Here is a 121,839-nt window from a genome sequence, read left to right on the forward strand (position 1 = left end):
TGAAGGCTGGAGGGTGCAGTGGTTACTGTCTGGTGTCAGACAAAACTTGGTTAAAATCCTGCCCTCACCACATATTTGCTGTGTGACCTTGGGCAAGTCTCTTAACCTCTCTGAGTCCCTGCAGTTTCCTCTGTATTTGAAATGTAGACAAAGCACAGTATGTCCTTGATGCTATCGTGGGTATTCAATACTACACTTTGGAAGCCTCTGTGACAGAGCAAGACATAGATGTGCTCACAAAAGGCTGACATGGCATGGGGGAGGGGGTGTCTGTTTTCCTTTTGCACCAACTGTTTCCTTTGCATAGAAGGCTACCCACTGAGATCTTCACTTAGTTCCCTCCCTCACTTCTTTTAGGTCTTCCCTCAAATGTCATTTCTCGGGTAACTTATTTAATGCAAACTTCCTCCCCCCACTCTGCTCTCATCCCTGTTTCATTTCTTTCTCTTTTTTTATTGAGATATAGTTGATTTACAACATTATATAAGTTTCAGGTGTACAACATAGTGATTCACAGGTTTTAAAGGTTATAGTCTATTTATAGTTATCATAAAATATTGGCTATGTACTATGCACTGTACAATATACCCTTGTAGCTTATCATTTTATACATAGTAGCTTGTATTAAATGCTCTTTTCCATCACTGTAAATCCATAATCATGAAATAGTTGGAATAATTAGATTTTTAGTATAAGATGGTGAGAAATCCAAGCTTTCAGGCAAAACTTGCAAAGGAGTAGAATCAGTCAAGCAGATGAGGAAACAACAGACACATGAATAATACTTTCTCATCCTTTTCATTACAAAGAAGTCTTCAAAAGTCTCATAATAATATGACCTTTTCTGATGAGTTTATTTGTGTTTTTTAGGAGAGATAAAAAATCCTGGTGAAAATATTCCCAAATCTCTGATTACTGTCCTTCCCATGGTGGCTGTGATTTACTTACTGGCTAATGTATCCTACCTGGCAGTTTTGACTCCCAGGGAAATCGTCTCTGCAGGTATGAATGTGTCTAGACAAAGAGTAAATAGTCACTACTACCTCCTCTGAATAAACAGGGACTCCTATATACTGCTATTTTTTCGATACACCCATAAGAGTGTAAATGTGATGTGGTCCTGCTTTGGTTTTCACAAGAAAGGAAAAATAATCATCTAAACAATCTATTAAAAAAATGAGCACATGCTAAAGACTAAGGTCGAAGGGTAGAAGAATGTGAAGAAGCAAGAACTGAAAAGAGAATGAGGAGGAAGAAGAGGTGGAGGAGAGACATGGAGGAGAAAGAGGAAAGAGATGAGGAGAAACAGGAGCAAGCAAGGCAAGAAGGCAAAGAAGAAACACTTTGTTAGAAGATGTTCCACCCTTAAAGGTGCACCCAGATACCTGCCCTCAAAATAGTTGTTTGGAACAAGCAGTACCATCTTCATTATCTTCATTTTTCAGATGAGGAAACTGTAGCAAGGGAAGTTAAATAATGAACAGCATTGATAAGATTCAAAGATAGGTCTCAGTCATGCTCTTCTAATGATAAAAGATTACTTCTTGTTCAGGTTATTGCTAGTAATGGATTGTAAATGTGGACAGCAGTTTGCGACCTTCAAAGGTCAGCAATCTTACCTTCAAAAATATATTCTTCCCAATTCCATCAAGCATGTTGCTCAAAGTTACACAGCTAGTAATTGAAAAAGACAGACTCAAATCCAGGTTGTTTGACTCCAAGACCTGTGTTCTCAACCACCATACTAAAATGCCTCAACACAAGCAAACCAAATCAAAGCATAACCACCACTAATAGGGCCTATTAGCAAAGCAAGCAATAGTATGAATATTTATTAATATATATCAGATGATGAATTTTATTAATACATATAATCATATAACATACACATGACTAAATGGAGATACAACAAAAAGTTAATAGTAAATGGCGCCATGTGAATGATAATCTTACAAGATATCTTTTATTTCCTTTTTTATACTGTTCATATTTTCCACAATTAGCATGTTGTACTTATGATCCAAAAAAAATCATTTTAATACCAAATAATTATATTTCCACAGAATCAAATGATGAATTTTTAGGACACCACTGCATCTTTTAAAAAAAATGTTAAATTATGTTCACTTTACTTTAAAAAGGAAGAGTAGTATTTGAAATATATTAGAAAAATTCTACAAAATTTTAATTTTTAAAAAATAGTTACTCCTGAAAGAAGAGAAGTTTGGTTATCTAGAAAATTCATTTATTGAGAACAACTAACTCTTCAAATATTCTGGATAGAGGTCAAATAATACATCAACAAAAACATAGACTCCAAAAATATTGTATATACAGATAGGCACAGGGGTCTATGAACACGTATCAGGTGTGTGGTTTTGGAGGCGCTGACTGTGTCACTCCAGTAACTAGAATTCCCCTGTAATGGATGTGTTTTCAAGGCCAGAGGTCACAAAGAGGATCAGTCTAGTGAACCGCATCACTGAACTGGAGTTCTGCTCTATCATCTGCATTCAAAGCCTTTACAAAAATAAGAAGCTTTGAAGGTCATTTTTTAAAAATCCTATATTTGGGCTTTCCTGGTGGCACAGTGGTTGAGAATCTACCTGCCAATGCAGGGGACACGGGTTCGAGCCCTGGTCTGGGAAGATCCCACATGCCGTGGAGCAACTAGGCCCGTGAGCCACAACTACTGAGCCAGCGCGTCTGGAGCTTGTGCTCCCAGCAAGAGAGGCCGCGATAGTGAGAGGCTTGCGTACCGCGATGAAGAGTGGCCCCCGCTTGCCGCAACTAGAGAAAGCCCTTGCACAGAAACGAAGACCCAACACAGCCAAAAATAAATAAATAAATAAATAGATAATAAAAATAAAGGAATTCCTTTTTTAAAAAAAAACCTATATTTTACATGGTTCCAAAAGTCAAAAGGTGTATTTATGCATCTTCTCTGAGACTAGTATAAAAATGTTATGTTGATTCTAAAAGAAAAAGAGAAATATCAGTTTCTAAAAGTAAAAAGAAACATGTTACTTCCCACAATTTGGTCTCACAGGAATACAGTAACACACTAAAGGAGATTTTTTTTTAATTATTAGCACCTTTAATTAATTAATTATTATTATTATTTATTTTTTTGGCTGTGTTGGGTCTTCGTTTCTGTGCGAGGGCTTCCTCTAGCTGCAGCAAGCGGGGGCCACTCTTCATCGTGGTGCACGGGCCTCTCACTATCACGGCCACTCTTGTTGCGGAGCATGGGCTCCAGACGCGCAGGCTCAGTAGTTGTGGCTCACGGGCCCAGTTGCTCCGTGGCATGTGGGATCTTCCCAGACCAGGGCTCGAACCCATGTCCCCTGCATTAGCAGGCAGATTCTCAACCACTGCGCCACCAGGGAAGCCCTAAAGGAGATTTTTTTAACTATTAAAATGAGGGGGAGAACTATAATTTTCCTTTCACCCTACTTCCAAACCAGGCAGCAAGTTCTGTAAAGACCCAACTCACTAACATCTCTCTCTTTGGGTGTTCCCTCCTCTTCTTTCCCCCACTCAGTGCCCAGGCCCTTATTTTTCTTACTTCATTTACAACAATAACCTCCTAATTTATACGCTCACCTCTAACTTCCTCCTTCCAATCCAGCCTCCACTCAGTCTCTAGAGATGACTCTATAAAATGCAAATCTAATCCTGTCATCTCCCTGCTTAAATATTCCACCATCTTGTTTTCTTGCATCTCCTCCCAATCTCACTCTCACAGCTGCTGCAACCACCACCCCATCAACCCATCACCACCTCCTTCAGACCAACTATCAACTCCTAACCTGACCATGACAGGTTCTCCAAGATCTGATTCAAGCCTAACTTTCTATCCTCATCTCCTGCCTTCTCTTGCACAGACACACACCCTCACCACACGTCAGCTTTTCTAAACAACTTATCACTTACAGAATAGATATTATTCTCTCTACCTCCCCAGCAATGCCATCTCACCAGCCCCAGCCTGACTGCCTATCTCATACTTGATGTCATACTGGTAAGATTGATTCCAGATATATTGCCCATTTTGCACCCATGAATACATCATAGATATCATGTAAAGCAAGTCCAAGGCAGATTGAAATGCAGTGGCAAATCACCCCTTCCAATGCATTCTCTGGCCAAAACAGACCACAAGGCCAGACCGTATTCAAGAATAAGTAAAGAGACTCCCTTTCTTGGAAGGAGCTGCAAAATCATATTACAAAGGGTATGGTTGAGGAGAAAGTGAAGAATTATTGCCATAGTTTCAATCAAGCAAAGGGACTGACGTTTTTGAAATTTTTCTAAAATTTTCATAGATGCTGTTGCTGTCACCTGGATGGACAAAATAATCCCTTCCATGCAATGGATCATTTCTTTTGGAATTTCAACTTCAATATTTAGCAGCATGTGTTGTACAGTGCTTTCGGCATCAAGGATGATCTACACAGCAAGCCAAGAAGGACAACTGCCTTTGATCTTCTCGATGCTCAATAACCACTCGTGTCCAACCATGGCTGTCAGCCAGATAATCATCTTAACTTCAGTTGTTATTATAACCTCAGATTTGATCAATTTAATAAAATATTCAGGATTAGCAATATGGTTTTTAAGAGGGTTACATATGATAGGTTTACTTAAACTAAGGTACCAGGAGCCCAATCTACCTAGACCTTACAAGGTAAATCAAAATTAAATGATAATAATGAAATGAATGATGATAATGAAAATTATGATGATAATGAAAATTATGATGATAATGAAATTTAAAATGATAATATTAAACTTCTATTCTCTTTCTAGGAATATAATCTCTTATTCTATATGAGATGCTTCTAACCAGTCATGAGTCAAATTTATGAAACATCTGAACCAGACCTCCATTTCCCAGCTTACTGATGTGTAATTGACTGTATGGGCTGCATTTGGTCTGATTTTTCTAGAGTAAAACGTCAAAACTGATTCTCCTCAAGGAAGACAGATGTTATCCTTTTTGTCATCTTTCAGGAGCTAGGCAGTAACACTTCTGAGGGGAGGGCTTTTTGCCCAGCTCAAAAGCATCTCCTCAGTCCATGAACAAATGAGGGTGATGTGGCATACTCTTCTTATGTATGGCCTTGACAGGGTCTTTATTTTATACAGTAAGATGTTAATCTAAGCCTCAGTTTAGGTGATTACAAAAATTTTGAACCTGAACTTAACTAGCAAGATAGAATCACTATCCTCTAGGTAATGTCAGCAGGGCTACTGTAGGTTCCTAGAATGTCTTCGTGCAAAATATAATAAAGCACCCCTCCCTCTAGGCAGCCCCAGCCCCGTGCCCAGGCACAGAGCCTGGTGAGCTAGATATCAGCCCCCTTTTGCCCCCTCAGATGGGTATGCTTGTATGAGTGTGAACTGCCTAAGCAACCATATGCAAAAGAAATAAAATCAGACTCTCATTTGAAAAGACCATTCTGACAATAGCGTAGAAAGTGAATTAGAAGGAGGGGTGAGCAGATTCAGGTCAAACAGCTGGCATAGATTTTCTTAGCTTTACCCCCATTTAACTCAGGAGAATCCTAGAGCTCAGAGATTAAGTAAATTACCCTAGATAAAAGGATCAGGGCTGGGATTTAAACCACACATTCTGATTTCAGAGACGAAATTTTTGTTATATTTACTGAAAAGATAGTGATGAAATTTTTTATTCTATAAAGGATCCACTGAGGAAATTTTCTCTGATCTTAGCATCAGGAATACTTGGGCCTCTTCTAAACAACTGATTTGCTTATGTCTTTTGGTGGCCTGCTTTCAGAATCTATATGGGGCATTGTGGCATGCATTTTGTGAGCCAAATTTATTGTTTATCCATGTTTCTTTATTTCCCTCATTTCTTTTTTTAATTTTCATTTATTTTGCCTTGGTATAAAATAAGCCATACCTTGCTATAATGTAAATCCTAAAAGTTTCCAAACAGTCTTTGTTTTATTCTTTAATCATGTTATAAATATAATCCAGTGGCCCATATAATTAAGATACTTCCTGGTTGTAGAGATTGTATGGAAAATAAAATTATAGTCCCATATTTCATGCCAGCGACCATAAAACCACTTGAGTGTGCTTGTTAAAAATCTGAATTCCCAGTCTCACCCCTGGAGGTTCTAATTTAGTAGGTCTTAGTTGGGCCTTAGGAATCTGTATATTTATCAATTATCTTGGAGATTCTTATGCAGAGAGGTCGATTGATCATATTTTAAGAAACACTAGCTTAGACAGTTTTGACTTTCTTCCCCCCCAAAAATTGGATCCCTCTTGGCCATGTCCCAAGTTGAAAAAAGTGAACAATAATATCTCGAATTTCAGTCATCCATTCATTCAACAAATATGCAGTGACTATCTGCTATATTTCAGGCACTCTGCTAGGCAGTTCAGAGAAATAAAGATGAATCTTTCCATCAAGAATCTTCTTAGCCTCATAGAAGAGTAAGAAATGTATACAAATCACTGTTATAAAGTTAATTAAGAAATGCCATTTGTTGAGCACATTTTACTGAAGTACACTGTATGCAATTCTGACAAAGATTTTAGGAGACCAGCATTAGATAAAAAACTCATTTTGCAAATGAGTCTAAGAGGACCCTTTTTTTTTTGACACTCAGACTTTATATTTAAACCGTAATAACACGCAACACACACATATTTCAGGAATATTTGATTAAAAACCTCTGAACATAATTATCCATTAGTACCCGCCGACCCACCGTGTCCTTCCTTCAGTTGTGGTAGGGGTGCGGGGCCCTGAGGGTCTCACTGTGCCGTGTTTGGGGTCCCTGTAGAACAGGCACTTGGGGAACCACCTTCTGGTTGTTCTCTGCAAATGGGTCTGAAGATCAGATTAATTAGGTAGACCAAAGTTATACTGCTAGTCAGTGTCACAAGCTCCCTGGAGAAGAAACTTTATCTGTCCTAAATACCTCTGTATCCTTAGCATGGCACATGCCAGTAAGCAATTCAGTGAATATTTCTTGAAAGAATGAGCAATTAAAATAACAGAGATTGCATTTCTAACCAGACTTTTCTGATTCCAGTATTTCTGCTGTTTCTATTACTTGATGGTGCTGCCCTAAGAAAGACTGGCACATGCTCCCTTAAAGAAGCATTATAAACAAATATTTCAGTTATGACATTACTGGATTTTCAAATTCCCAAAACTAAGAATGCTTCAATGATTAATACTAGAATGACATAGATAATTTTTGATTATGTTTAAATGTATTTTTTCTATGCCTGAAAACGAAGCACTAATTTTAGTAAATAAATGACAATATCTGATGAATTGAGTAGGCATTCATGAAAACTATAGAATGAATAAAATACAGTTCCACTTTTTTACAATCATTCAGTCTGCCATTGATTTACTTTCTGTAATGTAATACTGACCCTGTCCCTCTAAATATATTTGAACATATATTTGTACTTTTCTTCCTGATGTTTGGAAACATTTGTTCCATAAGAAAGAGAATGTTCTTATGTTGTTTATAGAATCCTGAGGACAACGGCATCACTAATCTTAATATTTTTTTTTTACTTTCAGGTGCCTTTGCCATTTACATTTGGATGCATAGCTATATCTTTGTTTCTGATTTTGACGCCATTGATTCAGGCTCCTAAAATAGAGCATGTCTATGGGCTTATCTTTATGTTCAGTGGACTCCTGTGTTACTGGATTCAAGTTCACCTTAATCAACATTCTGTCTGTTCTGTCAAAATCACTTGTTATTTACAATTACTGTTTAATGTTTCACCACCTGAAGACCATGATGAAGGTATTTCAACAGGAAAAAAAGACCTTAAAGAAATCTTTGTAAATAAGAAACTTTAAAATGTAAAATGTTTAATGAATGAATACATTCTTAAAGGTAACCTTTGCTTTAAAATATATACCCACAAACACAAAGCCTGTACCTCCTGCCCAACCCCCAGCTACACATATCAAACTCTTTACAATTCAAATTATTTTCCTTGTAATTGAAGCCTTAGTTCCATAGTGCCCAACATGTTTCTCACCACTTTCTTCTTGGTCGAAATTTTTAAATGCGCGCGCGCGCACACACACACACACAAAGCTTAAAAGGCATAATATGCCTTAGTCACTTAACTACTGCCTACTTCCATGTGTAAAAAATATTATAAAGTTGTAAACCAGAAAATAATATAATGTATGTCAATTATATATCAATAAAATAAATAAACAAACAAGTAAAAAAAAAAAAAAGTCATTGCCAGGAAGATAAATTCATAGGTGCCTAGTGTATAGCAGATACTTAATATTTGCTGAATGAATGAATATAGATGCAGCAGCAAAAATAAAGAAAATATTGTAAATCTGAATTTGATATTAATAAATACTATGCATTACTTTCTACTCACTGGTCTAAACTCTTCACAGTGATACCAATTAAAAGAACATATTTTACTTTCAGGTCTCTGTGTTTAGCCTTCATAAAGTGTAATATGCTAAATCATGACCCTCAAAAATACATCCAGGTCAATTAAGTTCATATCTAGTAAGAGAAGTTTATCAAAATGTTTCCCAAATTTTGTGGAACCCTAAAACCAATACATTAACTGGCATTTAAAAGGGAATAAAAGAACATAAAGACACTAAAGTTTCTAAAATCCAGTAATAATAATGATGACTTTATTTTGTTCCTGTAAAAATAAAAATAAACAAGGCATTATTTTAAAAAAAAAAAGAAGGGAGAGAATGTCATTAAAACTTGTTTAAATACTTTGAAATCGGGGTGGGGAACTTATTGGATGTCCTGTCTAGTGTACCTTTCTTAGTTACTTGCACTTTTTAATGTCTTTAAGCTATGTTACAACCTAAGTTGTAGAATATTCATAATAATGCAAATGATCTTTGACAATAGAAATATAAGTGAGTTTTGTCTAGTGGATGCAATGATTACCATGGATACTGACCACTTTTACTTCTACTTGTAAATTTATTTCGACATTCTTGATTGCCTAAGTGTGCACATTGTTTGAAATCTCTTTTAAACTGGTTATAACATCTCACTGGTTCCCTCATTAAATAGTGAGTTAAAAATTTTTTTAATATATATATATGTATAAGGTTATATATTTTTTTTAAATATTTAACTCATTTTATAGATATAGATATAGATGATAGATATAGATATAGATATTGATACTGATATAGATAGATATAGATCTCCAGGTCCTAATCCCTGGAACCTCTGAATCTTACTTTATATGGAAAAAGAGTTTTTACAGATGTGATTAAGGATCTTGAGATAAGGAGCATTTTACTGGATTATCTATGTAGGCCCTAAATGTAATCACAGATGTATTTATAAAAGAGAGATAGAGGGAGATTAGATACAGACAAAAGAGAAGGCAGGGGGAGACCTTCAAGATGGCGGGGGAGTGAGATGTGGAGATCACCTTCCTCCACACAAATACATCAAAAATACATCTACATGTGGAACAACTCCTACAGAACACCTACTGAACGCTGGCAGAAGACCTCAGACCTCCCAAAAGGCAAGAAACTCCCCATGTACCTGGGTAGGGCAAAAGAAAAAAGAAAAAACAGAGACAAAAGAATAGGGTCGGTACCTGCACCAGTGGGAGGGAGCTGTGAAGGAGGAAACGTTTCCACACACTAGGAAGCCCCTTCACTGGCGTAGACGGGGGTGGGAGGGGGTGGGCGGGGGAGGGAAGCTTTGGAGCCACGGAGCAGAGCACAGCAACAGGGGTGCAGAGGGCAAAGCGCAGAGATACACGCACAGAGGATCGGCGACGACCAGCACTCGCCAGCCCGAGAGGCTTGTCTGCTCACCCGCCGGGGCGGGCGGGGCTGGGAACTGAGGCTCGGCTTCGGTCGGATTGCAGGGAGAGGACTGGGGTTGGCTGCATGAACACAGCCTGAAGGGGCTACTGTGCCACGGCTAGCCGGGAGGGAGTCCGGGAAAAAGTCTGGAACTGCTGAAGAGGCAAGAGATCATTGTTCCGGGGTGTGCGAGGAGAGGGGATTCCTTCCCCATGTGCCCACAGAAGGCAGAGCGCCACCTAAACGAGCTCTAGAGATGGGCGTGAGCTGTGGCTATCACCTCGGAACCAGAGACGGGCATGAAACGTTAATGCTGCTGCTGTAGCCACCAAGAATCCTGTGTTCAAGCACAGGTCACTGTCCACACCACCCTGCCACCCACCCGGAGCCTGTGCAGCCCGCCACTGCCAGGGACCCATGATCCAGGGACAACTTCCCTGGGAGAACACACTGCACACCTCAGGCTGTTGCAACGTCATGTCGGCCTCTGCCACTGCAGGCTCCCCCCCACATTCCTGTTTTAACTATGTACCCCTCCCTCCCCCCAAACCTGAGTTAGCCAGAGCCCCTAATCAGCCGCTGCTTTAACCCCATCCTGTCTGGGTGGGGAACAGATGTCTGAGGGTGACCTACATGCAGAGGTGGGTCCAAAACCAAAGCTGAACCCCAAGAACTGTGCAAACAAAGAAGAGAAAGGGAAATTTCTCCATGCAGCCTCAGGAGTAGGGGACTACATCCCCACAATCAACTTGGTGTACCCTGCATCTGTGGAATACCTGAATAGACAATGAATCATCCCAAAATTGAGGCAGTGGACTTTGGGATCAACTGTAGACTTGGGGTTTGCTGTCCGCCAATGACTTGTTTCTGATTCTTATGTTTATCTTAGTATAGTTTTTAGCGCTTATTATCATTGGTGGATTTGTTTACTGGTTTTGTTGCTCTCTTCTTTTTTTAATTATTACTACTTTTTAATTTTTTATTTTAATAATTTATCTTTTTCTTTTAATAATTTTTTAAAATTTCTTTTTCCTTCTTTTTTTCTCTGTTTTCTTCTGAGCCGTGTGTCTGATGGGGTTTTGGTGCTCTGGCTGGGTGTCAGGCTTGAGCCTCTGAGGTGGGAGAGCCGAGATCAGAACATTGGACCACGAGGGACCTCCCAGCCCTATGTAATATCAATTGGCGAGAGCTCTCCCAGAGATCTCTGTCTCAACGCTAAGACCCAGCTCCACCCAACAGTCAGCAAGCTCCAGTGCGGGACGCCCCATGCTAAACAACTAGCAAGATAGGAACACAACACCACCCATTAGCAGAGGCTTCCTAAAATCATACTAAGTTCACAGACATCCCAAAACAGACCACCAGACGTGGTCCTGCCCACCAGAAAGACAAGATCCAGACCCACCCACCAGAACACAGGCACCAGTCATGTGTTCCAACAGCCACTGAACCAACCTTACCCATGGGGGGCAGACACAAAAAAAATAAGAACTACGAACCTGCAGCCTGTGAAAAGGAGACCCCAAACACGGTAGGTTAAACAAAATGAGAAGGCAGAGAAACACACAGCAGATGAAGGAGCAAGGTAAAAACCCACCAGACCAAACAAAGGAAGAGGAAATAGGCAGTCTACCTGCAAAACAATTCAGAGCAATGAGAGTACAGATGATCCAAAATCTTGGAAATAGAATGGAGAAAATACAAGAAACGTTTAACAAGGACCTAGAAGAATTAAAGAGCAAACAATGATGAGCAACACAATAAATGAAATTAAAAATTCTCTAGATAGAATCAATAGCAGAATAACTGAGGCAGAAGAGTGGATAAGTGACCTGGAAGATAAAATAGTGGAAATAACTACCACAGAGCAGAAAAAAGAATGAAAAGAATTGAGGACATTCTCAGAGACGTCTGGGACCACATTAAACGCACCAACATTCGAATTATAGGGTTCCCAGAAGAAGAAGAGAAAAAGAAAGGGACTGTGAAAATATTTGAAGAGATTATAGTTGAAAACTTCCCTAATATGGGAAAGGAAATAGTTAATCAAGTCCAGGAAGCACAGAGAGTCCCATAGAGAATAAATCCAAGGAGAAACACGCCAAGACACATATTAATCAAATTATCAAAAATTAAATACAAAGAAAAAATATTAAAGCAACAAGGGAAAAACAACAAATAACACACAAGGGAATCCCCATAAGGTTAACAGCTGATCTTTCAGCAGAAACACTGCAAGATGGAATGTTCTATATATGTCTAGACATGTTAGGTCCATTTGGTCAAAAGTATAGTTCAAGTCCAACATTTCCCTATTGATTTTCTGTCTGGATGATCTATCCATTGTTGAAAGTGGGATATTGAAGTGCCCCACTATTATTATCTTGTTATCTGTTTCTCCCTTCAAATCTGTTAGTATTTGCTTAATGCAGTCAGATGCTCTGATGTTGGGTGCACATATTTATACTTGTTATAACCTCTTGATAAACTGACACCTTCACCGTTATATACTGACCTTCTTTGTCTCTTGTTACAGTTTTAAGTTAAAGTCTATTTTGTATCATATAAGTATAGCTACTCCTACTTTCTTTTGGTTTCCATTTGCATGGAATATCTTATTCTATCTCTTTACCTTCAGTCTATGTGTGTTCTTAAAGCCATGGTGGGTCTCTTGTAGGCAGAAAACAGTTGGGTCTTGATTTTTTTTATCCATTCAGCCCCTCTATGCCTTTTGATTGGAGGATTTACTCCATCTATATTTAAAGTAATTATGACAGGTAAGGATTATCTGGCTGATTTATAGTTCCCTTGTTCCTTTCTTTCTCTTATGCCGTCTTCGTTATGATTTTCCATAATGGTATACTTTGATTCCCTTCTCTTTATCTTTTGTGTATCAACTGTAGGTTTTTGATTTGTGGTTAGCATGCAGCTTACATAGAACATCTTATAGATATAAAAGTCTAATTTAATCTGATAACAACTTTTTTTCTGAATAATGATATTATGCCTTAACTTTGTTTTCTGTTATCTACATTTACACACACACAAAGTACTTTCTTTTTTCCTTTTTTTTTTTATTGAGATATAGTTGACTTACAATATATATGCCACAGGTGTACAACATAGTGATTCACAATTTTTAAAAGTTATACTCCATTTGTAGTTATTATAATATATTGGCTATATCCCTGTGCTGTACAATATATCCTTGTAGCTTATTTATTTTGTAGATAGTAGTTTGTATCTCTTAATCCCCTACCCCATCTTGTCTCTTCCATTTTCCCTGTCCCCACTGGTAACCACTAGTTTGTTTTCTATAATTTTGAGTCATTTCTATTATATTTTATTCACTTTTATATTTTAGATTCCACATGTAAGCAATATCATACAGTATTTGTCTTTCTCTGTCTGACTTATTTCCCTAAGCATAATACCCTCCAAGTCCATCCATATTGTTGCAAATGGCAAATTTTCATTCTTTTCTATGGCTGAGTAGTATTCCATTGTATATATATACCACTTGTTCTTTATCTATTCATCTGATGATGGATACATAAGTTGCTTCCATATCTTGGCTATTGTAAATAATGTTGCTATGGACACTGGGATACATGTATTTTTGTTAATTAGTGTTTTCATTTTCTTCAGATATATACCCAAGAGTGGGATAGCTGTATCATATAGTAGTTCTAGTTTTAGTTTCTTGAGGAGCCTCCGTACTGTTTTCCATAGTAGCTGCATAAATTTACATTCCCACCAACAGTGTACTAGGGTTCCCTTTTCTCTACATCCTCTCCAACATCTGTTATTTGTGCTCTTTTTGATGATAGCCAGTCTGGCAGGTGAAATGTGACATGTATTTTGGTTTTGATTTGCATTTCTCTGATGATTAGTGATGTTGATAATCTTTTCAGGTGCCTGTTGGCCCTCTCTGTGTCTTCTTTATAAAAATGTCTATTCAAGTTTTCTGCACGATTTCTAATGTTGTACCAGATGTCTCTTAAACTGTCCTCATTTCTTTTCATTCTTTTTTCTTTTTTCTGTTCATCTTCAGTGATTTCCACTATCGTGTCTTCCAGCTCACTGATCCATTCCTCTGTATCATTCAGTCTATGGTTGATTCTTTCTAATGTATTTTTCATTTCAGTTATTGTATTATTAATCTCTGTTTGGTTGTTCTTTATATTTTCCAACTCTTTGTTAAAAACTTCTAACTTCACACTCTGTGCATTAATTTTTCTCCCTAGTTCTTTGATCCTCTTTACAATCATTTCCCCAAACAGTTTCTCAGATAGGTTGCCTATCTCTACTTCACTTAGTTCTTCTTCTGGGGTTTTATCTTGTTCCTTCATTTGGGACATGTTCCTCTGTTGCCTCATTTTGTCTAACTTGCTGTCTTTATTACTGTGTACCTGGTAGGTTGTTTACATTTCATGACATTTGCCAGCACCAGTGTCCATGTGGTAGAAAGAACTTCCAAAAATGGCTGCCACTACTGTCTATGTCCCCAGGGTGAGCTGCAGTTGCATCCTGCTTCTCCAGTAGATTCCCCCAGTAGGTCTGACCCAGACGCCTTTCAAATTACTGCTTCTGTCCTGGGTCCCTGGGCATGTGCAATTTTGTGTGCACCATTTAAGATTGGAGTCTCTTTCTCCCCCAGCCCCCTGAGACTCTGGGACTCCCCAAAGTAAGCCCACTGGTCTTTAAAGCCAAACGTTCTGGGGGCTTGTCTTCCCAGGGCAGGACCCCTGGGCTGAGAAGCCCAATGTGGGGCTCAGACCCTCACTCTTTTGGGAGAACCTCTGCAATTATAATTACTCTCCTGTGTATGGGTCGCCCAGCTTGGGGAATGGGTCTTCACTATACCATGACTTCATCCTTCTTACCTCTCTCATTGTGGTTCTTTATATCTTTAGTTGCAGAACATCTTTTCTGGTAGATTCTGGTCCTTTTCATCAATAGTTGTCCTGTAATAGTTGTAATTTTGGTGTGCCCCAGAGAGGATGTAAGCTCAGGCTCTTTCTACTCTACCATCTTGGCTGATATCTCAGTAACAACTTAACTTTGATTGCATACAAAAGCCCTAACCTTTTACTCCCCCCACCAAAACCTTTCATTTTGACATCACAATTTACTTCTTTTTATATTGTGTAGCCATTAACAAATTATTGTAGCTATAGAAATTTTTAATATTTTTGTCCTTTAACCTTTACACTACAGTTAAGTAGTTAGCATGCCACATTAAAGTATCAGACTATTCTGAATTTGACTATATACTTACCTTTACCAGGGTGTTGTATGTTTTCATGTTACTAATTAGTGTCCTTTCTTTTCAGCTTGAAGAATTCCTTTCAGCATTTCTTGTAAGGCAGTTCTAGTGGTGATAAACTCCCTCAGCTTTTGTTTGGGAAAGTCTTTATCTCGCCTTCATTTCTGAAAGACAACTTTGCCAGGTAAAGTATTTTTGGTTTTCACTTTTTTACTTTCAGCACTTTTAATATGTTATCCCATTCTTTCCTGGCCCAGAAGGTTTCTGCTGAGAAATCTACTGATAGACTGATGGGAGTTCCCTTGTATGAGAGATTTTTCTTTTCTCTTGTTGCTTTTAAAATTCTCTCTTTGCCTTTAATTTTAGACAGTTTTATTATAGTGTGTCTTGGAGAAGATTATTTTGGATTGAAATGTTCGAGTACCTATTAGCATTGTGAACTTGGATGTTTAAATATCTCTCCAGACTTAAGAAGTTCTCAGCCATTATTTCTATAAATAAGATTTCTGTTCCCCTTCTCCATCTCTTGTTCTTCTTGGACTCTAATAATTCATAGATTATTTCTCTAATGGTATCCTATAGTTCATGTAGGTTTTCTTCACTCTTTTGCATCCTCCATTCTACGTTCTCCTCTAAGTGGATAATTTCAAAGGACCTGCCTTCTACTTCACAGGTTCTTTCTTCTGATTGATCCTTTTTGTTGTTAATACTCTCTAATGCATGTTTCTATTCGTTCACTGTATTCTTCAGCTCCAGAACTTCTGTTTGGTTCTTATTATTATTTCTATCACCATGTTAAACTTTTTATTTTATTCATTTATTGTTTTACTGTTTTATTGCTTTCCTGATTTCACTGACTTGTCTTTCTGTGTTTTCTTGTAGCTCACGGAGCTTCCTTAGAACAGCTGTTTTGAATTCTATATCTGGTAAGTCACAGATCTCCATATCTTTGGGTTACTGGGAGAGTATTGTATTCCTTTGGTGCTGTCATGTTTCCTTGATTTTTGATGTTCCCTTAAGTTTTGTATTGCTATCTTTGCAGTTGAAGAAGCAGTCACTGTCTCCAGTCTTTAATGACTTGCTTTGAGATAAAAATCCCTTCTGTCAGACCTTGTAGAGATTCTGAATGCATGGTAAGCATTCAACAAAAATGATAAAGTAAGCTCATATTATTTGCAAAGTCACTTTCTTTTATACTATATATTACAATGAAGCCACTTTCAAAGATTATATAAGAAGTTATTTTTTATAAGTGGCCTCATTTTTTTTTTACAGAAGAGCTGAAATACCTGGTAAAAATAGCTTGTAGTTGAGGAAATATTTATCTGCCAACTATTAACCCTTTCCTTCCACACAGACACCAACACCACTACCTCTTCTGCCTCCACACAGTCACCATCCATCACTCATCACCACCTGACATATTATACATGTGTGTTTATTTGTTTGCTTACCTCTCCTCTGACTAGAATAAGAAAGTACTTTGTCCTGACTAGAATATAGAAGGTTTGACTGTTTTTATCCTTCATATAGTGGGTACTAGATAAATATTTGTTGCATTTTAGGGGGTCTAGAGATTTTGAGGCTGATAAAGGGAAAAGATAAGATCAGCTTGTGATGGCACATACAAGACTTACTTGGGCAGCACTCTTACTGGTTTGCAAGTGAGAGAAATCACTCACAGCATGAGACTTCCCAGAGGCCATGGCAAGCCACTGGAGGGGAGGAAGGCAAGAAAATTCCTGGGGAAAGGAGAATCAGACAGAGGCTTGTGCATCTAGAAGATGTCACTCAGCAGCATAGCATGCAGTCTCTGGATCAGAGAGTTCCCAAGGGCAGCAGTGATGTAGAGTCTTTATTGCCCTGAGCTTACCTTACTCATGCTAACAGATGTTGTGTGCAGTTTCGCAGGGCATGCAAAGCAGGCAAGTTCTAAATGGCTAAAATATGATTATTTGGACTATATTTAAAACAATGGAATGTTTAAAAACTTGCTTGCTGGCTTTAGAGCTAATGGGTTTCAGCCTGCTGTGAGGAAGCAGACAACCTAGAGTCCAGTATGCAGAGGTCATCTTTGGCTCCTTCACATACCATGTGTGAAATGAACAAAACATCACAAGTTAATTTCTCTATAGCTGATCCTGCTACCAAATTAGTGGAGGAATAAATGTTTGAATTAATGAATAAATATACATTGGGTAAATTAATACCTATAAACTGGTAGAAGAGCAGTAGCCTTACATCAATTTAATACTAGACTGGTTTGCATATATACTCAGGCCCAATATAGATATACTAGTTAATCCTAATTGTGGTGTAATTAATCCTAATATGTGAGGTAATCCAACAGGTGTTTCACATATATTATCTCATTCAATACTATGGAGCTTATACTACAATATTAAATTGTTATCTTCATTTCCTAGATAAGGAAATGTGGATTCTAAAAAAATAACACAACTTGCTAAAAACCATGCCGCAAGTAAGTGGCAGAGCGGGATCCAAACCTTTGCTCACTTGAATGCAAAGTTTACATTCTTTCCATTAAACTACAACTTCCTCCCTAGATACTCATCTACAAAGTATTATTTGAGTTAAATAATATCATTGTTATACCTCCAGTGGAGACTTCTCCACCCAGAACCTTTGAAATCATCCTTTCTTAATTAGCTGTGACTAACTTGTTCAGTGGCATAGACAATTTTTAAAAAATAATTAATGTGTGAAACATTTTAACTCTGGCCTTCAAAGAGGTCACAACATTGCATAACAATTCACAAGTAAATCATTTTTAAAACCAAATTAGGTTTAATAATAAAACGCTTGTGGAAGGATGAGATGGCTAAATTAAGGCCATGTCACTGTTTGGGGAGCCTTTCAGGAATATGGAAGGAAAGTATAAAGACACAGCAATCCACATGAAATTTTAAAATTATTTTTCAGGATTAAAAAAAAAAAAAAAGGCGAAAGCATGCAACTCCTGAGGGCAATAGGATTCTTCTGTGGAAACATTTTAATGTTTAGTGCCACAATAGGGGCAGGAATCTTTGTCTCCTAAAGGGGTATTGAAATATTCCTCACTGAATGTAGCTGTCTCCCTGAGAATTTGGGCTGCTTGTGCTGACATTGATCTCCACTCTCAGTCACACAGAGCTGGGGATGACCTTCCCTAGAAGTGGAGCACAGTTTTATTTCCTCAAAAGATCTCTTGGATCCTCTGTTACTTTCCTCAGTCTTTGGATCAAACTTTTTGTTAATCCCTTAAGAATGGATGCTCAAATCTTATTACCATCTGGCTATATATTTCAGACTTTCTATGCCAGGTTCTAGGTGTCCATGGAGCGCAGGTGGGGAAGCAGTGAGGTTAGACAGTAAAAGACTGTGAAAAACATAATTTTGTAAATTTGTTTTATTTTTTACTTGAGTGAGCAAAATTTCTCATCGATGGTGACCATCAAGAACTTGAAGAGATCATCATTAAAACTTTTTGAATTAAAATTTTATAGTCATTTCAAATATAAAATCTCTTTTTCATCTTCAAAATTAATTTTTGAAACCATATACATTTTAGAATAATTTTGTCAAGTTCTATAAAAGATTCAGTGGGGATTCTCATGATGGAATTTTATTTGAAGTGTATTTGGGGAAAATTGACATCTTTATAATAATGATTAAAGGTTTCTCTTGATTAAACTTTTTGATAAACTTCAGTTTCTTACACAAAATTTTGCATACTTACTGCTAGACTTATTCCACAGCTTACAATTTTTGTTGCTATGTTGATTTAGAAAATCCAAGAGAATCTATGCAGAAAATTATATCTTATGCAAATAAAAGCAGTTTAATCTCTTCTTTTTAAATTCTTAAAACATATTTTTCTTTCTTACAGCATTGGTTCTAGATCATTTTTAAAATAGAGCAGGAATCCTTGATTTGCTCATGACTTTAACGAGAATACTTCTAATGCTTCATATTAAGTATGATGTTTGCTGTAGGTGTTTAGAAAATGCTGTTTAGTTACAGCACCATCGTCTACCCTTCACTTGCTAAGATTTAAATTATGAAAGAATATTGAATCTACTAAATGACCCTTGCTTCATTAAGATAATTATGCTTTCTTAATCAACTAATGTAGGGCATCTTTTTTAGCTTAATGAGTCTCCCCTCTTTTTTTCTGTTAGTCTAACAGTTTCTTCATTTTATCTTTTTGAAAAACCAACTCTGTTTTGTAGATTTTTCCTAGTGTTTTTCTAGTCTCTAGTTCTCTTTCTGCAGGAGCCCATAGCCTTTTACTCCCTCTGGTGCCTGACTGATGTACTAACTAGGGGCCAGGATGGAAGGCAGTTCCACTGCTCTCCCTGCTTTCCTGTGGAGAAGCCTCAAGCCCTGGCTTTCTCCCAACCTAGCAGAGCTGTGCCTGGGTGCACAGCAAGGCTCTCATCCCTTTTCCTTTGTTCTTAGCTGCCCCAGCAAACTATGCCAAAACCAGCCCCACTGGCAGTGCCATGAAAGGCCAGGACATTCTGGCATGCTCTACCCAGTGTTTGGAGGGGGTGGTGCATACAACTAAGTAACTAGAATTCATGAGTGATGCAAGTTCTTTCAAGGTCACAAATCACAAAGGGGACTGATCTTATGCTCCCATGCCATTGACCTGATGTTCTGCACTGGGATCTGAATGTATCAAGTCATCATAAAATTTTTAAAACTTTGGGTTTTATTTTGAAAAAAGCTTATATATTTTTTATATGGTTAAAAAGCCAAATGATGCCTTTGTGTATCTTGTCTGAGAAATTAGCATAAAAGTGCTAGTTGATTCTAACAGAAAAAGACAAACGTAAATAACAGGATGTAATAGCACCATTACATTTTGGTCTCACAGGAATGAGGTAAAACACAAAAGGATATTCAAAAAATATCAATGAAGAAAAAGTTAACAACTATAGTTGCCTTCTACCCTGCATCCAAATCAGTCAACAAAGTTTATAAAATCTATGTTATTAACTTCTCCTCAGGTATTTTTCTCTCCCATCAGTCCCACCCCTAGGGCCTTTGTCCAGGCCTTCATTTTCCTCAGCTGGTTTACTGCAACTGTCTCTTAACGCCTGCTGCCAATCTTTTCCCTCCAATCCAGCCTCCACTCAGTTTCTAGACATGTTATAAAACACAAATCTAATCCTGTCATTTTCCTTCCTAAATACTCATCTTGTTTTCTTGCATCTCCTCTCAATCTCACTCTCACAGCTGCTGCAACCACCACACCATCACTCCATCATCACCTTCCTTCAGACCAACTATCAACTCCTAACCTGACTATGGCAGGTTCTCCAAGATCTGATTCAAGTCTAACTTTCAATCCTCATCTCCTGCCTTCTCTTGCACACATACACCCTCACCACACGTCAGTCTTTCTAAACAACTTATCATTTACAGAATAGATACTATTCTCTCTACCTGCCCAGCAATGCCATCTCACCAGCCCCAGCCTGACTGCCTATCTCATACTTGATGTCATACTGGTAAGATTGATTCCAGATATATTGCCCATTTTGCACCCATGAATACATCATAGATATCATGTAAAGCAAGTCCAAGGCAGATTGAAGTACAATTTAAAAATATAAAATAAAACTGCAGAATGTAGTTATTGAAAAGAGTTGATTACAGATTATTTACAATTACAATTATTTACAATTACAACCTATTAATGATAGGTTTTTTGAATTTTAGAACTGAGATCTCCTATAGAAACTACTTTAATAATTTTTGTTTTGCAGATAAAGAATTAGAAGCAAAACTGCAGGTTTCTAAGCACTTGTGATTTTAACAGGCAAATAATAGAAATACAAATTCATCAAATTATCATTCTGAAAAATTAATCAACCTTTAAGTGCTGAGGTAACCCAGATACAATCTACAATTTTTAAACTCTACTAACTATAATAAATATCTTGATTAATTAATTATAATTAATTACATAATTTTGGAGGAAATATCCAGTACATTTAATATCATTGCAGAATGACTTGTTTCTTATATCAGTTGTTTGTTTTAGGTTAGACTATAATACTTATCCTCATTGAAAAAAATCTCTATTTTAATTGATATTCAGTTATCGTATTAGTGACTTATCTGTCATCTAATCCTATCTCCTCCAGAACAAAACAAAACCCTTTATTTAGCTCCTATTTCTGTTATTTGGCAATTTGCACTGGTTCAGCTAGCTGCTTCCGGGCTCATGCATGCATCTGTGTGTCCTTAGCTGGGGTGACTTGTTTCTGCTACATGTAGCTTGCTCAAATGGCAGCTCAGGCAGTCTTCCAAGAGAAGGAGCAGAAGTGTGCAAGATGTCCTGAGGCCTAGCATTAGATGTCTTGGGACTAGCACTAGAATTCCAATGAATTCTATTGACCAAAACAAAAAGTAACATGTAAGCCCAGAATCAAGGATCCAGTAAAGAGTTTATACCTCTACCTCTTGTTAAAAGGAGTTGCAGACACATGGTAAAGCATGTAGCTATAGGAAATAGTGAATTGTGGCTACAAGTTTTAGAATATATTAGGTACAGCTAAACAATAGGAGAATAATGACAGTTAAGTCTGGATATATCTTCAACATTAGAAAGTTAGCCCTTTATTTGACGGCCAATGATAATCAATAAATGATCTATAATAAAAATAGGAAAGAGTTTTATTCCAGCCAAACTAAGAACTATAGCCCAGGGGACACAGATTCAAGAAGTACTTGAATTATGTTCTGCTGGACAACAAAATGGGGAAAGCAAAAAACAGCAAAATTATATAAATTGTCAAGAATTGGGCTTGGAGCTGGTTAAGAAGTAAGGGTGTTTGTTAAGCAAGGTTAGGTTGGGGTCTGAAATGGTTGCATAGTTACAAGGGGAGACTTTGAGACCATAATGTTGCAGCTGGCAGCTGCTAGCAGATATTGTTTTGAAAACAGCTGGTGGTGTCCTTGAGTTTGATACAGTTCAGAAAATTCAAGTTCTGGAAGATGCAGGAATGTGTTTGAAACCACATCTACAACGGCTGCTCAGCTCCATTTTGAATGCCTGAATCACTTAATCCATTTTGATTTTTAAATGCATTCTTTCCTTTAATGGTTAAAGCAGATGTACAATGCATGTTTGACGTAAGGTAGGCTGTTCCAGTTAGCATAAAGCCAAATCATCTATAAGCCAGAATGACTTCCCCATGCCTCAGTATGTGAAAATTTCTTCCGTCACCAATGGGGAACCACGGAAGATTTTAGTTTAGGATAGTGACTGGTCCAGGGTTGAGATAAACATTTTGTCTCCATTTAAAAATATTCCCTTGGGCTTCCCTGGTGGCGCAGTGGTTGAGAGTCTGCCTGCCAATGCAGGGGACACGGGTTCAAGCCCTGGTCTGGGAGGATCCCACATGCCGTGGAGCAACTAGGCCCGTGAGCCACAATTACTGAGCCTGCGCATCTGGAGCCTGTGCTCCGCAACAAGAGAGGCCGCGATAATGAAAGGCCCGCGCACTGTGATGAAGAGTGGCCCCCACTTGCCGCAACTAGAGAAAGCCCTCGCACAGAAACGAAGACCCAACACAGCGATAAATAAATTAATTAATTAATTTAAAAAAAAAGAGTAACCAGATTTAAAAAAATAATAATAATATTCCCTTGACGCAGAAAGCAATGTAACCAGGAGGGTTCTTGCACCTTATTTGGGTATTGTTTTCCTACCTGGAATGCCATTCTGTCCAGAACACACTGTGAGCTAGCAAGACTCTGATCAGTCATCTACTAATGACTTCCTTTTATAAAACATTCCCACTACCCACAGGAATATACAGTTGGCTTAAATGCTTCTGTGCTATTCCTAGCACTGGCCCTGCTGCACAGCAAGTCTCCTTCCTCCACTGAACTATGAATGCTTCCAGGAACAAGAATGGGCTTCATCTTATTCCTCACTGCATAGGGAGGTGACTGGCACAAGTAAGGCATCCAGTAGACGCAATAACCTGGGGGAACAACTTATAGGTGTGTAAGACTATAGGTCTGTAAAAACAAACTGCTGTGAAATCGCCTTCAGAAGTCAGTCGCTTACAATGCAAAAATCATACAGAAGAGCCACAAAGGTAAGACCCATTCCTTCCCCAACCACCAAAGGCCAGGCAAAATGTTTCGCTTTACGGCAAGGCTCGGGAGTCGCGCCGTAGATACCGTAAAAGGGAGGGAAGCCCTCGTTGGGGAAGCTCAGGCTTCTGGCTTTGTGACACCGTCGGGGCGGGAAAGTGCCGGCTGTCGGTTGGAGGGAGGGTCCTCGGCCGCCCCCTAGGGCTGGACTTCCGCGCACCCGGGAGGCGTATTCCGGCCTTTCCGACCCAGCGCTGGGCGCGGGTTAAGACCCAGCTCCGCGTCGCCGGTGCCATGGAGGCGCCGCTGGAGGCGGAAGTCGAGAATGAGGACGGCGAGAGCAGCTGCGGGGATCTGTGCTTCATGGACAAAGGCCTGCGGAGGTAAAGGGCAGCTTTACCGGAGACCGCACGGCAGGGGCCGTGGGCAGCGGGCGGTGTCGGTGGAACGGAGGCGCGGGGCAGCTTTACGGAGACCGCACACAAAGGCGTCTGGCTGTCGCCCGCCGTTCTCCGCCACAACTGCGCTGCTGAAGTGCCAGATCCAAATCCAACGAGCCCCCTTTCCTTTCCTCCAGGGACTAATGAGCACCCTGGAAACTGCCCCACGTCCTGGTTCCCTGCCGGCGTTTGACCATCCTCCCTTCTTCGCTGGTTCTCCTTTCTTTACTGGCAATTATTTCTTTGCTTGCCCTGTAATTGTTGGTCTTCGCGGGTTCTGTCCTCTCTTCTTTGCTCTTTCTCTTTGACAGAAAGTGGCAAAGTAGTATCTCTGGCAACCGTAAAGCAAGAGTTTGCTGCTCTTCATTGGTTTTGCCTTGATTCTCTTAGCTCCTGGTCTAATTTCTACTTTGCAGAGCCCTGTGATACACATACTGTTATACTTCTTGAAAATACTAAACATAACATATTTAGTTCACCGCTTTCCTCTTTCATGCAGTCCAAATTTGTTCACGATACTAGGCTCTTGGTTCTGCGTTGCTGATTGGTCCCTCTCTGCCTTTTCAGTCTTACCTCTTAACCTTTCTCCGGTTACACCCTGTGATTAGCCACACTAAGCTACATGCGGGCAGTTCCATAGTAGGCTTCTCTGTGCCTTTCCACACACTGTTCCTTTGTTGCCTGCTCTCTCTGTGCACCTTGCTGATAATTAAAGCAACTTGTTCTGGATCCTGATCTAAAATTTGCCAGAAAGCCCCAGGAAGGTGTTTTTCAAAAGAATATTTATATTTATATTTAATAATAGCTGCCATTTACTGAATGCCATTTGTGTATCCATGTTACATATATTATCACAAATCTTCACAACAATTCTGCAAGGTAGTAATTTTATGAGGGACAGATCTGAGATTCAGAGGATCTTTATAATTTTCCTAACATCATGCAGCTGGATTAAGTTTGAATTCAAAACCATTTCTATCTAATTTCACTGTCTGCTTTTTCGACTATACTATATTATATGCACAGTACCAATTTCCAGAAACCGAAATGCTTCAGAAAATAGATGGCTGTCATTAAGAGCATGTGTTAACAGCATAAAGTCTGGCACTAAATAATAGCTCAGTAAATGACAGAAGCAAGATAATTGGAAAATATTTAAAACAGTCACATTTAGAGATTGCTAGTTTGAAATTTAGAAATGCTTTATCATTTTCTGCCAGGGGTTCTTATGTGCTTCAGTCTGAAGACTAAAGGATAAGTTGAATGACCTTATGTCATATTCATACTTTTCGTGTTTTAATTTTAAATTTGAGATTCTTAATGCAAATTTGGAAGCAAACTTGAATTCCTTGTTTTCCCTTTACTCCCTGACTGCTAAACTTCTCATTTTCCTGCTACTAGATTTCCTACAGCTTTACTATAGCTGCTATAGAACATAGAACAGATGCCAATGACATTGTGTGTCCCAGTTCAAGCATCTCTGAATTATGTGCACTGTAGTTTATATCCCTGGAACTCCTATCTTCAGAAGAGGTTCCAGTTAAAAATGGCAGTAGTTGACAGCATGAAGAGATGAGTTCCATTTAGAGGAGATGCTTTCCAAATTTCAGCAAGGGAGGACAGGGACTGTTGCACTACGAATAGCAATAACTAGTGGTTTATTTTGAAATCAACTACATTCTGGGTTAAACAGTCATAGCAGACAGTGAAGAGAATAAGATTGTAAACTCTAGTGCCAGATCTGTATTTATACTGGCTCAATTTGGTAATAGCTACAAGAATTTGGACAAGTTATTTAATTTCTGTAAACCGTGGCATCCTTTGATACCTACTGCTTGGAGTTGTTCTGAGGATTAAATGGGCAGAGGAAACAGGTAATTCATTTACTCAAGTAACACAGCAAAAGTGGTAGAGTGCAGATTTGATCTGGGGGTGGTAATTCATTTACTCAAGTAACACAGCAAAATTGATCTTGGGGTGTTATGATTCTAGGAACTGACTTTACGAATAACTGCTTTCACTCAGTGCTGATGACTTTGTTTGCATATAAAAGCTAGAAATGCCCGGTATCCCTTGCCTCTCTTGATAATGGTCCAAAATACTGGTTAGTTGTAAGAAGCACTGTACCTTATGAGACATTTCAAGGCTACCACAAGTAGGAAGAATTTTATTATAGAATGAATAGAGCACATACTTACTATCTACATGCTGTTTGGTTAATTTTAGTTATTTGGTCATGATTTTTAATCCATTTTTTACTTGTTTTTGATAATATATATTTTCCTTTGTAGCATATCAGAGTTATCCTTAGATTCAGCCCTTCATGCCATCAATCTTCATTGCAATAACATCACGAAGATCAAAGCCATTGATCACATTTGGAATTTACAACATTTAGATCTGTCATCTAATCAAATAAGTCAAATTGAAGGGCTAAACACACTGACAAAACTACGTACTTTAAACTTGTCCTGCAATTTGATCACAAGAATAGAAGGTTTGTAAGTGATTTTCATCTAATACTTTGCATAGGGGAGCTGATTTAAGTCCATTTTTCATCTTCTTCCCAAAAGAATGGGATAAGTATTACCATAAACTTTTCAAAACTGACCCTAAAACTCTATATAAAAAGTTTTCTTCTGGAAAAATTATCAATTTTTAAAAAATTATTTTGTAAAATACCAACAGAATTGATTTCACTGTTATCAGACTGTAGATTTGCTTCAGAGCAGTCTGAAATAGTATTGTAATACCATATAACTCTAATTAATTGATTATTTGAATCTTATAATGGCTTTATTTTATTTTAGGACTTGAAGCACTAACTAATCTGACTAGACTGAATTTATCTTATAACCACATAAATGATCTTAGTGGTAAGTAGATATGCTTATGTTTTCTATAATGCTGAGTATTTGCCACGTATAATGAGTTAGACTGAGCTATGCATATTGAAGAACTGAATAATCCAATTTTTGACCAAAAATCTTATCTAGAGGGTGTTTCTCAGTCATATTTGGTTTTTGTTGGTGCTAAAGCTACAGCTGGATAAAAAACTAGGAATAAAAACCAGAGTAATCAGTAACAGAAAAAACTTGGTTAGAAAGAACCTACTTTGGGAGAATAATGTTTTAATCTTAGATAATTAATATACTATTATGTAGAGAGGAATAGTTCCAGCAGAACTTTTTACAGTGATGAAAATATTCTGTATCTGTGCTATCTGGTACGGCAGTCAGTAGACAGATATGGCCTTTGAGCCCTTGAAATGTGGCTAGTACACTGAGGAACTGAATTTGTAATTTTATTTAATTTTAATTAAATTTTTATTTAAATTTAAAAAGCCACATGTGGCTAGTGCTACCGTATTGGACAGTGTAGGTATATAGCATTCCAAAGGCTATAGCAAATTAACAATCAAGGTTTTTTTTTCTTTTAAAGATTTATTATTATTTATTTATTTAATTTATTTTTTTGGCTGTGTCAGGTCTTAATTGAGGCATGCGGGATCTTCTGTTGTGGTGTGTGGGCTTCTCTCTAGCTGTGGCGTGCAGGTTTTTCTTCTCTAGCTGTGGCACGTGGGCTCCATAGTTGTGGCACGCAGGTTCCAAAGCTCATGGGCTCTGCAGTTTGCGACATGCGGGCTCTCTAGTTGAGGCGCGCAAGCTCAGTAGTTGTGGCACACGAGCTTAGTTGCCCCGCAGCATGTGAGATCTTAGTTCCCTGACCAGGGATCGAACCCGCATCCCCTGCATTGGAAGGTGGACTCTTTACCACTGGACCACCAGGGAAGTCCCAGGATTTTTTTTTTATTTTCTTTTTGACTTTACCATATATAAGAAGGTTAAAAATTGTTAATCTTTTAATTGATTAAAGTGATACACTGATAAAATGAACGGAGTTTTATGATAATTTTTAAAATTATCTGTCAGAACTAGCAGAATTTCTCTAATTATCTTCATAATCCTTATCAATATTTGAAACAGTCTTATTCATTTGTTTGTTTTTCTCCCCTGCTAGAAAAATACGACCCTACGCCAGGTACTTAGTACACAAAAAAATAAAATACAATGACCTAGTCCCTACCCTTAACCAAGGTAGCAACAGTATTTTAATTTTTAAAAATCTTTTTCCCCCAAAATGTGAAAGTATTAGAATTGAGTATTAACTGTAGCTCTGTCTCTGCTGTGTGATGCTGAGCAAAGTATATTGTTCTTTGGATGCAATTTCCTTAACTGAAATATGTGAATTTTGGATAATATAGTTCATTCATTTACTTCTTTAGTGATGAAAAAATAACAACAACAAATAGATAAAGTTCTTATCACAAGGTTTACATTGTAGTGGGGAAGTAAAACAAATAAATGAGATCATGTCAAAGCCCCCCAAAAAAATAAGCAAAAGATTTGAGCAGACCCTTCTCCAAGAGGATATCCAAGTTGCGAACAAGCCCATGATAAAAAAAATGTTTAGCATCCTTAGTAATTAAGGAAATGCAAATTAAAATCATAATGAGATCCACTTCATACCTCCGAGAATAGATATACTTTTAAAAACTTAAAATACAAACCGCTGGTGAGATTGTGGAGCAACTAGAACTTGCATACATCGCTGGTAAAATTCAAAATAGTAAAGCTACTTTGGAAAACAGTTTGAAGGTTTCTTATAACGTTAAACAAATACTTAGCATATAATCATGCATTTCTACTTCTAGTTGTTTACCTAAGAAAAATGAAAACATGTCTAATCAAAGACCTGTACATGAATGTTAATATGATTATATCACTTTTTAATATAATCATGTTTATATGATTATTCATAATCTCCAAAAACTAGAAACCACCCATTTGTCTATTACCTGGTAAATGGATAAACAAATTGTGATACATCCACAGGATGGAATACTACTTGGCAATAAAAAGGAATGAACTATTGATATATGCAGCAACATAGATAAATCTAAAAAGAATTATGCTAAGTGAAAGGAGCCAGACACAAAAGATTACACTGTATGATTCCATGTATACGATATTCTGACAAAGCCAAAGATACAGGGGCAGAAATGAGATCATTAGTTACCAGGGGTTGAAGATGAGGAGAGAAGATTGATTTACATAGGGACACAGTGATTTGGGTGATGAAAATGTTCTGTATCTCCATTGTAGGGGTTACGTAACCGTATATGTTTGTTAAAGCACATCAAACTCTACTGTATATATTTTCTGCAAACCTATTAAGTTCTAATAGATAATTCTTAGAATGATAATATTTTATATGTTCAGAAACACTTCAGTAAGTAAATAATGACAGTTCATACAATTAAGAACATGCAAAAACACTAGGGCGTGATCAAGCTTGCCATGATAAAGGCAGAAAGAAGGCTGCTGTGGCTAGAGCATAGCAAATGAGGGATTAATGTGCTAAGAAAAGAGATAACAAAACAGGCAAAAGTGAGATCACGTACAGCTTCATAAGCAGGGTAAAAAGTTTGCATATTATTCTAAGTACAATAGGAAACCATTGGAAGGCTTTAAACAAGTAAGTGACTCAATACATCTGTTTAAAGGATCACTTTGGCTGCTGAGTAGGTGAAGAATGGACTTCAGTAGGACAGGGGTGAAAGTCAGGTGACAAGAAGCTATTCCAGTGGTCTGGATGAGAGATGATGGAGACTTGGACTAGGATGGAAACAATATAGAGGAGTACATACATTATGTTTTGCATGTGGAGTTCATAGAACTTGCTGATGGATTGAGATGAGGAGATGAAGGGAAAAGGAATCAAAGATAATTAAGAGTTTTCTTTGTAGTAACGGGTGGATGATGGTACTATTTCCTGACATGGGGAAGACTGGAGGAGGAACAGGTTTAGAGATGAAGGGGTAAGAATGAAGGATCCTATCTTAAATTCGAGAGCCCTATTAGATATATGTGTGTGTATGTGTGTGACCTGTGGGTTTGGGGTAGGGCATCAGGGGTGGTGTTGCAGGTTTGGCACATCAGTGGTGTTTGTTGCCTTGACACTATAGGAGATTCTGGAGAGTGTATGAATAGAGAAGGGGGCGACCAGGAATGCGCCCTGGGGCACTTTAAAATCAAAACATAAAAGGGACATGAAACTGCAACATAAGAGAAAGAACCAGTAACATGGACCAGGAATTTAGAAACGTGATGGTAAATTAAGAAGAAATGCTGAGTACTCATAAGAATGCTTGACAGGAAATCTGATCCTGTAGTGAGTGGTCAGAGACTTTTCTGAGGGTGTGACAGATGAACAGAAGTTAGTGATGAGGACTATGAAGAAAATAAAAGAGGCAACCCTGTAAAACAGATGAGTAGAAGTTAGCCAGATATGATAAAGCTCATTGAGGAGAGAAGAGTATTCCAGTCAGGTTGAAGAAATTGAAGGGGAAAAAAAAAAAAAAAAAGGTGAGTAAAGTTGCATTTATACATGGAGAGTACTAAACTAGGCAAAATTGAAAAATAAGACCTTCATCTGAATAGTGTAGAGTGTATCTCAGAATGGCCCTTCCAAAAGAAGGAAGGCTAGGGCATTCAGCCATGGATGATTCTCCTTTTGTTGAGGGGTTCCTGGAGGTGTTAACTCCTTCACACTTCTGAGCTAAACTCTTGCTCAACAAGCTCCATTTTGAAGAAAATTCTGAGGCATGGCCCCTGTCCACCACAGCTGCAGCTGAAGTCAGGCTGGCCAGGGAGATGTGCCAGGAACCAGCAGCCTCTGCTACAAACCTAGTTTCTAACATTACCATGCTCTAGATAATCTCATGCAAGAAATGTTACCAGGGAGCTAAATCAAATGGGTGCTATTTATATTTATTTTATGCTCAAACCAATGAAATTGGAGTGTTAGCTTATGTCTCCTAATTTAAAATAATGTGTTGATTGAGAGCCTAAAGCCATTGCTTTATTCTTATTCTCATAAAAGTACATGGGCCCGTAAAATAGATAGCTAGTGGGAAGCAACCGCATAGCACAGGGAGATCAACTCTGTGCTTTGTGACCACCTAGAGGGGTGGGATAGGGAGGGTGGGAGGGAGGGAGATGCAAGAGGGAAGAGATATGGGAACATATGTATATGTATAACTGATTCACTTTGTTATAAAGCAGAAACTAACGCACCATTGTAAAGCAATTATACTCCAATAAAGATGTTTAAAAAAAAAAAAAAAAAGTACATGGGCCTGGGGAGGCTCATTTGTTTTGTTTAAACAGAGCCCAGGTACCCCTGGGCTAAGGCCTCAAAGCGATGCCAAACCTTTGTTTCTTCAAAACAACAATTGACTTTGCTGATACCCTGTTCATTAGATATAGCTGTTTACAGAAGGGTCTTATTAATGCTACTCCTTTGCCTCTTGAAATACAACTTATATAAAAATTATTTTTAGTTAGCTGTTAGAAAAATTACTGTTGTGACATCAAAAAATTTTTTTTCCTGTTGCAGGTTTGATGCCCCTTCATGGAATTAAACATAAACTTAGATATATTGACCTACATAGTAATTGTATAGATAGTATCCATCACCTACTTCAGTGTACAGTAGGATTGCACTTCTTGACTAATCTTATTTTGGAGAAAAATGGAGAAGATAATCCTGTCTGTCATTTACCAGGTATGATCGATTAATTTAATACTTTTTGTAACAGTTGATTTTCAGAGCTCTTTTATTTCCTGCAACTTGTATTTATGACCTCCTTGAATTTGTCTTAAGCTTTGCAACTTTTTATTATGTATTTGGAAAAGTATAATTGCAAATAAATTATTTTATTAAGACAAACTAAATTGCTGTTAAAAGAGGAATACAAGCTGAGGAGATAAGTAATTCTCTTTAGACAGTTTTATATTTGATAAGTGAATGCCTCAAAATTAAATTGTGCTTATGATATATTCTTATAGTATAATACTAAGCAGCCATAAAAAAGAATATAGAATCTCTTTAGCTACTGATAAGCAGTTATCTCCAAGATATACTACTGTTAAGAGAAAGAAAAGCAAGTTGCGAAACATTGTGTATAGTACGCTCCCATTTGTGTGCAAAGGATAACACGTGTGTGTGTGTGTGTGTGTGTGTTTGCTGAGTATATATATATAAAATATCTAGAAGGATACACAAAAAACTGATAATAGTGGCTAACTTCAGTATTAGGTAGGTAGGGATGAGGAAATGAGAAAAGGGCATCTGGGAATCAGGAAATGTTAGGAAAACTTTTTACTGAGTACCTTTTGAATTTTATACCATGTGAATGTGTTAAATTATTAACAAGTAAATGACTTTTTTAAGAAGAAAGCTTAAACTTAATATGAGCTTAAACTTATTAAGATACAAGATATATAGACGATGCTGCTGAAATGCCATTTGACCTAATTCAAAATCATTGAGGTTGGCAAAGATAAAGCAGACCAGACTGCCATTTCTAGAACTCACTTATCTCAAATTGCTTAACCCAACAATAAGATACAAACGTAGAATATGAATATACATTCTAAAGATGTGTTTGGGTAGAAGTTGGCTGCAGAGGCTGTGTTCTCATTAATATGCAGCTATGAGAAGGCTTTTGCCAGAATGGAAACCTATTTTGATAATTTTACTTTGCAGAAGAGTGTATTAGATTTGAGATCCACTATTTTCCTAAGCCCATATAATGATAGAGTCTCCCTAAAAATCAGAGCAGATTTCCATTTTGGGGGGAAACCCTTTTCTTAGAAAAAAAACCTTATTCCTAAGACAACTTTAATTTACTGACCCACAAGTTGGATTTTTTTTCCTAATAATCTCGTCTCAAGAACCTCTAGTTCCTATAGTCTGAACCTTTGTTTTTCATTTTCTTTCCTAGATGAGGTATTTCTCTGAACACAGTTGCCCTCCCCCCAGAATTATTACTGAAATTACTTTTCTTTCCTCAAAATTTCTAACATGAATTTGCCAGACTTCTTTCTTTTGTAGTTCTTCCAACCACTTTATTTTACTTGGTTTTAAAATTTATCAAAATTGAAGTGTTTCTATTAGCCTAAACACCAAATTAATGTTAATTTGCCAGACTTCTCATATGTAATTAGGGAAAATAAACATATTCTTAAATACTTGATTGATTGTTTTAATCCTAGTTATATGGAATTTAAGAGGAGAAAGCAGGAATGTTTAAGTTTGTTAATGCTTAGGCCTCACTAGCAAAATTCTTGCTTCTCTGATTGTTATTCTCATCATCCTGATTTACATCTATACTAATCATATTACAAATAAACAAGAGATATGTTTGGCTTTCTGTCTGGAATAAATTGCCACTGGTTTCATGCATTTATAGCTTTACAGCAATTTTATGAAAGATAGATCCAGAAATGATGATATTTTAACTTTCTGACTTTCATCAGGAGGGTTGTTTGGGAGGGATTGGGGGGGGGTAGTGTTTTGTTTGTTTTGTATTTAATGATTATGTACTGGAGAAGAACTAAGTAGTTTTTTATTACACGTTTATTAGTTGCATTCCAGGACTAATTTTATCATTCAGGTGATATATCTGGTAGCTGATAAATTTACTTTGTTCTAGAAATAATTAACCTTTCTTTCTATGCTTGAGTTTTCATTTTGAATGATTTGTTTCCAAGGGTACAGAGCAGTTATGCTCCAGACTTTGCCACAGCTTAGAATCCTAGATTGTAAGAACATATTTGGTGAACCAGTAAATATGGCAGAAATAAACTCATCACGCCTACAGTGCTTTGAAGGTCTTTTGGATAATTTAGTTTCTTCTGACTCTCCCCTAAATATAAGTGAAGATGAGGTATAGTACAGTTTTTTTTTTCTAATAAGAAGATATCTTCAAATTTTAATTAATAAATAAATGTAAATTTAAAGGATTTTGGTTTGTTTCTGTGTCATAGATCATTGACAGTATGCCAGTGGTAACACCACCTATCGATGAAGTAGCTCCCTTGGATCACTTTGCAAGTACACCAGCAGATACTGGTTTGGCATCCTTTATATCTGTGTGTCCTTCTTCTGAGCCAGAGAAAGTTAATAATGAAAGTGATTTTCAGAATGAGATGAAACTTCAGAAATTAGATGACCAAATTTTACAGCTTCTCAATGAAGTAAATATTTTTCCTACTTTTCTAAGCAATGTGTTTGTTGAAGAAAAAAATAGTAAGAAAATGTGCAATAAAATTGCATACAAGCTGACCCACCAGAAACAATCTATATTTATTGCATTGGTGTGTATGTTTATTTTTTTTTCTTTAAAATAGGATTCTATTGTAGTAGCGGTAGAAAAAACATACTTTTTTCACTCATTTTCCTTAATGTCCTCCTTCAAATCTTCATTATGTAATTCCTTTGTTGTTCTGCTGTCCTTCACATTATTTCCACCCACCCACCTTTTATTTCAAGTAAATAGAACTCTTTGGATTCAGTGCTTATTAACATAGAGGATACATGAGCTACTTTTGGCCTCTACTTTCTCTTAGTTGTTTCATGGTCAAAACCACTTCTATAACCTATAGCTAAATGGCAAGTTATTTTATATAATTCCTGCTTCAATTCTGTTTGCAGCAGACCCTTACCAAATAACCTCTGCTTTCTTGAAATACTAATCCTTTTTTACGCCTGCTACTGGTTCTCTGGTTTTTAGAAATCTTTGAACTATGTGGATGATCTGTAATTCCTAGAATTTTCTACTATTTGAGTCTCCAACCTTCTCTCTAGCATTCTTGCTCTGATCTATACTGACAGTTGTTTCCTTAAACACTACACCTCCCAGAATGAAATGGATTTTTCCTTTATCCCCTACCTGGACATGGGGGAGAAAGACTGTGGGATAGGCCTGAAAGGCTATTAGTCAAAAGTCAGTTTGACCTAGAAATTTGTAGTTGAATTTTAATATTTAAATTTTTTCTGAAAATGGTGGGTAGTGGAAAATGCTTATGGAATGATTATGGTTCAATGGGTTTTTAATAATCCTGAACTATTGTCTTAGCTATAACATTAGCAATGCTTGATAAACATGAGGTCTACCTTAGGTGGGTGCGTGAATAAGACTATAAGGATTCTGTGTGCCAAAAATCCCTAGAGATTTCAATTTGGGCCACAGAGGTAGATTGTAGTAGAACTGGGACAAGAATGCTGGCAGATGCATTCTTTGACATCATTGATATATTACTGAGATACTAGGCTCTTCATCTCTTCAGGTTTCATCTTCCATCTTAGAATGGCTCACTCTTCTTTCTCAATGTCAGAACTTAGATTTAAGCTTAATAACCTAAATTTGAAGTGAACTTTTCAGCTTCTCTTATGCCATCCTCATTTCATTCTCACAGTAACTCAATCAAGTAGATAGGGATTAATATATCGTTGTTCTTGTTTTATAGAAAAGAAACTCAGTTTATTTAAGAGTCGTTTATTTTAGTGAGGCAGAGTTGAACTTCAAACCCAAATGTCCTGATATCCAATCTGGTATTCTTTCCACTGTCATGCTTCTTATGCAGTTAGTGATAATTCTTCCTACTTTATAAATAAGAATAGGAGTCTAGCTCTCTGGGGGAAAAAGGATGATTTGTTGCTATGCATATAAAAAATGTTTAGGAGAAGGACTTATTGTTTGCTAACTTACTTGGTATAAAGGGTAAACATACAATTTGAATTTCAGTTGATATATACACTTAAATTATAAGTGAAGTCATAAAGTTACTGAAAATGTGCTATAATATAATGATAGTTATTCTTCTTAATTACTGGACTTATAATTGTTACACTGATTTTGAGAATTGTCTCTGTGAAAGGCTGTTTTGTCTTTAAGTTTTCATTTTTCCCCCACCGTTTTATTATGAACATTTTAAAACTTCGAGCAAATTTAAGAGAATTTCTTAGTGAATTAGCAGTATACCCACCAACTAGATTCCACCATCAACATTTTACTATACTTATTTCATCATATGTCTATCCATCTACTCATTTATCAAACTATCTTATTTTATGACACATTTTAAAGTGAATCACACGTATCAGTATACCTCCCCCTAAATACTTAAGCCTGCGTATCATATCATTATAGTTCAGTATATTTTTACAGTTTTTTTACTTTTACTTTTTTTTTTTTTTTTTTTTACTTTTGATGTAAAATAGAGATGTGTGTATTCCCTGAATTGACAGTACATAGGCCTGTTACCCAAACTTTTATGAAGGTAAGCATCACTGTCCTAAAATGTTCCCTCATGCTGCTGCTCACAGGCATTCCTCTCCTGCACTCCCCACCCTCACCATCACTTTTCTCATTTTTTTTGACCATAGATTATTTAATACTCCTTCCAGAACCTAATATAAGTGGAATCATACAGTATATATACTCTTTTGTGTAAGGCCTCTTTCACTCAGAATAACCTTGAAATCAGTCCATTATTATGTGTATCAGTAGTTTGTTTTTATTGCTGCGTGGTATTCCGTTGTATGAGTATACCACAGTTTATTTTTCCATTATCCCTCTTGATATGCCACTGGGTTCTTTCCAGGTTTGTGGATAAAATGCTATGAACATTACAGTACAAGTCTTTTTGTGAACTTAGGTCTTCATTTCTCTTCAGTAAATAGCTAGAACTAGAATTTCTAGATTATAGGGTAGGTGTTTGTTTAGTTATATGAGAAACTGCCAGAGCTTTCCTAAGGTGATTGTTCCATTTTATTCCCACCAACAATGTATAACTGACTGTTCCAGTCGTTCCATATCCTCACCAGTGTTTGGTGTTAGCATTGATTTTATTTTAGCCATTCTAGTGGGTGTATACTGGTATTCATTGTGACTTTAATTTGCATTTCACTAATGATCAGTGATGTTAAGCACTTTTTCATGTACTTATTGAATCTTTTGTGCAGTGTTCAGAAATTTTGCCCATATTTTTATTGAGTGATTAGTCTATTACTGGGTTATAGGAATTCATTTTATATCTTGAATACTAATGTTTTGTCAAATATATTTTCTCCCAATCTGTGGGTTGCATATTCATTTCCTTAAGGGTCTTTTGATAAGCTACAGTTTTAATTTTACTGATGTTTATTGTCTAGTTCTATCAGTTGCATGTGAGATATTAGATTCTTCAACTATGATTGTGGATTTGTCTACTTCTTCCTTTAATTCTCTCAACATATGCTTGCCATATTTTTAAGCTCTCTTACTAAGCACATACACATTTACGACTAATTTTTCTTCCTATTTAAGTGACTCTTTTATCATTATGCAATGTAAATTTATGTTTTTACTCAATTTTGGAATTTTTGGACATCATTGCTTCAAATATTTCTCTGTCCCATTCTCTCTTTTCTCTTTTTTCAAATTCCATTTAGACCTTTTGATGTGTCCCACAATCCCCTGATGCTCTGTCTGTTTTATCAACTTTTTTTCTCTGTATTCTTCATATTGAATAAGTCCACTGAACTATCTTCAAGTTTACGTATTCTTTCTTTTATCACCTCGTTCTGTATTAGTCCAGCCACTCAATTTTTACTTTAGACATTGTATTTTTCAGTTGTAAAATTTCCATTTTTTTAAATAATTTTTACTTCTCTGCTGAATTTCCTTTTCATTCATGATAAGCATTTTTTATATCATTGAGCATACTTATGATCACTGTTGTAAAGTTCTTCTCTGCTTATTTGAACATTTAGGTCCTCTCAGGTCTCCATTGATTGTCATTGCTCTTGAGAATAGGTCATATTTTCCTGGTTCTCCCTATTGTGAGTAATTTTGGATTTTGTCCTGGACAGTGTGAATGTTACTTTGTGGAGAATCTAGATGCTGCTATAGGCCTCCAAATCCTTTGCTGGGCTTCTTGCAGTCTATTCCATACTATCCTCAGATTCTTCAGACCCAAAAGTTTGTGGGTTTCCCACCTGAGTTTTAAGACTCCCTACGTAGTGCCGATTGTGCTGTTTTCTTAGGATAAAAGCCATAAAGCAGAAACAATCCATTCTGGTCATATTTCCAGGTGTCAACACTCCTCTAGAATAAGACTACTTTTGTTCACTTTCCAGGATTCCAAGTAGTGTTTGTTTGTTGTTGTTTTCTTTGTATTTTTCCCTGGTTTGTAATTGTTATCTTGAGAGCATCAACCTCATAGGAGCTTACTTGTCCATACCAGAAGTTGAATCTTGTCTTTAATTCCAAACATACCTAGTTTATAAATCTTTAATCTTGTAAAAAGTTATAACATTTTAGAAAATGTCAAATTATGTTCTTTTATACTGAATTGAACTTTTTAAACACTTTGGTTTTTTTATTCTAGACTTCTAATTCTTTAATAGATAATGTTCCTGAGAAAGATCTCAGACCAAAAAGAGACACAGATGTGACTTCTGAAAGTGACTGTGGAAACAGAAAAGAATGCAATAGAAAAATTCCTCGAAGATCAAAAATCCCATATTATTCCAAAACTATTCAAACTATTAAGCACCACAGTAAAAACAACAGTGCTTTTATAAGGTACTTCTTTTAGTTCTATAAATTCAGATAAGGCACACAGAAGTTAATATTGCTGGCTTCTTTCTTAAAGCTATCTCATGGTCATATTTTTTTACTATTCTAATGTCAAAAGATTTGACTTTTCAGCCTTGCAGCCTCAGATTTAGTCAGCACTTTCATATAAATTTATATAAAAGGCTCTCTTTCCTTATGCTGGATTGTCATTACCTAAGTTGTAAAAAATAGTAATAAGTATTATACATTTCTTTGAGTTATTTTTTGTGGTTTTTTCTTTGCAGTTGTAATCGTAAAATGAAACAACCTTTCTTTAAAGAATTACACGTAAGATCATCTTTAGTGAACAATAATATATTAGAAGAATCAGAAAAGCAGAAGACTGAAATAATTAAAGTAAACAACGGTAGCTCAGAAAATGCCACTTACCGGGTATGATTTAAGAGATTAAGAAAAATTGGATATGAATAATCTTAGTTTTATATTCAAAGTTAGTCCCAGAAAAATTATGCATGTTTTTATGAGCAAAAAAATATTTCGTGTAATTTTATTGGGGTTTGCGGTTGGGTTATTTTCCCCTTCCTGATTTCCAGATTTTGTGTAATGTTACTATTTTTGTAATTTTTAAAGGAATGGAAATTACACATTTATTTAAGATCACATTTCAGTGAAATCATTTTGTTGTATGCTTTGGAGGAGAAAACATGTCTGAATTTTTGAATTCTTCCTAAAGCAATGGTTCCTAACTTATGAGTCTCAGACTCCTTTAAATATCTAAGGAAATCTATGGGTTTTTGCAGAGAAACTTCCTTAGAGAAACTCATAAAATGTTGTATATAATTTCAGGGTATTCATGGGCTCTCCTGAAACCCAGTTTTGGACCCATGGATTCCAGATTAAGAGACATTCAAGAATTTTTAAATTCTTCAATATTTTCCTTAATCATTCACATGTTGTTAAGAATCTTTAGCACACATTGATTTATTTTATATTTTTTATTAACTTGCCCTTATTTTACCGTGAACAACTGGTTATACTTATGATTGTAATGTGCACTATTCTTCCAATAGTATGATTACTTTTTGAAACATTTCACACCTTTCATGCTATTGGTTTTGTCCCCTTATTCTCAGGTATAAAGGCCTTAATATTTAGAAAATAATAAAAATCATTATGACAATAATAATAGCAGCTAACATTTATTGAGTGGCTATTTTGTGCCAGACACGTTCTGCATGCTTTACTTCCATTCTTTTGGTTAATTCTCACCACAGCCCTTTGAATTAGATGCTCTTATTCCCACATTATAAATGAGAAAATTGAGGCAGTGAGAGGTTAGGTAACTTTTCCAAGTTCACATAACAATATTGTTTTCTTTCAGGCACTTGTTGAGGAACTAGACCAAGAGAGAGAGAAGAGATGGAAAGCTGAACAAACTGAAAAGAAACTTATGGATTATATTGATGAACTGCATAAACATGCAAATGAAAAAAAAGATATTCATAGCCTGGCTCTTCTTACTACAGATAGGTAAGGGGAAAGTCTGTAAACCATAAGTTATCTCATAGCACAAAGAATGCTGAACTTGGAACTGGAATGCCTTAGTTCAAACTAGCTGTAGTATGATAAAAAAACTATGTATGTGGTTTTAGTTTGAACTAATTTTATTTAAAGATTTACAGCTTTGTCAGTTTTTTACATTAACAAAGGATTCAGGATATTTGAGCCCTCAAGCTGGGAGATGTCAGATCAATAAAAAAAAGTATTATAAGTAAAAAACAGGAAGAGTGTAGAGCTGGGTTTGGCAGGCTTTTTCTGTAAAGGATGGGGCTTTGCACACTTTTTCTTTAGGCTTTCTGGGTCATAATCAGTCTCTGTGTTGCATATTCTTCTCAACAATGGGCTTCAGTACCAGATAACCCAAGTTTCTTAATTCTAATGTCTTTATTCCATCTTATTCCATTTCCCGTTTCATCTCTTTTTTTCTGTAGTAAATTATGTAATACAGGATTGTCTTATTCCAATATGTGAGAATACCAAATGGTTTTCTGAAATAACAATAACTTTTTTCTTCTGTTTCCTATAGGCAATTACTTTGAAAGTTATGCTTTTCCTTAAAAGGTTATAAGATTTTTTCCATGGGGTTCCTTTCAATTTTTGTCTCTTCTTCTCCTTGAATGAGCACTGGGTTTCTAGACTTGGTATTTGCCAACAAATAGGGCTTAGGAAGTTGCTCTTGGTTCCATTTCTTAGCTGCTTATACAGTAGATAATTCCCTTTCTACAATCTTCATTCATTAGTAAGTTGACGTACACAGCTCTCAGCCCAATTCCCAGGTTCTTTTAAGCATTTAACTAGTAAAGTTGTGTGGTACTGATGTGGTATTTTCTACCCCTCACTACCTGATTCTCTGATTCTTTGTACTTATGGAATATAAGGAAAACTACTATACTGAACGTGTTCCATGAAAACCTCTGTAATTACTCAAGCTATGATGCTTTGTGCTATTACTAGCCAAACCACCACTACCCACCAATTACTTGCCTTATACAAGACAGTGCTGGACAGGGGTAAAGGAACAGAATGGATAAAATAACTGTCCTCTGACCACCTCAGAAGAAACAGCACTTTTGTTTGCAGTAGGTGCTTAGGTAGCCAACATAGTTTAATGATAGATTTATAGAGACTGTGTGACTCAATGAGTCACAGTCAGACAATGAAAGAGAGGATATATCTTCCCTTTTTTTTTTTTTTTTAATCCAGAAAGATACAAGGCAAAGCCTGAGTGTTCTAAGAGCTGTTATTATTTTAATTTAGTTCCATTTGCCTTATTGTTGAAATTCCTCCCTGATTTTGGCACTGTGTTTTCTCTTGTTTAGCGTCATATGTGTATGAATTTTTGTTTTATTCTGTTTTGTAGGTATTATCTAGTGGAATATTAGAGAAAGTTATGTCTGGGGTTGCTAGCCAAATTCTATTTTAATTGGAAAGCTTTGGACACACCTCATCTTTATACTTCTTTAACCTCTCTGCTGTTGTGCCATGTTTCCCGTGTTACATATTTGTTGTTCTCTTGAAAATTCATCTTCAATCTTTTCTGATTCTTTTTTCATCTATACCCCAAATGTTTTTTGGGGATTAGGTCCTCACCAATCTTCATATTCCCTTATGTGACTTGGTAGGGACTCTGTTTTCCTCATACCTAAGACAGGGTCTAGCATCTAGGTACCATGCTGTGAGTATATATTATCTCAAAAAGTGAATCTTCTCTACTATGCTTTCAGTACCTAACCAGTAAGCTCCCAAATCTTTATCTGTTTTATAGGCCTCCTTGATTAACAAATTGTTCATCTAATCATCTACTAAAAGTTTCTTGTCTACATTGCTTATAAGTGTCTTAAGATCAACATGTCCTTAGGTTGACTTTTTCCTGCTCCCTTATTCTGTATTCTTTGTTCTAATAAATGGTGTTCCATACAGTCAGCCACCAAAGCTAGAAATTTCAGAATGATTTTTTTTGCTTCCTTTCTCTTTCTCAAACTTCATAACCAGTTGGTATTGATACCGTCTTCATTCTGCTTAAAAGGTGTTGAACTATCTCCTCTCTATCCCCAAACGGTTGCATCAGTTTAGGCCCTTATCTCTTGCTTTAGAGGATTTCTCTAATTTTACTGATCGGTAGCTTCTCTGCCCCTTCCACCATATGGTCCACAGAATAAAGTCCAATATTCTTTCATATAACATACCAAACTAGAGTTGAGAGAGTGAACAAAGGAAGACCAGTTTGGAGACGACTCTCAAAGGCAAGAGGACAAGAATTGGAGAAATGACTATAGTATAGAGGCTGATGAGTATAGGGATTTTTCTCAATTATGGCTTGGCAATTATAGTAGGTACGCACTGGAGTGGCTGCCTAGCTCAGAAATTCCTTCATGAGGCTATGCGTTTGCTATTCGTTGTCCCCTTTTCAAACACTCGACTGCTGTTCTGTCATGAACTGCCTCTCTGCTATAATATTGGTTAAGAGGTGAGCCCCTGACCCAGGCTGGGTAAATATATGCCTTAGCCCACATGGCCACAGTGACCACTGCATGGAGTGGGCATATGAACCAAATTGGACTAACCAGAGCCTTTCCCAGAGCTCAGTTCTAAGTTGAGCTAGAGAAAGGTAACCTTTTCTGTTTGGTTCTCACTGCTGTCAGAGATGTTTATAGCCTTCCCCATCTCCCTGGCATATGTTACAAAGAAGCCTGCCATAGGAAAAACTGAAACCAGCCTGAGGGAATCAGAGAGAGAGACCTGATGGTATTCATATCCTTGGTTTCAGCTGTCCCTTGGAATAGTGCCACCCCAGCCTCTGAATTGGTTATGTGGGTCAATAAATTCTCCTTTCTTACTGAAACTGGTTAAGAGTTTTTAGTCAAAAGGCTCTAAGTAACACAGAGGTAGTATAGTACTAGGATATAGTACTTAGTGTCTGGGGAAGATACAGGGAACTCAGAGTTGACTTCCAGGTATCTGTTCAGATATTGCTTCTCTCCTGTAGCTTTATAAATGCATCTGTGTCCCCTCTGCTAAATATTAAGCTCCTTGAAGACCAGGCTGTATCTTATTCATCTTGCTTGCTTTTAAGCCTACATCTAGCACAATGCCTGAAAAAATAAGGTGTTTTGTAGTTTTGCTGTTGAATAGTAAAGTTCACATAAGATAAAGTTTCATTAATTTATTTTTTTTCTCAATCTCAATATTTTATTTTTCAGCTTTGTTGAGGTATAATTGACAAATAAAAATTGTATATATTTAAGATGTACAATGTGATGTTTTGTTATACATTGTGAAATCATTACCACAGTCAAGCCAATTAATATATCCTTCACCTCATATAGTTGTTTTTTTGTGTGTTGAGAATACTTAATATCTACTTGCTTAGAAAACTTCAAGTATACAATGCATTACTTTTAACTTTAGTCACCATGTTGTACATTAGGTCTCTGGAACTTACTCATCTTATCACTGAAAGCTTGTACCCTTTGGCCAACATTCCCCCCACTCCTGACCCTTGGTAGCCACCATTCTACTCTCTGTTTCTATGAGTTCAACTTTTTTTTTTTAATATTTATTTATTTATTTTGGCTGCACCAGGTCTTAGTTGCGGCACACAGGATCTTTAGTTGCGGCATGCACACTCTTAGTTGTGGCATGCTTGCAGGATCTAGTTCCCCAACCAGGGATCGAACCTGGGCCCTCTGCATTGGGAGTGTGGAGTTTTACCCACTAGACCACCAGGGAAGTCCCATGAGTTCAACTTTTTTTAGATTCCACATATAAGTGATATCACCATTTATTTCACTTAGCATAATCTCCTCCACGTTCATCCATTTTGTCACAAATGGCCAGATTTCATTCTTTATTAGGCTGACTGATGTGGCATTTATTTACTTATTTATAACCTTTTAATCCATTCATCCATTAATAGACATTTAGGTTGATTCCATATCTCGGTACTGCAAATAATGCTGCAATGTAGATGGGAATGCAGGTATCTCTTTGAGATACTGGTTTCATTTCCTTTGGATATATACCCAGAATTGGGATTGCTGGATCCCACTTTTATGGTAGTTCTATTTTTAATTTTTTGAAGAACCTCCATGCTATTTTCCATAATGGCTGCACCAGTTTAAATTCTCACCAACAGTGTATAAGGCCTCCCTTTTCTCCATATCCTCACTAAGACTTGTTATATTCTGACTTTTGGATAATAGCCATCCTAACAGGTGTGAGGTGATACCTCACTGTGGTTTTGATTTGCATTTTCTTGATGAATAGTGGCATTGAACATGTTTTTATATACTTTTTGGCCATTTGCGTATTTTTGGAGAAATGTCTATTTGGGAGTTTTGCCCATTTTAAAATTGGTTTATTTGTGGTTTCTCTGCTTTTGCGTTGTATGAATTCTTTACATATTTTGGATATTATCCCATTATCATATATATGGTTTGCAAATATTTTTTCCCATTTGTCAGGTTGCCTCTTTAGTTTCTTGATTGTTTCCTTTGCTGTGCAGAAACTTTTTATTTTGATGTAGTCCTACTTGTTTATTTTTGCTTTTCTTGTTCATGCTTTTGGTGTCCCCATGGAAAAATCATTGCCAAGATCAATATCATGGAGTTTCCTTCTATGTTTTCTTCCAGGAGTTTTATGGTTTCAGGTCTTATGTCTATGTTCTTAACCCAGTTTGTGTTGATTTTTGTGTATGGTGTAAGATAAGACCCAATTTCATTTTTTTTCATGTAGATATCCAGTTTTCCCCATACCATTTATTGAAGAGACTGTCCTTTCTCCGCTATGTATTCTTAGGGGCTTTGTTGAAAATTAGTTGACCATATATGTGTGTGTTTATTTCTAGATTTTCTATTCTGTTCCATTGGTCAATGTGTCTGTTCTTGTGCCAGTGCCATACTGTTTTAGTTACTACAGCTTTGTATTTTTTTTTAATTTTTATTGGAGTATAGTTGCTTTACAAGGTTGTGTTAGTTTCTGCTGTGCAGCAAAGTCAATCAGTTATACATAGACATATACCCACTCTTTTTTAGGTTTCCTTCCCATTTAGGTCACCACAGATCATTGAGTAGAGTTCCCTGTGCTAAACAGTAGGTTCTCATTAGTTATCTGTTTTATACATAGTGGTATATATATATAAATCCCAGTCTCCCAATTTGTCCCACCCCACCCCCCTTGGTAACCGTAAGTTTGTTCTCTACATCTGTGACTATTTCTGCTTTGCCAATAAGTTCACCTGTACCATTTTTCTAGATTCCACATATAAGCGATATTATACGATATTTGTTTTTCTCTTTCTGACTTAAGTTCACTCTGTATGACAATCTCTGGGTCTGTCCACGTTTCTGTAAATGGCACTATATCATTCCTTTTTATGGCTGAGTAATATTCCACTGTGTATATGTACCACATCTTCTTAGATAGAGTTTCATTAATTTATGTAAAATGTTTTTCCTCTTGGCCCAATGCTAGTTTCAGGGATGGGCGAAAGGCATACTGTTTTTCAACTATTTTTTATCTAAGGAGAATTTGGAACATACTTCAAATCTTCCTCTCTACTGTAACTTTTAATGTTTAGTACAGTTTTTATCCTTCTATATGTGTAATATACTTAAAGCAACATTTGATTTATGCTTTAGGCTAAAGGAAATTATTTTTAAAGAGAGAAATTCCAAACTACAACTCGAAATTATGGTTCACAGACTTCAAAATGAAATTAAAAAACTAACTATTGAATTAATTAAAGCAAGAGATCAACAAGAGGATCACGTTAGACACTTAAGAACCCTGGAAAAAGCATTAGCAAAAAAGGAGAGGCAAAAAGGGCAACAGCAAGCAGCACAGGTATTTCTCTATTTTACTCTATCAGTCCCATGAATTAACACATTCAGAGCTTCTGTCCTGAAACAAATTATGTCATTATATAGTAAACATAAAAGATGTTAGGCTGAATGCAAAAATTAGTTTAAATGTACCAGTAATTTAACCTATGGAATCATTTCTTCAATTAGGGCTGCCAGCATTCACAAAGCAGAGTTGGTGGAAATGCTGCAGGTTGTTAGGCTTGTGTTTAAGAGCCAGTTTTTAAATGTCTCCTTGGGGTGCTTGGAGACTTTTAATTTTCATGCCTTTTGAATGGAAATTTTCAATAAAGTCTGTGGTGAAATAAGAGTTAATGTTAATGTGTTTGATGCTTCTAAGACTACACTTCACGTGACCATAGCATTATTTAATAAATTTTGAAAGTCAACTTAGTCACTAGGTCCTGTTATTTAGAAGGCACTTGTCTTTGGGGAACTGACATTAAAATAGAAGCAGAGGAGATTATTATCTAAATACTGTAATGGTGTGTATTTTACTCAGATGCAACTTATCCAAGAGGTGGAACTCAAAGCCGCAGCTGCTGATAGAGAAATAAACTTACTTAGAACTTCTCTTCATCAAGAAAAGGAACAGGTGCAACAACTTCATGAACTTCTTGCATTGAAAGAACAAGAACACAGGTAAATAAAATATGTATATTTTAGGAAAATATGGACATTTAAAAATAGGAAAAAGTTATTTGGTTTTCCCCCCTGCCCCCGCCAAGACTAGACAGTGATTGAGCAGTGGTAAAGTCTGGCACAGTTAGCTCATGGAGAATGACATGTTTATGTATGTATGCTTTAGAATCAGTCTTAGAGTTAGAACTAGTAGCTTAAAAACAAATCAGTAACTTTATTGAGGTTGAGGTATGGCCTTATAGCAATGAAGCTCATTTTCCATTTCTCTAAGCCCAACTAAAAATTGATCATTGTAATACAGAGAAAGCTGTTTTAATTGACTTCCAAGTAACTACTTGTTAAATTATCAGTATTCTTTATCCCTTTGAAGCAGGTTTCAACAAACTTTCTCTGTGAAGGTCCAGATAGAAAATATCAATACTCTAGGCTTTTCAGGTCATGCCTAGCTCTCTCTTTGTACCACAAAAGTAACCATAGACAGCACATCACATAAGTGAATGGGCGTGGCTGTGTTTCAGTAAAAGTTTACTTCCCCACAAGAAGGGCAGCAGGCCAGATTTGGTCCATGGGCTGTAGTTTGCCAACACCTGCTTTTTAGAGTCCACAGTAATTTAAGCACATTCAGCTAGTTATCTGCTTACTACCAGTTGAATGATTGCCATGAGTTAATTGTGTTTGTTCTCAGGCCTGTTTTGGTTTTGTCCTTGTGTAAATTAAGTTTTAATATATAAATTAAATTTTGATGCTCTGGGGAAAATTGTCATCATATGTGTGGTCAAGACAACTATAAAAGATTGGGGGGCAAATAATCACAAAAATCTAAAAATTGGCACTTAATTTTCCTTTCAGATATCTTTTAACTTGTTTTAGTTTAAAGAAACCAAAACCAGAAATAATGGGTTTTGTTTTATGAGTTTGATTTATTCAAGAAAAATAATGGAGAACTCTGAAGAATGAATTCACATTTAAATTAAAAAACTGGCCCTATATTAAAAGATTGGTGAAGTTTCACACATAACTGTTGTTTTCAATTAACCAACCACCAGGACCAGTCAGACTGTATTTATTGTATGTCAAAGACTCAACCAAAGTAGAAGATGCAGTGAGATAGAACCTGACTTCTGTGAATGCACCCAAAGAATTTTAGAAACCGTAAAATGATTCTGAACTATCTCAGTGAAGTTAAGATTTGGCATACTCCTCTTATCCCTGTCACCACTGAATGCGCAATCAAAACTCATATTCTTTCTGTATCTACCATCCTATCCCCAGTTTTCTGTGTTTGAAAGTGAGGAGCTGATCTTTAACAATAGGGAATATAGAACATTTAATAACTATTTAGAGACCTTTAAAGTTTTTCTTTCCAGATAAACAGCATCCTGTGATTTTCATTTGTTTTTCATTCCAGGAAAGACCTTGAAACAAGGGAGTTTTTTAGTGAAGCTGAGTTCCAGGAAGCCTTAGCTAAAGAAATTGCTAAAGAAGAGAGAAAACATGAACAAGTTATAAAAGAATACCAAGACAAAATTGATGCATTAAACCAACAGTATATGGATTTAGAAAATGAATTCCGTATTGCTTTAACTGTTGAAGCCAGAAGATTCAAAGATGTAAGAATTGGCGTCTAGCTTTTTATTGAAAACAGAATCAACAAGATATGGTTTGATAAGAGGACTACGTTTTAGAATTCTAGCTCTATTTGCATGTTGGCTATATGATCTTAACCAAATTACTTAAATTCTTAGAGCCTTATTTCTTCACCTAAATAATAGCTAATCTTCAGTGCTGTTGCCAAAGCTAAGTGAGGTTATAAATGGTCAAGTAAAGAGAGCACGAATAGGAATTAGGAACCCTGAATTCTCTATTACTATAGAGCAGGGATTGGCAAACTAAACTCTCCGGGCTCGATAAATGAAGTTTTATTAGAACAGAGTCGTGCTCACTTGTTTACATAGTATCTGTGGCTGCTTTTATGTTATAATAGCAGGGTTGAGGACTTAAAACACAAACACATACGGCCTGGCTAGCCTGCAAAGCCAATTATCTGTGAATTTTATTCTGATTCTAAAAATGAAAGAAGTAAGCTGTTTCCAGAAACAGATATTTTCTAAATATTTGCAGAACTGCTATTTATAATGCAATTTTGAAATATAGGTTAAAGATGGTTTTGAAAATGTTGCAACTGAATTAGCGAAGAGCAAGCATGCTCTTGTTTGGGCTCAACGAAAAGAAAATGAATCTTCCTCTTTAATTAAAGATCTAACCAGTATGGTGAAGGAACAAAAAACAAAACTTGCAGAAGTTTCTAAATTGAAACAGGAAACAACGACAAATTTACAGGTAAGACATTGTAACATTATATTTCCTTTTTAATTTTTTGTGTCATTTTCTCAAGAATATTGTGATGATTTTAGGAAGTACACAATTATGAACTACATAACACTACTTATATATTCTGTGATGATTTTAGGAAGTACACAATTATGAACTACATAACACTACTTATATATTCTTACATGTGTGAAAAGTAATATAATTAGGAGATAAACCATGATTGCACAGATTGTATTGCTTACACTAAAATAGTATTTAACTAAAATAAGTGAATTAATTTTAAGAAGCATACTAAGTAAATGTACCAGTTTTACAGTGATACAGGTTGTTGAAGTTTGGGAAATACATGAATTGTTGATATATTAATTTTGTGGTAGTGGTTGTTTTTACATATACCTAACTATAATAATTTTTTAATTACTTTATTTCTGTTGTCTCAATTTTAAATATTAGTGGTATTTTGCCCAAAAGGATTCACTTTCTATAAGTAACCTTTAGACTATTGATATAAATATTCAATATTTGGTGAGAAATTTTGAGTATTACATGTGTAGTTGCGTTTTTAAGATATTAAATAAAATTCAGAGCGTTTAAAGGAGTAGGCTCTTAAAATGTGACTTTTTATTTCATGACCTACACTTATCTTTACTTAATAAAATTTAAACATTTTCTGATGTAAAATTTAGGAACATTTACTTTGTATTTGCTTAAGTAACATTTTTTCTCATTATAAAATGCAAAAAGAAAATAAAGAAGCACTTAAATATAATAATTACTTTGCATTTTTTTTCAATGTGTTTTGGTGGTATACAGAATCAAATCAACACACTTGAAATTTTAATTGAAGATGACAAGCAGAAGAGTATTCAAATAGAACTTCTCAAGCATGAAAAAATGCAGCTTATTTCCGAACTAGCAGCCAAGGAATCGCTAATTTATGGTTTAAGGACAGAAAGAAAAGTATGGGGACATGAGTTGGCACAACAGGGTAAAATTCTCAATTTTCAAAGGGAAAAAATAGCCCATTCTGCTAATCCAACAAATCTGTGTATTAGAAAAGGAAGGGCTTAACTCTGCCTAGACATACCAAGAAAGAAGGTGACACTGTATATGAAAGGAGAAATAGTCATTTGCCAGTCAAACAGGAATGAAATTATACTTAGGAATTGGGAAGTAGTTTATTACACCTGTTATGAAGTTATAGCTCTGATTTTTTTGCTGTTGGTTTTCTTCCCCACTATAATTTGGTTACGTTTCTGAACAGGTATACATTTACAATGCTACAACTGAATAAGTCATTGAAAACAATTCTTTCGTATCTAGTGATTTTAAATTATTTGTACATATGCAGCATTCATTTTTTTTTAGCTAAAAATGTTGGTAACATTTATGATGTTATATGTGGAGAAATGTGAAATCGTTTATGAATGAAAACCACTTTAGGTTCAGGTAAACTTACCCTCAGTCTCATTCCCTTTCCAGTCACCATAAGGCAAGAGATATATACCATTTTAAGGCATTCTTAGAGACTTTACAAATTATGAATAGTAGGTGTTGGCCTAAATGGAACATTGTTCATTTGTCCATTCCATATAGAAATCTGTAATATGATTTTGTTTGGACAGCATAACGTGACCCATTAAATATTTCATGTCTGAGTTAGTTGTTCATGATTTGTGGTTTTAGGTTCTCAAATAGCCACAGTTGTTTAGAAGGCCTTTTTGTTCTTTTCCCCTTTCCTCTTCATATTGTGTGCTATTATATATTTTGTTTCTTTATTCAGCTTTTCTTTTTATTTACTATATTATACATTGTGAAATTAGATGTTCATAAAATATAAATTCTGCAAGGTCTTTTTAAGTTTTTTACTGATGATGTTTGTTTCTTAGGATCTTCTGTAGCCCAAAATCATGGGAGACTAGAGGCTCAAATTGAAAGTTTGTGTAGGGAGAATGAATCTCTGCGAAAGGCAAGTGAACGTGATAATGACACATTAAGAATTAAGTGCAAAATTGTAGAAGACCAAACTGAAACCATTGGAAAATTAAAAGAAGTAAGTTTGACATTTTATTATAGGAAAAGAGCATGTGGAAAGTTTGAAAAATCTGTGGATCAAAGTATAATAATAAATATTTGTCTCAATGTATCCCAACTGTTATGGAATTTAAGACATATTATCATGTTTTTTCTTTTATGTTTGGCTCTTTGCTTTTAAAAGTTATATATGACATTTATTTATTAACTTATTAACTTGAAATTACTTTTACCTCAAGATTTTATGGAAAATGTTATTATGGCCCTTTGAAATAATTGGAAGTAGTGTCCATAAAGGGTTAGGAACCACAAAAACAAATATTTTATTTAAACTTTTCATTGTTTAATATCTTCCAGTATTGCTAATTCACGTCTCGAAATTATGACAGAACCTACTATCCTATATTTTAAAGTATTTGAATAGAAAGAACGTAAAAGATTCATGCTTGTTCCCAAGGGAAACCATTTTTACCCTCTTCTTCAATATGGCCTATCTTAAGAGAGAATACTAACAGGATCACTCGTTTCAAAGTATCTTACATGAAAATTTCCAGAGAAATATTCTGAAAGTTAGCTTGAACAGTGAATCAAATTTGAACTCCAAAATTTTCTTCTAGAGATTATCTTTAAGGTATAAAAATAGCTGAGAAAAGGGTTTTTAAGAAACTTGTAAGTGAGATTATCACCCATAAAGTTAGGAACTCATTCTTTAGAGTAATTATAACTACCTAAGATTTGATTTTTTTTTCCCCTTAGTCATTTTTAAGAAACTCCTTGAGAACTTAACTTCGTCAAGTACAGAAAATAAAGAAACATATTTATCACCATGTTGCTATATCCATAGCTAGATTTAGACTGTGAATGCTAGAACTGTATTACCCTAAACAATTATATTGGTTTTTTGGTTTTGCATGAAACCAGAATTTCAATTATATCTGTCATACATTGCCAAGCTACACTGAAAATTATTTAAATATTTTTGGCAGTGAGTATTTTTTCTTGTTTAAAAATCTATGCTTGGTATAATACTTGTGGTTGACATAACTACTTCCACAGTAAGACTACTGCTTATTAATCTCTGAGCAGAGTTTTGGGAGGAAATGACTAGTAATGAATAACATAGCGGAGCCAAAAAACAGATGACTTTTAGTTTTAGATTTTTGGTTAAAAAAAAAAGTTTTCAGATTTTCAACTCATCATTTTTCTTTTCACAACTTAGTACACTTACTTTAAAGAACACTGTATCAGCCTCAAAGATATGAGCATTAATGGTGCATTCCATCTAATCACAGAACATACAGAGATAGCTAGGCATAATTTCTTTTAGCAGTAAATTCATCATAGCTAATAACTTAAAGGGATAGTGACCTAATCTGCAAAATTTGGAGTTCGATGTTTTCAATTAAGTAGATCCTGTAATTAACTTCTGACTATGGAAATCAGAAACAAATCTTTTGAGATTTGGTTTCCTCCTATGTCTTATTTTGGTACTTTTAAGTATGGATCACAAAATTCTCCGATGCTACAATGTTATTCTTTTTATTAATGAGGTTTTTCATAAGAATCTTCCATAGCTTTTGTGGATTCCTAATATAATATGTGTCAAGACTGCTCTCCTCTAAGTACTTACTTAAGTATTACTCTTAAGTACGAGAGTTGTGTGGAGAAAATAAACAATTCATGCCTTTTATGCAAATGTTGGTCAAGACTAGAAGACTACCTGATATCTTTGCTTAGAATTTTTAGATATATAACACACTGAGGAATTGAACCACATTTTTTAAAATACTGATGAATTCATGCCTAAATTAGCCTTGTTCAGTATTTGTTTGTTTGCCTGCATCTTCTTCCCAAAAGGGAAAAAAAGGCAAGGTGGGGCAGGGGAAACAGGGTAAAAACAAAAACTACCAATTTCATCTTTTCACACTTTTGGAGACTGATATCAGTAGTTGGTGTTATAGCAGGGCTGTTCCAGCCGTTCAGGCATACCCCCTTAAAGCAAGCATGTTCACTGAAGTAAGTAACCCATATAAGGCCTAATACCTGCAAACACTTAACAGTGCCTAAGGTGGTCTTGAGCTTTCATTATCCTCTGATTTGTAATATGCAAATAGAGGATAAAGTATGACTCACAATATAGAAGATATAATAAAAGGAAGTTTTGGAGGATGTAGAGCCTATTTTCATGTGACATTGTAATAGTGATGAAATCATACTTTATTTTAAAGTATTTGCTCACCCTAATGCAGAAGATGCTTGTTAGCATAGTAGAAATAGCATTTTAATTTGTGTCATACATGTACAGTGAACATGTCTCTGCTGTATTCCATGTTAATTGAAATTTTCATTGCACAGTTTTCTTTTCCTTCTCTTCTGCTCCCTCTGTGTGGTTGGTAGTTACTAACTTAATGAAATAAAAAGTGTAAATAGTTCATCTTTCTTAGTGGCAGTTAAAACAAAGTAGTAGTGCTATTCCTTACTGATTGTGATTTTTAAAATGTTCTGTAAATCTTTTCTAAAACATTCTTTGAACGTTCAATTTATTTTTTAATCTGTAGTTTTTATAATAATTTTAAACCATATTGAATTAATTAGGAAATGAGATATTCAAGATTAATAAAAATAATTATTTTTTTAAATAATGATTTTTTTTTTATGTAAAAATGAAGTGTTTACAGGAAAGGGAGGAACAAATCAAAATATTACACAAAAAGATCACTGAAATACAAAAATGTACCCAAGAACAACTTGATGAAAAATCTTCACAACTGGATGAAATAATTGAGAAATTAGAAAGACACAATGAAAGAAAAGAAAAACTAAAACAGCAGTTGAAAGTAAAGGAATTAGAACTCGAAGAAATTAGAAAAGCTTACAGGTATTATACGAATTTCCTGTTGAGAAATAACATGTGGCTTAATAATTTCATATAACCAATTTTATTTTTTTAATTATTTCTTCTCATATTAGTACACTTAATCAGAAGTGGCATGATAAAGGAGAGCTTCTGTGTCATCTTGAAATGCAAGTAAAAGAAGTGAAAGAAAACTTTGAAAACAAAGAAAGGAAACTTAAAGCAGAAAGAGACAAAAGTATTGAACTGCAAAAGTAAGGATTAAGTCCTAAAGTATGTGGGATATCTTTAAACATAAAACTGAATTGGGATGGGTGGGTTGTGTAGAACGGCGGGGGGATGGGGGTGAGGAGGGTAAAAACATGTTGGACATAGGTATTTGCCAAGTACTTTGTTTCCATTCCATCTATAAAATGAAGATTATAATAGTTCCTACCTTAATGTTTGATGTGAGGTTTAAACTTTATGTATATGTGTATTTATATGGTTTGTATGGATTATTTAGCATTTAAATAGTACCTGACACATAGTAATTGCTGTATAAATATTTCATTTTTATTACTGTGATTATTGTTTTCAAGCTCTGTTTGAATGAAAGCAGCAAGTGATATTTTTGGCTGTTGTATGTGGAGTTTAGAGGAGGAAATCACTGACTACCAGGGACAGTGAGCTCCTGAAGAAGCTAAAACAGATTTAGGTAGCCGTTGGCCTGCACCAGCTGAGGATAAGAGTTGATTTTAAAGAAGGGGAAGAAAATGTATACATATATGCCATTGTTTTATGGATTTTATAAAATACTCTAGAGGAAATGAGGGTTTTACCTTGTAAGCTGTATAACTAGACTTGTTAAAATAATTTACAAAGTTGACTGCCTTAAAAATTAGGTAGCATGGTTTAGTGACCAGTGCTCATGTCAAGATACAGAATGGCATAGATAACATGGCATATAGGTAGCCCAAAAATCTCATATAGAGGTAGGTTCCCATTATATCAAGTCTAATAGAACCTGGAAATTTGGTTTCTCATATTTTAATTCTTTATAAATGAAAAGGTGTTATTATACTCCCCAGAAAGTTTTGATTGATAATACAGTCATTTGTTTATTTGCTAATGGACCCTGTTCCACTTCGCTTTACAACCAAGCACTAATACAGAGACCTTGACTTGGAACCTATTACAGTTTTCTCTCCTGCTGGTCACAGCTTTGCAATTTGGAGTCCTTTCGATCCTAAAAGAAACAATCATTTCATATAACTAGCAGTTCCTAAACTTAATAAAAATCATAAAGCCTGACAATTTTTAGAATCTCTTATATTGCATTGTTCATCATGTCTTTAAGAGCAAAACAATAAAGGCCTGATTTTATACATTAATGCTTTTATGACTAAGATTGATATATGATTTTTAATTTAATGGAATTTTAATAAAATAAGTAAATTATTATTCATAAGAATAGATTTTATTTGCATAGTTTCTTAAAATGTATAAATTGATTTTTTTCTTATATCTTATTTTGAACCCAGCAATAATTCTGTGAGGTTGGCTGAACAGGCAGGATTATTGTGTTTTATAGTTGACAAACTTTAAACACAGAGTTTGTGACTCGCCCTTAGTTTCATAGCTACCAACTGTTGCAACTGGGAATAAAAAAAAATGCTTTTGATTCATGGTCCTGATGCTGAAAACTCAGCCTCTGTACACTGGTGGAGAATCAAGTCTCAGAGACAGAGTTTCGGGTGAAATAGAGAAGAATAGCTTTATTGCTTTGCTGGGCAAAGGGAGACACTACAGGCTCGTGCCTCAAAAAACTGTGTCCCAACCTGGGAAGTGAGGAGTTTTATAGCAATGGTTCAAGGGCAGAGTGGCTAATAAGGATCCGGGTATGTGCAGTGCCTGGACTCCTTTAATCTGGCCTCAGGTGGTCTCCTGATGAGCTTCTCTGGTTCCTTTAATCTGGCGTCAGGGGGTCTCCTCCCTAGTCTCTGTGTCCCCTCCCTTCCCTCATTAGCAACTGTTTGAATCTGCCCTTTGGAACTCAGGGAAGGTCATGGAGGCTGGAGTCTATTCCCTACAAACAAGAAATGGGGACACAGAAAGGCTTCCATGCCCAGGAGCCCCACAGGGTCCTGCTCGGTTTCAGTCCCAATGTTCAATCTGGTATTACAATGGGCTATGCCAAAATCAGGAAGTTTGTTCATTATGGACTTAACATTTTTAACAAAATTATTCATACTTAATACAAAGGAATGGGTATTTGGCCTATAAGAAACTTTTAGCGCTAAAATTTTGTGAATACTGTTTATAATTTGTTTATTAACATAGGGTTTTATCCATTAAGCATTAACATAGGGAAGTCAGACATATATGCTTACAAACTTGAACCTTCCTATAGTATATATACCTCAAATTATTATCACACTGCTAATACGTGGAGGAAAAAAAGATTGATAGTAGCATCTATGAAGGTGCTTATAAACCATATTCTTAGACTCAAAATAAATGAGAACCAATGTACTCTAACTTCCAGAGGGTAATAGTGTAACAAACTTCCACTGATATTACCCTACTCTATTCTGTTACTAAGATTCTGTTGGATGGTGAACTACTTATATCTTTAGTTACTGAAGATAGCCCTTTGCTATTTAATGGAGTTATGCTTCCATTAAAATATGAATGTAAGAGCTTCCATCTGAAAAGACAAAAAACAGCCTAATTTTTATATGTACAGGTAGATATGTGGGTTTGTTTTGTTTTTAAGGGATGCAATAGAAAAGCTTCATAGTATGGATGATGCCTTTAAAAAACAAGTTGATGCAATTGTTGAAGCTCATCAAGATGAAATAATACAGCTGGCAAGTGAAAAGCAGAAATGTATTGATTCTGCAAATTTAAAGGTACTGTAAGTAAAATTCACTTTGATAATCAGTATTAAATTGTTATAGCTAAGTAAATTGGATCTTTGACAATGATAAAAGAGAAAAGGAAGCATGATTTAATAACCAAATAGATATGAAGAAAATTGCCAGTACAATCATGAAGCCAGACCAAAATGTCAGTAATACTTAGATTAGTTGTAGAATATAATCTTAATGAAACCAAGATTATAAGTTTGATTCTGATGTGCACCTGCTCCATGAACTCTGGATAAAAATTTCTGTATCCCTAGCCAATTTCAGCTGGAAGCCCCTTTGGTTACACATAGGCAAGATAAGAATGTGAATGTATTAAATACAGTCCATCACTACCTAGGACAAGTTCTCAAGGAGTGTTTTATTATCAATTAGGGTTCAAAACTGTCGAGTTTCTCATTTTAATGTCATTGACAAAGGAATGGGTTAGGATGATAATAAATCAGAGGCAAACATCAGAATTACCTGCAGAGCTTTTTAATAATACATATGCATGTGCTTCCCCCTCAGACTTTCATTCACTAAGACTGGGATCAGACCCAGGTATTTTCCTCAACAGGTGATTCCCATATGACCCCTCTGTTAAGATCCACTAGATGAGCAGACAGTTATGAATTTCCATTTTTCCCTGATTTTGAAGTAATAATAAGAAACAGATATCTTTAAGACTGGAGATTTAGAAATCAGCAACTGGAAAAGGAAAAGAGTTAATAGAAAAGGAAAGTAATACTTCATATATTATAATCAAGGTTGTATAATTAAATGACATTACCATCAGGAGTCTATGTAACCAGAAAGAGGGATTTAGGTCTTTGGAAATAATCACAATGAATAAGGAAATATAACTTGTTTAAAATTTAGTTCTTTATTTCATTTCAAGCCAACAGATGTTTCAGATATCTTATTTAAAATCTACTGATTGTTGAACAAGAGTACATTAGGTATTACTAAATAAAGTATAAAAGTAGGCCTTTAGCTAAAAGGAAAATACTGTGTTTGATTATGGACATCTTGCCAATATGATGTAATATCAAAGGGAGGTGTTTGTTACAGAATAGAAAAATTTCACCAAAGCTTAAATGTGGTAATCATGAAAAAAAATTTTAAGGCATCACATTAGAGCTCATCATTTAAATTAGGAAAAATGTTAGTTTTCAAAGGGAAAAAAATTAGGAAGTCTGTATTAGAGATTAGGAAGAGGGAAGTAAACAGAAAGGGATGGTTATATTGGTAGTACTCTCAGGAATGTTGTATGTTAGGAGAGAGAGTTTCAAGCAGAAATTAATAGTATCAAATACATTGAATCCTAGGAGAATGTAGGTTAACAATAAATCGTAAGATGATTTCTCAAAAAGATGGTAATTTATAACCACCACCAGCAATTTTAGAAATGCAGTGTTTAAATTAAAGAGTTTCTTTGGGAACGGAGGTTGTTTCAGTTTTTAAAGTCTGTAAGGGTAAGTCAAATTCATGATTCAGCATTCATAATCAGCACAGGAGAGTGGAAAGATTAAGTCAGAAAACTGGGTATCATCCAAATATGCTACTGAGAAGCTACACAACTTGAACAAGTTTTCTAAATTATAAAATAGAGTTAAAATAAATTACCATGTGTTCATCACAAGAACCTATGAGAAATAAATGGATAATACACATGTAAGTACTTTGTATACAGTATAACATTTTCCCTATTAGTATTTGAACAAGTTAACATTTTATTAACCTCTGTGCTTTAAATGAACATCACAAAATACAAAATGTATAAGAATAAATTTTTTACTTTTTGCATTTTTTAAAATACATTTTCATTAAGAAATGTAAATGTTATAAAATTTATATGTTGATTTAGGTTCATCGAGTTGAAGAAGAAATGCGTGGACTTCTGGAGGAAACATGCAAGAACAAAAAAGCAATGGAAATAAAAATTAAGCAACTTGCTTTTGCTCTAAATCAAATTCAGCAAGAAATGTGATGGTTCTGAGAATGGATTGAATTGAAATGAACCAGCAGACCTATTGTAAAAATGATTAAATATTGTGATAGTAGTAACTGCTATGACTTTGAAATGTCTCTTTCTACACATTTCATTCTGATTATATTTTAAAAGGCTTGATCAAGTATTTATTAATTGTATATGTAGGGTTTTTATAATAAATTGTTGACATTTATAATAAATTGTTGACAATTATGTGTATTAGAAAGACGTATCAAAATAACTAGACTTAAAACACTTTTTCTTGTTTCTGTGCTATACATTGTTTGGTAATTACACATTTGCCTACAAATATGTTAATGAAAATTAAGATTAGTATTTTGACTATATGAGGGAAAGTATTTTAATATTGTTGTTAACCTTACTGTGTTGATGAAGAACTAATTATATTTATTGGTTGTCCTTTAGTTGACATAGTGCCATTCTTTTAAAATGCTCATAAATGTAGCTAAAAAATATTTTAAATCTGTATAAGGGATGTGGTATATTTAAGAATGCATATGTATGCATCTGCACATCACTCATAATGACCCCTTTTTATATAATGCACATGACTTTTTCATTAAAGATTACATTTAAGGTTTTATAAACATTGTCTCAAGAGGAACACTACTGTTCCACTGTCATTCTTTCATTTTCCCTTTTTAGTTACTATTTATGAAGAGAATTCTTATTTTGTAACTGGAAACAGTTTTCTTCCATTTCATATCAGTTCACTTATTACTATTTTACTTTTGTCATCTCTTATGTTCCTCTGTATGCAGAACAAAGATCTAAATGCTATTCTCCTTACTATTTCTGAAAGAATATAATAGCAAATTCTTAACTAATAGCCAGTGAACTAAGTTTTTAAAATTAAATGGAATCAGAAAAAATGTAAATGTAAAGAGAGGGCCCCATTTTGTTATAGGCAAGATTTATACTGAAATCCGTGGGACATCAAGCATGTCAGTATATGTAATGGGAGTCTGTGGGGGAGGGGAGGACATAAGAAATATTGGAGAAAATAATGGCTGAAAACTTCCTAAATTTGATGAAAAAGATTAACCTACAGATTCAAGAACTTCAGTAAAACCCAGGATAAGCACAAAGAGAACCACACCTAGACACTTTACAGTCAAACTGTTGGGAAAATCTTGAAAGCAGTAAGAAAATATGATTTATTTCATATAAAGGAACAATATAACTAACAGTTGACTCCTCATCAGAAATAATGGAGACCAGAAGGCAGTGAAAGACATATTTTAGGTACAGGAAGAAAAGGAACAGTAAATCAAGAATTCTACATCCAACAAAATTATCCCTCAGAATAAATGCAAAACAAAGGAGACTAGAAGCAGTGGGCTGACAGAGTACTCAAAGAAAAAAAATTAGCTAAGAATCTTATATCCTGCAAAATGATCTTTTAAACATGAAACCAAAATCAAGTCATTCCCAGGTAACTGAGAAAATGTGTTCCTACCAGACCCACCTTTCAACAAAGGCTGAAGGAAGTTCTTAAGGCTTCAGATCCTTTCAGAAGGTGACCCTAGAGCGTAATTTGAATACACATGAGAAGAAAAACAAAAACACTGGTAAAGGTAATTATGTAATTATAAAAGAATATAAATACATATTTCTTTTCCTTCCATCCCTTAGCTGATTAAAAAAGCAAATATATAAAACAATGTGTATAATTGTATTATTGGGAGTAAAACATAAAATGTAATATTTCTCAATATCAGCACAAAGGTGGGTGAAAGCAAAGCTGTATGGAAGCAAGGAATAACAGGAGACAGTAACTTGAAATCATAGGAACAAGTGACAATAATAAATGAAAATAAATATGAAAATTTATAAATTTATAAACTATAAATATATATTTGCTCTCCTTAGACTTTAAGTTATATAAAACAACTATAAAAACATAGTTGTAATTATAAAATAGATGTAACATATATAACAAAAAGCACAAAAAGAGGAAGAGAATAGAGCTATATAGGAGAAAGATTCTATACTTCATTGAAACTGGGTTAGTATAAATCTGTTGTATATTCTGATAAGGTATATATAAGCCCTTGTGAAGCCATTAAGGAAGTAACTCAAAATAGGTAACTAAAATATAGTTAAAGGGAATTAAAATGTTATACTAGAAAATATTTGTGTAATACAAAAGAAGCAGAAGTAGAGCAATAAAAAAGTATAAAGCAATTATTAAACGCAATAAAAAAGACAAGATATTTAGAAAACAAAAAGTAAAATGGCAGAAATAAGTTCAACTCATGTCTAATTCAACTACAATAATTATGTTAAGTGGGACTGGATTAAATAATCCAATCAAAAGACAAAAATAGACAAGAAAACAAGATCCAACTATATGTTGCCTACAAGACACTTTCAATTCAAATATGCGAATAGGTTGAAAGTAAAAGGACAGAAAAAGATATGTAAATAGCAACCATAAGAAAGGTGGAGTGGCTATACTAATATCAGACAAAATAGACTTTAAAACAAAAAATGTACTAGTAGGAAAGATGATAAAATGTCAATTTATCAGGAATATATAATAATTATTAACATGGATGTACCTACTGACATATTCCCAAAATTCATGAAGCAAAATTGACAGGCTTGAAGGGAAAAAAAGGTAATTCAACAGTAACAGAAAATTCATTACTTCACTTTCAATAATGGATAGAACAATGAGGCATAAGATCAACAAGAGAACAGAAGACTTCAACAACACTAAACCAACTAGGCCTAACAGACATCTGCAGGACACTTTCAACAACAGCAGAATCTTTACATTCTTCTGAAGTGCACATGGAACATTCTGCAGTATAGATTAGATGGAAGGTCAAAAAGCAAGCCTCAATGGGTTTAGAAGTATTGAAATCACACAAAGTATGGTCTGTGACCACAGCTAACTGAAATTAGGAAGGAATAACAAATTTTGGAAATTTACAATTATGTGGAAATTAAACAACACACTCCTAAATAAGTACTGGATTGAAGAATAAATCACAAGGGAAATTAGAAAAATTCTTTGAGGTGAATGGAAATGAAAAGAATGTAACAAAATTTATGAGATGTAACTAAAGTAGTTGTCAGAAGGAAATTTTTATCTGCAAGCAACTACATTAAAAAAGAAGAAAAACCTGAAATTAATATCCTAACCTTCCACCTATAAATACTGGGAAAAGTGGAGCAAACTAAAGCCAAAGCAGACAGATTGAAGGAAATAAAAATTAGAGCAGAAATTAATGAAAATAGAAAAACAATACAATCAATGCACCTAAAATTTTGACTTTGAAAAATCAACAAAATTGACAAAGCTTGAGCTAAATTAATTAAGGAAAAAAGGGCTCAAATTACTAAAATCAGGAATGAGCACAAGAAAATAATAATAATAAGGGTGGGAGGAAACTTTGGAAGTTGTTGAATATGTTTATGACCTTAATGATGGTGATAGTTTCATGAGTTTATACTTATCCCCACTCATCAAATTGTACAGATTATGTACAGCTTTTACATGTCAATCATACCTTAATACAATGGTTTAAAATAAAAAGAAGAACTCCACAGGCACTAGAATCAAAAAGAATAAAATTCTTAGGTATAAATTTAGCAAAAGTGCAAATCTCATATGCTGAAAACTACAAAACATGGTTGAAAGGAAAAAAAGAAGACAATATTCATGGATTGGAAGACTTAAGGTGGTAATTCTCCCCAAATTCATCTACAGATTAAATGCAATCCCTACCAAAATCTCAGCTAGTTTATCTGCATAAATTGACAACATGGTCTCTAAAATTCATACAGAAATTCAAGGGACCTAGACTATCAAAACAATCTTGAAAAAGTTGGAAAACTCACACTTCCTCATTTAAAAGCTTACTAGAAAGGTACAGAGGGACAGCAGCCAAGGTGGCAGAGTAAAAGGACCCTAAGCTCACCTCCTCTCAGGAGCACACAAAAATAACAAAAATCTGCAGAACAACCATCATTTAAAAAGACTGAAACCTACCAGAAAATATCCTCTACAGCTAAAGACATAAAGAAGGAACCACAATGAGACTGGTAGGAGGGGCAGACTCATGATATAATCAAATCTCATCCCCCCAGGGTGGGTGATCCACAAACTGGAGAATAATTATATTACAGAGGTTCTCCCACAGGAGTGAGAGTTCTGAGCCCCAGCCTGGGGTTCCAACACTGTGAAGAGGAGTTCCCAGAGCATTCAGTTTTGAAGGCCAGTGGGGCTTAATTGCAGGAGCTCCACTGGATTGGGGGAAATAGAGACTTCACTCCTAAAGGGCATACACAAAATCTCATGCATACCAGGACCAAGGGCAAAAGCAGTAATTTGATAGGTGCCTGGGCCAGACCTACCTGCTGGTCTTGAAGCATCTCCTGGAGAGGTGGGTGGCAGCTGTGGCCCACCATGGGGACATAGACACTGATGACAGAGATATGGGGGTGCGTTCATCTATATGAACTCTCACTGGAGGGAGACATCTTGCTTGGGTCCTTAGCACCAAGACCTGGCACAACCCAACAACCTGTAGGCTCTAGTGCTGGAATGCCTCAGGCCAAACAACAAACTGAGTGGGGACACAGCCCCACCCATCAGCAGACAGGCTCCTAAAGACTTCCTGAGCCCACAGACACCTCTAGACACGCCCCTAGACATGGCCCTGCCCACCAGAGGACCAAGACCAACTCCAGCACAAGTCTCTAGACCAGCCTCAACCACCAGGGGGCAGGCACCAGAAGCAAGAAAACTGAAGTCCTGCAGGCTACAGACAGAGTCCACAAATGCAGGCCAGACATTATCCTGGGACCAGCTGGTCCCTAGCCATTGGGTGACGAGAGGGGAGTACACTGCTGGGATGCATAGGACATCTCCTACAGAGGGCCACTTCTCCAAGGTTGAGAAACATAAAAAGACTGCACTCTTAAAGGGCATGCACAAAATCTCACACACTCTGGGACCCAGTGTAGAAGCAGTGGTTTGAAAGGAGCCTGGGTGACACCTAACCTGCTGAACTTAGAGAGTTTACTGGAAAGGCAGGAGGCAACTGAGCTCACCCTAGAGACATAGACACTGGGACAGCCATTTGAGGGAGCTCATTCTACCATGTGGACACTGGTGCTGGCAAGCGCCACTTAGAATCTTCCCTCTAGCTCATAAGCCTCAGGACCCAGGCCTGCCCCCATGCACCAGCCTATAGTCACCAACACTGGGACAACTCAGTAGGCAGGGACAAAGCCCCCTGCACACACACACACCAGCATAGAAGCTGCCTTAAGACTCAATGAGCCCACAGCCTCCCCTGGACATGACCCTGCCACCAGAGGGCCAAGGAACTTGTCCCCACACACCAGTGTGCAGGCCTAGACCTGGGACCCCAGGGCCCTGCAACCAGAGACTCTAGTACCCAGATCCACGTACCAGTGGGCAGACACCAACCTCAGAATCCCTGGCCTCGCTCACCAATGAGCCTGCTCTAGCCTTGGGATCAGTCTCACAGACCAGAGGGCAGACACCAGCCCCAGGACAACTGCAGCCCCACAGCCTGTGGACCCAGCCCACCCACCAACAGTCCAGCCCCAGCCCTGGGACTGGCTGGGCCCTGGCCCTGTCCACCAGCAGGCCAACACAAGCTTCAGAACATCCCAGACCCCACAGCCAGGGGTGTCAGGAACCAGTCCCATCCAATAACAGCTCTGGGACACCCTGGGCCCTGAAGGCAGAACTCAGGACATCGCTCTGCCTATGGGTAGGTCATCACTAGCTCCAGGACATGGCTTCACCCACCACTGGGCAGGAACCAACCCTGGGATCTCCTGTAACCTGACAGCCCACCAGTGAGCGAGTACTAGCTGTCTGGGGTTCCACCACCAGCTACCTCATGACATAGCCTCAACAACGAATGGTCAGCAGCCTCCAAACAAGGCAGAGCCTGGCAACCAACTGGACCAGGGACCAACCAAGTCTACCAGACTTCCCACAGTAGTCAGCCCACCACAACAGAAGGACCCAAGCAGCCCACATAGGGGGAACCCCTGGAGCATATAGCTCTTGTGACAAGAGGGGAGTGCACTGCTGGGACACATAGCTACATCTCCTACAAAAGGCTACTGTTGCAAGGCTGGAAAATGTAACCAACCTACCAAATAAATAGAAATAAAAACAGCAAGTTAGGCAAAATAAAGTGACAGAGGAACACATTCCAAAAGAAGGAACAAGATAAAACCCCAGAAAAAGAAATAAGTGAAATAAAGATAGGCAATCTACTTGGGAAAGAGTTCAGGGTAACAATTGTAAAGATGATCAAAGAACTCAGTAGAAGAGTGGATGCACAGATTGAGAAGTTAGAAGTATTTAACAACAAAGTATTAGAAAATACAAATAACAACCAAACAAAGACGAAGACTACAATAACTGAAATGAAAAATACACTAGAAGAAATCAACAGTAGACTAAATTATACAGAGGAAAGGATCAGCAAGCTGGAAGACAAGGTAATGGAAATCACTGACACCAAACAGAAAAAATGAGAAGAAATGAAGACAGTTTAAGAGACATTTGGGACAACATCAAGTCTACTAACATTTGCATTATTGGAGTTCCAGAAGGAGAAGAGAGGAGAAAGGGACTGAGAATATATTGAAGACATAATAGCTAAAAAATGTCCTAACCTAGGAAAGGAAATAGACATCAAAGTCCAGGAAGCATGGAGAGTCCCAAACAATATTAACCCAAAGAGGAACAACACCACAACACATTGTAATTAAAATGGAAAAATTAAAGATAAAGAGAGAATATTAAAAGCAGCAAGTTACATACAAGGGAACTCCCATAAGGCAATCAGCTGACTTTTCAGCAGAAACTCTGCAGGCCACATAGGAGTAGCCCGATATATTTAAAGTGATGAAAGGGAAAAATCTACAACCAAGAATACCCTGCTCAGCAAGGCTCTGGTACAGATTTGATGGAGAGATCAATTGTTTTAAAGACAAGCAAAAACTCAAAGAGTTCAGCACCACAAAACCAGCTTTACAAGAAATGATAAAGGACGTCTCTAAGTGAAAAAGAAAAGGCCACAACTAGAAACATAAAATTATACAAGGAAAAAGCTCATCAGAAGACAAATATACAGTAAAGGTAGGGAATCATCCACATACAAAGCTAGTAGGAAGGTTGAAAGACATACTAGTAAAATCATCCATATTCACAATAAGCAGTTAAGGGATACACAAAACAGTTAGATGCAATATATGATATCAAAAATAGTAATCATGAGGGGAGGAACATACAATTGCAGGGTTGTCAAAATACATTTGAAATTAAGAGATCAGCAACTTAAATTAATCATGTATATATAGATTGCTATATGTAAACCTCATGGTAACCACAAACAAAAAAATCTATAATAGATACACAGACACACAAAAAAGAAAGAAATCCAAGTATAACACTCAAGATAGACACCAAATCACAAGAGAATAGAACAAAAGAAGACGAAAGGAACAACAACAAAAACCCCACAAAAATAATCCCACAACAATTCACAAAATGGCAATAAGAACATACACATAAATAATCACTTTAAAAGTAAATGGACTAAATGCTCCAATCAAAAGACATAGAGTGGTTGAATGAATACAAAAACGAGACCCATATATATGTTGCTTACCAGAGACTCACTTCAGACCTAAAGACACACAGACTGAAAGTGAGGGCATGGAAGAAATTATTCCACACAAATGGGAATCAAAAGAAAGCTGGAGTAGCAATACAAATATCAGAGAAAATGGACTTTAAAACAGACTGTTATAAGAAACAAAGACGAACATTACTTAATGATGAAGGGATCAATCCAAGAAGAAGATATAACAACTGTAAATACATATGCACCCAACATAGGAGAACCTAAATACATAAGGCAAATATTAACTAACATAAAGGGAGAAATTGACAGTAACACAATAATAGTAGGGGACTTAAAACTCTGCTTACATCAATGGACAGATCACCCAGAGAGAAAATCAATAAGGAAACACTGGGATAGAGGACACATTAGATCAGATGAACTTAATAGATGTAATGGAACATTCCATCTAAAAGCAGCAGAATACACATTCTTTTCAAAGGCACATACAACATTCTCCAGGATGGACCACATGCTAGACCACAAAACAAGCCTTGGTAAATTTAAGAAAATTGAAACCATATCAAGCACATTTTCCAACCAAAATGCTATGAGACTAGGAATTAACTACAAGAAAAAAAAAAAAACTGCAAAAAACACAAACATGTGGAGGCTAAACACTATGCTATCAAACAACCAATAGATCACTGAAGGCATCAAAGAGGAAATCAAAAAAATGTCTGAAGACAGATGAAAATGAAAACACAATGATCCAAAATCTATGGGTTGCTGTAAGACGAGATCTAAAAGAGAAGTTTATAGTTATACAAGCTTACCCAAGGAAACAAGAAAATCTCAAATAAACAACCTAACCTTACACTTAAAGGATCTAGAAATAGAAGAACAAACAAAATCCAAAGTTAGTAGAAGGAAAGAATGCATAAAGATTAGAACAGAAATAAATGAAACAGAGACTAAAAAAAAAAATAGAGAAGATTAATGAAACTAAAAGCTGGTTCTTTGAAAAGATAAACAAAATTGATAAACTTTTAGCCATCAAGAAAAAAAGAGAGAGGGCCCAAATCAATAAAATCAGAAATGAAAAAGGAGAACTTACAACCAACACCACAGAAATACAAAGGATCATAAGAGACTATTATTAACAACAATATGCCAACAAAATGGACAACTAGAGGAAATGGACAAATTCTTAGAAGTGTACAATCTCCCAAGACTGAACCAAGAAGAATTAGAAAATAGGAACAGACCAATTACCAATAATGAAATTGAATGAGGAATTTTAAAACTCCCAACAAACAGAAGTCCAAGACCAGATGGCTTCACAGGTGACTTCTACCAAACATTTAGAGAAGAGCTAACACCTATCCTTCTCAAACTATTCCAAAAAATTACAGAGGGACAAATGCTTCCAAACTCATTCTATGAGACCAGTGCCACCCTGATACCAAAACCAGACAAAGATATCACAAAGAAGAAAATTACAGCCCAATATCCCTGATGAACATAGATGCAAAAATACTCAAGAAAATATTAGCAAAGTAAACCCAACAATATTTTGAAAGGATCATACACCATGATCAAGTGGGATTTATCCCAGGGATGCAAGGATGATCAATATCCAAAAATCAATCAATGGGATAAACCACAATAACAAACTGCAGAATAAAAACCATATGATGATTTAAAAGATGCAGAAAAAGCTTTTGATAAAATTCAACATTGTTTATAATAAAAACTCTCCAGAAACTGGGCATAGAAGGAACATAATATAATTAATCAAGGCTATATATGATAAGCTCACAGCTAACATCATACTCAACAGTGAAAAACTGAAAGCATTTCCTCTAAGGTCAGGAACAAGACAAGGATGCCCACTTTCACCACTTTTATTCAACATAGTATTGAAATCCTAGCCACAGAAGTCAGACAAGGAAAAGAAATAAAGGGAATCCAAATTGGAAAGGAAGAAATAAAACTGTCACTTTTTGCAGACATGATGCTATAGAATTCCTTAAGATGCCTCCAAAAAACTACTAGAGCTCAGCAATGAATTTGTTAAAGTTGCAGGACACAAAATTAATACACAGAAATTGGTTCCATTTCTTCTTTTTTTTAAAACTATATTTTTCTTCCCTCTCTTTGTTTGCCAAGTGCTATTTAAATTTATTTATTTATTTTTATTTATGGCTGTGTTGGGTCTTCGCCTCTGTGCGAGGGCTTTCTCTAGTTGTGGCAAGCGGGGGCCACTCTTCATTGCAGTACGCAGGCCTCTCACTATCATGGCCTCTCTTGTTGTGGAGCACAGGCTCCAGACGTGCAGGGTCAGTAATTGTGGCTCACGGGCCCAGTTGCTCTGTGGCATGTGGGATCCTCCCAGACCAGGGCTCGAACCCGTGTCCCCTGCATTGGCAGGCAGACTCCTAACCACTGCGCCACCAGGGAAGCCCCTGGTTCCATTTCTATACACTAACCACAAGCTATCAGTAAGATAAATTAAGGAAGCAATATTTACCATTGCTTCAAAAAGAATAAAATACTTACAATAACTTACCTAAAAAGGTAAAAAGAACTGTACTCAGAAAATTATAAGACACTAATGAAAGAAACTGAAAACAACAAAAACAGATGGAAAGATAAACCATGTTCAAGGATTGGAAGAATTAATATTGTTAAAATGACCATACTTCCCAAGGCAATCTACTGATTCAGTGCAATGCCTATCAAAACACCAAGGGCATTTTTCACAGAACTAGAACAAATAATCTAAAATTTTGTATGAAAACACGAAAGACCCTGAATAGACAAAACAATCTTAAGAAATAAGAACAGAGCGAGAGGAATCATGCTCCCTGACTTCAGACTATACTACAAAGCTACAATAATCCAAACAGTATGGTACTGGCCCCAAAAATAGACACATAGATCAATGGAACAGATTAGAGAACCCAGAAATAAACTCACACGCTTATGGTCGATTAATCTACAACAAAGGAGTCAAGAACATACAATGGAGAAAAGACAATATCTTCAGTCAGTGGTGCTGGGAAAACTTGACAGCTACATGTAAAAGAATGAAATTAGAACATTTTCTCATACAAAAATGAGCTCAAAATGGATTAAAGACCTAAATGTAAGACCAGATACCATAAAACTCCTAGAGGAAAACATAGGCAGAACACTCTTTGACATATATCATAGCAATATTTTTGTTTTGATCTGTTTCCTAAGGTAAAGTAAACAAAAGCAAAATTTAATGAATAGAGCCTAGCTAAATGTAAAAGGTTTTGCACAGCAAAGGAAACCATCGACAAAATGAAAAAACAATCTACTGAATGGGAGAAAATATTTGTAGGTGATATGACCAATAAGGGGTTAATATCCAAAATATATAAACAGCTCCTACAACTGGATATCAAACAAACAAACAACCAAACCATTGATTAGAAAATGGGCAGAGGATTTGAATAGACATTTTTCCAAAGAAGACATACAGATGGCCAACAGGTACATGAAAAGATGCTCAATATCAATAATCATCAGAGAAATGCAAATCAAAACTACAATGAGATATCACCTCACACCTGTCAGAATAGCTATCATCAAAAAGATCACAAATAATAAATGTTGGCAAGGATGTAGAGAAAAGGGAACCCACGTACACTGTTGATGGGAATGTAAATTGGTGCAGCCACTGTGGAAATCAGTATGGAGGTTTCTCAAAAAACTAAAGATAGGGACTTCCCTGGTGGGCCAGTGAGTAAGACTCTGCGCTCTCGATGCAGGGGGCCCAAGTTCAGTCCCTGGTTGGGGAACTAGATCCCACATGCATCCTGCAACTAAGAGTCCACATGCTGCAACTAAGAAGTCCACATGCCACAACTAAGAGCTCATGTGCCACAACTAAGACCTAGCGTGGCCAAAATAAATAAATAAAAAATAAATACATATTTAAAAAAACCTAAAAATAAAACTACCATATGATCCAGCAATTCCACTACTGGGTAAATATCCAAAGAAAATGAAAACACTAATTTAAAAGATACATGCACTCCAATGTTGATAGCAGCATTATTTACAGTAGCCAAAATAGGGGAGCAACTTAAGTGTCCATCACTAGATGAATGGATAAAGACAATGTGGAATATATTTACTATGGAATACTACTCAGCCATAAAAGAGAATGAAATTTTGCCATTTTTAATAACATGAATGGAGCTGGTGGGTATTAGGCTTAGTGAAATAAGTTAGACAGGGGAAGCCAAATATTGCTATGGTATCACTTATATGTGGGATCTAAAAATAAAACAAACTAGGGAATATAACATAATAGAAACAGACTCACAGTTATAGAAAATAAACTAGTGGTAACCAGTGGGGAGAGGAAAGAGGGATAGGTAAGATAGAGTAGAGGATTAGAGATACAAACTACTACATATAAAATAAACTATAAGAATATATTATACAACATAGGGAATATAGCCAATATTTTATAATAACTATAAATGGAATATAATACCTTTTTAAAAATTGTTAATTACTATGTTGTACACCTGAAACTTATATAATATTGTAAATCAAGTGTATCTCAATAAAAATATCACAAAATGTAGAAACTATTTTGAATTGAATGAAAATGAAAATAGAACATGGAAAAAATTATGGGATGCAGCAAAACAATGTTTAGAGAGAAATTTATAGATGGAAATGCTTATGTTAGAAAGAAGGAAAGGTTTCAAATCAGTAATTTAAGTTTCCTTTTTAAGAAGTCAGAAAGGGACTTCCCTCGTGGCACAGTGGTTAAGAATCCACCTGCCAATGCAGGGGACATGGGTTTGATCCCTGGTCCGGGACGATTCCCACATGCTGAGGAGCAAATAAGCCCGTGCGCCACAACTACTGAGCCCGCGCGCCACAGCTACTGAAGCCTGCATGCCCTAGAGCCCGCACACCACAGCTACTGAAGCCCGTGTGCCTAGAGCACGTGCTCTGCAACAAGCCATCACAATGAGAAGCCCACGCACTGCAACGAAGAGTAGCCCCCGCTCGCCACAGCTAGAGAAAGCCTGCATGCAGCAACAAAGACCCAATGCAGCCAAAAAGAAAAAAGAAAGAAAAGAAACCAGAAAAAGAAGATCCACTTAACCCCAAGGATAAAAATATTAAATCTCAGAGCAGAAATCAATGAAATAGAAAAGAAACCAAAAAAGTAATAGAGAAACTAGCAATCAAAACGAAAGTTGGTTCTTTGAAAATATTTTCAAAAAATGATGCACTTTTAACAACTCTGGGCAATAAAGAAGAGAGAATAAAAATTTCTAAAATCAAGAATGAAGAAGGGGCAGCATTACTGACTCATTAGATGCTACAAAGGATTATAAGAAATATGATTAACAACTTTATGCCGACAAATTAGATGACTTAGTTGAACACATTTTTGAAAAGATACAAATTACCAAAACTGACTCAAGAAAAAATAGACTATCTGAATAAACCTATAATAAGTAAACTGAATTCCTACAAAGAAAAGCTCAGGTTCAGACAGCTTTGCCAGTGAATTCTATAAAATATTTTAAAAAGAAATAAAATCAGTCCATAGCCATACTCTTTCAGAAAAGAGAGAAGGAAGGAATAGTTCTCAACTCATTCAATATGGCGAGCAATAAGTTGATAATTTCTGGTGGCCATTAATTATAAATAATATTTATTAACTCACTTATAGTAAGTCTCTACTAATCTGTACCCCCTATGATGTGTGTGTCAATGTTAAAGAATGGCTTTGATGGCCACACCAGCCTGGATTTCTTTTCTGAACCATTAGATACTTGATATTTCACCTCTGACCATACTGTTGGTGGTAGATGGCCATGTGCACTTCTTTCCCTTTAAAAGTCCCCTGCCCACAGTAGTCACTGTCAAGCTAATTATCAAGGAGACTTTTGTCTACTTCAACCTCCTGGAGGAAAGAGTAGTTCCTTAATATTGTGTGGATAGGTAAAAGTGAGGATACAAGTCAACTGTGATCCATCAATATTGTTCAGCTAAATACCAGTCAGCCCCATTCATAAATCATCAAGTTTTTTGCCTGATGATGAGCTCAGCATGTGGTTGATCCCAATTTGTTAAAATAGATGATATAATATAAAGGGACACTTCAAGAAGATTCTGGAATCCTTAGTGTGCACTAAGGTAGCACATGCTCCATCAAGCTTGTCTAGTTATTATCATTTATCTAATCTTGATTTTACCATTTCTACTAGCTGCTAGAGTACTAGGCTTACTTATCTGTGAGAAGGAAGAGCTGAGAGCCCTCAATTCATAACAGGTGTTCAGGCCGTTGTGTGATACAGAATTGGGCTCTGTATTGACCCATGGTGTGTGTGTGTGTGTGTGTGTGTGTGTGTGTGTGTGTGTGTGTGTGTGTGTGTGTGTGTGTGTGTGTGTGTGCCTTTTGCATAAAGATGATTGAAAAGATGTTAGAGGTTTAAAAAATTATTTGACTTTCTGGGTCATGGGACCTAAGAAGGGTTGATTACAGCTGAAGCTTATCCCTGGATCCAAAATCTTGATTTAAAAGTACCTCAACTGAAATTTACTAGACTTCCAGCTTAACTAGTACATACAGCACATCAAATTTCCAAAGCCAAGATATGCTATCTCAAGACTGCTGACTCCGTCAAGGTTGGGATGTTAGGTATAGAGGTTTCAGTTTAATATTCTGGAGGATAATTAGAAAAGATATTCTACCTTCTCTCATCCATTGGAATTCAAGTATGTTCACTTACATGGCAAGACCCTAAGTTTTTTGGAGGGATAACAATTTATCCCTTCTCCTTTTTTGTTGAGATATTAGTGAATAAGAAGTTGATATCTTGCTTCACTAAATCCTACTAACATTTAAATATCATCAGTGTGGTTGATGATAGTAATGTCCTTAGGTTGATCTCATCATTGCAAGTCCCAGTAAATAAATCTGTGACAAATAGTAGGTGAATCCAGAGTTTATAGGGGTGGGAGAGCAATGTTGCCAAAGTTGTGATTGCTTAATTCAATTGGTAGACTTTTATCAAGAAATCTTGATATTCCATCTGATTTATGATTTATCAGCTGGCCATACTGGAGGATTGAAAGGAGATAGAGTGGAAATACCAAAGGTGGTCCCCAGTTATCTCATCTATTTTTTTACTTCCTCTGGAGAGATGGTATTGCTGCTCACACCTAATACACATGGCTTGAATCACAGTGATCAAGGGAGATATGACCAGCTAAACACTGCTTTTGTCCAAGTGTCTCCTCTGGAGTACATAAATTTAAGACAGCTGTTTTAGGGTGCCTAGATTCTGATTGAGTTCTTTCATTACAGCTCAGTCATGCTCTTATTCCCAACATTAGTGGCACAGCTTGGGTCTAAGTCAACAGTCTGTCCCAATTGCTTCCCATCAGATAGCTCAAACCTTGTCTTTTCTAGAGCTCCCTACCAAATCTCTTACCCCATTATCACTTTTTGAAAGGTCTATTGAATCAGGCCTACAGATAGCCACCTACAAAGCAAAAGAAACAAACATCTATTTATTAGAACTTATGAAACAAAAGCTAGAACCAATCCCCACCCTCAATGCTACCTCAGGATCTAGCTGAGGATATGTTCAGGCTTTAAAGAAAGGGTAAGCATCCTTCTCATGTGGCCACTCTCTTTGGTTTGATATACATACTTAGAGGGAATTATATAGGGTGATCAGTCTGTGGGTCTTAACCTGAGTCTCACCAAATCAAAACACTAATTTCCAGGGGCTGCTGTACAGTTTTCCACCATGACTCCTACCAGGTTTTGGAAGGGAATTTAGAATTATAGTTGTTACATCTGTAAGTAAATTGAATTTTTCCTTATACTTCCTTCAAGAAGTATATAAGCTGTAGTCTGCTTATATACACATGGATCTAAGTAAGCATGTGATTTATAATTGAGGTTGGATTTTTATTTTCCATTTTATCAAATTCTTGGAACACCTTTTACTTAAACCTAAGGAAATGGTTGTTCTTATAATCTTGAGAATTTGGGGTCTAGTTCAATATCATAAGAATTTTCAATATCTTTCTAGGATTTTGACTACTGTCTGGCAGTACTGCCCACAGTAGATAATTACTCTTGACCCACTTCATGGTTATATGCTTCCCAACCACCTCCCACCTTGCCGTAGGCTGTTCTCATAGCTGCCACAACTTTCAATGGATTATCTTATTTTTGTTAGCCAGTTTTTCACTTCCATATACATACTGCTATATTTGTTGGTAATGTACCTGTCTTGATTTTAGAGTCTGTTTTCTTAGGATGTGGTCCACTGAGAGTAAGGACACAGTGGGAGACTTTGAAGATCGGTCTATACCACTTCTTTCCATTATCCTTAAACCTTTGTGGGGAGGGGCTTCTTGACTGGCAGATATTTTCTTCTGGACAGTGGTGAAGAGAACACTAGTTTATACTTTCAAATCCTGGAATGCCCTTCCTACTCTTAGTGTTAACAATGCTGGCAGGTATCACCTACTATTTTGTAAACATTATTGATCTTATGAAATCTGTGTACTTGGTCTCTTTACTGATAAAACCCGCATAACAATTCTGAACTTTGAGAGGAAATTCTTTGCGATGCATAATTGGCTAAAAACTACAAGAGTAGTTTTAGTTTTCTAAGTGGTTTTCTTCCTGTCAGTTAAAAGATAAGTAAGTGTTTACCAAAGTTCAACTGATTATGATCATTGAATAAACTGACCATATAAAAATTGACATAACATCGTTAACTTCACCTTCATGATTTTTGGGTTCACACTACCCAAACTGTTAGTTTCTTATCAGTTTTCCAAAAATGGACTTACTTTTAAAAATTAAATATCTCTTTTAGCCACAACTTAACTAACATAAATGAAATCACTAGTTTAATGTTCTGGTCATGTTTATTTTTAATTTTTGCCTAATCCGCATTAAATTAATCATGAAAGTATTAAAATAAACGATTTACCATGTATCAGCTACAGTCATTCTGTTAACACTAGTAATATGTATATCACACAATTACAAAAGACAGATAAATTGTTGGATGATCTACTGACTGAGGAAAGATCCCAAAGGTAATTTTTTTTTCCAGTTTACAAAGCATTTTTTTTCAGAGATTCTAAAAGCGTGTATTATTTCATTTTGTAATGTGTATGGCTGACATGACTTAGTTGGGAGATATCCACTGAGAGTCTGAATTTAATTTTTGCTGAATAAATTCCTTAACTTTTATAAATGGCACACATATAATTAAATAAATAGGTATTTTTATAAATAAAATAGTCAGTTACAGTAGAGCAAGATAGGATGGTACATTTGTTAACATTAGATAATTCTAGGGTACCTATAATCATTATCTTGAGGGATTTATTTATTTAGAGTGCTGTATTTTTTCATTCTAGGGAATATATGTGACACTGCACAAGGAATTGAATGATGTGGGGACCATTCACTGGTGAGAAATTCTTTTGATAAAACCACTTTTGACTTAGAATTACTCTCTCGGTGATAAATTCAAAAATTTTCAACACTAGATTGACACAGGGTCTTAGCTACCAAAGGGTTTGTATCAGAGTGTATGATTTTTAAGTTTGTGTCTTAATTGGGGCAATGTATTGTGAACAGGAGGTCTTTATGTGATGGCTTCTTATTTGCACGGGCAGTCATCTTATGCTCTGGTAGTTTAGTGATAAACACTTTTACCTTACTGAAATTTCAAAAAATATAGTGTTATCAACAGTGTTGCCAGTGGGAGAGTTGCTGAGCAACTTATTTTTCAGGAAAGTCTAAGTGACATACAGTTTCTGTAAATGTTTGACCATATTTACCTTCCTTTTTTATCTACAAGAGCAGTCAGAGGACTGTTCAGGTGTTAGTAAATAGAAGCTTCTGGTGTATATTAGTTGAGTTTATTTTTGTTAAAACAAACTTGGATCTCTTGTTCTTACATTTGAATATGTGTGGTTGAAGTTCAAACCCCAATATCACATCGTAAGTTTTAACTTAATGAAGATGAGAATTCGAATTTTCAATATGACTCTTCAAGAAGATTTAGAAGCAACTATTTCTTTGTTTCTTTTAATATCATGCCATATTTTTGAAAGTAAGCTGCCTTTTGAATGTAAGCTTCCCTCTTTCCGTAAGCTGCCTTGATAGGGCAATAAGGTAGAGTATAAGTTACTAAATAAAATTTAAAATCTCTTTAATGTGTGTGAATTATATTTCTATAGGTGTTTGAATGTAATCTGCATTTCCCATTTCTACTTACACGGTACACACTTCTGAAGTCAAGGTCTTTGGGTTATCTATCATATTACTATACCATGCAGGTTATAGGTAGGTAAAGAATAATGTTTTTTGTCATAATGTGAGGATTAATAATCCTTGAAACATGTATGTTTACCTAATTTTTTTTTAATCTTGAAAATGCATAATAAGATAGATGTTTGTGTGTTATAAGATTTGGAAGGAAAAACAGAAAGCCAAATTTTATCTTCATTAACTTAGAACAGATTAAACAAGGGAGTAATAAAGCTGATGTAAGCAGCCTTTTGATGGAAGTTTCTTAGCTCAAAGGAGACCTGAGAGTTGGAAGTTCCAACCGATCACTTCCAACTGATAGGCTCAGGCATTTGAAAATCAGTACGCCACCATCAGTGAACAAAATAAAATTTGGTTGAATTTTCTTGAATATTTAACTACTATATTATGACACAACTGCACATATTCTAAACTGATCCTGGACTTCTACGAAAATAACATATGTGAAATTCCACAAATGTGACACTCTTAGTCCAGTGAGCTATGGGCTAATAAGTTATTCTGTCGAATTCAAAACACTGAAGTCCTCCCTCCTACTCCTGAATTGGTTAAGCAGCTGCACTTCCAAAATGCATAAAAATAATGAGAATATAATCAGGAGCATATAAACAATATTATAATAGATCATAATATCTGTCCAGTTAATCTGGTGTAATTAGTCTGAATTTAACAAAGGATTACTGTCATGCATTTAGTACTACATAGGTCAATGCAATACGGTTTAGTTTAACTGGATTATTCTAGTGCACAAAAATCTTACCTACTTCTTTTTTTTTTTTTTTTTTTTTTAATTAAGGCGGCGGCTGCGACCCAGGCTGACGTCGGCAGGCAGCTTCTCTCTCCGGTCAGTGGCAGCCGGCGCCCTGCCCGCCAGCCTCAGCAGCGGCCACGGTAGGACCTGTTTGTTACCTACTTCTTGATAATATGCTATGGCTCCTAACTTTTGATGGAAAGAATTATTAGGCTTTTGTCAGAATTGGTGCAAAGAACTAGTGTAGCAATTGATAGCCATTTAGAGTTGTCTCCTTTATAGCCAAAAGGATACAGAAATCAAATTCAGAGTAATATACTTCAAACAGTGACCAATATCAGTTTCTTAAAGATTATTGATATTCTGATTTTTAAAAATCACGTCTTTTAAATAATTCATTAGCAGAAATTCCAAAAATTTTCAAAATATTAAAAAGAATTTTGCATTATCAGGCTCTGATCTTTAGCAGTTTTAGGAAAAATGATATATTTTATTATTTTTCATTGTGTTATTCAGTGTTTCTGAAAGGGGTGACTGTGTGCATGAGAATTACCTGAAACTATCTGTGAAGAAATGCAGATTCCCAGGTCAAATTCTCATATCAAATGCTGATTTAATCTCTGTAATTTGGAAAAAAGAATCGCATTTTTAACAAACACCATAGATGATTTTTCTCCTTAAAGTTTGGAAGCCACTGGTGTAAGTAATTTGTAGTTTCTCTGACAGACATAGGATTTTGAAGGCTAATTGAAATAGCTGCTAACTTGCGAATGTGTTTTAGTTGAATCCTAGTGAGTTTAAACAAATGAAAAATTCATTGTGAAAAACACAAAAATATTGCAAAATAAATTTCAAATGACCTATTAGCATCAGTAATAATATAACTGCTTTGTAAAAAAACTTTAAAAACTGAAATTAAAAAGAACAATTAAAAAATTACCAAAATAGTTATTATGATTTAATACTACATGCTATGGAATGAATTGTGTCTCCCCAAATTCATATGTTAAAGCCTAACCACATTTGGAGAGGGAGCCTTCGAGAGGTATAGGTTTAGACGAGGTCACAGAGTGGGGCCCTCATGATGGGATTAGTGCCCTTATAAGAAAAGACATTAGAGAACTTGTTTGCTCTCTCTCTCTCTGCTATGTGAGGGCACAGAGAGAAGGTAGCTGTCTGCAAGCCAGGAAGACAGTCCTCACCAGAACCTGACCATGCGGGCACCCGAACTTCCAGACTCCAGAACTGTGAGAAAATAAATTTCTGTTGTTTAAGTCATCTTGTCTATGGTATTTTTGTTATGGCAGACCAAGCTAAGACAATATAAAAAGTTTTTAAAAATAACAACTTTATTTTTATCAATTCCTGTCCCTGCATCTATAGCAGAATGTTACCACTTCAAATTAAAACCTCAAGAAACACTATTGTATTTATTAATTCTATTGATTTATTAATAAGTTAAAACTAATTTGCAAATTAATTTAATTTGTATAATAATGATTTTGTTAATGCCAATCACATAGCAGAACCCATTTTGAGATAACTTAAATTGAGTGGTTTTATTAATTGAATTTTTCATGTTTTACTAAAGATTTTTAATTCCAAGTTTTGCTTATATAGTTCTTTGATTAAAATAAAGGTTATCTGGTTATTAATGAAGTTCTGTACCTATGAATTGGAAGCATAAATATTTTGTTATAAATGGTGTGTCCAGTTTTACTAGCTAATGCTGCTGAGTATTTCACTTCATTCCAGTGACCCTTTTTTGCTAGTTTGTTATTTTAAATTTAAAATATTTCTTGCATGAAACTTTCTTGATTAATTACCATCATATGGAATTTTCATTCACCTAATATTTATTGAGCATCTACTATATTCAAAGTGTTTTGTGTGACACCAACTCATTTAAAATTTAGTTCTGACTTTCGAGAGTTTGTAATCAAATGAGGAAAAACTTTTACTCAGATCTGTGTGTTATCTCATTTCCCATCAATAGTTTGGGGTATCACGAAACACAAGAACGTGTGGGTGCCTAATATTCTAAATAACACAATATAATTTGGTTCCAGTAAGGTATTAAGAACACTGTTCTAAATGCAGGAGATCTGGAGTCCAGCGGCGAGTCTGAGCAATTAAGGACCTCTCCCTCCACACCCCAGTATCTCTACCTATGACTCCATGATTGTGTTTTTCCTGTATTTCGAATCCAAAAAGATAATCTATGAAATATAACCCTGCACTTGGTCCGAGTCACTGAAATATTTGCAAATGTTTTTCGAGCTTTCCTAAAGCTCGAAAAGAGCAGACAGCAGAAACCGCCCAATGAAGGTAAGTGAAGGAAGGCTAATCTCGTGTGGCTCCACGGACCCAGCGGCTCAGAAATTGATGGCCACCCGGCAGGGTTTTTTCCTGCCCTGAAGCCCTTTTTTCCTCCCGGCGTTGCTGCGGGAGGTCGCCGCTCCCGGCGGCGGCTCGCCAACAGCAGGAAGGCAAGTGTGAAACCCAGTCACCGACGCTGCCCTCCTCCCCGCTCGCCCCTCCTTCCTACAGAAAAATGCGTTTCCAAGCAACGGCGGGCCGCGGCGTCACTTCCTGCCATTTAAACTCGGGTCCCCACCCCTAGCCGCCCCTTCTTCTCGCTTCCACTCCCCCTCCCCTCGATCGTGGGCTTCCTTCTCGCGTCGCCAGGCTCGGGGAGGGGGCGGAGGCCCGGCGCGCCGAGCGGCCCCCAGGCGGGTGGGCGCCGCGCACCTGTTGTTTGCAGGAGCCCGCGACCCTTCGTCCCGCCCTCGGCGGGCGGAGACGGCAGCGGCCGCCGCGGAGCCGACCCGGCAGGTGGCCGAGCGCGGGGGCCGCACCACCGCGGCGCGGGGACGCGATGGCGGCGGCCGAGCCCGCGGGCTCCGGGCAGCCGGCGCCGCAGGGCCAGGGGCAGGGCCAGCGGCCGCAGCCGCCGCAGTCCCAGGCGCAGCCCCCGCCGCCGCCGCCGCCGCCGCCTCTCGGGGGCGGCGGGGGCGGCAGCAGCAGGCACGAGAAGAGCCTGGGACTGCTCACCACCAAGTTCGTGTCGCTACTTCAGGAGGCCAAGGACGGCGTCCTGGATCTCAAAGCGGTGAGTGCGGGAGGCGGGGAGGGGGCGGACTTCCGAGCCCGCGGTCCAGGGAGAAGACCACCCCCTTGTCGCGTGGGTTGGGCGGCGCGGCGTGGACGCGCCTCCCGGGGACCGGGAAACCCGCGAGCAGGGGCCACGTGGCCGGCGCCCAGGCCTTGGACGCCGGGATGGGGGAGGGACGCGGGACCAGGATGGCCCGGACCGACCGCGTTAACCAATGGGGCCCGGCGCTGTGCCGGGCTCTCGACAAAGAGCCCAGGAGCTCGGGCGCGCCCGCGTGGCTTCAGGCTCTGGGCGTAGGGACCCGAGGGCGACCGAGTGTCCTTGTTGCTCCGCGTCCACCTGTGGCAGAGGCGCAGGGGGTACCCGGGCGCTTTGCCCCGAGGCACCCTTGGGATTGATTTTGCTGTCGGGAATTGATGGTTTTAATAGGCAATTCTTGCTGAGTCCGTGTTTCGGTTGTTTAAAACGAGCAAGCAAGCAAAACCCGATTTTGCCACCTCTTCTGGATGACACACACACAAAAAGGTGAACTCCTCAGCCCTCCCCGTTAAAACAATGATAGTAATTTAAGAAACCTGTTCCTTGTGCACTTCTTTTCATCATCCTGATGATTAAGAGGGATATTTGACTTGTGACTTAATTTGGTATCTGATATAAATTTCTAAAAGCGAGATTTGCCATCACACGAAAAGGGGGTGTTTTATAATTTTCACCCCAAAAGATGGAAGCGCTCAGTAAACTCTTTCCTATTTCACGAGACCGTGTGCTTGTCTTTTACTACAGTTTTGAATTTTCAAACAGCAACATGCATCAAAAGCTGTTCTGTTAAACAAAATGACTTAACCGTTCCAGGCAGGACTTGGAAGGATTCCACAGCGCTGAGGAACAGCGCTGTGATCACACTTGAATTAAAATTCAGCCAGCACAGGCAGTTTAAGTAAGAAGTAAAGCATTAAAAACAAACAAAAATTACTAACGAGTCAGTAATCACTGCAGAAGATTGGTCCCAGCACCTAGGGGAGGGCCACCTTTCCTAGCTTGAGTGTGACTGCAATCATCAGGGCTGTGCCTAGAGTAACAGAAGCAGCATTTGAGCAGGAGAGCATCTTCTAGTTCTTCCTGACCTGAACTCACAAAGGCCAACTTGATGGCCTCTGCTAGGGGCCCTCCTCTCAGTGTAGTGCAGGAGGTGAGGTATGTCTTTGAATGCCGTCTCCTTTCCCTGGGTGTAGTACGTGTTCAGTATGTGATTGTTGAATTATCTGAATTGTTCTAGTTTATACAAATGAGGCACGATGCACATATTTTGCATTTTCGGAAGTAGTTTCTACTCTCTTCTTTTTGAAGTGTTACTCCTAGAATTTTCCCACACCCTTGGAAATTCTTGTTCTCTTTTTTTCCCCACCAGCTCTTTCCTCCATACCTCCCTCCCTGAAAGTGCTTTATGGCATATATAGTATTTAAATTGTTGTGAACTAAATTGGATTCTGTTTAAAGAATTTCACAGGAAGTTATGAGGTCATCAGTGAAAGCCAGGGATGTTACAAAGCATAGCTTGCAAACTACTATTCAAAATCTAGAAGTTCAGTTGTAGCCTGTGACTTCAGTAAGGAATCAGGAAAGTTTGGGATTTTCCAGATGAAACTGAACTCTGAGGGCTGACTGTGAGGGCTTCTTCAACTTGCCTTGGAATATGGTGGAACTTTGCCCTTGCTTTCCCCTGAATTCTTTGGCTTCTTCCTGCTTCATCTGTGGCCACATTTTGCTGTCCAGAAGTCACAGAGGCAATGAGTAGGAAATGGAGTTTAATATGTCATAACAACATTGTTTCATCCATCCTGGAACTTTCTTAAAAGTTCAAGGGTTTCTGCAGTGACATTAGGTCTCATTATATTAACGACTTTTTAGTTGTAGAGAACAGTTTGAGTATCATTCTTTTTCACATATATATGGATATATATATTTCATTTATTTACATATGTTTACTTGTATATATGTGTAAAATCTTATATTATAAAAATCTTACACTGAAATCTTTCCAATGATGTTTCTTATTGTACACCATAGTAAAAGATCATAAAGACTTTTTCTGACATGTTGAAGATGAATTAACACTGACAATTATAAAGTTTCTCTAATTTGAAATTATAAAATCACATATTTTTCTTATATTCTTACTTGGGGGTGGTGTATTTCAACATAAGTTATTGGCACTTTTGCATTATACACTTGATATTTTTTAAGAAGCAATTAATGAAACATCATTTTTGTGAATATCATGAATATAAAAAATATCAACCATCACATCCAAATATCGTGGATATCCATAAAATATCCAAACCACTTAGATGCTGTTTCTTTTCTAACTTGTAGCATATACTACTGAAGAATAAGAACATAATGCTGTATCTTAGTGATGCACTTCTTCTTAGTAATTTAACTAATTGAGGACATAGCTTAACAAAACAAACAAATTCTAATAAAGCTGTTCTAGTATAATTTAACAGTTAGGAGGGAATGGAAACACCTTGGAGCTGGTTTGAGAAATTTTTATTCAATATCTTTCTCTTATACCACCACGATATAACCTCATTTACAATAGTGGGAGTGGGGTAGTTACTCTCTCTTTATTCTAGTGAGATGACAAGTTATGTCATGGTCCTTTCCAGTTATGTGGTTTGCCAATTTATGCTGTAAGTAGCTGACATTTATTGAGAGCTTAGTATGTGCCAGGCATTTAACATATATTAACTAATTTTATCATCCTAACAGTTGAAATTTGGACTTATCATCCCCATTTCACAGATGAGAAAACTGATAGGTTAAGTAACTTGCCCAATGACACACAGTAGAAAGTCACAGCTATGACTTGAAACTAAACAATATTTTCTTATTCTCTGTGCTATACCGACTTTCAGTATTCCTAAAAAAAAATTAATTTCTTAAATTTTTCATCTGTGTAAGGGCATGGAATCCTTCTTGTAAAGAAAAATGCATGATTATTTTTATACCTCTACTCATGATAGAAGAGGAGGTATTGAGCTTCTGCATTGAAAATGAGGATATTGATGACAAATTCATATTACTTCACAAATTAAACTAGGGTTCTATTTTTATAGAACTAAAAATTTAAGTAAGTTAAGATAGTCATGACTGTCTATATCTGTTGTTTTGAAAAGTCCTATTAATTTATAACTGAGTTTCTGTATTTTCCATTTTGATGCCATCTTCAACTTTTTAAAGTATGCTCAAGATTGCTTATCTCATTTATTATAATTGTTCAAGTTATCAATTGCCTGAACGATACCTGGATTAATATGATAAAATACTTATGGTGTTTCTTATCTCACAGGTCCCTGACTCATACTCATTTATGATTAGCTGATTAATACACACCGTGGAAGAAATAAATAATCTAAGGTCTTAGTTTGTGATGTCACAGAATAAAGCAAGGATTATCCTAAGGAGAGTGATATGGGTAGGAGAGCCAGAACTTTAGTGCATGCTTAAAAATTCTCAGCACAATATCACTTCTGAGTATATACTCCAAAGAATTGAAAACAGGGTCTTGAACAGATATTTGTATACCTATGTTCATAGCAGCATTATTCACAATAGCTAAAATATGGACACAACCCAAGGGTCCATCAACAAATGAGTAGATAAGCAAAATGTGGTATATACATATAATGGAAGATTATGCAGCCTGAAAAAAGAAGGAATTTTTTTTTAAAATTATTTATTTATTTATTTATTTTTGGTTGTGTTGGGTCTTCGTTTCTGTGCGAGGGCTTTCTCTAGTTGCGGCAAGCGGGGGCCACTCTTCATCGCGGTGTGCGGGCCTTTTACTGTCGCGGCCTCTCTTGTTGCGGGGCACAGGCTCCAGACGCGCAGGCTCAGTAGTTGTGGCTCACGGGCTTAGCTGCTCCACGGCATGTGGGGTCCTCCCAGACCAGGGCTCGAACCCGTGTCCCCTGCATTGGCAGGCAGATTCTCAACCACTGCGCCACCAAGGAAGCCCCAAGAAGGAATTTCTGATACATACATAGATGAACCTTGAATACATTAAGCTAGTCACAAAAAGACAATGCTGTATGATTCCACTTTATGAAGTAACTGGAGTAGTCAAGTTCATAGAGACAGAAGGTAGAGGAGTGGTTGCTGGGGGAGGAGGGAATGGGAAGTTGTTGCTTCTTGGGTGTTTGGGGCTGAATTGCGTTCCCTCAAAATCCATATGTTGAAGTCGTAATCCCCAGTAGTCAGAGTGTGATTGTATTTGGAGATAGGGCCTTCAAAGAGATGATTAAGTTAAAATGAGGCCACTAGGGTAAGCACTAAGCCAATCTGACTGGTGTCCTTGTAAGAAGAGGAAATTTGGACCCACAGACACCAGGGATTCCTGTGCACAGAGGGGAGCCCATGTGAGGACACAGCGAGGGAGACCATGTGCAAGCCAAGGAGAGAGGCTTCAGAAGAAATCAAACTCGCCAACACCTTGATCTTGGACTTCAGGCCTCCAAAACTGTGACAGAATAAATTTCTGTTGTTTGAACCACCCAGTCTGTGCTATTTTTATTATGCAGCCCTAGCAAACTAATACTGTGTGTATAGTTTCAGTTTTGCAAGAGTAGAAGAGTTCTGGAGATTGGTTGCACAACAATGTGAAGGTACTTAAAACTACTGAATTGTACACTTAAAAAATGGTTACGATGCCAATTTTATATTATGTGTATTTTACTGCAATTTTAAAAAATAGGTAAAACAATACTGCAGTACCACTACATACCTAATAGAATGGCAAAAATCCAAAACACTAACAACACCAAATGTTGGCAAGAATGTGGAGCAACAGGAACTGTCATTCACTATTGGTGGGAATGCAAAATGTTACAGAAGTTTCTTAAAAAACTGAACATACTTTTACCGTATGATCCAGCTGTCACACTACTTGGTATTTACCCAAAGGAGTTGAAAACTTATGTTCAGACAAAAACCTGCACATGGATATTTATAGCAGCTTGATTCATAATTGCCAAAACTTGGAAGCAACCAAGATGTCCCTCCGTACGTGAACGAATGAATAAAACTATGGTACATCCAGACAATGGAATAGTACTCAGTGCTGAAATAAATGAGTCATTACCATGAAAAGACATGGAGGAACCTTAAATGCATATTACTAAGTGAGAGAAGCCAGTCTGAAAAGGCTACATCCTATATAACTCCTACTATATAACATTCTGGAAATCACAAAACAATGGAGACAGGAAAAGATCAGGGGTTAGGGGAGTAAGATGAACAAGTGGAACACAGGATTTTTAGGGCAGTGAAACTACTCTGTACAATACTACAATGGTGGATACATGTCATTATACATTTATTAAAACCCACAGAATGTACAACACTAACAGTGAACCCTAATGTAAGCTATGGACTTTGGGTGATTGTGATGTGTCAGTGTAGGTTCATCAGTTGTAATGAATGTATCACTCTGGTGAGGGATGTTGATAGTGGGGGAGGCTGTGCATGTGTGGGGGCAGGAGATTTATGGTAAAATCTCTATTTTTTACTCAGTTTTGCTGTGAACCTCAAGCTACTCTAAAAAATAAAATATATTAAAGATGCATATATAAAGCTTCTCTGGATACATCTATTCCAGGGTCTAATTATTAAACATCTGTTAAATACAAGATACATGACCAAATGGCAAAAGAAAATTCTTAGGAGACTAAAGCTCTACAACACTAATAAAAATGATTACTAGTAGCTAATACTAAGTGACTGGCATTATGCCAGATGCTTTACTTGTATTAGCGCATTTAATCCTTGTAACAAAACTATAAGGGAGATATTATATCTCCATTTTGCTGATTAGGAAATTGGGGCTTAATGAGGTTATCTGGTTACAGCCAATATCCACGGTAAAGGAGATAAGAGCCCAGATAGTCTGATGTCAGAATTGATGCCATGCTAAGCAAAGTGTACCTACCTCTGAAGTTTTGGTATAATGTGAAGAACAACTTTTCTAGAGAACAAGAAAGTAAAAAAAAAAAAGCCAGCCATTTCGTTTTCCAGTTCTGGACAGGATAAATGGACAGTACTAGTGAGTTCTTGGTCTTGATTCTGCCACTTATCAGCAGTGTGTCTTGGGCATGTTCCACATCCTGTATATCTTATCATTAAAGTGGAAGGAAGAAGAAGGGATGAGCCACCATAAGTGGTGGCAGTAGTTGTGAACTGAGAAGCCCCAGGCAGATTTTATTTTTGTGCTAAGCTGTACAGTCTCTCTACCCTCACACTTAAAGAAAGGTGGTGGCCTGAAAGGGATTCCACCAGCTTTCTCAATGTGTAGACCAATGGTCAAATATGTCAGCATCTTCTGGATCTTTAAAAAAAAAAAAAAAGATTCTAATGTCAGACCTGGGAAATCAGGCTCTGTAGGGCCAGGGGAGGAGCCTAAGAATCTGCACTTTAAATACATACCCCAGGTGGTTTTGATACCTACTGACATCTGAGAACCATGGAATGAGCTCTACTGCTTCTTCTTTTTCAATCATATTATTCACGAATCAAAAAGAACTGTTCTGGTAGTAGAAGGAATTAATGTCAAACAGTTGACCCTTTAGGAGTTCACTAAGATTGATGAGAGCTACTCTTGGGAAAATGTTGGAGGCTAGGGATGGAAGAAATGCCCCATTTAATTGCTCTGGAATAGTCTCTGCTCCTGTCTGAATGGCAGCATATTACGGCATTCAAATCTTACATTACTAATTAAGAGACCTAATTTCTAGTGGAAATGAGTAAGCTTTGAGAGTCATTTCTATAATGGAATAAATTAAAATCCACTTTTACAGTAAAATTCTGTTTTACTTACAGGGGAATAGGAAAATTATAAAATTTTTAAATTTTGGATTTAATTTTTAAAAAGAGCAAGATCAGTGCAGCTGTAGCTAATCTTCATCATTTGTGTTCCAGGGGACTGAGCAGTGAATGAGATGATGCTCAAATGATGCGAGGGCCTCCATCACTGGGAAAGAGTCTTTCCTTGAATGGAGAGTATGTGTAGGCAGGACTGTAGACATTTTAGGAAGATTGTCACAAGGATAAGAGTAAGGAGTGTCTAGTTGAGACCCTCAGGTAACTGAGAGATTTCATTAGCAGAGTGCCCAAGTATTTTAGTTGAGCTTTGGCTGATTTTATGCATCATTTTCTTTTTATAAATATGTTATTAAAATTTTAAAGGTAACTTAATAGACTAGAAATACACTTTGAATTGCTATCTTACAAAGGGAAAACATAACACAGAAAGCTTAACAAATCCGTAAAAAAGGATGAAAAGGTAAAAGCATTAAAGCGTAATATACAGGAAACATCAAATGAGTAATAATTGAAACCTGCTAGTTTCTCCAGTATGTGAATGTATCCAATTCCTTTTTCTTTTTAATAAAGTTGTTTAGATGAAAAAAATTCAGGCATCCATTCTGTACAAGAAAAGCACCAAGAAAGAAAAGGACTCAAAAATTTTAAATTGAGGTATCCAGGCAAACGGGAAGAGAAAGAAATCAGGAGTGAAAGTACTAATTTCCAGAGAATGTCTGCCTTAATATCAAGTGCACTCAATGGTATAAACTGATATTTTTATATCAGTGATATAAATCACTGATATATAAATATCAGTGATATTTTTAAGAATGAGATCATAATCTAAGGATGAATCATAAAAGTCAGTGTTTAAATAGTGCCTCTCAGTGTGAATCACACATACATTTGTCTGGATGTGTGTATTATGTTATGCCATTTCTTTAGTATGGTAAGTATTGGCATGGTAAATATTTCTTATAAATACATTTCTTTTAGATTTTGCCATTTAAGGCTAACTTTCCCCAATTATTAGTCCACGGGTCTCCCTTTATGTCTTGAACTTAATATGTTTGTACAAGGGAGGGTATTTTTTCTGATTTACCTTTTTAAACTTAAAATATATCTGTTGAAATAGCATACAAATAGAAAACTTGGAAAAAATTAATATAGTCCAGAATAAAAATTACCCAGTATGCCACCACCCCAAGAGAGCCACTATTTTTCAATTTTCAGTATTTCCCCAATTTGTTACACCTTTTCATAGCTGAGGTCAAACTTTTATTTTCCCAAATTATAAACATAAATTGTGAGGGCCTCAACTTAGATCTATCATATTATCCAGAATTCACCATTCTCTTAGGTTGGTAATATATTAGTTGTTTCTAGGTTTTGTTCTATCTCATTCAATAAATATGTTAACCAATGTGTGCCCTAGCCCCTTCCTTTAGTAGCTTACAGCTTATGGTTATGGGGAAAAGTGAGGGAAATGGGAGTTGGACACTTTCACACCGTAAAGGGGTATGGAAGCCCCTGCTGAGCCCTGGGGACCAGTGATGTGGGAGCCATTGACGGCTCCAGGGAGCAGTGAGAGTGGAGCTGGGACTAAGGGACTCAAAAAGTCAGGTGACATTGATATATGTAAAATTTAAGTTCATGTTGCTCCTCTACTTAGAACAACATCCAGTGCCTACAGGACCCTGTCTCTTCTGGGAGTCCTTCCCTTCTTCTAGCACACTCGCCCCTTCCATGGCTCCAGTTCTTCTAATGCTTCACACACCCTCTGCTCTCCACCTTATGGCTGCTGCACAGGCCTTTCCTTCTGCCTGGAGCACATTTACACACACACACACACACACACACACACACACACACACACACACACACACACACTCCCTTATTTGACTGGCCATTTCTCTAAACCCTCTGGTCTCAGTTTAAATGTTTCCTTGTCTTAGATGCTTGGTAGGTAGAATATGACTCCCGAAAGATACCCATGGCCTAATTCCGGGGACCTATGAATCTGTTCAGTTAAGGGGAATTAAGGTTAAAGTTGCTAATCAGCTGACGTTAAGATGGGGAGATTTTTCTGAATTATGAATCTGAATTATGAATTATGAGCCCATTGGTAATTATAAGGGTCTTTAAAAGTGGAAGAGGGAAGCAGAAGAGAGAGAGCCAGAGAGATGGCAGTATGGAAGGACTTGGCCCAACCATTGCTGGAGGAAAAGAGCCACTAGCCAAGGAATGCTGCAGACTCTAGAAGCTGGAGCATCCAGAAGGAACACAGCCTTACCTTGATCCAAGCTCAGTGAGACTCGTTTTGGACTTCTGATTTACCGAACTATAAGATAATAAATTTGTGTTGTTTTAAGTCACTAAATTTGTGGTAATTTTGACAGCAGCCATAGGAAACTGATGCAGGTGCATCTCCTGACTCTTCTCCTTAATCTAAAGTGGCTGAAGTTGATTCCCATTTGTTCTGTTTCTCCGTTACCTGTTCTTTTCCTTAATACCCCTCATCACAAGATGGGATTGTTTCTTCATTTATTTATTTGCCTGTGTTCCCTTCTAGACCAAGTGCTCTGTGAGGCGAAGGGCTGTGTCTTGTGTGTTACCAGTACTGATCCAGCCAGTCTGTTGTAAGCTTTCAACAAATAGAATGGATGTGATCAGATTTGAATTAGGTGAAAAGGCATTCCCAGCAAGACAGCAAGTGCCAGAGCCACGAGGCCAGAGAAAGAAACGGTACATTTGCAAAGCTATAAATCAGATGACTGTTGAATTTAGAGAATATGGTTGTAATTTAGGCAAGATTACAGGCTTGAACTAAGGTAGAGCAGTGGAAATATAAAGAAGTGGGGAGATGAGATGTTTCATTGTAGAAGTGACAGAACTTGGATGCTGAGTCTATAGGAAAAGGAATCATGGATGACTGCCAGGTCATGGCATGGTCAGCTGAGTGGATGGTGGTGGTTTTCACTTAGAAATTATGAAAAGAGGAAAGGAATTTGGAGGAAAGGGAAATCCAGTTCTGGGCATGTATGAAATGCCTATAGGTCATCCTTGAGTAGATATTTGGCAACCTGTGGGAATTATGAATCTGGTGCCCAAGAAGAAGACCAGGGCTACCAGTCTGATCTGGAAATGATTGGTTTATGAGGTATGTAAGGGAGAAGGTTTAGAGTGGAAAGAGGACTAAGAATGGAACTTGGGCAAACACTCGTAGTTAAGGAGCAACAGAAAAACGAGACTTGAGAAGAAACAGCCCGAGACTGAGGAGGAAAAACCTATGGGTTGTGGTGACAGCAAGGCCAGGGAACAGTGCTTTAGGAAGGAGAGAACCAGAGTCAAGTGCTGCAGAGGATACAAGACTTTGTAGTGTCCACTGGATTTAGCACCAGAGGTCCAGGAAACATTTTTGTCATTTAGACATTTTTGAATTATTTCTGCTTCTGATAATCTATTCTAAAGAATTACTACATCAAAGGATAATAAAAATGTAAAACCTTTGATGGATGTTGCCAAATTGCTTTACAAAAAGATAGTACTTATACTCCACTAGCAGCATATAATCATGACCAGCCACCTCACCACATCAGAAATAGCATTTTGCAATGGCTAAAAGTATACACCCTGGGTTCACTTCCTGACTTTACCATACCATTTCAGTGGCCTTGGGCAAGTTACTGAGCTTCACTTTCCTCTTTTGCAAAAATGGTGACAATAATAGTATCTATCTCATGTGATTATCATTATAGGAATGGCTAAAGTGAGTTTTTACTTTTAAAACACTTAAACAGTGCCCGGCACATTGTAAGTGCTGTTTCCAGGTGTTTGTTAGACAAGTGATGGATAGATAGAATGAATCAATGTTGGGTATTCTGATGTTTTCATATTCTACAAATTTGAAAGATGATGAATAATAGTATCTCTGTTTTTTAAGTCAACTTTGTAAAGGTATAATTTCCACCCATTAAATGCTCCCATTTTAAGTGTACAGTTCAGTGAGTTTTGACAAATGCTTGTACCTGTAACCACCACCACAACCAGATGTGTAACATTTCCATCACCCCAAACAGCTAGCTCCCTTTTGCCTTCTCCCAGCCAAACTCCAACCTCCCCACCCTGCCAAGCAACCATTGTTCTGTTTTCTTTTCCATGGATTAAAACGACCTTTGCTAGAGCTTCATGGTAATGCACTCATACAGTATGTGCTCTGGGTTTAGCTTCTTTCACTCAGCATGATGTTTTGGAGATTCACGCCCATTGTTACCTGTACCAATAGTTCATTCCTTTCTGTCCCTGACTGGTATTTCGTTTTATGGATATAGCACACTTTGCTTATCCATTCACCTGCTGCTCCCAGTTTTGGGCTTTTATGAATATTCAGGTACAATTCTCTGTGTAGACGTATATTCTCACTGTTTCAGTTTGCATTTCTTTATTATTCTTTTGCTAACTCATTAAAAGTTTGAAAACTTTTTCAAGAACGTTAACAAATTTTTGGTATGAAATGTATCTTTTGTCCATGTTTTAATTCGTGGTCTTCATGCTTTCTTTTATGTGAGTTTTAATTATTGAGATAGTCAAATCTTTATCTTTTCATTTTTATTTCTTCTATAGATTTGACGTTTAGAAGTTCTTGGTGAAGGAAATTTGTGACATTTTGATGTATATACATATGCGTGTCTGTGTGGGTGTGTGTATGTGTGTTTGAGACAGAGATGCCCCAGTTATTTGGGGGGGGGGTTAATCAGTTTTCAGAATAGGCTGCTGGTCACAGTTATGAAGGAAGCTGACATGAAAATTGAGTTTAACTCAGTCATTGGTCACATTCACTGTAATCCCTTTGAGATTTTTGGATTTATTTTAAAATCCACATCTGACTAGTATATTCTTCTTGATAATGACAAGTCCAGGTATTCTGAAACCATTGTTTATCCTTTAGATAATGAGATTTTGTCCATAGCTGAGTTTTCTGATTACCTAAGGGTTTATGTCTATTAATAACATTATTTCTTATAAAAGAACATTTAACCATTTTGGTTTGAAAAATTTCCAAATTGCATTACACATGTCTTTGTGCTTGATTTTACTTTTTTGGTAACTTGGGATAGTCATGATGAATATTATTTTTTGTATCCTTTGGAGGTGATAACCTCAAAGCTTTTCTAAGTATGTTGGATTACTGCCATGTCCAGTGACCTCAGCTTTGTCTGCTTAGTGAATTTTTTATCCTTTCTATAATTTCTGCCACATCTCTTGATTGCTGCTTAGGTACCTTGCCAGTGTCCCAGATGGTACTTCCAGTTCTCTTGTGGACGCTGAAATTAAATAGCCCCACTGTTAGGAATCATAGAAAAGAAGGAGTAAATAGGATTCAAATGGGGTGAACTATTTGCGTAATAAAACATACCTTTTTATATCTATTTTTGCTTCTGCAGAAGCCCTTTTTCCTACTTCATTGTGCTTGACTGTGTTCTGAAGTGTTATAGTTAGAGAGTTACACCAGATAAGTAAGTAAATGTGGTCTGTTACGTTCCATGATACACTTTTCAAAGGACAATGTTTTCTTACTATAGGTGAGAAATTGGATCTATAATAGTGATAATGGCTAACACGAATGTAATACTCGTGATGTATGAGGCACTCTCCTAAGTGTTTCAAATATACTCATTTAATCTTCACAACAACAATATCTTAACTGTTATCTTACAGGCTAGCCCGTGTTCCTAACTTCTATGCCACTTCTTTGGTTCCTAACTTCTAACCATCAGGATGATAGAAAATGTGCAGATACAAATCCCAGTGGTAGAATAGCAGATGCATGCTTAATTTTGCTCCTGTTTTAGAAGCTTAACACATATGAGAATTACAAAGCATGCAGTTGGGGACTTAGGCAAGCAGTCTCTAGAGCTGAGTTTCAGCAGGCTTTTCCTACTTAAATAGATATTTTATCAAGTATCTTCTTTTTTCTTTTGAGAGATCTTTGGTGACTTGAGTAAGGCAGTACAAATGAAGTTTGTTTTCAAAAGCTTATGCAGAGTTTATTAAAAAAATTTAAGAATTAGAACAAATTTAAAGCTTATGCACTTAAAAATACCATATAGAGTAGTAGTTAGAGGTAGTGAAAGCACTGCAGATTTTTTTAGGAGAGATTTCTTTGGGGGGAGGTTTGCTCATTAAAACACTTGCGTGCTTAGCGCTGCTTCTGGAGGAAGCCCTTTGTAGCCTTAAAGTAAGTTATTTATTTTTTGGGTATTTAATTTCCTTACTGATGTAACATCCTCTACAGATGCATTGAAAGCACACAGCAGCCTCCTCCAGGAACTCTTTCCTTTTTTGCCGCCACCTGCAGTAATCTCTTTTTTCAGTCTCTTATAACACTTTGTCTCTACTTTACAGGACTGTTTCATTTTTTCATCCTCATTCTGCCAGGTGTTAGCCATGGTCCCAAAGACTTAGATATGTTTACAGTTTTTTTGTTACTGGTTATTATTTTTGAATAAATAAATAAGTGGAAATGAAGATCTTTCTGCCTTTTCAGACCATTTTATACACTCTAGATGGAACCACCTGCAGACTAGTGGTACTCGAATTGCTACTCAGTGCATTAGTATAGCTTGGGAACTTAAGACTGTCCACCAGTCTTTTAAAATAATAGAAGCCCATTTGAAAATGTTTTGCCACAAATTTATTTCATGAATATATAATTAATGCCAGATTCCACCTGATTATTCATTAGCCTTCTGAATCTGTTTCCTATAAAACAGGGAGAATGATACCTACTTTACAAAGCAGTTGTGAGCATTGTTAGATAACATCTGTGAAAGATCCTATTACACAATTACCCAATTACTGGCTTATAAATGGTTCTTCTTAACTGTGGGTTGAAATCAAACATTCTACATCTCAATTATCTTTAACAGTGTTTGAAATTAGCTAGTAATCTTACCATGAGATAAAGCAACATACCATCGAGCACAGTTTTTTTTAAATTCTCATTAAAATATTTCATAGGCAATCTTGGTGTATTACCTGGGGCCCTTCCACCTTATATTCAGGATCCCATCACTTGGGCACGTCTCTATGCATGTGTATATAACTGATGTTTTGTAGTGGTTTTTTTTTTTTTTGACCGTGCCGTGCAGCATGCGGGATCTTAGTTCCCCGACCAGGGATCAAACCTGTGCCCCCTGCAGTGGAAGCGCAGAGTGTTAACCACTGGACCACCAGGAAAGTCCCTTGTAGTGTTTGTATTGCACAGTTTTGATTTTTGGATGTGGCCCTCCTCGCTGTAATGTTAGTCTCTGTAGCACAGTAGCTAAGACATTGAGTGCACGTGTGTCAACAGTTGTTGTCCTGGAAGAGAGTAAAGTACCTGCTTTACAGATGGAGAACCTGAAAGACAGGATGTTTCCAGAGTTACTGTGTTTATGTCAGCCCTTTTAAATGAAGCATCGGGCTGCATCGGAAGAACATCCTTGAGCAAATGAGCCGCAACTAATCCTAACCCAAATAAAGCAACCGCATAATCTCTCTCCCTCCCAGAATTAACACTGGTCTTAGTGGACTCATTTGTTCAAGTGAAGGGGTGGGGCCAGAAAATTCTTAAAGCCCTTTTTAGCACTTATATGTGATCTCTCTGAGCTCTTAGGTTTTATTTGACTTGTCCACCTCTTAAAATCATCACAAGCTTTAATTTTGTTCCACCTGTGGATATCAGTTTGTTCACCGTTGGTGACATATTTTTAGAAAAGAATTTAATATTTGGAGGGGAGATCTATGTCTTTCAGAGGGTTATGTTTGTTTTTCCTGAAAAAATGAGCATCTAATAGATGCTTCCCTATGGCTATATAGGTCAGGTCCTAGAATAGTAAATGTAAACTTTTAAAGTAAATTTGATGCATACTCATGTGCATTCAACAGACACAGTGCCAGCATGGGATGAGGATGCACCCATTTTGTTCTCTGCCTGTCCCTTGACAACACCCCAGCCTTTCTGCAGGGCCTCAGGAAAATGCACAGTGATTCTGATGGCTCTCACTTTAAATTCAGGGCCGCTAACTTGAACAGGACCATAGTGGGGTCCAGCATTCCTTCTACATGACTTATTCTCTGGCTTTCCTAGACGAGGATTTCACACTTCTCCTCTCTCAACCACTAACCACCCCCTCCCCCTTCACTCCTCCACTCCCACCTCCACTGATGAGAAAAAAAAAGCAACCAGAAGGAAGTGTCTAACTTCTCCCCTTACCTTGTCTACTATCGTACCCACAGCTGCACTTGGGCACTCTGATGAGCTTCAGTTATTAATATGCCCTCTTATTATGTAAGGCTGATCCTCAGCTAGTCTGATTCACATCCCCCCTTGCCTAGTTACTGCTGTTTCTTTAGTGGTTGCCCCTTCTCTCTCCTGCATCATGAATTATCCCTCTTCCCCCTTTACTGGCTCATTCCTATCAGCATACTCGCATGTTGAAATTGCTCCATCTTTAAAAGAAAAGAGAAATGAAGGGAAAAAAAAACTTCCTGGGGAAACCCCACAATTCCCTATAGCTACTGCCCCATTTCTGTTCCTCTTTGCAGCAGAAATCTTCAAAAGAGCTGTCCACTCCAGCTTTCCTTCCACTCTGTCCTGGAATCTCTCCATGAAGGCTTTCTACTCCACCACTCTGTCAAAACAGCGCCGACCAAGGTCACTCGTGATCTTTCCAAAGTCTAATCCATGGATCAGGTCTCAGTGAATCAGGTCTCCCTGCCAGCAATACTTAACATGGTCACTCTTTCTTACACTCTTCCCTTGGCTTCCAAGACCCCACTCTTCCTACTTCTCTTACTTCAGTGGCAGGTTGCCCCTCATTTCTCGGATCTTAAACACTGGCGAACCCCAGGGTTGGCCCTTAGACATCTTCTCCTTCTATGCTCACCTCCTAGGTGAATCCAGTAGGTTCTATCCGGTGTCCTAAAATGTCTTCTTTACTGATGGCTTCTGAATTTGTATCTCTAGCTTGGACTTCTCCCCTAACCCACACACTCCCAATGTCCAGTGGCCTTCTTGATCTCTCCCCCCTGGAAGTCAACTTGTCCAAAGCCGAGTTCCTGATTTTCAGTGCCCCTAACCTATTCCTCTTGCAACCTTCCTCATCTCCAGTTGCTCATGTCAAAAACTGGAGAGTTACTCTTGATTCCTTTCTCAGGATCGCCTGCTTGCTATACCTTCAAAATAGATCCTAATTACCGTATATTAACGCATATATATGGAATCTAGAAAAATGGTACTGATGAACCTAGTGGCAGGGCAGGAACAGAGACACTGACGTAGAGAACCGACTTGTGGACACAGTGGGGGAAGGGGAGGCTGGGACGAATTGAGAGAGTAGCATTGACATATGTACACTATCATGTGTAAAACAGATAGCTAGTGGGAAGCTGCTGTATAGCACAGGGAGATTAGCTTGGTGCTTTGAGACGACCTAGAGGGGTGGGATGGGGAGGGTGGGAGGGAGGCTCAAGAGTGGGGGGATATGTGTCTACATATAGCTGATTCACTTTGTTGTACAGCAGAAACTAACACAACGTTGTAAAGCAATTATAATCCAATAAAGCTGTAAAAAAATAAAAACAGTTTTAAAAAGCTATAAAAAAAAATAGATCCTGAATCTCACCATTTCTCACAACCTCCACAGCTACCCCCTCACCCAAGCCACGGCCATCTCTTGAATGGATTATTGCCATTGCTTTCTCACTGGCTTCTTTTCTTTCACCCAGAGCAGCCCGAGAGAACCTTTTAAAATGTGGAGCCAAATCATTGTGTGCTCAGAGCCTTCCAGTGACTTTCTGTTTTACTGGGGGTAAAAGCTGAAGTCTTTACAGTGGCCTGCAAGACCCCAGCGATCTGGCCCCTTGCTACCTCTTCCACGTTATCATCTTTGTCTCCCTGTCTCTGTGTCTCTCTTCCCCCTCCCCTTTCTTCCTCCTCTCGTTACACACCCCCTTCCCATTCTCCCTCTCAATCACTATTCTGGCCACACTGGCCTGCCCGCCTTTCCTTGAAGGACCTAAGCATCTCCCACTTCAGAGCCTTTGCACTTACTGCCAGATATTCCCAGGGGTCACTTCATTCAGTTCAAATGTCACCTTATCAGGGAGCTCTTCTCTGAAAATCCTATTAAATATAGCACCTTCCTACATGCATTCCTCCTAACATAATTATTTGTACATTATTAACTCCTCTCCCTCTTTTGAGGTCAGGGACTTCGTTCTGTCACCACTGTATCCTTAAGACCCAGACGAGCCTGGCACCCCGTGGGTGCTGAATGGATGAATGAAGGTGGTGGTGATTCATTGTATGATTTTATTAAGTACAAAGGTCTTGGATTACTTAATAAAACTTTAAGAATTCACACGCAACTTTTAAAAACACTACATAAAATATGATAGGTTTGTATACATGCAAACTCTAACTTACCCACAATCTTGTTTCAACCTGTATTTGATGATGAGGCAGTTACTTACCAATATTTAAATTATGCAGCAGACACTGTGCTAAGATGATCCAGGTTAATCCCCACAATTCAGCATGTGTTGTCATCCCATTTTCCAAAAAGGAAGTGAGGTTTAATGAGTTTGAAGCCAACTGAAGACAGGAAGTGGCAGGGCTGAGGTTGGATCGTGGTGTGCCTAGCTCCAGAACCTGACTTCAGAAGGATTATGCAGCTGCTAAAATAAAAGCTTCCTGGAGATCCTTTTTAATGTTGGTCATGTATATGTTTATATATTTAAATAGGAAGATATTTAAGAAATAATGCTTAGTTTTGGAAATAAAGTATTTAATTTTATAATTGTTAAGCAGTAATAAATTATAAATGAGATACTTTTTTACAAATTTTGAGCTAAAAGTGAGATCTCATGGCTCTTTGCCCAGTGACCTGGAATAGCTCTGCGATCTGGTTCATACAAACGTATTTTAATACCCTACCTGGTGAGCTATTGCTGTGGTTGTGACGGCTTTTGTGTGTGAGTCCGTAGCTACGGATAACACAGAGCTGGCTTGGAGTGCTGCGGGCTACTTCTCAAGAGGGAAGTGAGACATGAATTCACAACTTAAGATTTTACAGTTAGCTTTGCAGTAGATGACTGCTCTTCAGAAAGACAGCCTCACACTCAAGGACAGAAACTCTACGATGGTAGGTGAAACAGAGAGGAAATTGCTAAGTACAAGGAAGAGGATATCGATGAAACAGTGCCTAGTCCTCTTTTTCATTTTCTCGTTTTCTAGAAGAGATGGAGCCAAACTCTAGTCAGAGTTGGGGATTCAAACAGCCTCACGCTCTGGTTCTTCCTTCTCTCTTCCACTTTCTACTTACCCTCCAGGTCCACTGTTAGAGGCATGAATCCCCTTCCCGAAGACCTGTGTGATTGGACAACAGTAACTTGGTATTTTGGGTAACACAACAACTAGATTGATAGAACCGACATTTCACTTACAGGTTCCGCATGCCTGTGAAGTGAACAGTTGCTGTTGGTTGCACATGCCCCCTGTGGAAAGGAAACAAAATGCTGTCCTGGGTTTTTGTAGGAGGTGCTTTTTTACAGAATCAAGAAGGTAGTGATGCCCTGGGGTAGTTGGTAACTAACTGTATGAAACGAAATCTTGTACATATGTACTGAATATTGTCAGTAAGGACAGAAATGTGTTTTTTCATTACTACCATAAATCTTAAAATGTGACTCCACATTCAAGATAGTCTGTTGTCTAATCCATTCTGAAAAAAGAAGCTGTAAGGTAACCTCGTCTTAGAGGTTCTGTTTGTACTATTGGGGAACAAATGTCAGACATGTGAGTGAGAACTAGTTAGAGGGACTGTCCAGCATTCCTCAATTCATTCATGACATGATAGCATTAATTATTTTCGTTGGTCTTACCTAATGTGAGTGAAACTACCAAGCTTTTGTGTTTGCTAGTACCACAACCTTGTGCTATAGATTTTGATTTCTTGTAGATTTTATGCTTTGTGTTGGGATGGCATGATTCATTCCTCTCTTTTCACTGGGAGTTTAAAAAATGCAGACTGTGTATTTCAAGGTATTACAATGTGTGTATAATTCAGAATTTTCCCCCAAGTATCTTGACTTCATTATTTAAAAGCTGCTGACGTATAATTTTTCAAAGTTTTAAAAAGTAATTAAGGCTGTCTTTAGACAAGACTGTTTATGAACGGAGAAGTAAGATAGGAAGTGACAATTAGCAGTGCCTTTTCAGGATTAGCCCATAAGGTGATATAAAGTATTTTTATTGTGTTCTTTAATTTTTGTGGGCTTCGTGTCATGACCTCTTCATTTTTTTTTCCATTCCAACATCTGCTGGCTTTTAAATGGAATAATTTCTTTGGTATTTTCAGTGTTTGAGGGTTGATTTGCACATACTCAAGCAACTGACTGGGTCAGATTTAGGATTGGGCTCTCATGCTGTGACCTTAATAACCAAAGCCTTTTTGGCCTTAAAATACAAAATGTACTTTATTTCATTGTTCTTTCCTTTTTTTTTTTTTTTAAACAGGCTGCAGATACTTTGGCAGTGAGGCAAAAGAGAAGAATTTATGATATCACCAATGTCTTGGAAGGAATTGACCTAATTGAAAAAAAGTCAAAAAATAGTATACAATGGAAGTAAGTTACAAACCAGTACTCTGTTCTAAAACCTTTTTCTTCTCAGTGCTCTGTAAGATCTGACCTTTCTACCATTTGCCTCTCTGAAGGCCTCTGTTTCAGCCATCTACTCTAGTCACACCAGGCCCACCTGTATCCCTGGACACACATCTTTGGGCTTCTGTGTGTGTTACTTCTATGTTGGGATGTCCCTTGCTCACTCCACTGTTTAATTTACACTCTTAAAATTAAAATCTTACTTTCTCCCTCAAGCTACTCATTTGGTACACACTGCATACTGCTTTGTATTATTAATTCCTCTCTGCCTAAGTATTTATCTGCCCACCTAGTATAAACTCCTTGAAAACAGGAACTGTGTCTTATACACAGGAATATGTACTTTGTAAATAATGGTTAGTTGAAATGCATGTTGTCATTTGTTAACTGTTGTATGTTTGAGTGTGATAAACACTTTCTGTTCCACAAATTCGTCCCCTTTAGCCTTAATTTTTTGGTTTATCTTAGCCAAAAATCCCACCAAAATATATTAAGAGGTTGTAATGTGTTTTACCAGCATCTCAGTCTATATAGTGAGACTTCCAGTGTGACGATTTGACTTTGACATCCTCTGGTGCCTCAGTCACCAGCCTGACCTTCTAGAAGACAAAAAGCACACTAGAACATGTTGAGAATTTTTGTATTTTGGTTGTTCTTGGCAATAAATTGTCTAAGCAAACATGTTCAGAGGTATATGGTGCTTAAATTTTCTAAGGATTTTAATGCTTGATTTTTAGAAGCGTGTAAAGATTTTTGTCTTGAATATATTCAATGAGTTTTACTACTACAAAAATTAAGTGATGTTTACCTGGGTCTGATACTGGGGATATTAATTCTCATATGTTTTTAAGAGGTGTAGGTGCTGGCTGTAATACTAAAGAAGTCATAGATAGATTAAGATATCTTAAAGCCGAAATTGAAGATCTAGAACTGAAGGAAAGAGAACTTGATCAGCAGAAGTTGTGGCTACAGCAAAGCATCAAAAATGTGATGGACGACTCCATTAATAATAGATATCCTTTTAAATAAGCTATACGTATACATAATATCTATATATTCTTTCAGTCTGAAGATGAGTTACTTTATTCTAGTGTTTTTAGAGTTCAGTTTTGCAAGTGAATATAACATTTTAATTTTATAATCCTTCTAATGATTTATACTAATATTTAAAAATTTTTACCTTTTTAAGTTTACAGTGCATCAGTTAGCACCATTACTGTGTTGCACTGAGAAAAACAAATTCACCTACATTCAGTCTACCCACTGATAGGATGTAACATCTAGCTAAAGTGTGCTTAGGGGGTCTGTGAATTTGGAAGTCATTGTTAAGTGCATAGACAAACTTAAATCATTGTTCTGTACTTAAATCATTCAGTGTTCTGAAGTAGTAAAAATTCAGCAACTCTCAAAGTTTTGAAAAATTAATTTTGGTTTGAAAATGAAATATTACAGGCCTGCAATCAGTCCAGGATACATTCCGCCTAATATTAACCCAAAGACAGTATTTACTGGAGGGTGGGGTTCCAAGGCTGGTGTATCTGTTGTATTGGGGGGAAAAATCATTAGTGATATACTCCATGTGTTTCTTACAGTCATTGTGTTCTCTTAGATATCCGTGACTCTCTTGATTTGTGAACTTACCTGTAGTCATATGGAACATTTTAACTACATTTATCTTGTACCACCTCTTATGAACTTTTGACTAATGTATACAATTTATTTTTCGTGTTGTCTTGTCTTTGGTGAACAAGTCCATGATCTCATTTGTTATTTCCTTTCTATGATCAGAACTCCTTAACAGTTTGATAATAATGGGGGTCTTCAACTGTGCCTTGTGGAACCCCAAGATTCAAAAAGCATTGAACTAGTTGATCATGCACTTTGCTGCACTGCTTTCCAAGATTGTGGCCACTCCCAATTCCCCAAACCATGACCCAAGAAGATTCTCGATGCAGAGGCTTGTATAGTTGCTCTTCACTGCCACTGAGAGCATCCTTTTTCCCATCAATATCCTTCCCCCTGAAGCTCCTGTCTCCATGAGGAATGTGTTTTCCATCTCTCTCCCAAGAGTTCTCAATGACAGAGAAATCAAAAGTGGCTTCTTCTTAGAGCAAAGGATGGACACTTCTCTTATGGACCTTTATGTGATTGTCTTTGCCTTTTCAGACTAAAGACTTGTGTTCTTTTTCATCTGACCATATGTGACAGTCCCTTCATGCATTTGGTCATTTTGTTTATTTTGGCCTTCAGATTTATTATCTTAATTTAAATGTCTAGACCTTGATATAAATGTTGTTTCCTTAACTCTATGACAGTACATTTTCCTATGTAACTCATGAAGACATCTGTAATTGCTTTAATGGTAAGTACTGTTAGTAAATTTTTTCTTACATTCTTCCTTTGATCAACCTATTTAGTGTAACGTGATTCAAAATTTTCCATGCACTCACCCTAAGTCATTATTTTCAGGACTTGTGGACATTTTTGGGTCTCACTCTACAGTGCCATGTATTGATAGGCTGCTTTCATTTCTGTTCCCATGCCAATAACTGCTTTTCCCAGCTTTCACTTCATTGCCCACATCGGTAGGTATAAACTCTGTGTGGGAGAGGCACCTAAGTCAGAGAGGGATTAAGCAACAGTCTCAAAGTCACAGAATCACAGTCAATGACTAAACTTGAACTAGAACACGGTTCTCATTGGCACTGTTTATGAAAATATGTGTAGCAAGTGTGCTGGTCACAAATGGAACCCAAAGAAAGCATGAGGGCAGAGTAAGGTTTATCCATTTTATAATCAGGAAAATTATTCCTCACCCTATTCCATCCCCAGCCTCCATGTTTTCCTCTTAAGATGACAATGTATTAGTAACTAAAATGGGGGGTGGGGGCTGTATTTCCATAATATATATAATACAAGTAAAATGAAATTTTGCATACAGATTTAATTGTGCATGACCTATTAAAAAAGGACAGTCTTGTATCATGCACATACAAAAAATAATCTGCTGAACACCTTGCCAAGTGGAATCTGACTTTCATCTAAGACTACGCTGGTAATATATGTGGGTTTATTGCTCTACTTTGCCACCGTATTTCCCAAGTTTTCAAAGAAAGTTTGGGGAAGTATTTTTAATCTTCAACTCAGCAGAGACTGCTGTAGAATTTGGCTTCAAAAGTAAGTTCACTCCAGTCATTTAAGTAGTATAAATACTTCAACTAAACAGTGTTACTTAACTAAGGCTAAAAGTTTTCGAGAATCTCAGACTTGACATGAGATTGGGTGAAAGCAATTTGTTTATGAGAATAGAGCTAACACATTTAACCTGTTCTAAGGTCTAACACATATATTGCCTCATTTAATCCTCCAAAAAAACCCTATGCAGTAAGTTATATTGCCTCTATTTTACAGAATTAAGAACAAAAGCCCAAGGTTACCTAGCTTGGGATTCAAATCCAAGCATTCTGACTCCACAGCCCACACTCTTGGCCACCCCACACTCTTGGCCACTGTATTACAGGATCAGTAGTATTTTCTAAAATGTAAAAATCTTTATTTCTTAATTTTTTTGACCAGGTGATACACTTTTGGCCATTCAAGCACCTTCTGGTACACAGCTGGAGGTACCTATTCCAGAAATGGTATGTATGTAGGATAACTTTTGTTAAAATGGATCTACAATAGGGACAAATATATTTTCTTTAGCTGAACATGAGCTAATTGCAAACACTTTCAAGTTACTGCTTTTAAGTTGTCTGTTTGAAAGTACTGATATCTGAATTTAGATGTCTTCAGTACTTTGGTAAAATTATGGAAGTGACTGAATGAATCATTTAACATTTTACTTTTTTTAAAATTTGATTTTATTTGAGCTAGAAGACATCAAGGAATGAGTAATGATATAGTCAATAATCTTAAAACATCAGTTTGACTATATCTATAACCAACATAACAATCCTGAGGAAAAAGTTCACTTTAAATATCAACAATAATATATTGCTTTAAATTAGGTCTTTAAAAAAACATTTTCTGGCTTATTGAGTCAGAGATATTTATTGACTCTATGCTAATATAAATTTCATGATTTTAGTTTTCAGATTCAAATTTCCTGAAACAAACTGATTTGAAAACTATAACAATCAAAAAAGAGGTAGAAAAAATTACTGTTATCACCTCCCTCTCTTCTCCCAGCTATTCTAGAACTTTGTATTTAGGCGTTTACAGTACTGGTTTCTGAAGCCTCGGGATACAAATTACCTTTTTGAAATGGAGGGACTTTACATTTATATCTCTATAGGAAAACTCAGTTGTCTTTGTGCTTTGCTGAATGAAAAAAAGTTTCGACCTGTGAAATAGCTGCCATTTAAGACCGCACATTGAGATGACCACATCAATGGCGGCCGATGCCAGGGGATGGAGTTCCATACATGTGGAGAATGCTTGGAGCGCTGCTGCACACTGACATGTATAATTACACACAAATAGATGGTTTCCAGAATTCTACAACTGGGAGTTTTTGATGCCCAGTATTTAAGAAAAGCTTACTTTTAGGGGCAAGTGGTTTATAGCACTCAATATCCCATTCTACTCTTGGTCTCTCTGTTTTGACTTAACGACTTAATTTTGTCATATTTAGTTAGTCCCTATAGCTTTGCCTGTCTTATTTTTAATGTTTCAGCTTACCTAGAAATGTTGACCTTTATTCATTTGTTTATGCCCAATAACTTCAAAGGGTCAGAATGGACAAAAGAAATACCAGATCAATCTAAAGAGTCATTCAGGACCTATCCACGTGCTGCTTATAAATAAAGAGTCCAGCTCCTCTAAGCCCGTGGTTTTTCCTGTTCCCCCACCTGATGACCTCACACAGCCTTCCTCTCAGCCCTCAACTCCAGTGCCTCCACAGAAATCCAACATGGCAACTCAGAACCTGCCTGAGCAACATGTCTCCGAAAGAAGCCAGAATCTTCAGCAGACTCCAGCCACAGAGTTATCTTCAGGTGGGTTCAGAGCCTTTGTTTTAAAAAGTACAGAGGGGAAAATATGAATACTGTGTTGAACAAGTTGGAGAGCTTTTCTGAATTTCTCAATTGTGATGTTATTCTATTATCTAGTATAGGAGGCAAAATAGTAAACCTGATCAACAAGTATTAATTTTGTGTCTTCTGTGTGCCCAGCACTGGAATATGTATTATGAGGAAAATTTAAAAAACAGATCCTGTCTATAATTATACTACTACTACTTGTTTCATAGACTGTGTAAATATATGTATTTGCAGTTTTCCTTAGGATTCCATTTTTGGAATTAAACCAAATTTGTTCCCCCACCCCCCTTTTACTATTTACATGTCAGCTTTTTATCTGAGATTTATTTTGTAAGGTTCTTTTATCTCTTAGTAACTCTAGTATATATAATTGAAATTTGTTCTACGTTTAATAAAAATCATACTAGGGATGACTATAGTGACTTATGTCTCCTGTTTCTCTGTATTCTCTATTGTTACACTTTTTATTTGGAAAGCTTAGTTTTATAGAGTTGATAAGTGGTCTCAACTCCAATTATTTAGGAAATTTTGCCTTCCTAAGTTGTTTGATCTGTGAAATGATAAATAGCTAAAAACTGGGCATCAGGAATAGGGGCCACATTTCTTAAATTTATAAAATTTCCTCAGCATCCAGTCCTTTTCCCGTGGTTATTACATGGCTAGGTATTTACCAACTCCTTAGTGGTTCCAAATAAAGGACCCATGGTTGCTGAATGAACGACTGCCACGCAATCTAGACGTAGTATTGCAGATAACTTAAAAACTATATTGTATATATTCCAATTTGTTTATTTTTACCTTTATCCTTTTGGGATGTGGTCTACTCTTTGAGTTCACAATAGGTAAGAGTGAGACTAAAAAGATCTAACTGGACACAGAATATTTTTCAGCTTCTTGTTGCCCATATCCTTCCCCTATAAGTATTTCCACACCATAGGCCATAGGGATGCACAACAGAAAGTGTCATCTTTCAAAAGCTTATAATCTAATTGGGAAGAATAAAGTAGGCAGGCTTATGGTTTAGCTCAGACACAATTAGTACATTGGCTTTCACAAAGCATTAAAGAAACTTTTGAGCATTTCATTTCTGTACATGATTTTGTATTTGGAAATAGTAAAGAAAACAATTTGGGGCCAGATTAGAGAGGGCCTTGAATATCAGACTGAGTTAGGACTTGGACCTATAAACCAATGAAGATTTGTGACCAGGGAAGTGGCACGTTTAGAACTGCATACTGGTGAACACAGAAGTAACGTGATTAGGAAAGAAGAGGCTTCTGGCCCTGGGAAGAAGATATTAGAGGCAATGAAGACAGAAGATAAGATGTTTGCAGTTATGCAACTGTGAGAGAACACTGAGGCTAAAATGGGGTGATGACAATGGGATTGGAAAAAGAAATAAGATTTGAGAAATATTCTTTAGGCAAAATAAGTAACCTTTGATGTGTGAGATCTGAAGATAAAGTTAACAGGAGGACTGTAAAGTGATGTTGCACTTTTAAGGTTGGGTCATTGGGAGAATTATGGTAACACTGACTTTAAAAACTGAGGAGTCAGTTTTGGGAAAACAATGATGAGTTTTTGGGGCTAAATCTTGAGTTCAGAAGTTTAAAAGTAATGCCAAGTACAGATTAGGTGTCATGAAAATTCTGTTTCCATAAACTTCTAGTACTTTAATTTCGTACTTCTAATCAAGATGCTGATGTTAAATATAACTGCTTAATATATACTGTGTTTAAATATATGCTGTTTAAATATAACTGCCTTTTTGCTGTTAATAAAGAGAAGTGTAAAAAAACTTTATCACAATTCTCTTTCCAGCGGGATCTATTAGTGGAGATATCATTGATGAGTTAATGTCTTCTGATGGTAAGTAGTTAAAAAATTTAATAAATATAACCTTATACATCAATAATGCTTTTCTAGAATTTATGAGTGGCACATGATTTAAAAGAAATGAAGAACCTATATTTTTTAACTGCTTAATGTACTATGATGATTCATGAAATTTATAGTAAGTTAGAGGCATCCTTCAGAATTTTTTGCCTGCATTTTGAAGAAAAAGAATTCATAAGGGGATACTTATCACCTTTACTGAATAAACTTCTAAATTGTTGGCATACTAGCCCTTTTTACACCTGAAGAATTTGGCCAAGAAGAGTAAAACAGTGTATCTGAGTCAACAGGAAATCTGAAAACATAGTTTTGTAAACACTCCTACCATGGCCAATTTCAAGCTGCCAATGTGAAGTCAGTATTACTAAGATTAGCCACATCATCGTCTAATCTAAAATAATTCTTAAAAATCAACTAGCTATAATACGGTAGTTACTTTAACAATTACTTTCTGGGCCTCACCTTTCTAAAAGTTCTTGGATTCAGAGTCCTGGTTCCTAACAAATATGTATAGCCGAGACCTAGGAAGTGGCAGCTGTTAAATTAGCCAATGGCACAGTAACCACTTAGACATTTATCAAACACCTCTGTAAAAGCAGAGAATTTCAGCATATTTATTAATTTATGTCTAGTTCCTTTCTCTGTTTTCAAAGTGGTAGCTTATTTAGCAGATCAGAGAAAATACTTTGACCAGTGTTTCTGAATCATAAATTTTAGTGACAAGTTCAACCAATATAAATTAACTTCTGTTTCTCAAGCTAACACTTATAATCAATGCATAAAGTGTCTTTAAAGAAGAATCTTTCAAAATATACACAAAATACTAGTCATTAATTTGATCATTACATTTCCTATTATATATTTTTTAAAAATTGCTGTACAACATGGGAAACATAATTTGGCTTGATGTTTTTGATAGTATTTTATGTTAGACATCATTACCTGTATGTAGAAACCATCTCTAACACTGAATTTATTTTTTGCTTGCAGTGTTTCCGCTTTTACGGCTTTCTCCGACCCCGGCAGACGACTACAACTTTAATTTAGATGATAATGAAGGAGTTTGTGATCTGTTTGATGTCCAGATACTAAATTATTAGATTCCATGGAAACTTGGGACTGTTATCTACCTCTAACTGTGTAACATTTTAGACGTCTTAATAACCTAAGTATTTAAAATTATGAATGTAACACCTTTTTAGTTCACTGATTCTGAAATGTTCTTCCCTAATACTTTCTTTTTTACTTCACAAAACTTCAACCATAAGAACAAAGGATTCTGATTGCTTCAGGGGAAAAAGTGATTTCATATCCACCAACTCCCTACCCTCAAGTAATTACATTCTGGAATTTCAACTTTTCCTCCCATTCTGAATCCTTCTGTTTTTTTCCTTATATGAGAGGAAAGTTAAAGTACACTTAAGGTCATCAAAAACAAAAAAGTTAGCCAAGGGCTCATCATTTGTTTGTCTTAACATTTTTACTGCCACGAGACTGTCCATATTTCTGTGTATCCTCTGATCCAGACATTCACTGCCACTTATAAAGTGAAGGGTGTAAACTAGGATATATTAACTGTTTCAGTGAACAGATTTTGTGAAGTGCCTTCTGTTTTAGCACTTTAAGTTTATCACATTTTGTTGACTTCTGACATTCCACTTTCCTAGGTTATAGGAAAGATCTGTTTATGTAGTTTGTTTTTAAAATGTGCCAATGCCTGTACATTAACAAGATTTTTAAAAATAAAATTGTATAAAGCATTTAATTTATTGGTCTTTTTGGGGAATTTGATGCATCACCAGTGTATTACAACTGAGCCATTAATCTTGTAGCTTCATCAACATTAACTGGTTCGTTTTCAGGACACTGCTGAGGAATCTGGAGAGAAAATTACATTTAAAAATTTAGATAACAATAGCAAACAAAAATGACATAATCTACTGACATATAATCTATTATTCAATATAATTTCTTCTAGTTGTACTTTTGGAAATAGAACAATAAATTCCCATATTTTAGACTCAATGTTTTAAAGTCTGAATAAGCTATACATACTACAGAGCCAAATACTAAAAATTACAATCAATACAGGCTTTGAAAATTTGGAGTTTATTAGCCTTCAGTTTATTAGCCAGAACAAAAGGAAGTGATTTCCACTCACCAGCTGTTTCTGCAGAGGTTCAAGGGAAAGGCCTTTTAAGAAGTGTGCAAGTTCCTTTTGTATATCTACAAAAGCTTTATTCACTCTGTTCACTTTTTCATCGTTCATGATGTTTATCTTTAAAAAAAAAGAGAGCCTTAATCCATGATCTCACAACCATTAAGGATAAAAATACAGGCAACCTTAATTTAATCTTGTTACCCCCCAAATCTATAAACTCTTATCAATCATACCAATTTGTGGAGACAATTTACACTAAAATTCTTACAGTCTTATTGGGACATTTTAGACAAAAGGTTCTGTTTTTTTAAAAATAAGAATTGTGTGGATATACCTCATACCTTGACTTTCCTGGTATAAGCAGGCCAAAATATGTGACCACGATCTTTCTAAGCTACGGTGCTATCGTCTCTCATCTGTAAAATGAGGAACCTGGATGGCATGCTTCCAGGGTCCTTCTAACAGTACGTCTCTGAATCCTTCCTTGATGGAAGTGCCTGGCAGTCTCCTGAGGACAGCGGCCCCTGTAGGCTTCCTCGCTTGAATCTTAAAGGTGGGGGTGGTATTCTTGTTCTTCACAGCTGCTCCCCAACTCTTTCTCCTTCAAAACTTTTGGCTCTTTTGCATTTTATGCATCAGGACATTCTGACACCCCTCTCCTCATTACTGTCACCTACCAACACCATGATTACTTGCTCCTTTGTGAAAGATCTCAAACCATGGCTCACTGACCCCTCTCACGCCTGGCGTCGCTGCTTAGTGGCTACAACAAAAACCTATCCTATGGCTTCTTAATCTCTTCAGGTCCTCATCCCCAGGGGTCTTTTCCACGACCTACCTTGCCATCACTCCCATGCATCACCTTAGGCTGCATCATTACCTGTTACCGCACCACCTCCTATCCTTCTATTCACTTATTTTATTAATAATTCTTAAATCTCACTGAAATCTTTTCCTACCAAGTTCACTATTGTTCACATTTTCATATCCTCACTTTTTCCTTTAGCCTGCACAGATTCCATGACCACTAATCAGTCACTCCTTCACACCCTCTTAACTCTCCTTCTCTTCTCTCCCTCAATCAGACTTGCCTGGCAACCTAGCTAAACTCAAGTATCAGCCTTTTCTGAGCCCCAAACTGAAGCTGTAGAAAAGCATAACTGGCTGACTGGCTTCACTTTAAGTTCATGGCCACCAACTTCAATTTACCATTTATACAGTGCCTGGCAATCGTACGACCTCCCCCTAAGTTAGGCTGCTTTCTCATAAAAGTGTTCGATACTTTCTCCAACCAGGCTGCCTACCCACAGATCTTTTCCGTTAGCATCCATAAAGCTTCTAGGACTTCCTATCCAAACAAAATAATTTTCCTCAAATACACCAAGCCTTCACCCAGCTGGGGGTCTTTGCACTCACTATTCTTTCTGCCTAGAACATGCTGCTCCCAACACTTCCCAGCAGTTTGCATCACTGGCTCCTATCAGTCAGGTTTTGGCTTCAATGTCAACCCTGAAGACAATTCTATCTAAAACTGTCACCCCCAAACCCCAGTCACATCACCCAGCTTTATTTCCTTTTTAGCATTTCCAAAGTCATGAAATTGCTCCACCAAAAAGTTTAACTCAGCTAGTTCATGAAGACTGAAAGATAAAATGTTACATTTCTATAGACCATTATGATAATTACTAAGTCCTCTAGAGGTGACTCCACCTACTACTTAAGCTTGAAAACATTTTCTTGAATAATCTTCTTAAGGAGCCTACTTAATCTTGAAGAAATTTCCCATTCCCCAAATATTTTGAAATAAAGATAGAGCAACTCCTTTCTTTTCAAATTTTGTATTTTAAGAAACAAAATATTTTATCTTCTATTTTTAGGCTTTTATCTGAGTTCTAGATATCTTCAGAGAAATAAGAATTACCGAGGAGAAAAAGAATGGGTGTTGACTGACATTCCATGTCTTGGCTCTGTTGAAAGCTTCTTGAATATATATTAGTTTAGAGATAACTTTTCCATACCATGGTTTTTTATGATTTCTATGCTCTGAGAAAGCTATTAAAACTGTTACTTGGAGCCTCATACATTTGCAGTTAAAATGCTTTCTTCTTTTTGCACATTTGGATTCAAGAAAGGGAGGTTATTTTTCTTCATCTTTTTTTCTTTTTTAAAACAAATGTTTAAAATCATCTTGCTTTTGTAGGAAAGGCTAAGAACCTGTTTTAAATATTAGCATTCAGTTTTTCAGTAGCTTTACAATTATGCTTTGCTTGTAAACAATAAAGTCAGAGTGCTTAAGTGATACTAACCTTCTTCAGATTAGTGGTAACTGGTTTTGCTTTATTTTTAACCTTAAAGCTTTTTTGGCTGGCTATGTGGAATACATTCCTGGACTTCCGTCCTCTTAGTTTGTTCTTGGCCATTGTCTAGGAAAGAAAGAAAAGGAGCTCAGTTAAGTTGCCCACGTTTATAAACTAAATCAATTTAAGTTTTGGAAGTAAAGGTACCAATTAAATCTAAGAAATTCCACCTTACTCCTGATTATTTTTAAAATTGCTGCTTGTATTAAAATTATCTCTATGTCCTTTTGGTCCTACTAGATTTTTCTGTTTCAGTGCAGAGTGTGTAGCTAATTCTTTTCTGCATCTCCAGCACCTGGCCCATAAGAGGCTCCGCATTAATTTCTGCCAGTTAGATTCATTAATTAATATTCTCAACACAGCAATTGTTTTTTTTCAGCTCTCTGCAGCATCTGACAATGCTAACCATCACCATCCATCCTTCTGCTAGTTTACATACTGCTATTCCATTCTGGTTCCTTTCATACTCTAGGACTGACTCCCTTCTCCTTCCTTCTTTCATTCCTTTTTACTTGCCCCATTTTCACTCCTGTGTGCACCTCCTCAAAACCAGTACTTAATCTTACACTTCCTAACCCCCGCGTTAAACTACTTTCATGACTTCCACATCACCTCTATGTGAATGGCTCTTGTCTAAAAACTGTAGGTATTATCTTTGTTTTATAGCTAAACACACTAAGCCTATAAATTCTACTTGAGAAACATCTCTCAAACCTGTCTTTAACAATGCACGTGAGGAACAATTTAAAAAATATTAATAGTTAAGATTTATTAAGCTTTTACTACATGTACAGCACTATGCTAACATTTTATGTGTTTTAACTAATTTACTCCTTACAACAACACTTTGCAGGAGGTACTATTTTATCATTTTATAGATTAAAAAAAAAAACTGATGCAAAGAGAAGTTAATCTGCCCATTGTCGCACTATTAGTAGTCAGAGAATGCCAAGATTCAAAGCCAAGCAGACTAGATCCTGAGCTCTCATTATGTGATGTGGCCTCTCGTATATAAATAAAAATGCAGTACAAAAACATGATTTAGTACTGCCTAGTTCAGGACTGGGTTACTGCTTTAGTCCCTAGGACTATTTGGTTAGACTCTGGGTTGGGACAAACTATACCCATGGACCCAATCAGGTCAGGCACCTATCTTTGTAAATGACGTTTTATTAGAACGCAGCTATGTCCATTCGATTATGTATGTTTTGTCTGTGGCTGCTTTCCTGCGACAACTGTGGCTCGCAAAGCCTAAAATATTTACTATTTGGCCCTTTACAGAAAGACTGTCAACCCCTGGCTTAAGCCACATGCATTCAAGTCTATTCTGCATAGTGGTATAAAATGAACCGTCCCAATGTTAAAATCCTTCAGTGGCTCCTCCAACCCACAAGGAGCAATATTCTTTGTCCTGACATATTGCTGGAAACCTGACTCTAGCATAAATCTGTCAAAGGTATCTCCTGCTATTTCTCTATACCCACTCTAGTCTACTAATTACTCTCTGAAGACACCTTGCACCACATTCTTCCTTTCTTCCCTTTGCTCACATTGTATCTCTCCTCCTTCAATGTCTAGCCTCAGGAACAACAGAGACAGCAATGTTTCCGAACCCCAACAGAACTCCTTCTAAAAAAAAAAAAACAAAAACAATAAACACAGTAGAAAATACATGACTATTATAGAAGCAGAAAATACACATAAACCACCCCCAAATTAAATAATCTAAAATCCTTCCAATAAGTAACCAAAATCCAACCATTCATCTAGTATTCATTAATCAATTACTATGTACCAAGTGTGGTACAGAACCTATATACATACATATGAAACATATACAAACACAAGAAACAAAGATAGGTGCTGTAATTGACAGCATACGAGTGGAGTCACAAAAGGGAAAGATCCAATAGAGTTGGGGACTTAAGGAAGGTTCGTGGAGAAGCTGATAATCTAGTTGGGGGGGGGGTTAGGGGGATAGGGATTTTCTCTAACAACCACGTGGAAACTGGTGACAACAGAACAACCCAAAACTGGTACCCTAACGTGGGCTGAAGGCCCAGCAGGCATGGGGGTTTCAGGCCTGAGCCAGCAGGCCTGCGGCCGAGTAGGACTGCCTAAGGCAGCGAGCGACGACGGAACGGAGCCGCCAGACGGCAGCAGCCCGCGGACGGCCAATCCTGTCTCAACCCTCGGAAACTTCACGCCAGCGCGCCGGAAAATTTTTCTATTAACCTCTCACCAGTCCTCCGATACCCTCTTGCAGGGGTTTAAGCTCCAGGTAACGCCATCTGCACGCGCAGGATCCAGGAAGTTCCGGGTTGAAGGAGCCAGTCAAGGGTCCTCTCTCAGGCCGTAGTTCCGCCCACCGAGCGAAACTCCGCCCACAGGGCGGAGTGCTGCCCCGTGAGCTTGGTCCTGACGGAGATAAGCCCCGCCCACCTTGCGTCGTTCCGCCCACCGAGCGTCGTTCCGCCCACGGTCTGGTTCCCACCCACCTAACGTAGTCCTGTCCATAGAACCATGTGAGCCGCGGAGCACCCTTCCCTAAACACAGGGCCCTCCCTGTTAACTTCCCTTGCCGTTCGCTGGGTTAAGAACCTCTACTCAGCTGAGGCGTCGAAGACGCGGCAAAGTCTCGAGTTCCTCGCGGGGGTATGTGTACAGAAACCACCCGAAGTGTCTGAGTCACCAGAGCCACACAGACCGTAACACAGGTAGTCGGCCCTCAGCCGCTTACTGCTGGCTGGCTCTGTCCGCGCTCCCAGGAGGTGGCGCTGCGCACCTCTGAGTGGCGTCCCAGGTTTGGTTGGAGGAACAAAGAACCTAATGTCTGGAACAGATCTAGAACTATAATCTCCCAAGGGAAAATTTGTAGTGAGCCAAAAGTTGAAATGCTTTTCTCATTGAAGTTTCCTTGCTTCAAAATGAGAATTTCTGACAGCACAGCAGAGGCACAAGAAAATATCAGTAAGTTGTAAAACAAGAATCAGGGAACTTAGAAAATCTTAGAAGAAACATTTTTGCCTTCCAGTTTTATGTCTGTGTGTGTATATTTCCCAGTTAAGGTGTTCTGGGTTGAGTTTTCTAGAAAATCGAATCACTTCTTCCAAGAGGATCTTTCCACTAAGGTAACAGTTTTCACTTGTTCCCTCCTTATTTTATTACGGTCTTAGGGAAAGCCAGCTTTTAAACAAATGTAGAAGTACTGACATTTTTATATCATTTTTGTAACGGTACATGAGTTCTGCTCTAAGTATCAAAATAAGGCCAAAGTACCATTCCCCTTTTGCAAGTGAGAATGCTGAGGCTCAGAGTCTAAGCCATTTTTGGTATCCACACAACTAGTAATTGACAAAGCCAAACTAGAATCCACATGGGCTGGCCCTCGGTCAAGTCCTCTTCCCGCCAAATCAGCCACTTGCCTGCTTATAGAAATATGAACCGCGTTTACAGTAAATCATTTTATTGTTTATGTCTATCACAAAGAATTAGGGAATACGTTAAGGAATGAGGAATAATTACTTGTCAATGTAATTTTATTAAAACTCTGTATTTTTTCTAAAGAGTGACTTTTAAAAGCACCTTAAAATGCATTATAGGGCTTCCCTGGTGGCGCAGTGGTTGAGAGTCTGCCTGCTAATGCAGGGGACACGGGTTCGAGCCCTGGTCTGGGAAGATCCCACATGCCGCGGAGCAACTGGGCTCGTGAGCCACAACTACTGAGCCTGCGCGTCTGGAGCCTGTGCTCCGCAACAACAGAGGCTGCGATAGTGAGAGGCCCGCGCACTGCGATGAAGAGTGGCCCTCTCTCGCCGCAACTAGAGAAAGCCCTCGCACAGAAACGAAGACCCAACAAAGCAAAAATAAATAAATAAATAAATAAATAAATAAATAAATGCATTATAAAATGCCCATAATGTGTGGCGGCAAGACCAAAGTAACATCAAAGCGACAGAAAACCATTAGATTCTTTCACAAGGCCAGAGTTATCCAGGAATACTGAAGCTAATAAGGTGAGTATAATTATGGTTCCTTGAATGTGAAGTTATTGATGTAGATGCAGAAGACAAAGAAATAGATGCAATGGAATGACATTATAGTCTTTATGAAAACTTAACGGGCCTAGCTTTCATTTCGAAATGGTGAGATAGAGATACTTACACCACGGAAATAACATGATTATACAGGCAAGAGCAGAGACACTGTATGAGGTATGAGTGAGAAGGCATGATTTCTGTTTACTTCTGTTACCTACCAACAGCGTGACTGTGGAAAAGTTACTTCATTTCTCTGCGCCTCCCTTTCCCATATGTAGATGGCCGCTCAGTAAATACGCACTTCAGAGTACATTCATTATCTGCTCAGCATCCCTTTCTGGGAAACCACTCTTCTCCCATTAAGTGATCCTGGTTGAATGAATAATTACAGTCCTCGTCTAAAGATTTTCCAGCCAGAGCTAGTGGGGACACTTCTTGCTTTTAGTATCCTTTTGCTGGGATTATGTGAAATTGAGGCTGCTAGTTGCCGTCTCCTCCAGCAACTTGAGGGAAGCCTGTCTGCAGTGGGAAAGAATAAGAGCAATGCAAAAGAACACAGAGCTGAACAACAGAACACAGGACCTTGGTGATATCATTGGAGTCCTTGGATTCAGCCATAGATGGAAGAAAGATCCATCCCTTGTCTTCTCAATTATCTGAACGAAAACATTGCTTTTTTTTTTATTATTGGGTGGGTTATTTACTTTTTTTAATTTTTTTTTTTTTGGTGTGGACCATTTTTAAAGTCTTTATTGAATTTATTACAATATTGCTTCTGTTTTATGTTTTGGTTTTTTGGCTGCGAGGCCTGTAGGATCTTAACTCCCCGACCAGAGATCAAACCTATACCCCCTTCATTGGAAGGCGAAGTCCTAACCACTAGACTGCCAGGGAAGTCCCTGTTGGGTTATTTTTTTTAAATGACTTGTACCTTGAAGAGTCTTAACTCTACTCCTGTTCAGCCTGCTTCACAGGATTATTGTGCAGAGTTAGTGAAATACAAAACATGAAAGCATAAGGTATTACTAAGAGAAAAGAAAGAAGCACGTAATTTTCTAAAAGACAGTTTTCTAATTTTCTATGAACCAAATAGCTTCAAGATTTCTAATCTTTAAAAATTCATGCCAATCTCATACTTCCGGTTTTTCTAAAAACCTTAAAGATGAATAAAATCATAAATAAAGAAACTTTTTTTGGAAACCTTAGCTTTCCTGTTGAGACTCAGCAATGCAGAGTCCTTTATACAGGTTCAGTCCTCAAAGAACGGTCTTGGAAGCAATTCAGCAAGTTAACAAATATAATTAGGGAGAAGAAAATGAGAGCCCACAAAAATAATTACAAATCATCTGCAACAAAACTCAACCCTCTCCCAGAACAAAGCCAGCATTGTGTAGATGATGCTCCATGATAGACTTGTTTCATTCATCAACCTTACTTGCCCCACTACTCAGTTTCATTCAACTGAAATAGTTTGAACACCTAGGCTCTGTGAGACCTCAAAGGAAGTACTTTCTTGTAAAGAGGACAGTCATTTGAGATAGACGTATGCATATGAAATGATCCTTTTTGACAGAAAGTGGTAAGGACTATGATAAATGCACAAAAATGAACTATTTATGGAAGGAAATAATTCGGAATTCTGGAAACATTCGTGTTAAAAGTTCTCATCTGATTGTCTTAGAGAAGAAATCGGCAAACTACAGCCTACAGGCCAGATTCAGCCCACTGCTTATTTTTGTACAGCCTGTGAGCTACGAATGGTTTTACATTTTAAAATGCAGGAAAAAAATCAAAATAGGGACAATATGTTGCGACACATGAACATTTTATTAAATTCACATTTCAGTGTCAGTAAGCACAGTTTCATTGGAACACAGCCACACATTTACATACTATTTATGGCTGCTTTCATGCTACAACAGCAGAGTTGAGTAGTTGAGACAGAGACCACATAGCCTACAAAGCCTAAAATATTTACTATCTGGCCCTTTACTAACTTAATAAAACTTTAAAAAACTTTACCAACTCATCTTAGAGGATGAGCAGCGTGGTGGTATAATTGGTCGAAGTATTCGTGTTTTATACTCAAAGCAATAGGAGGCTTAAAAGGATGAAACCACTTTTCCTCCCAGTATTCTAAGGTAGCTAAACCTTTACAAAATGAGTTTGAGTTTCCTTGCCGCTAATGGTTATCGATGATTTTTATGTTTCTAGGCTGAAAATGGAAGTTTCCAGGTATAAAGACATTCCCACCTGAGTCTTCCTTAGGGCATGGAAAGAAGAAATAACCTAATGCTTGGGGAAAAGATCAGCTTCTGGAGACCAAGGAAGTGGTTGGGGAGAAGGTGGTGAGGGTTTTTCTGCAAGTGATTGAGACTTAAGACCCTGTGGCACATGCCACCATGGCCTGGGGAGTAGTAACATAAGATCCCTACACTAGCAAATGTCACAGAATGGATGGAGCTTTCCACCTTCAAGTGAAATGTGGATTTTGATATTAAGCATTACAGCAGCCATTGTGATGAACTGAAAACTAGAGAAAGTTTTTCTTTTCTGTGTGCGGGGTAAGCCACCCGCTTCCCATATACTTGAGACTGAGAAGAAATTTTTACATCAAATTATAGAGTGAAAATTTGGAGCCAGATTGAATTTGATTTAAAAATTTAAGTTTTATGATATTTCTGTTATGTATGCATTCAAGAATATGTGTTATGATACTTCTTACACTCAAGAATTTTAACAGGCAAAAGTGGAGCTATAAAGCCTTATAGGAATAGAGCATGACACGAGCAAGCCAGAGACCCAGAAATGGACATGCTATGCTTGTAGGAGTGGGAGAGGTCCAATATGGATGGAGGAGTGGGGGTGTGGAGATGCTGTTGAAGATGAGGCTGGTAAGATGAGCTAATGAAGGGCCTTGACAACCAAGAAAGGTTTATTTTTTTTTTTATTTTAGAAGAGTTTCAAACTTACAGACAAATCACAAATGGTTTTTTCTGAACCATTTGAGAGTAAGTTACTGACAAGAGGACCTTTTACCCCGCATACGTTAGTGTGTATTTCCTACAAATAAGGATATTCTCCCACATAACAATACAGCCATCAAAAATCAGGACATGAACACTGATTCTTTCTACTTCACAGTCACCATTCAAACTGTCAATGATCCCTATAATGTCTTTTATAGTAAAAGGATCCTATTCAGGATAAAGTGTTACATTTAGTTATCATACCTTTTTTCTTCCAGTTTATCCAGATATATGACATTATAGTGCTGTATAAGTTTGAGGTACAGCAAAGTGATCTTACTTACATTATGAAATGATTACCACAATAAGTTTAATGAACATCCATCATCTCATGTATTCAATGTATACAAAATAAAAGAAAATGAAAAAAAAAAAGTTTTTTTCCGTGATGAGAACTCAGGATTTACTCCCTTAAGAATGCTCATATATAATGTACAGCAGTGTTAATTATATTAATCGAGTTGTACATGACATCCCTAGTACTTGTTTATTTTATAACTGGAAGTGCATACCTTTTCATCACATTCATCCAATTCCCCCTTCCCCCACCTTGCCTCTGGTAACCACACATCTGGTCTCTTTTTCTATAAGTTTGTTTGTTTACTGAAGTATAGTTGACCTACAACACTATTTATTTCTTGGTGCACAACTTAGTGATTTCATATTTCTATACATTACAGAAATGATCACCACAATAAGTCTAATTACCATCTGTCACCATACAAAGATACTACATCATTATTGACTATATTCTTCATGCTGTACATATCATACTCATGGTTCATTTATTTGTATGTCTTAATTCTCCCTCACCTATTTTACTCATCCCCCCCCACTCCCCTCTGGCAACCACTTGTTTTTTCTCTACAACTCTGTTTCTGTTTTGTTATGTTTGTTCATTTGTTTTATTTTTTAGATTCTACATATAAGTGAAATCATATGGTGTTTGTCTTTCTCTGTCTGACTTATTTCACGTACTATAATACCCTCTAGGTCCATCCATGTTGTCACAAATGGCAAAATTTCATTCTTTTTTTTATGGCTGAGTGATATTCCATTTGTGTGTGTGTGTGTGTGTGTGTGTGTGTGTGTGTGTGTGTGTGTGTATGCGCCACATCTTCTTTATCCATTCATCTATTGATGGATACTTAGGTTACTTCTATATCTTGGCTGTTGTAAATAGTGCTGCTATGAACATTGGGGTACATATATCTTTTTGAATTACTGTTTTTGTTTTCTTTGGAAAAATACCCAGAATTGGAATGGCTGGATTATATGGTAGTTCTATTTTAAATTTTTTGAGGAAGCTCCATATTGTTTTTTATTGTAGCTGTGCCAATTTACATACCCAGAAACTGTCCACAAAGTTTTCCCTTTCTCCACATTCTCTCCAAAAGGGAGAAACTAACAGTAACAAAATAGCAGTAGGGGATTTTAACACACCACTTATATCAATAAGAAAATCAATAAGGAAACACTGACCCTAAATGATACATTAGACCAGATGGACTTAATAGACTATAGAATATTCCATCCCAAATCAGCAGAATACACATTTTTTTCAGGTGCACATGGAATATTCTCCAGAATAGACCACATGCTAGGCCACAAAACAAGTCTTAATAAATTTAGGAATGATATCAAGCATCTTTTCTGGCTACAACACTATGAGACTAGAAATCAACTACAAGAAAAAAAAATACAAAAAACCAAAAACACATGGAGGCTAAACAATATGCTACTAAACAACCAATGGGTCACTGAAGAAATCAAGAGGAAATCAAAAAATACCTGGAGACAAATGAAAACAAAAACACATATGATCCAATATCTATGGGATGCAGCAAAAGCCGTTTTAAGAGGGAAGTGTATAGCAATACAAGCCTACCTCAGGAAACAAACAAACAAAAAACTCAAAGTTAGTAGAAGAAAACAAATAATAAGAATCAGAGTAAAAATGATGAAATAGAGACTGAAAAAACAACAAAAAAAATCCATAAAACTAAGAGTTTGTTCTTTAAAAAGATAATCAGAATTGATAAACTAGCCTGATAAAGAAAAAAAGAGGTCCCAAATAAATCAAATCAGAAATGAAAAAGGAGAAGTTACAGTCAACACCACGGAAATTAAAAGGATCATAAAGAATTACTATGAACAATGCCAATAAAATGAACAACCTAGAAGAAATAAATTCCTAGAAGAGTACAATATCCTAAGACTGAATCAGGAAGAAATAGAAATTATTAACAGATCAATTACCAATAATGAAATTGAATCAGTAATTTTAAAAGAAACCTCCCATACAAACAAAAGTTCAAGAACAGATGGCTTCACAGGTGAATACTACCAAACATTTAAACAAGAGTTAATACCTATCCTTAAACTATTTCCAAAAATTCCAGAGGAAAGAGTGTTTCTGAACTCATTCTATGAGGCCAGCATCACCCTGATACCAAAACCAGACAAAGACACTACAAAAAAAAAACTATAGGTCACTATCACTGATGAACAAAGATGCAAAAGTCCTCAACAAAATATTAGCAAACCGAATTCAACAATATATTAAAAGGATCATATACCATGATCAAGTGGGACTTATCCCAAGGATGCAGGATGGGTCAATATTCACAAATCAATGTGATACACCACATTAACAAATTGAAAAATAAAAATCATATGATCATTTTAGTAGATAAAGAAAAAGCTTTTGACAAAATTTGACATCCATTTATGATAAAAACTCTCGACAAAGTGGGTATAGAGAGACCCTACCTCAACATAATAAAGGCCATATGTGACAAGCCTAAAGCTAACATCATACTCAATGTGAAAAGCTGAAAGCATTTCCTCTGAGATCAGGAGAAAGACAAGGATGCCCACTCTCTCCATATTTATTCAACATAGTATTGGAAGTCTTAGCCACAACAATCAGATAAGAAAAAGAAATAAAATGCATCCAAATTGGAAAAAGAGGAAGTAAAACTGTCACTGTTCTCAGATGACATGATATTATATATAGAAAATCCTAAAAATGCCACCGCACTATTAGAACTCATCAATGAATTCAATAAAGTTGTAGGATTCAAAATTAATATGTGGAAATCTGTTGCATTTCTAGACACTAACAATGAAATATAGGTATTCTTTTGGATACAATGGTAAATGGAATTTTTTCTTAATTTCTCTTTCTTATAGTTAGTTTCTCCCTTTATGTTTGTTGATATTTGCTTTATGCATTTAGGTGCTCCTATGTTGGGTGCTTATGTATTTACAATTGTTAAATCTTCTTGTTGGGATTGATCCCTTTATCATTATATGATGTCCTTCTTTGTCTCTTGCTACAGTCTTTAAGGTTTGTTTTATCTGTTACAAGTATTGCTACCCTGGCTTTCTTTTTGTTTCCATTTGCATGGAATATATTTTTTCTGTCTCCTCACTTCCAGTCTGTGTGTGTCCTTAGATCTGAAGTGAGTCTCTTGTAGACAGCATATATATGGGTCTTATTTTTGTAT

At 36.9% G+C, this 121,839-nt stretch overlaps 4 protein-coding genes and 1 long non-coding RNA gene across 15 annotated transcripts in view; 4 read left to right on the forward strand and 1 right to left on the reverse strand.

Annotated features, from left to right (window-relative positions):
• Positions 1-8,473, forward strand: part of LOC309647056 (solute carrier family 7 member 12-like) — a 15,357-nt gene extending 6,884 nt beyond the window's left edge. The window contains exons 2-4 of one of the 2 annotated variants that reach the window (XM_082434000.1): positions 871-1,002; positions 4,329-4,690; positions 7,586-8,473. In XM_082434000.1, the coding sequence (XP_082290126.1) occupies positions 871-1,002; positions 4,329-4,690; positions 7,586-7,873 (782 nt within the window). In that variant the 3' untranslated portion in view covers positions 7,874-8,473. The remainder of the gene's footprint in view (positions 1-870; positions 1,003-4,328; positions 4,691-7,585) is intronic. The other variant, XM_082434001.1, reaches the window with a different exon arrangement.
• Positions 8,474-22,770: 14,297 nt separating this feature from the next.
• On the forward strand, positions 22,771-58,930 carry LRRCC1 (leucine rich repeat and coiled-coil centrosomal protein 1). 5 transcript variants are annotated; one of them, XM_082433925.1, is made up of 19 exons: positions 22,771-23,623; positions 25,972-26,177; positions 26,491-26,556; positions 31,142-31,309; positions 33,301-33,476; positions 33,577-33,786; positions 37,963-38,159; positions 38,438-38,585; positions 39,535-39,683; positions 45,353-45,557; positions 46,077-46,216; positions 47,625-47,826; positions 48,371-48,556; positions 49,364-49,538; positions 50,440-50,603; positions 53,254-53,462; positions 53,555-53,692; positions 56,197-56,332; positions 58,197-58,930. In XM_082433925.1, the coding sequence occupies exons 1-19, from the start codon at positions 23,535-23,537 to the stop codon at positions 58,317-58,319; spliced, it is 3,087 nt and encodes a 1,028-aa protein (XP_082290051.1). In that variant the 5' UTR covers positions 22,771-23,534; the 3' UTR covers positions 58,320-58,930. The 5 variants fall into 5 exon arrangements, with proteins under 5 accessions (XP_082290051.1, XP_082290052.1, XP_082290053.1 ...); XM_082433926.1 differs by lacking the exon at positions 25,972-26,177 and having other exon boundaries at positions 22,772-23,623; XM_082433927.1 differs by lacking the exons at positions 33,301-33,476; positions 33,577-33,786 and having other exon boundaries at positions 22,772-23,623; positions 37,982-38,159.
• A 20,795-nt stretch (positions 58,931-79,725) lies between these two features.
• On the forward strand, positions 79,726-108,505 carry E2F5 (E2F transcription factor 5). The gene is made up of 8 exons (XM_082434032.1): positions 79,726-80,227; positions 99,654-99,763; positions 100,651-100,812; positions 102,118-102,161; positions 103,376-103,440; positions 104,532-104,799; positions 106,666-106,713; positions 107,731-108,505. Exons 1-8 carry the CDS (start codon positions 79,994-79,996, stop codon positions 107,838-107,840), a joined length of 1,041 nt encoding a protein of 346 aa, XP_082290158.1. The 5' UTR covers positions 79,726-79,993; the 3' UTR covers positions 107,841-108,505.
• On the forward strand, positions 80,247-84,785 carry LOC309647084. The gene is made up of 2 exons (XR_014255779.1): positions 80,247-80,755; positions 83,583-84,785. It is a non-coding gene; the product is annotated as an uncharacterized lncRNA (long non-coding RNA).
• RBIS (ribosomal biogenesis factor) lies at positions 108,489-113,637 on the reverse strand. 6 transcript variants are annotated; one of them, XM_082434056.1, is made up of 5 exons: positions 113,501-113,637; positions 112,809-112,887; positions 111,208-111,324; positions 108,902-109,018; positions 108,489-108,618 (listed from the first exon to the last, which is right to left on the reverse strand). In XM_082434056.1, exons 3-5 carry the CDS (start codon positions 111,319-111,321, stop codon positions 108,547-108,549), a joined length of 303 nt encoding a protein of 100 aa, XP_082290182.1. In that variant the 5' UTR covers positions 111,322-111,324; positions 112,809-112,887; positions 113,501-113,637; the 3' UTR covers positions 108,489-108,546. The 6 variants fall into 6 exon arrangements, with proteins under 6 accessions (XP_082290182.1, XP_082290184.1, XP_082290185.1 ...); XM_082434058.1 differs by having other exon boundaries at positions 112,809-112,884; positions 113,501-113,624; XM_082434059.1 differs by having other exon boundaries at positions 112,809-112,884; positions 113,494-113,623.
• Positions 113,638-121,839: the final 8,202 nt, after the last annotated feature.

The sequence above is a fragment of the Balaenoptera physalus genome (genome assembly GCF_965194825.1).
Source record: "Balaenoptera physalus genome assembly, chromosome: 17".
Taxonomy (NCBI): Eukaryota; Metazoa; Chordata; class Mammalia; order Artiodactyla; family Balaenopteridae; genus Balaenoptera; species Balaenoptera physalus.

Bases quoted from the DNA above. Each gene is read 5' to 3' on its own strand.
- LRRCC1 (XM_082433925.1), top strand. From the start codon at position 23,535: ATGGAGGCGCCGCTGGAGGCGGAAGTCGAGAATGAGGACGGCGAGAGC. The intron at 33,787-37,962 runs GTAAATATTTTT...TTTTTATTCTAG, and splicing joins TTTTACAGCTTCTCAATGAA to ACTTCTAATTCTTTAATAGA. The intron at 38,586-39,534 runs GTATGATTTAAG...GTTTTCTTTCAG, and splicing joins CAGAAAATGCCACTTACCGG to GCACTTGTTGAGGAACTAGA.
- E2F5 (XM_082434032.1), top strand. From the start codon at position 79,994: ATGGCGGCGGCCGAGCCCGCGGGCTCCGGGCAGCCGGCGCCGCAGGGC. The intron at 103,441-104,531 runs GTATGTATGTAG...ATAACTTCAAAG, and splicing joins AGGTACCTATTCCAGAAATG to GGTCAGAATGGACAAAAGAA. The intron at 106,714-107,730 runs GTAAGTAGTTAA...TTTTGCTTGCAG, and splicing joins TGAGTTAATGTCTTCTGATG to TGTTTCCGCTTTTACGGCTT.
- RBIS (XM_082434056.1), bottom strand. From the start codon at position 111,321: ATGGCCAAGAACAAACTAAGAGGACGGAAGTCCAGGAATGTATTCCAC. The intron at 109,019-111,207 runs GTTAGTATCACT...TTTTTTTTAAAG, and splicing joins TTACCACTAATCTGAAGAAG to ATAAACATCATGAACGATGA. The intron at 108,619-108,901 runs GTGAGTGGAAAT...TTTTCTCTCCAG, and splicing joins AACCTCTGCAGAAACAGCTG to ATTCCTCAGCAGTGTCCTGA.